This window comes from Mustelus asterias, chromosome 2, assembly GCF_964213995.1.
Source record: "Mustelus asterias chromosome 2, sMusAst1.hap1.1, whole genome shotgun sequence".
Classification (NCBI taxonomy): Eukaryota; Metazoa; Chordata; class Chondrichthyes; order Carcharhiniformes; family Triakidae; genus Mustelus; species Mustelus asterias.
In genome coordinates this window covers 154,546,813-154,681,277 of record NC_135802.1, presented here as the reverse complement: position 1 = coordinate 154,681,277, position 134,465 = coordinate 154,546,813, and the positions used below count along the sequence as shown (strand labels likewise).

The 134,465-nt window shown below is 45.6% G+C and overlaps 1 protein-coding gene, 1 long non-coding RNA gene, 1 other non-coding gene and 1 pseudogene across 3 annotated transcripts; 2 read left to right on the top strand and 2 right to left on the bottom strand.

The window, feature by feature from the left end:
* The first annotated feature begins 14,931 nt into the window (after positions 1-14,931).
* LOC144479981 (uncharacterized) lies at positions 14,932-53,369 on the top strand. The gene is made up of 7 exons (XM_078199127.1): positions 14,932-15,055; positions 16,518-17,666; positions 23,769-23,865; positions 26,589-26,822; positions 40,466-40,599; positions 43,300-43,423; positions 48,755-53,369. The coding sequence occupies exons 2-7, from the start codon at positions 16,520-16,522 to the stop codon at positions 48,990-48,992; spliced, it is 1,974 nt and encodes a 657-aa protein (XP_078055253.1). The 5' UTR covers positions 14,932-15,055; positions 16,518-16,519; the 3' UTR covers positions 48,993-53,369.
* Positions 21,670-21,742, bottom strand: trnak-uuu (transfer RNA lysine (anticodon UUU)). The gene has a single exon. It is a non-coding gene; the product is annotated as a tRNA-Lys (tRNA).
* On the bottom strand, positions 41,747-63,134 carry LOC144480007 (uncharacterized). Its single transcript, XR_013495599.1, has 3 exons — positions 63,037-63,134; positions 46,893-47,098; positions 41,747-43,944 (listed from the first exon to the last, which is right to left on the bottom strand). It is a non-coding gene; the product is annotated as an uncharacterized LOC144480007 (long non-coding RNA).
* Positions 63,135-77,709: 14,575 nt separating this feature from the next.
* On the top strand, positions 77,710-77,839 carry LOC144482059 (U2 spliceosomal RNA; annotated as a pseudogene).
* Positions 77,840-134,465: the final 56,626 nt, after the last annotated feature.

The following is a 134,465-nucleotide window of genomic DNA, read 5'->3' as shown; positions in this document are numbered from 1 at the left end:
TAAAGCTTTGATGCACGCAGTTTCGATATATTTTCATGTCTTACTGACATAATACCCTCCAGAACATGCTCCACTTCTCACAGTACCTTCTATGCAAAGCGTAGATAATGACATATAATGTTTCCTCACTGATCCCCTTTTGAAATGGACCTGGACAGTCCCAAGTGTGAGATGGGTCTCTTAATAACTGCAGCAATAATAAGTTTTGATCTGCAAGTCCCCTGGTTTTGTGACCTTCTTTCACCACACTGATATAAAGGGAAGTTTATAAGGGATGTGGCATGATGGCACAGTGGTTAGCACTGCTGCCTCATAACGCCAGGGAGCCGGGTTCAATTCCGGCCTTGGGGTTTGCACATTCTCCTTGTGACTGTGTGGGTTTCCTCCAGGTTTTCCGGTTTCCTCCACAGCCCAAAAATGTGTGGGTTAGGTTGATTGGCCATACTAAATTGACCCTCGTGTCAAGGGATTAGCAGGGTAAATATGTGGGGTTGCAGGAGTAGGGCCTGGGTGGGATTGTGATCGATGCAGGCTCGATGGGCCGAATGACCTCCTTCTGCACTGTATGGATTCTATGATTCCATAATGCAATACTTGCACTTGTATCTCTTCCCTTTCCATCATGCAGGGCCTCGAACACTCTTTCCAGGTTTTAAAAGGTCTTTATCTCTCCTTGGACTTTGGTTTCGTCTCAAAATCTATGTGCGGATTAACGCTCTGAGCAAGATAGGTTTGGACTTAACATGTCAAAATGCCTCAGCACAGAGCAACCTGTAGCAAACTGTGGGATGGAAGAAAGGGCAGCAGTCTTAGTGTTTGCACTTCTGTACCACAGAAGGCTGTATAGGCCAAATCACTGAATATATCTAAGAAGGAAATAGATAGATTTCTAGACACTAAAGGTGCAGAGGCGAATGAGGAGACCGTGGGAGTGTGGTATTTAGATGGTGGATCGGATGAAGCAGCATGGTGGTATAGTGGTTAGCACTGCTTCCTCACAGTACCAGGGACCCGGGTTCAATTCTGGTCTCAGGTCACTGTCCGTGTGGAGTTTGCACATTCTCCCTGTATCTGCGTGGGTTTCCTCCAGATGCTCTGGTTTTGTCCCACAGTCCAAACATCCGCGGGTTAGGTTGATTGGCCATGCTAAATTAACCCCAGTTGTCAGGGGATTAGCAGGATAAATTACAGGAATCGGGCTTGGGTGGGATTGTGGTCTGTGTAGACTCAATGGGCCAAATGGCCTCCTTCTGCACTGTAAGGATTCCATGATCAACCATGATCATATTGAATGGCGGTGGAGCAGGCTCATAGGGCCGAATGGCCTATTCCTGTTCCTATTTTCTATGTTCACACCTGCTCGTGATTAAACTGGGTTTTCCTTCACTTTTCTTTTGATTTGGGTTGAGCTCCCAGACACTGTGTCTGGGGAAACTATTTGATTTTGAGTTTTGGTAAATACACAGACAATGGGGCTGTAAATTCCTCAAGTGGTTTTGTCTTCCACATGCCTGGTCAAGGGAGGCCATCACACCCACGGTCATTTATATTTAAAAAACTTTCTGGAAGTGTGTTCAGACACAAGTTAATCCTATGTCCATGCAGAAATCACACAAGGCTGTATAAATCACTGACCTTTTGGCGGCCATCTTTGATGCATGTTGTCCACTTTTTAAAGTCAATTTCAAAAGGCCCTCACTGATTGATGTCTGTTTCGTGAAAGCTGAGAATATGATATTCTTAGTGGGCATGGCACCCCGCTGCTGTACCCTCTCTTTCCCCAGATCATTTTATATTCCTCCTTCTAAAACACTATTCACATTACATTTTAAATCATGTTCTAGTCTCTGCCCCAAGAGTCACGTGGTAAATTTTCCCATGTTAACCCTCTGCTCAAAAAATGTCTTCCCTTCTTTTTTGGTTCTTTAGGTGACAATTCTAAGTCCACTTATGCTCCACTTACCTACAAGTGGAAACAATCTTTCACTATTTACCCACAGTACATTCCACAGGTTTTCTTTATCTCTTTACTGGCAGTTTCTCTCTTTGTGCCACTCCTACTCACCACATCGCTGACATCTCTGCTAGAAATACTTGACCCCATTCCTCCCCATCACCTGTCTGCCCCATTGCCCAGCCTACCTCAGCTGATGCCCAATCCTTGACCCCCCTCTCCATACTCCTTATACACCTATGACTGTGTGGCCAAATTCCCCTCCAACTCGATTTTCAAGTTTGCTGACAACACCACCGTGGTGGGTCGGATCTCAAACAATGATGAGACAGAGTACAGGAAAGAGATAAGAGAATCTGGTGAAATGAGGTGATGACAATATTCTCTCCCTCAATGTCAGAAAAACGAAGGAGACAGTCATTGACTTCAAGAAGCGTAGTGAAGGACATGCCCCTGTCCACATCAATGGTGATGAAGGGGAAATAATCGAGAGCTTCAAGTTTCTAGGAGTCCAGATCACCAACAACCTGCCCTGGTCCCTCCACGTTGACGCTATAGTTAAGAAAGCCCACCAACGCCTCTACTTTCTTAGGAGGCTAAGGCATGTCTGCTGTGACTCTTAACAATTTTTACAGATGCGCCATAGAAAGCATCCTTTCCAGATGTATCACACTTTGGTATGGCTCTTGCTCTGACCAAGACTGCAAAAAACCACAAAGGGTTGTGAACGTAGCCCAGACCATCACGCAAACCAATCTCCCATCCATTGATTCCATCTATACTTCCCGCTGCCTCGGAAAAGCAGTCAGCATAATCAAGGACCCCACGCACCCCAGACATACTTCCACCTTCCACCTTCTTCCGTCAGGAAAAAGATACAAACGTCTGAGGTCACGTACCAAGTGACTCATAAACAGCTTCTGTCTTCTGTCAGACTGTTGAATGGACCATGCTAAATTAACTCCAGTTGTCAGGGGATTAGCAGGATAATTAGGTTGATCTTTCTCCACACCCTAGCTATGACTGTAACACTATATTCTGCAACCTCTCCTCTCCTTCTCCCCTAAGTATTCTGTGAATGGTATGTTTTGTCTGTATAGCGCGCAAGAAACAATACTTCTCAATGTATCCCAATACATGTGACTTTAATAAGTCAAATCAAATGTGTGGCACCTAGAACTTTTAGTTTAGTTTATTTATTAGTGTCACAAGTAGGCTTATATTAACACTGCAATGAAGTTACTGTGAAAATCCTCTAGTCGCCACACTTCGGCGTCTGTTCGGGTACACTGAGGGGGAATTTAGCATGGCCAATGCACCTAACCAGCACGTATTTGGAGTGTGGGAGGAAACCCAGGCAGACACGGGGAGAACGTGCAGTCTCCGCACAAACAGTGACCCAAGCTGGGAATCGAACCCGGGTCCCTGGCGCTGTGAGGCAGCAGTGCTAACCACTTTGCCACCATGCCGCCCATATCATGCCGCCCAAACTGAATGCAATACTCCAGCTAAGGTTCAATGAGTGTCTTATACAAGTTCAACAAAATCTCCTTGCTCTTGTACTCAATGGCCCTATTAATAATGCCTTGGATACTGTATGCTTTATTAACTTCTCTCTCAACCTGTGCTGCCACCTTCAGTGGCGTTCACACACATGCACACAGGTCCCTCTGCTCTTGGATAAGGATGTGCATCATAACCATCTACCACGTAACTTAAATGGTAACAGACCAGTTAGCGGAAGCCATAATCAAATTCTCTTCAGGCCAGTGCATCCAGTTCTGGTCTCAAAGGAACAAGTAACTCGTTAAAATGCTGCAGACTGTGCACAGGGCGATGGTTGGCTTGGAGTGGATGATGCAACCCAACAATGACAAACATCTAGTTCTCTACACTCACCATGGAGTCTGATATTGAGCCATGTAGACTGTTGCTCATTTTCACTTTACCTACTCGCAGATTACAAATATCAACACACTTGCTGTGTTTTTCCAGCATTTTCTGTATTTATTTCAGATTCCTCATTCATGTTGACCTACTTGGTTGCCTCGGTTTCCCCCCAGTGACTCAGATCATTAAGGGGGTAAGCAGCTGCGCTCTGGTAGGAAGGCTCTGGATTCAGTCCTCAGCAAATGAGTGCCTCTCACTTGGGGACTGGAACATTTCTGAGGATTGCAGCTGGAACTATGAATGCACGCGCACCGTGTCAGTTCTGGCTGTGAGCCCCACACACCTGCCTCTGAGCAATTTACCAACATTGCTTAGGATGACATGGCGATAATAGCTGTCTGTGTGAAATAATGAGGACCAAAAGGAACACTACACAGGAAAAAGTCAACACCTTCCCCAAACAATGGGAGAAAGGAAAGAAAGTTGGCAGAAACACAGCTCCATTGTTTTCCTCATGACAACAGTGTGAAGGTTGCAAGGTTGTTCCTAGACAAGAGAAGAGAATAGCTGGCCTCTGCTTTGTTGGTTGTTATCTAATGACTTCAACTGAATTTGCTATTTTATTCAATTCCCTTTTGGATTTTCCTTGAGTAACGTTTTCCTTTGAGAGGATTTCACAACATTCGAGCTGCCATAAGTTACCATGCTTTAATGTTTAAACAATTTTGCCGTGCTCCTTTTCATGGTTGAACTCCTTCAATGTAAAATCAGTAGCACCATCAAAGTCCACATTAGCCCTTCATGAACCATAATAAAAGTGCAGATTTTAAAAATTAATTTGTGGGACATGGGTGTCACTGGCTGGCCAGCATTTTTTACCCATCCCTAGTTGCTCATGGAGAGCAGTTTAGAGACAACCACATTGCTGTGGCTCTGGAGTCACATGTAGGCCAGACCAGGTAAGAACAGCAGATTTCCTTCCCTAAAGGACATTAGTAAACTAGCTGGGTTTTTCCGACAATTGATTCATGGTCATCAGTAGATTCTTAATTCCAGATTTTAAAAAAATTGAATTCAAATTCTACCATGGCAGGATTCGAACCCAGGTCCCCAGAATATTAGCTGAGTTTCTGAATTAATAGTCTAGCAATAATACCATTAGGCCATTGCTTCCCCTATATGAAACAGATATGTCTAATGTACATTAAAACAGCATACAAAAGGGTCATTCTGTAATATGGTTTAACATGCTGGAAATAAACTGTCGCCTATAGTTGGGACATTTGAAAAACAACCACGTATTCACAATTCTTGCAACATGCAGTTGTTTTAAATTTGCTGTTCAAGACTTTATTTCTGGCTGGGTTACATAAGCATGATGTGGAGATGCCGGCGTTGGACTGGGGTAAACACAGTAAGAGTTTTAACAACACCAGGTTAAAGTCCAACAGGTTTATTTGGTAGCAAATGCCATTAGCTTTCGGAGCGCTGCTCCTTTGTCAGATGGAGTGAATATCTGCAGATATCCTACCAGCTGGATATCTACCCTACCAGCAGATATCCTACCAGTGGATATCTGCAGATATCCACTCCATCTGACGAAGGAGCAGCGCTCCGAAAGCTAATGGCATTTGCTACCAAATAAACCTGTTGGACTTTAACCTGGTGTTGTTAAAACTCTTACTGGGTTACATAAGTGCAGAGCTGGTAGGATCAGGAAAGACGACTTGTCTCTGCCTTGAGTTTAATTGTTTAATTGACACTGGGGATGTCACCAGAATTTCTGACAAAAACAACAACTTTGGGTGGATGCTCTGAGCTTCCTTAGAGACCAGGGTGTTGAAGTCATAACATTCAATAAGTCAGGGACTGATTTCACATTTAACCTGTTCAATGCAATGTTCCAAGTTACCATTCATGTCTTTGACAAAGGGTCATCTGGACTTGAAACACCAGCTCTTTCTTCTCCTTACAGATGCTGCCAGACCTGCTGAGATTTTCCAGCATTTTTGCTTTTGGTTACCATTCATGTCGCCTCTTTGGAATCGCTCAGTCTACAATCGTCCTCATTATTGTCTGACTTGCCTATAACTGTGTAAACCAAACTTATACTTTCCAGATAGATACTTTAATTTACTACCTTGACATTAAATTGAATACAGCCTAATATTTCTGGGGACGTGGGGATCATCGCAGCTTGGAAACCTGGAAGTACAGATGAGCTGAAGTCCTGCCAAATCTAAACATATTTTTAATGATTATTTTTCCTCAGATTCCCATCTGATTGGTGTGCAGGAAAGCTTGAGGTACCGACCGGGCCTCAGCTGGTGAGAGGAGGGCAAGATAGAGAGATATTTGAGGCCTCGCAAGGGATGGGCGGAGGAGGGTGAGTGGTGGGGGAAGTTCCTAACACAAAACAACTGTGCCTCGCTCGCTTAAAAGTGAATTATAAACATTGATTTGCACTTCTTACAGGAATTGAAACTTGTCCTCAACTTGCAGAATCAGAAACTTGGAACAGCTGGCACATTTCAGGAGTGCTTACAGTATAAGCCCGAGATCTGATCCTGTAATTAAAGGCAATGATCTAAGCCATGTGATGCCATAAAATATCACAAACCAATAGCTCAGTTGGCACTGACCTGGCACTATTATTGTCTACACCCACCTCTTGACTATCTGCTACTGTGCGGTTTATCTTTTCTGACACTTAGCTTTCTCCCTGCTCTCTCCTCCCCTTCTACTTTAAATGATTTAGATTTCTGCGCCAAAGTTCTTCATGTTTTCATTCCTAATTGGCTTGGATTATTGAATGGTAAACAGGAGGAAAAGCCCTGGCCAAACTTTAATCCAGAGGCACTCACAACAAATTGCAGCAACTCTGTTGTTATCCTCATGTAACACAGCAACAAATTCCTTGTCAGTGTAACTTGGCTACTCATTTGTGCCATTGAGGACTGTACACCTCTGAAGTAACTGGTTATTCAATAATGCATTTCCCGAGCTTGTGAAACAAAACATACCAAGATTCCTCCAGAACGCTCAGGACTGATTTAGAAAACACCTCTTCTGCAAGTGATAGAAGCTTACAACTCTCTTCCACAAAAGGCAGGTCAACTGTTGTTTTTAAACCTGAGGTTGACTTTCATTAATCTGAGGTATAACGGGATAGAAACCATAGAAAAGTTAAGGCACAGAAAGAGGTCACTCGGCTCATCATCTCTGCATCGGCTGAAAAAAGATAGCCGCCCATTCTAATGCCATCTTGCAGCACCCAGTCCATAGCCCTGCAGTTTACAGCACTTCAGGTGTAGATCCAGGCAGCTTTTAAATGAGTTGAGGGTGAAATAACTCCTCTGAGACCGGTGTCCCTTCAGCAAAATTTAGATTTATTTACATTGTGAGCATCACTCAGACAGGTATTTCCTCATACAGAGTATAAACTTGGAGTGTCAGTAACCCTGGCACTCCACATTATGTACACATGCAAGGCTCCCTGATTGGACAAGCCATTACTGCCTTAATCTGGGAGCTCGTATTCTAAGAGGTCCACATCGTGGGCCTCGTTAAAGTCATTTCAGAGGGTTTCTGCCTCAAGCACTATCTAGGCAGCAAATTCCAGACAGCTACCACCCTCTTGGTGAAAAAGTTTTTCCTAATATCCCCTTTAACCCTTCTACCAATCACCTTAAATCTGTGCCCCTTTGTAATTAACCTCTCCGCGAGGGGAAACAAGTCTTCACTGTTCACTCTATCTAGACCCATCATGATTTTGTATGTCTCAATCAAACCACTCCTTGCTTCCTCTGTTCTACCTAATCTTTACTCAAAGCTACAATTCTCCAGCCCTGGCAACATTCTTGTAAATCTCTTCTGACTCTCTCCAGAGCAATTATGTCCTTCCTGTAATCTGGTGACCTGAATGCTATGCAAAACTCCAGCTGTCCCCCAACAAGCATTTTATACAGTTCCAGAATTACATCCCTGCTTTTGTGTTCTATACCTTATGCAATAAAAGGAAAGCATTCCAAATGCCTTCTTTCCCACCTTATCTATTTGTCCGGCCACCTTCAGGGACCTGTGGACCTGCATTCCAAGGCCTCTCAATTCCTCTACCCTTCCCAATATCCTTCCATTTATTGAGCATTCCATTGCTTTGTTTGCCCTCCCAAATTCATAACCTCACACTTCTCTGGGCTGAATTCCATTTGCCACTTTTCTGTCCATTCAGCCAAACCATTGATATCTTTCTGGAGTCCACAGCTTTCCTCTTCACTATAAACTACACAACCGATTTTTGTGTCATCTACAAATTTCCCAATCATGCCGCCTACATTTAAATCCAATTCAATAATATATACCACAAACAGCAGGGAACCCAACACCGAGCCCTGTGGAACCACTGGAAACCACTTTCCATTCACTAAAGTATCTGTCGCTTATTAGCTTTTGTTTCTTGTCACTGAGCCAATTCTGGACCCAACCCATCACACTCCCCTGTATCTCGCGGGCTTTTACATTTTTGACCAGTTGCCATGTGGGACCTTATCAAATGCTTTACTAAAATTATGTAGATTACATCCACTGCACTACCCTCATCAATCCTCCTTGTTACTGCCTCATAAAAATCAAATTAAGTAAAAGACACAGCTTTCCTTTAACAAAACCATCCCTGGTTAATACATCCCTTTCTAAGTGATAGTTTATCCTGACTCACAGAATTAATTCTAATAAATTGCCCGCCACTGAAGTTAGACTTACTGGCCTATAATTATTTGGCCGATCCCTCACACCTTTTTTAAACAACGGCACAATATTCACAGACCTCCAATCCTCTGGTCCCTCACCTGTATCTAGTGAAGATTGAAAAATGATCCTCAGGGCACTGACTATTTCTACTCTGATTTTGTTTAACATCCGAGGATACAATCCATCTGGCTCTGGTTATTTATCCACCTTCAAGGATGTTGATCCCTCCAGTAATTCCTCTCTCGTTATGTAAATTGTATCTATACATTTCACACTTCTCCTCATTAACTGGAATGTCTGCATCATTCCTCTCCTGCTTGAAGAGACAAAGTACGTCTTAAGACCTCTGCTAACATCTTCTGCGCCAAAGCATACATTACCTTGTCCATCCCTGATAGGCTTTACTATTTCCTTAACTTCACTTCATTCCTTAAGTCCCAAAGCTCAGTCTGCAGGACGTCATCCCTTTCTTGACCTATAACATTGGTACCAATGCAGACCCCGACCTCTGGCTGTGTTATATCAGTAAGAAGTTTAACAACACCAGGTTAAAGTCCAACAGGTTTATTTGGTAGCAAAAGCCACACAAGCTTTCGAGGCTCTAAGCCCCTTCTTCAGGTGAGTGGGAATTCTGTTCACAAACAGAGTTTATAAAGACACAGACTCAATTTACATGAATAATGGTTGGAATGCGAATACTTACAACTAATCCAGTCTTTAAGAAACAAAACAATGGGAGTGGAGAGAGCATCAAGACAGGCTAAAAAGATGTGTATTGTCTCCAGACAAGACAGCCAGTGAAACTCTGCAGGTCCACGCAACTGTGGGGGTTACAAATAGTGTGACATGAACCCAATATCCCGGTTGAGGCCGTCCGCGTGTGTGCGGAACTTGGCTATCAGTTTCTGCTCAGCGACTCTGCGCTGTCGTGTGTCGCGAAGGCCGCCTTGGAGAACGCTTACCCGAATATCAGAGGCCGAATGCCCGTGACCGCTGAAGTGTTCCCCAACAGGAAGAGAACAGTCTTGCCTGGTGATTGTCGAGCGGTGTTCATTCATCCGTTGTCGCAGCGTCTGCATAGTTTCCCCAATGTACCATGCCTCGGGACATCCTTTCTTGCAGCGTATCAGGTAGACAACGTTGGCCGAGTTGCAAGAGTATGTACCGTGTACCTGGTGGATGGTGTTCTCACGTGAGATGATGGCATCTGTGTCGACCTCCTCAGAAGACAAACACGGGACACAGTGGACAGAATATCCTTCGTTGTCCAGTACTTCCCCGGAGCAGAGAAGCTACGGCATCTCCTCCGGAGCCTTCAACATGTCATTGATGAAGACGAACATCTCGCCAAGGCCATCCCTACACCCCCACTTCTTGCCTTCAAACAACCGCACAACCTCAAACAGACCATTGTCCGCAGCAAACTACCCAGCCTTCAGGAGAACAGTGACCAAGACACCACACAACCCTGCCACAGCAACCTCTGCAAGACGTGCCGGATCATCGACACAGATGCCATCATCTCACGTGAGAACACCATCCACCAGGTACACGGTACATACTCTTGCAACTCGGCCAATGTTGTCTACCTGATACGCTGCAAGAAAGGATGTCCCGAGGCATGGTACATTGGGGAAACTATGCAGACGCTGCGACAACGGATGAATGAACACCGCTCGACAATCACCAGGCAAGACTGTTCTCTTCCTGTTGGGGAACACTTCAGCGGTCACGGGCATTCGGCCTCTGATATTCGGGTAAGCGTTCTCCAAGGCGGCCTTCACGACACACGACAGCGCAGAGTCGCTGAGCAGAAACTGATAGCCAAGTTCCGCACACACGCGGACGGCCTCAACCGGGATATTGGGTTCATGTCACACTATTTGTAACGCCCACAGTTGCGTGGACCTGCAGAGTTTCACTGGCTGTCTTGTCTGGAGACAATACACATCTTTTTAGCCTGTCTTGATGCTCTCTCCACTCCCATTGTTTTGTTTCTTAAAGACTTGATTAGTTGTAAGTATTCGCATTCCAACCATTATTCATGTAAATTGAGTCTGTATCTTTATAAACTCTGTTTGTGAACTGAATTCCCACTCACCTGAAGAAGGGGCTTAGAGCTTCGAAAGCTTGTGTGGCTTTTGCTACCAAATAAACCTGTTGGACTTTAACCTGGTGTTGTTAAACTTCTTACTGTGTTATATCAGCCATGATTGAATGGTGGAGCAGACTCGATGGGCCAAGTGGCCTAATTCTGCTCCTATGTCTTATGGTTTAATGGTACCTTCAACCTCCAGAATACTCTGTAGCTGCTCGATGATATTCCTGAGCCTTGCACCAGGGAAGCAACATGCCATCCTGTTATCATGCTGCAACCACCAAAGCGTCTGTCTGTTCCCCTACCTATAGCATCCCTTACCACTATTGCCCTCTTTTTTTTTCCCCCCTCCCTGCACAGTTGATCCACCCATGGTGCTCTGGTCATGAATCTCGCTGCTCTCCCCCATTGGTGCTCAGAACTGAGCATCTGTTAGAAAGTGGTATCTCCTCAGGAGACAGTTGCACTACCTGCCTTGTCATTCTTGTCTGTTTGGCAGCCACCCAATCCCTCTCTGCCTACACTTTCTTAAGTTGTGGGGTGACCACCTCCTGAAATTGCGGGCAATTGGGATTACTTTAGGGGTTTAAAAAAAAAAGGGCGGCATGGACAAGTTGGGCCAAAGGGCCTGTTTCCATGCTGCAAACCTCTATGACTCTATGAAATGTGCTATCAACATAGCTCTTATCCCCAGTGACACCAGCTGCTCGAGTTCCAAGGTACGTTGCTTGGGTTATTGCAATTTCTGCACAAGTAGTTGTCTAGGACATGGATAGTGCCTGATGTCCCCACAAGATGTGCAAGGGTGTGGGCAGCCCTGCTTCAAATTATTTAATTATTGCACTAAAATTGGAAGTTAAGCAAAGACTTAATTAATTCTTACTCTGTTTTGCACCAGTTTTGTTTGAAACCCCAGCTCTCCCTAGAACTCTCACTCTGCCTCACACCAGTTTTATTTCCCTTTGCTCTTTATAAGCTGGTGGAGAAATTGTAGGTATATAGAGTTAGATCACAGATCAGTCTCATTGAATGGCAAAACACACTCAAGGGGCCAGATGGCCTACATAGAAGCATACATAGAAAATAAGAGTAGGCCATTCAGCCCTTCGAGCCTGCTCCGCCATTCATTATGATGATGGATGATCATCAAATTTAAAACTCTGATCCTGACTTCCCCCCATATCCCTTGATCCCTTTAGCCCCAGGAGCTATATCTTCTAATTCCTTTCTATTTCTGTTCAACTACCATTAGCAGAAGGGAGTTCCAATCTTCTAACTATGTGTGCAGATATAGAACATTTTCCTTCGGGAAAAAGATACAGAAGTCTGAAGTCACGTACCAACTGACTCAAGAAGAGCTTCTTCCCTGACTTTTGAATGGAGTTACCTTGCAATTAAGTTGATCTTTCTCTACACCCTAGCTATGACTGTAACACTACATTCTGCACTCTCTCGTTTCCTTCTCTATGAACGGTATGTTTTGTCTGTATAACACGCAAGAAACAATACTTTTCACTGTATGTTAATACATGTGACAATGATAAATCAAATCAAAGAACAAAGAAAATTACAGCACAGGAACAGGCCCTTTGGCCCTCCAAGCCTGCACCGACCATGCTGCCCGAATGAACTAAAGCCCCCTACCCTTTCGGGGATCATATCCCTCTATTCCCATCCTATTCATGTATTTGTCAAGACGCCCCTTAAAAGTCACTATCGTATCTGCTTCCACTGCCTCCCCTAACTTCCCTCCTGAATAGATTGGATGAATCTAGAAATGAAAAAAAAGGAAGTGCTGGAAAAGCTCAGCAGGGCTGACAGCATCTGTGGAGACAGAAGCAGAGGTAACATTTTGAGTCCAATATGACTTCTTCAGAACTGAAGGGAGGTCAAGATGTAATGGGTTTTTTTTTAGTACAGCACAGTACAGGCCCTTCAGCCCTTGATGTTGTGCCGAGCTTTGTCCAAAACAAAGATCAAGCTATCCCACTCTCTATCATTCTGGTGTGCTCCATGTACCTATCCAATAGCCGCTTGAAAGTTCCTAAAGTATCCGACTCCACTATCACAGCAGGCAGTCCATTCCACACCCCAACCGCTCTCTGAGTAAAGAACCTACCTCGGACATCCCTCCTATATCTCCCACCATGAACCTTATAGTTGTGCCCCCTAGTAACAGCTACATCCACCCGAGGAAATAGTCTCTGAACGTCCACTCTATCTATCCCCCTCATCATCTTATAAACCTCTATTAAGTCGCCACTCATCCTCCTCCGCTCTAAAGAGAAAAGCCCCAGCTCCCTCAACCTTTCCTCATAAGACCTACCCTCCAAACCAGGCAGCATCCTGGTAAATCTCCTTTGCACTCTCTCCAATGCTTCCACATCTTTCTTATAGTGAGGTGACTAGAACTGCACACAATATTCCAAATGTGGTCTCACCAAGGTCCTGTACAGTTGCAGCATAACCCCACGGCTCTTAAACTCAAACCCCCTGTTAATAAACGCTAACACACTATAGGCCTTCTTCACAGCTCTATCCACTTGAGTGGCAACCTTCAGAGATCTGTGGATATGAACCCCAAGATCTCTCTGTTCCTCCACATTCCTCAGGACCCTACCGTTGACCCTGTAATCCGCATTCAAATGTGTCCTACCAAAATGAATCACTTCGCACATATCAGGGTTAAACTCCATCTGCCATTCTTCGGCCCAGCTTTACATCCTATCTATGTCTCTTTGCAGCCTACAACAGCCCTCCACCTCATCCACTACTCCACCAATCTTGGTGTCATCAGCAAATTTACTGATCCACCCTTCAGCCCCCTCCTCCAAGTCATTGATAAAAATCACAAATAGTAGAGGACCCAGCACTGATCCCTGTGGTACACCGCTGGTAACTGGTCTCCAGTCTGAAAATTTTCCATCCACCACCACCCTCTGTCTTCTATGAGATAGCCAGTTACTTATCCAATTGGCCAACTTTCCCTCTATCCCACACCTCCTTACTTTCTTCATGAGCCTACCATGGGGGACCTTATCAAACACCTTACTAAAATCCATGTATATGACATCAACTGCTCTACCTTCATCAACACACTTAGTTACCTCCTCAAAGAATTCAATCAAATTTGTGAGGCAAGACTTACCCTTCACGAATCCGTGTTGACTATCCCGGATTAAGCTGCATCTATCTAAATGGTCATAAATCCTATCCCTCAGGACCTTTTCCATTAACTTACTGACCACTGAAGTAAGATTAACCGGCCTATAATTATCAGGGTCATTCCTATTTCTTTTCTTGAACAGAGGAACAACATTCGCCACTCTCCAGTCCTCTGGCACTATCCCCGTGAGAAGTCTCACAACACCAGGTTAAAGTCCAACAGGTTTATTTGGTTACAAATACCATAAGCTTTCGGAGCGCTGCTCCTTCGTCAGATGGAGTGGAAATGTGCACATTTCCACTCCATCTGACGAAGGAGCAGCGCTCCGAAAGCTTATGGTATTTGCTACCAAATAAACCTGTTGGACTTTAACCTGGTGTTGTGAGACTTCTTACTGTGTTCACCCCAGTCCAATGCCGGCATCTCCACACTATCCCCGTGGACAGTGAGGACCCAAAGATCAAAGTCAAAGGCTCTGCAATCTCATCCCTTGCCTCCCAAAGAATCCTAGGATATATCCCATCTGGCCCAGGGGACATATCGACCCTCAGGTTTTTCAAAATCGTTAATACATCTTCCCTCAGAACATCTACCTCCTCCAGCCTATCAGCCTGTATCACACTCTCATCCTCAAAAACATGGTCCCTCTCCTTGGTGAACACTGAAGTATAATTATAATAATAATAATTATAATAATAATCTAAAGGATGCTCTGTCCAGGTAAAGAAAGAAAGTCTTGGATTTATATTTCAGAACCTCTTGTTTATAACTAATTTTAAAAGAAACAGCCGCAGGAGTGTGATAAAATGTTATAAACCAGTTTTTTTTTGCTGAAGACAAGTGCTGCAATAGCTGTGTGTGGGAGAGGGTGGCAGGCACTTAACGTCACTGCCCCCTCCCATTGCATTCTGGGAATTGTAGTTCCCTGCCTTGGGTCTGCTGACGTCACAAGGACTACAAGGGCCCTTCTCTCAGTGCGCACGCGCCGGGCCGGGCCCGCCTCAGTGCGCACGCGCCGGGCCGGGCCCGCCTCAGTGCGCACGCGCCGGGCCGGGTCGCTCCCAGCTTCCTGTCCCGGAAGCGAGCAGGAGATGTCGCTGGTATTTGGCCTGATGATAGTCCAGGCGCAGCAAGAGCCAAGCTGGGAAGTTCCCCTTTTGTGAGGATTGATTTCAGAAAAATCTCCCCCCTAGCCGAGGTCTGTAACCCTTTCGATTTGTTCACAGGTTTATCAATAAGAATTTAAATCGCTGTCTCGTGATTTTGCCACTTTAACCATCCCCTGGGTCCACAGTATGTGAGGGTTGTCATGGTTACTGATAGTTTTCCTGGTGTTTTACTCCCAGAAACTGCTGAGGGTCCACAGTTAGCGCCTGTGACTGTCAGCTTAGTAAGAAGTCTCACAACACCAGGTTAAAGTCCAACAGGTTTATTTGGTAGCAAATACCTAAGCTTTCGGAGCGCTGCATTTCCACTCCATCTGACGAAGGAGCAGCGCTCCGAAAGCTTATGGTATTTGCTACCAAATAAACCTGTTGGACTTTAACCTGGTGTTGTGAGACTTCTTACTGTGTTCACCCCAGTCCAACGCCGGCATCTCTACATCATGACTGTCAGCTTAACCATTCTGCAAAGTGCTTGTGTTTGAAACTTGTCAGTTTTTCAGTAAAGGCCATGGAGCGGTTGTTCAGAAAACAATCATAGTGCAGTGGAATTCTCTTCTCCCTGTCCACAGTTCACCTGATCTGCTACATCCGGGAGTGGAGTTAGGATTTTAAGAGAAAAGGCAGAATACTTGACTTGAGATGGCTGAAGTATATTGTTTCTATTTGAACTCTTAAAGCTGTTTTTTTCCCCAGTTCTGTAATGTTCCCTGGAACAGTTTATAGTTAAATTATAAATAGTGACTATTCTTTGTGCTTGGCTGCAGGCAAAATGGAAGGGATGTGTGGTGAAGTTATAAATTGAACTGTGAATCTTATTTGGTGGGGATTTCATGTGGTAGAAAAGGTCTAGCAGTATTTGGGAGAGTACAGACTCTGAAAGTATTGGGTCCCAGGTTGTATTATTAGCACAGAAGGGGGACTCTGTCATGGTCGCTATTTGCATGGTTTTAGATCAGAATTAGAAAGGATACTTGTCCTTATGACGATGAGCGAACTACATACACAGCAGCAACTGTGTAACCTGCTTTTAGTAATCCAGAAAGCTTCCTCATCCAAGAAAGTGTATAACTAGTGAGTGCAGGATGAAGGTGGAAATTGTGCCCATTTAATTGTAGGGATAAAGTCCATGTGAATAACAATGGGAACTCTCACCCTGTAATCATGCCAGCATTTTTACTAAACTTATTGACATGCAAATTTAACCCCTTATTTCTATGTTTTCATATATTTAATGACCTCAATTTTGCTACTGCCACATCTAAGAACACCTTACATTCTAAAAACACAAAGTTAGTTGTTTCATGACCTTTAGTATCATGAGATATTCCACAGAAGGTTACATTTTTCTTCATGAAGTGTATGCTAAGGGCTACAATCTGCAATATGCCACATTTTAAACTTTGAAAAAGGATTTATCCAGCAGTGAAAATAGACCAGTAGTTAATGTAATGAATTTTACCATTTGCCATTTCAATCTGTGATCTGTATTTGCAGATATGATTATTTTAAAGAAGATGAATGAAGCTAAATTTGTATTCCAGAACATTCCACCAGTGACTTTACATCTGTCAGAAGAGACGACCACATCGAGTTTATGTGTAAGCAACATGGAGGACGTTGAGCACCATTTTAAAAACTTTGTGGAGATATTCCTGGTTGAAGTTTACAGATGTAAAATCTGTGCATTCACCTGCAGCCTGAAGACTAAAATGAACTCTCACATTGAAGACCTTCATAAACCCAAGGCCAATGGTCAACTTTCTAAGAAGCACGATTCCTCGTACAGCACTGATGCAGATATGGACACGGAAAGTAAGGTGGCTGAGGACATTATTGTGGACAACTTAGAGAGGATGTCGTTTCTTCTCCCTATGTACAGGATGCTTCACAACATAAGCCCAATGTCCTGTGAAATGGGACTCGGAGAGCACAATGATAATCTTCATGCTGCTGATGCGTGCGAGGTCAGCACACTGTTTGAAGTGGAAACTACACCTTTTCAATTAGATGGACCCCATTCTGTGGCATCAGGGCCACAGCCATCCCCAGTTGGGACAGCTGTGCCTGAAGATGATGAGGAAGCTCAGTCAGAGCACCTTATGTCACTTGGCCTCTGTCGGATATCCAATAATAATAAAACTCACACAGTGAACCTGGAGGATGGTGATGATTGTGTAATTCTTAAGAAGCAAAGGCAGCTCAGTAAGAAAAAGAGGGGTGAAAACAAACGTTCCAAAAATGTTGAAAAACCTCAATCCGGCTTGAAAAATAAACGTTATAATTGTAAGATGTGCAAACTGGACTTGAGGTCAAAAGACGTTTATAACCTTCATTTGAACTGTCACGATAGGGATACGGGTTTTAAATGCATGTACTGTGGCTCCTGCATGACCGAGTGGAACCTGATGGAACAGCACCTCAAGAGTCACAATGCCAAAAAGTCGACCTACAGATGCTCATTCTGCAAGAAAGTTTTCTCAAGGCAGAATGCTTGGAAACTGCATGAAGTCACCCACCAACAAAAGCCAGGCCTCTTTTACTGTTCAAAGTGCCCATCTTTCTATTCCTCTGAGAATGTGAGAGATTTACATTCTGCCTGCCATTATGAGAATGCTTTTAAGTGTACAGAGTGTGATTTTACCGGTAGGTTTATTAATTCCCCTCCCGCAGGAAGTTATCAAGAGCTACCAGACATTTCTGATGAAATTGTACTAAAATGTGTTCTAAAAGAATGAGTTTACAATTTTATATGTAATAGCACTTGGAGTATATTATAGAAGCATAGAAACCTACAGTGCAGAAGGAGGCCATTCGGCCCATTGAGTCTGCACCGACCACAATCCCATCCAGGCCCTATCCCCATTACCCCATTCATTTACACTAGCTAGTCTCCCTGGCATTATTTAGGGGCAATTTAGCATGGCCAGTCCACCTAACCCACACATCTTTGGACTGAGAGGAAACCGGAGCACCCGGAGGAAACCCACGCAGACATGGGGAGAACGTGCAAACTCCACACAGACAGTGATCCAAGCTGGGAATCGAACCCTGGTCCCTGGCACCGTGAGGCAGGCAGCAGTGCTTTCCACCATGCTGCCCCTCACAATATCTCTTCAGCATTTCAGTGAGCCATTGTGATTCAGGTGCTTTATAAATCTTCAGTGCCTGAATCTCTCAATCACCTTTTTGAGCTGTTGTGATGATTCAGCGAGTGAGTGGATTTTAAGATACAACACCAAGCTTTAAAGATCAAAAACTCCCTGGTTTGATCCCGAGCCTCTACTGAGCCCCGTTATCTTTGCTGGAATAGTAATTGGGTAGCTACACTTTCCCAGCAACCCTGAGTTTGAGAAGAGCAAAATCACCCAAAGTTGCCTCTGCTAATCATTTTCTACTAACCCCTTATTGGGAAACACAGGTGTGTGGGCACAGGGTGAGGCTGAACTGTGACTTTTGCACCCCTCTCTCTCCCTCCATCTCAACGCATAAGCTAGATTCCCACATGAAGCGTAGGCATGTGCCAACATACCCATACACCCATGGGACAGTACCTGAGCATGTCCCGGTGCATGGAGAAGGAAATGAGGGAGGGGTTGATAATAATGAGGGTGATCACACATTGTTACATTCTTCAGGAAAGCAGTAACATGCACACTTTGCTATAGGCTGCAACTGCAGGCTTAACCGTTGATGCAAACGTTGATGCAAACTCGGCATCTGCGGAGACAACAGGTAAATTAATGTTAATTCTGCTTGAGTATCGCTGACAAAAGAGATTTTGTCAACGCTTTGCATCTTGCAGGCATCAGGAAAATCTCAAGAATACCAATGTCAGGGGAAACAACAACTTTATTCAGTATGCGAGGAGGGTGCTGATTTTACTATTGCATGATTTTGTTAGAATAGAAATTCACCAATGGGGATTCCATTATATTCCTGCAATGGAAATACAAAATACAGGAGCAGATGTACTTCTGAAATGCGACTTTAATTCCACAGCACCACCCTTTGTTTTAAAAGAAATCCATTCCAGAAAGTATGTTTTGTCCATTGCCTTGTTGTCACAGTGGTAACAATTTACCACAGTACTTCTGATAACTTGCTCTGCAGTTGCTCTTTTGCCTCGTTTTCATTAATTTTGCATTGCAAAAATTGCTGTCACTGCCAGTCAGTAAATTTTCATGGTTCTGTTAACATCATTCAAGAGCTAAATGGTGTATAAAAGTGATTTGCAATGGTTCATTTTGCTTTATATTTCTCAGTTGCTAGGATAAAGTATCTAGCCTCAGATCTGACAAAATAACTTGATGGGATCAAGGTGTTAAACTCCTTTGGTGAAGGATGAAACCAGATCCAATCTTTATTCAGTTTAAATTTATTCAGAGTGAAACATTCCAAGCATTTACCTCTTAACTCAACCACACCACAGTGCGTGGAATTGTGTCTCATATATTCCAATAACAACCCAATCAATGCCCTCCACCTGCATATGGTTAAACACAATTGATATGCAATTAACATAGCATTCTATGGCACAGCATGGAGTACTAAGCTATGGCACTGCCCAAGTTAAATACTGTGAAAGATCTAGTGTTACAGAAGTTATCCATTATTAATGCAGCCAACAATATGCGAGCAGCACTGTTAATCTTGGCTCAGTGGGTAACAGTTCACCTAAGTTGGAAGGTCATGGGTGTAAGGTCACTTGAAAGACTTGAGTACAGCCTAACACTGCAATGCAGTACTGAGGGAATGTCAGAGGTACTCTCTCTCAAATGAGATGGTTAAATTGAAGCCTTGTCTGCCCTGTAAGAAACAGAAATGATCCTGCGTCACTATTTGAGAGCAGTAGAGTTCTCCTCGTCAATATTTATCTCTTAGACAACGTCACTAAAAATAGTTTATCTAATCTCTTGGTTCACTTTTGTGGGGCTTTGCTGTGTCTGCCTATATTACTAAAGTGCTTTCATTGGTTGAGAAAGACTTGGGGAAATCCTGAGATTGTGAAAGGAACCGCATGAATACACATTCTTTCTTTAAATATTACACCATGAGCCGACTTATTTCACAGCTGAATGCAACTACAATTGCAATGTGTACTGTAAGGTGACCCAAGTGCAATTTGCAAGTAGTGGTCATGTAATTCAGGCATTTGGAATAATAATCCAGTGAACAGAGTTCAGGTTCCTCCATTTCAGTTTGAGAATTGGAATTCAGCTCTAAAATCTTCGGAAATTTGGCATCAATAAAAGTGTTTGTGATGTCAGATTGTTGTCAAAATTGAACTGGCCAAGAAATGTCCATTAGGGAGGGAGATCACAGAATCGTACAGAGCAGAGGAGGCCCTTTGGCCCATTGAGTCTGCAACAACACGTGAGAACCACCTAACCTGACTACTAATCCCATTTACTAGCACTTGGCCCGTAACCTTGAATACCTCCCAGGTCGCCACTCTCTGGGTAAAAAGGTTTTTCCTCACAGCTCCCCAAACCTCCTGTTCCTCACCTTGAATTTGTGTGTCCTCGTGACTGATCCTTCAACTAAGGGGAACAGCTGCTCCCTATTCACCCTGTTCATGTCCTTCATAATCTTGTACACCTTGATCAGGCCGCCCCTCAGTCTTCTCAGCTCCAATGAAAACAACCCAAGCCTATCCAACCTCTCATCATAACTTAGATTCACCAGGATGCTGCCTGGAACATTTCCTCTGCACCCCCTCCAGTACAATCACATCCTTTCTATCATGTGGTGACCAGAACTGCACACAGTACTCTAGCTGTGGCCGCACCAAAGTTCTGTACAACTCCAGCATGACCTCCCTGGTTTTGTAATCTTTGGCTTAATTGATAAAGATAAGTATCCCATATGCCATTTTCACCACTCCACTAACATGCTCTTCCACCTTCAGAGATCTATGGACAAAGACGCCAAGGTCCTTTTGTTCTTCAGAACCCCCTAGTGTCATGCCATTCATTGAATACTTCCTTGTCATATCACTCCTTCCAAAGTGTATCACCTCACCCCTTTCAGGGTTAAATTCCATTTGACCATCCCGTTTATATCTTCCTGTAGTCCAAGACACACAGCCTGAATATTAACCAGCAGCCAATCTTTGTGTCATCCACAAACTTGCTAATCCTATCCCCCACATTGACATCTATGTTGTTTCTATAAATAACGAATAATAGGGGACCCAGCACAGATCCCTGTGCTACACCACAGGACACTGGCTTCCTGTCACTCATGGTGTGGAGATGCCAGCGTTGGACTGGGGTAAGCACAGTTAGAAGTCTCAACGCCAGGTTAAAGTCCAACAGGTTTATTTGACAGCACAAGCTTTCAGAGTCTCAGGCTCCTTGTCTCACCTGAAGAAGGAGCCTGACACTCTGAAAGCTTGTGCTGCCAAATAAACCTGTTGGACTTTGATCTGGTGTTGTGAGACTTGTTCCTGTCACTCAAGCAGCCTTTTGTCATCACCCTCTGTCTCCTACAACTGAACCAATTTTGAATCTATCTCCTCAAATTACCTTGTATCCCACGTGCATTTGCCTTCTTTATAAGCCTTCTATGTGGGACCTTGTCAAAGGCTTTGCTGAAATCCATATAGATTACATCAATTGCACTACCCTCATCTACACAAAAGTAATGCCCAAACAGGGACTTGAACCCTGGACCCTCGGATTAAAAGTCTGATGCTCTACTGACTGTGCTATCCAGGCCTAGATAAACTTGTGATTCCTATCCCATCTGACCTATAGCTGACTCCAGTCCTACATTGACTCTTAACTGACCTCTGAAGTTGTGTCCATCGCATAGCTGCTGTTAATAGCAACTAGAGATGGGTAAAACCTGTTGGCCTTTGGGAATGAACTTAAAAACTAATATAAGCAAAATACTGTGAATGCCAGGATCTGAATCAAGAACAGAGGATGCATATTCCAAAACACTTTGGGAGAAAATTGAGGGTTTCATTATCATCATGAGTAGAATAATCAGAGGTGTATTTACAATTCCGGATCAGTGTTCACAAATATAACTAAACTATGCTTTATTGAAACTTGTACTTTTTAATCATCACCCAAGGATTATCCTTTGACATAGTGTGAGTAATGTCATTGGTGATCTGCTAGTTTGTAGAAATATTGAGTAAGTCACACTTCTAAGTTCAAATATATTTATATAATATTTATAAATATATTTGGTGCTGTTCTTGGATTTTGAAACTTCTATGCACCTGGCAATATGCAAATCTTTACCAACAGTAATAAACACCCAATTGATCTTAGATTTTTATGAATAAGTAGCAGTGAGAATATGTGGCCAGGTTAAACAGAACTGTATCTCAGCAGCAAATAACATTCTACATAACATTTCATATGGAATCTTATACAATACCATGCATCACCTGACTTGTCATGGGCAATGCCATGGTGAATCTGCTGGATATGTTGTATCCTTCTCCCTCGGGTACCAAGCCACTGGTGATCTTCGACTTCATTGGGTTAGTCCATGATTTTGCTTGGCAAAGTACTGCAGTGGGTTGCCGTTGCCTTGTGCAGTGTGACCGAGCAGGAAAGTCTCCTGCTCTTACTGCCCGCCATCAGGCGCATTTTTAAAGATCAACCTGTTTGACAGGGTTATGAATACGCCTTCCATTGCCATCAAGTCCTGCAGTGGGACTTGAACCTGAAGCTTCTGGCTCAGAGGTAGGGACACCAAGCCCTGCATCTCAGCTTGGACCTGTGTATATATTGTTTTAAATGCTGGGCACGTTTTGTGTGGTGGTGTGATCAGCAGATCCATGCTGGCCTGATGTCACAGTCCACAATGCAGTTAGTGGAGCTATTCCAGAATGCAGGGGAGTTCTCTCAGTCAGTGACATTGGTGAGATATTGTGGCGATAGAGAGGGTTGATTCTGCAGATATCTGTTTGATTAAAAAGTCTGACTACTATGTTGATTACTGTTCAATAATGCTCCTGTGAAGCCTTGGGATGTTGTTTGATGTTAAAGATGCTAGATAAATACAGGTTGTTGATGTATTTCCCCCTTTGTCTGTTATGTGACTCCTTTCACAGTTGCACAGGCATTTGTCACCCTGCTGTGTTTTACTCATGTTATCAAATCAGTGACATTTGACAGAGTCAGTCAGCAGGTTATTGAACTGCAGGTGGCATTGCAATCTTGCCACAAATCCAGCATGGATTGCTGAATAGTGATTGGGAATAGAAACTTCAAAGAATTCATAGAATCCCTACAGTGCTGAAGGAGGCCATTCGGCCCATCGACTCTGCACCGACAACAATCCCACCCAGGCCCTATCCCCATAAGCCCATGTATAATTTACCCTACTAGTCCCCCTGACACTAAGGAGCAATTTAGCATGGTCAGTCAACCTAACCTGCGCATCTTTGGAGTGTGGGAGGAAACCCACGCAGACACTGGGAGAACATGCAGACTCCACACAGGCAGTCACCCAAGCCAGGAATCAAACCCGTGTCCCTGTCGCTGTGAGGCAGCAGTGCTAACCACTGTGCCACCATGCTGCCTGTGGATACTGTCTTCCTTTAAATGGTAATGCCACTTATAGCATCCCTGAAATTGCCCACCCGAGCTGAGAACCTATAGCTCAGCACAAACATTGTGCAAAAAAAGTATGTGACTATTTGTATATTTTTCATTTTAAGATATTGATCAAAGCCATGAACACTGTAATGATTTACAATAAACTGTATTCTTTTATCAGATGAAGCATGGAACAAAGTTTATAAACATCTATGCAACCATGACAGCAGTATTAAGCCACACGGGTGCACTGAATGTGACAAAAGATTCTTCAGAACGTAAGTGTTTTATGATACTCAGTGGTGTAACTAACTAGAAAGTCATAGAAGTCATAGAAATCCTACAGTACAGAAAGAGGCCATTCGGCCCATTGAGTCTGCACCGACAACAATCCCACCCAGGCCCTACCCCCATATCCCTACATATTTTAGCCGCTAATCCCTCTAATCTACACATCCCAGGACACTAAGGGACAATTTTAGCATGGCCAATCAACCTAACCCGCACATCTTTGGACTGTGGGAGGAAACCGGAGCACCCGGAGGAAACCCACGCAGACACGAGGAGAATGTGCATACTCCACACAGACAGTGACCCAAGCCGGGAATCGAACCCAGGTCACTGGAGCTGTGAAGCAGCAGTGCTAACCACTGTGCTACCGTGCCGCCCAGAATCAGGACAGGTAGCTTTAAGGGCTGGAGAGAAATGCACAGCCCAGATTTTTGTTACCCCCCTGAGCTAGGAGCAGGATGGGGATGTGGAAGAATAGATTTCAGAATTAATCTACCTGTTTTAGGAAAACCTCTGTCAAAGCATCCTATTTTCTGAGTAATTTTGTATCCCCTAAAAAGCAATTTTTTGTCGTGAAAACATCAGCCGTTGTTCCTGCTTATTTGACAAAGTGCATAAAAAGTGCTGCTTAAATCCAGATTAGGTTTGAAAGCCATCATTAGGGGCTGACTAGTGTAACCGCAGTGTCACTGGACTAGTAATTCAGAGGCTACCACAGCAGATTGGAGAATTTGAATTTAATGAATAACTCTGGAATTGAAAGCTGAGTGTCAGGAATGGTGACTGTGACACTATCATTGATTATTGTGACTCCAGGCCCACAGCAATGTGGTTGACTCTTAACAGCCCTTTGAAATGGCCAAAAAAGCCAACCAAGTCAAGGGTTTTTAGGGATGTGCAACAAATGCTGGCCTCTCCAGCGACACCCCAAATCCCATGAAGGAATATTTAAAAAGTAATTTCTATACTTCCTTTTTTGGTATTCAAAATCGCTTATTCCATTTAAAGGCAGGTGATACCCCTCTTAAAATAAAGACGATAACAATGCCTGTTAGACAAGCACAAAACAGTACATCTGTTTGTATGCTAGTAGCGTAAGTCAGGAAAGACAACATTATCTACAAAAATACACCCATCCCTATGGTCCATAAAATAGACTCTCTGTAAAACACAATCCCTGTTTTAAATAAAAACAGAAAATGCTGGGAAAACACAGTTGGTCAGGCAGCATCGGTGGAGTTAATATTTCATATCGGTGACTCTTCATCAGAACTGGAGAAAGTTAGAACTGTGGCAGGTTTGGTTAATACAGGGGTGGTGGTGGGGGTGTGATGGGAGTTGGGGGTTGATGGTGGGGGTGGTGTCTGGGTGGGGGTGTGGTGGGGTGGGGGTGGTGTCTGGGTGGGGGTGTGGTGGAGTGGGGTGGCGTGGAGAACAAAAAGGAAAAGACTGATCGGGTGGAAGGCAGGAGAGATTAGAAGACAAAAGGGATGATGACATAAGGCAAAGGAGATGGTAATGGGAGAAAGTAAAGAAATAAAAGATGGAGGAAATGTAAGTTGGAAAAAGAGAATCATTTGCAACAGTCGCTGCCCAAAATCAGGAAAATTATTGGCACAAGGGGTGCAACCTGAAATTGTTGAACTCCAGTTTTGATTCCAGCAGCTTGGAGAGCGCCGAACTGAAAGCTGAGACCCTGTACTGAAAATCAAATAGAATCCAACAAACTTCATCTGGGCCTAATGGTTTTAAAAGAAAAGTTTAAAAGATTTACCCCCAGAATCAGGAGTCCTCAGTTTCTGGCTCTTCTGCCCACGAGGTTTACCTAGTGGGGAAGTCACAATGGCTTCTGTCCTCAGGCGCACTATTAAAATAGCTGTCAGATCCCAATGAGACCATCGGAGTAGGATCTGCACATTTAAAGAAATCCTCCCCACTGGTTTCTGACTGGTGTCCGTCATGCATGCTCAGGAGGGTAAGTGAAAGTGGAGTATTAGGAAACCTGTTGCCTGGGTGCAAATGACTGTGGTTCTATCCCAATCTAAAGTTTAGCAGTGACTCCAGTGAAGCAGCAATATTGAAGGACTGGGATTAACAGTGGATGTGATCAGGAGTTGGATAAATAAATGTTTCCAGCAACCTGGGCTTTTTTTTCCTCCAGACTGGCAGATCAAAGTTACCCCTGCATTCTTTGCACTCCGATGTAAAGGGGCGGTGGCGTAGTGGTTAGCACTGCTGACTCACAGCGCCGGGGACCTGGGTTCGATTCCAGCCTTGGGTCACTGTCTGTGTGGAGTTAGCACATTCTCCCTGTATCTGCGTGGGTTTCCTCTGGGTGCTCCGGTTTCCTCCCATAGTCTGAAAGACATGCTGGTTAGGTACATTGGCGCCGGAGGAATTTCACAGTAACTTCATTGCAGCGTTAATGTAAGCCTTATTTGTGACTAATAAATAAACTTCGACTTTAAAGAATGGTCGTAGGTAGCCTCTCTGAGTGTACATCTCTAGGAGGAACATGGACGAAAAAATAGGGAGAAAAGAAATGTTTTTAAAAAGTTAGGCTAATTTTTCTCAGCTTGATATTCGATCACTGGGCCTTTTTCTTCGATTATCTATAAGCCTGTTCAAAATACAGCAATTTATGTATGAGCAGGGTGATGTGCTTTTCTTTTTTGCAGCATGAGCTGGAATTATTTTCTGCTTTTGTCAGAGTTGAACTGAAGGAACACATGGCAAAGCATAACGAGGCAAGGCCATTTCTGTGCCACCTCTGTGGACGGACATTCAAGTACAGACGGCAAGTGAATAAACACCGCAGAAAAGTCCATCAGAAGACAAAGGAAAAGAGAGAAAATGATATAACAAGCAAAAGGCACGAGGAAAAGGAGGCTCAGCTTAAGACAAAGAAGCCAAGCAAGGAATTTGTCTGCAGTATTTGTACCAGGTACTAACTCGCCAAACTAAATGCCAAATGTTGCTTTTAAACTGTGTTGATTGTCTCTTGAAGCATGGGGACATTGGCGAAGGAACATCTGACATCTTTACTTGTGTTTTTATCATTTCAAGTCACCGTTTCTCCCTTTGTTCTTTCTGGTGTCCCGTTCTCTTCCTTCATACACTACCACAGATTCAAATCTCAGCTGTGTATACACTGCCCCCTCATAGGAGTGGGAGGAAATCCCACTCAACCCATCTCTATTTGCGAATGTCGGCCCACAACACGTTCAATTTAAAATCTTCAGCCTCGTGCTCCCACAGCCTCAGACACCTAGAGTCCATAGATGTTTATGGCATGGAAACGGGCCCTTCAGCCCAACTTGTCCATGCTGCCCAGATTTTATCATTAAGCTAGTCCCAATTGCCCACGTTTGGCCCATATCCCTCTTATACCAATCTTGCCCATGTCACTGTCTAAATGCTTTTTAAAAGACAAAAATTATACCCACCTCTACTACTACCTCTGGCAGCTCGTTCCAGACACTCACCACCCTCGGTGTGAAAATATTGCCCCTCTGGACCCTTTTGTGTATCTCTCCTCTCACCTTAAACCCATGTCCTCTAGTTTTAGACTCCCCTAACCTTTGGGAAAATATGTTGACTATCTACCTGATCCATACCCCTCGTTATTTTATAGACCTTTATATGATCACCCCTAAGCTTCCTACGTTCCAGGGAAAAACGTCCCAGTCTAACAGCCTCTCCTTGTAACTCAAACCATCAAGTCCCAGTAGCATCCTAGTAAATCTTTTCTGCACTCTTTCTAGTTTAATAACTATCCTTCCTATAATAGGGCAACCAGAACTGTACACCTGTCCCTACAAGCCCCTACTAGGCCAGTATTTATTCTTGAACTTTATGGTTCTATGATGCTCTTTTTTCTTCTTGTCCATCCTTTGCCCATCATTTACATTAGAACTGTCAACTGGCTGACTTTTGACCTCTCTCCCAAAGGCCCTTAGCTTCTCCTCCTCATCAGACCCAACATTTTGTTCAAGCTTTTAACCATCCCCCAATCTCACCCTCACGTGGCTTCGAATCTGCTCCCCTTTTGTTTTTCTATCTCCTTTCTTAAAGCAGGTATACTAATGCAAGTTGTTTCTGATCAGCAGTGTGTTTCATATCGTGGTATATGAGAAATGTATTCATTCCATTAGTTAGCATTCATTGGAAACAAACATTCGGGCTTAATTTTAAAACATTTTCAGCTGTCCCTCGTTTAGCTCTCCTGATGTGTTCCTGAAGAGCGCCGTGCTTAAAATTAACTTTCTCCAAAGAAAACAAGTAATAAGGTTGGAATGAAAACAGGAAATGCTGGATAAACCCAACAGCACTGGCAGAATCTGTGGAGAGAAAAACACAGTTAATGTTTCGAGTCCATGTGACCTCAAAAACTGTAGAAGGCTCATATGGACTCGAAACCTCAACCCTGTTTCTCTCTCCTCGGATGCATTCAGAGCTGCTGAGCTTATCCAGCATCTTCAGTTTTTATTTCAGACTTCCAGCATCTGCAGTACCTAGCTTTTATTTATTATAATAAGGTTGGGGTTATGTTCTGACTTTTAATTTTTACATTTGAAAACCTATTGGCTGCTTTGAACCTAAACTGGCCCAAAAGTCTGCTTACTAATTTACTCACTCTTACTCACTTCAACTCTAACTTTGACTCTTTCTAACTTTAACTCATTCTACTTACTTTATGGCGCCATGGTGGCACTGTGGTTAGCACTGCTGCCTCACAGCTCCAGGGACCTAGGTTCAATTCTGGTCTTCGGTGACTGTGTGGAATTTGCACATTCTCCCCCCGTGTCTCCGTGGGTTTCCTCTGGGTGCTCTGGTTTCCTCGCACAGTCCAAAGATACGCAGGTTCGGTGGATTGGCCATGCTAAATTGTGTCTCAAGATGTGTAGGTTAGCTGGATTAGCCATGGGAAGTGTGTGGGGTTAGGGAGATAGGGCAGGGGAGAGGGCCTGTGTAAGATACTCTATCAGAGTCGGTGCAGACTCGATGGGCTGAAGGGCCTCTTCCGCACGGTAGGGATTCTATGATTATCACTCAGTCACTGCTTTCCACCTGGTGGCCGCGTCCATCCCCCTTTGTTTTTACTTCAGATTTCAAGCATTTTCAGATTTTTAATGTTTAATTCCGATTTCCATTGATCTTAATTACAAAGTCGACTGGAGCCTAAGAGGCTGCTGGAACTTGTGTTTTTATATAATAGATGCACGTTTTAAGAGATGTTGTTAGTAATTTATAAAATGACAAGTTGGTGAGATTGTACTTGATTACATCCAGCTAACCTTTCGATAAGATGATGATGATTTTGCCACAGTTCTGGGACTCTGCAGCTTTTATATTGCTGCTCGGGGTCGGATTGCTTTGCATATTGTGGTTATTCGGCAGGATGTGATCTTTGTCAAACTCCTCAGCATGTGCCTGAGGACTTGGCTGAGAAACCGCTTCTGGAGTTTTGTCTTTTGTAAGAGATTGTGATAATTTCTGAGGTGCAGAGTTCCCAGGTTGGCGTGTCCATTTCCCGTATTAATGATCAACTTGATGACTCTATCACTGAAGAAATGCTTTGCCCCACAGTTTTGGAAATATTGTGGGCATTTTCTATTTCAACAGCAGCGATTTAAACCGAACTGCAGATGTGTTAACACCTGTTTGACGTATTTGCATAAAGTCAGAATTACCCCCTTTTTTGATGCGTTGAAATCTATTTTTCCACCTTTGTGTCTGATCAGCTGGAAGAATTTAGGCAAAAAGTTGCTTCCTTTTGAAAGTGGCCAGACTGGGGTACATAGAAATCATAGAAACCCTACAGTGCAGAAGGAGGCCATTCGGCCCATCGAGTCTGCACCGACCACAATCCCACCCAGGCCCTACCCCCACATATTTTACCCGCTAATCCCTCTAACCTACGCATCCCAGGACTCTAAGGGGCAATTTTTAAAAACCTGGCCAATCAACCTAACCCGCACATCTTTGGACTGTGGGAGGAAACCGGAGCACCCGGAGGAAACCCACGCAGACACGAGGAGAATGTGCAAACTCCACACAGACAGTGACCCGAGCCGGGAATTGAACCCAGGACCCTGGAGCTGTGAAGCAGCAGTGCTAACCACTGTGCTACCGTGCCGCCCCATATATATTTGTGCTGCAGAACTGTACTACTGTGATATCGCTAACTACAAGTCACAATTCAGAAAAAAATTCTCTCCTCAGGCATGGAGTGCTTTACGTAAATAAAAAGGCTCCATTGTTCTCATTTCCCCAGACTAATTCGCCCCAATGAGTTAATTTCCAAATGTGCAACAGTCCAAATCAGGCCTGCTCTGACACTCTGGCACCAGCAACTACATTTGGTGCCCTTATTTCAGCAAGTTGGTAAAGGTCGGTAAAGTTTAATTGTTGTCACAGGGTAATGCACATGGTTGATGTGTCATTAAGTCAATGATTCTGACACAAAGGCAACATTTGTCACAAACGACTAATGATGAACACGGCAAATCAGCCTCTTTTGAATGAGTCCTGGACATGTTTAATGATTCAACTAATTAGCCTGCATTAAATCACAGGGCTGTTGAAATGATTGACATAATAAGTCGTTAACTTTATCGCTGGCATTTATTTATCAAGTTATAATATACTCTCTCCTGCCCCTGCCTCAATTTGTAGGGAAAACAATGTGTCATTATGCCCGGTGATTTAATGGTGGTGCAGTCAGTTACAGCAGCAACTTGTGTTGTCAAGAAGTACTGAGATGCAGATCCATTTCGAGCTGAATTTAGCCAGCCGTAAGGGAGGTGCTCAGTGAGGGTGGTGTGGGAGCTGGGAAGCATTTCCTCGCAGCTGTGTCAGAGCACTGCTGGCAAACTCCCTGGAGCCTCGTGTTTGTTTATCTCTTCACCACCTCCTCCTTCGGTCACATGCTTCCCCCAATAAACTGATTACGTCGCCTCGAGGGTAAAAACTATAACATAAAAACACAAAACTTAAACAAATCAATGTATTTAAATATACGCCATAATTTGCCCTCGTCCTTTTGACAACTGTCCATCAAAATCCACCCACACTCAGGGTCGTCAATCTTCTCTGGTCCTTGCTTTGTACAGTTGGGCTTTCGGTTCATTTTTTTTCCTCGGGCTCTTTTCAATGCACATTCTTCCAGGCCTCTGTACGTCAGCGTAACAGTTACCCATTCACATTCCCCTGCTGTTGACAGCTCCTTGATTACGGTAAGGAAGTGGAAAAAGAGCCTGAAAGATTTCAATAATATCACTGCCAATCCTCCAAGACACAGAGCGTTTCTGTAACTAAGAACCAGGTCAGGAAAACATTAGGAGCTTCACACCCTCGAGGGGAACAATTGCACCATAATGATTCTGCGGATTGATATTTAATTATGGCAATCACTCCTTCATGGGTGCGACTGCGTCTATTGTAAACCGTAACATTGCCAAGTGGTGCCATTTAACTAGATCTCAATATGCCGCCTTACCTCACTTACTTCCAGCCGTTCACTCATTTATGTGGAAACTTACAAGGCCGGGAGGCAGCAGCACAGACAGGAAGGTCCCTCTCACATTCTGGTGCCTGTTGGGGTAAGAGTAAGAACAGCAACTTGTATCAAATGGGTTTAGCGTGTGTCACTCTTGCTGATCAGAAATGTCGCTTCTAATATTTCACGCTATGTTGACAGCCTAAGATTCAGTTTAATGCCCATTTAATAAATAACGTGGAAATGTGTAGAGAGAAGTGATGCTTCTCAAAATGTACTGCAGCAGTAAATCTTAAATTATATCCTTGTACAAACCGGCACAAAAAAAGGGTTCCAATTGTTTACTACTGTTAGAAAAATATATCATCCTCATTCACCATCAAAGTGTGCATTTATGCAGAAAAATGCCTCATAGCACGGAGAGAATTCTGTTTCTAGAAACAACGTGGGCAGTAAATCATGGTGGGATATTTAGGAGAGGTGACTGAAAGCTTTGTTGGGCTTGGAGATAGGAGATGACAACATGCTCAAGGATTTGAGCGAAAAGAGTTAGACATGGTTTGCTGGCTGGAGAGCGCAGACAAGTCAAACATTTGACCTTCTACCCGAGTATTTCCTTTCAAGTTTCAGAGTCAATTTGGTAACACTCCTGTGAAACTCCTTGGGTAATTTTACAGTGTTGGTGGTAGCCATGATGTAGAGTTGCTGGACTGGGGTAGGCACAGTAAGTAGTCTCACAACACCAGGTTCAAGTCCAACAGGTTTATTTGGTAGCACGAGCTTTCGGAGCGCTGCCCCTTCATCAGGTGAGTGTCATGCCCTCTCATGATTCACATAAAAATAACGAAAAGAAGCATTTGTTGCAGTCAGTTAAAGAGTTACACTCTCTGTAACACACCTCACTTAGTGCACATGCTATATTGCCATTTGGGGCTTAATGCCTTTCCAAATTACAGAGAATATATTCTCCAATGAGCTCAACAGAGTGAGTTACAGCTGGGTGCACTGGGGAATGGGAGCCTCTGTCATTTGATGGCCGCTCCCTTTGGCTATGCACTTTGCCCGCAATGTCAAAGGTATTATTGAAACCTGAGCTCTGCTGTAGCTGTGGAATTATCCACCCACAACATGAGTGCATGAACATGCAAACAGGCTTTGCTGGAGTCTTTCATAGTCCTACCCACTGTCATTAGATGATGCATCAGAATGCAAGTCATGTGATGGCGAAATATGGGTTTCTCAGTGATGGTGTTGGACAGGCCAGAGTTCCTGAAAGATAAACAAGATAAACCATTTGCATATCTAACTTATGAAGTTAAAGGTCAGTATCATTGTCATGCAGCAAAAGAGTGGAAAGAGATATTTGAAGTAACAATTACTTGGGCGGGCGTCTTACTGTTGTACTTTTTTTGCATCAAGATGGCCAATATCTTGACCACATGCATCATTTTGATCTGCCTATATCATTTTCAGGAGTCTTCCCTTCCAAGCAAAGATAGCAAGTTTCCTTTGGTTCACCTCCCTCAGCTTTACCCTTAGGGGTTCCATCAGTAAAGCAAACAGTCCTTCCCTTTTTCACCTGACTGGCGCAGAGTCAGAAAACTCCAACCCAAATGAAATGCTGGCGAATATTTTTACAATCGAAAGTGCGGATGGCCCTAAAGATGAGGCAGCTGCTGTTCTTTGACTGTTCCTTGAACATCCTGCCCATCGCAATCTCCATGCCACCCACCCCCCCCAGCAAAGAGCCCAAGCAACTGTGAGAATGACTTAACCATGGAAAACGCTGGCTGTCCCCTGTTCATCCCGGGTGTGGGCTGAACCTGTGTGTCAGCTGTTCAAGTGCATTAACACAGTAAGAAGTTTAACAACACCAGGTTAAAGTCCAACAGGTTTATTTGGTAGCAAAAGCCACGCAAGCTTTCGGAGCCCCAAGCCCCTTCTTCAGGTGAGTGGGAATTCTGTTCACAAACAGGGCATATAAAGACACAGACTCAATTTACATGAATAATGGTTGGAATGCGAATACTTACAGCTAATCAAGTCTCTAAGATATAAACAATGTGAGTGGAGAGTGAGTGGCCTTCACGACACACGACGGCGCAGAGTTGCTGAGCAGAAACTGATAGCCAAGTTCCGCACACATGAGGACGGCCTCAACCGGGATATTGGGTTCATGTCACACTATTTGTAATCCCCACAGCTTGCCTGGACCTGCAGAGTCTCACTGTCTGGAGACAATGCACATCTCTTTAGCCTGTCTTGATGCTCTCTCTCCACTCACATTGTTTATATCTTAAAGACTTGATTAGCTGTAAGTATTCGCATTCCAACCATTATTCATGTAAATTGAGTTTGTGTCTTTATATGCCCTGTTTGTGAACAGAATTCCCACTCACCTGAAGAAGGGGCTTGGGGCTCCGAAGGCTTGTGTGGCTTTTGCTACCAAATAAACCTGTTGGACTTTAACCTGGTGTTGTTAAACATCTTACTGTGTTTACCCCAGTCCAACGCCGGCATCTCCGCATCAAGTGCATTAATGCAGGCATGGTGCATTCCGAGACCTACCTCCACTGCAGCTGCAATGGGAAATCGACCCTTTTACAATCTTTTCCAAAATAAATTGCAAAGGGTTGAAATTCACCCATTAAAATCATCCAAATAATTTTGTTTTTGTAAGAATACTTCAGTGAAAGATCCAGATTGCTTGTTTGCAGATTGTGTGACGGAGCACTCATTGAGGAAACTGTTCGCTAACTTAAAAATTGGTGTCTTGGGTTGGAGTTGAGGCCAGCAACAACTGTTTTTGTTGTTTACTGCATTCCAGTAGAGGGCAGCAAAAGATAGATATTTCATGTGCTCCTTATTACCTCCACCTCAATCTGCAGACAAACACTTCTTCCACAAGACTTCAACCTGTAGTAAAATTGAAAGTCGCTGAGTCCCAAGTTAGTCTTGGTTTTAAGCTACCCCAGGTAGAAATCGATAAACAAATCCAGTGAGGAATTTAGGAAAACTTTACCCCCAGAGTGGTGAGAATGTGCAGCATGAATGCATTTGGAGAGACTGAGGCCAATAGCAACAGCGCATTCGCAGAGGAAGCCACATGAAGGAGAAAGGAATGGAAGAATGTGCTGGTAGATGAAGTAGAGTGTGAGACGGCTTGTGTAAAGGATAAACACCAATGAAACAATTGGGTTGAATGGTCTGTTATTGTGCTGCAATTTCTGTGTAATAGGAAATTGACTTGGGACAATTATTCAATAACTTCATTGCAGTGTTAATGTAAGCCTTATTTGTGACTAATGAATAAACTTTACTTTTTATTCATGAATCGTGGTTATAAATTTGGGCTTTCTAGAATCTCTGCGTAAGAAACCAAAACTTCTAAAACCTTTTTATCTGTTTTTATAATTGGTTACAAGGTTTATCTGTCCGAGAAATGTGTCTTCTATGGTATCGAAACGAGTTGTGCTTTAAATTTTCACGACTGTCCCATTTACTCATGCTTTGTTAGCAGGAATCACTGGTTAGTAATCAGGGTGGCAGTAGTCCTGACTGATGCCTCCTACCCTACCCTTGGGTTGCTAAGACCAACTATAGTATCCGTATTACCCCTCTGATTGCGGTCAGCTTAAGGCACAGACTGGGGATTGGATCTGGACCATTTGGCTTGGTGCAACACTGGGTGGTGCCCGTAAGCAGTAAGACAGCAAATTATATCTTTAACTAAAACATTGAATAATGTATAGAATTAGCGAAGTTTTGGACCACATGTTTACAGTAACGTTTGGCAAACAAACTGAAACAATGCAAAGCTAATATGGTAGCACCATCACAGAATTAGAAAGGGAATTCATCCTGTGTTAAATTTGTTCTATTCCAATATTTATCCACTAAAATCACATTCCTTGTACATTGTCTTTTTGTAGGTTTTTCTGTGAATTTGGAGTTTATACTAAGATTGTACATTTGTACCAGGTTGATATCTCACTTTCAGACTTGGTGGTACCCCTGGCCTGTTCTCCTGCGTTCTTCATTGAGCCAGGGTTAATTCCCCAGTTTATTTATTAATGTCACAAGTGGCTTGCATTAACACTGCAGTGAAGTTACTGTGAAAATCCCCGAGTCACCATACTCTGGCACTTGTTCGGGTATTCTGGGGGAGAATTTAGGATGGCCAATGCACCTAATCAGCATGTCTTTCAGACGGTGGGAGGAAACCGGAGCACCCGGAAGAAACCCACACAGACACGAGGAGAACGTGCATACTCCACACAGTGACCCAAGCTGGAAATCGAACCTGGCGCTGTGAGGCAACAGTGCTAACCAGTTTGATGGTGTTGGCAGAGTTGGGGATATGCTGGACCATGTGGTTGCCGTTACGTTGATGTTATGTATGAGGGTGTGCCAACTTAAAACACCAGTTCATAGTGGTTTATACTTGGTGGATTAATGCGAGATCCAACCCAGTGAGGAACCACCAAAGTCTTTATGTAAACAATTAATAAAGAATGTTTATCAAAATAAAAGAAAAAATGCGACAAGAAAGACTAATATGTACTATGACAATTAATATACACACAATTTTATCTGAAGTTACCTCTTGTTCCCAAAATATACTCACTTTCCTTGAAATTTCTAAGACTCCCCTTTATCCAAACAACACCCACTTTAGTAACTTTAAGTCAGCTCGTAGTTACCACACAATACAGTTTAGATGACCAGGTTTGGGAAACCGTCTTTTGCTGGTTCAGCCAAGGTAGGAAACTGCGTCTTTTAGAGGAGAATATCTGCAATCTGTCTTGGCTCCAAATGTGAGATGGAACAGGCCTTCATGATTCTATTCAGAGATTGAACTGATCTTTCTAAAGATTCTGGCCTGCCCAGCTGTTGCATGGAAAACCAGCTTCCTTCCCCAAAGAGTTATACTGTTCAGCTGCTTTGCTATGCCATCTTCAGATGTCTATCTCTCAAATTCCTTGCCTTTACAAGTTATCGATTGCATAGCTCCACTGATCTCTGGTAAACAATTCTTGTTGACATGGCAATTTGCGCCTCAAGTTCTCTATACGCTTACTATACTTGTTACTGGGTAATCACATCTTATTATTCCATTAGACACCTGCTAGTTTTGTTACCTGTCTGTTGTTTTCACCTCAAACTCACCCCTAACCTCATTAACTTCTGCAAATTCTTAACAGTTACAGATTGTGGTTGAATACAATTCTGTTGCTGCATATGGCTCACAGCACCTCACTGAGTTCCAGTTTTGAATTCATAGATCTGTTCAGAAGTTATCTCATTTAGCACAGTGGTAGTGCCACACAACAGATGGAGGCTATTGTCAATGTGAAGACGGGACTACAGGGACTGTCTAGTGGTCAGTTGTGATGTTAGTGTCCCTTTAAGAAATGTTTTTAAAAAAATCATGATCTCTGCAGCTCACAGCCTTGGGTGATGTCATTGGTGGGAGGAGAAATTAAACAAAAACTGTGCAGCTCAGGTGACGAGGGTTGTTTTTAGTTTTGTTTTGGCTGCAGTGTTAGAAGCCTAGCTGAAAGAAGTTTTTCTCTTTTTTTGTTTTGAAAGTTTTACCAGTTAACTGAAAGCACAGCTTATTGCCCTCCTGCAGTAAAGAGTCTATGTTTTTGGTGTTTTGGGGAGCTGATGACGACAAGCTGCTCTGAGTTTTCAAGATCATTTGAAGTCAGCAATCAACGCAGGGAACTGGATTCCAATTTTAAGTGAGCTTTAGCCTGTGCAGTGATAAATTGTTGAAAGGGTCTTGTATATTGAATTTTTGTTTGAATTGGAACACATTAGAGATATTCATTAAGAGTTATACATTATAGTCGTTGTTTTGTTTCTTGTTTGTAATTGATAAAAGTTCTTGCTCATTTTCTTACTATACATGTTAAATAAACTTTGTTTGATAAAAGCTCCCTAGTGGGTCATTTGAATCATACCTGAAGTGAAACATTTCATGCTTATCCCAGCCAAATTTAAAATGCAAAACTTATGACTCAGGCGGGCTTCATAAAACACTTTGGGGTTTCTGACCGGAACCCATTACACAGTTCTACCAATACTGTCCTGGACAGTTGCAACTGTGACAGATAAACTGGTGAGGACAAAGTCAAGTAGGTTTTCCCCTCTTGTTGGTTCCCTCACCACCTGCCACAGACCCAGTCTAGCAGCTGTGACTCAATCTATATTTTTAGATTTTGGTCTGTGTTTTTATCAGTTAGCACCTGTGGGGGTGAGGGGGATTGAGGTTTACCTTTGGTTGACTGGAGATTGTAACGTTTTAAGTACAGAATCCTCAGAGCAGGAGTGGAACCCAGTTGGGAGATATTAACTGGTGTCTCAGAACAGTTCAAGGGCAGTGTGAACTGCAACGCATGGCGAGCAATGGCTCAGATGCCTCAGGATTTGGAGGTTGCAGCAGAAGATGACTAACTTTGTGCTGCTGGGGACATTGGAGTGGCATGGTTATTAGCACCGCTGCCTCACAGTGCAGGGAAGCTTCAGTTCCAGCCTTGGGTGACTGTGTGAAGTTTGCACATTCTCTGGATGCTCCGGTTTCCCCCCTCAATCTCAAGATGTGTAGGTTAGGTTGATTGGCCATGCTAGATTGTCCCTTGGTGTCCCAGGATGTGTGGGTTAGGGGGATTAGCAGGTTAAAAACGTGGTTTTATGGGAATGGGGCCTGGGTAGGATGCTCAGTTGGAGAGGCGGTGTAGACTCTGCGTCGAATAGGGATGGGGCCTGGGTAGGATGCTCTGTTGGAGAGACGGTGCAGACTCAATGCTCCGAATAGCGCTGGGGCCTGGGTAGCATCCTATCCAGGCAGTGCAGACTCGATGTGCCAAGTGGTTAAAATTTGGAGGTCTGGTCTTGGAATAGCTTTCAAGATTTTAAGAGAAATCAAAAGGAAACTTACATTTGTTCCATGCACAATTTTTGACAAATCAGATGTGGACACAAATTTTCAGCGTCTTGAAGAATCTAACCCAAACTAAATCTGATTCTGAGATTTTGTGGGATGGTTCAAATAGTAATCCATGACCAGGATTTTTACCAGTAATGTTTTAATAGAGCTAAATATGCAGATGAATACAATTCATCTTTAAAAAATAATGTTTTGGATAGTCCACATTAATGGAAGCCTTTTACTACCTTCATGTTGCTTATCATGTTTGACTCATGCCTAATTGTTTTCCTCTGGGATCCTATTGAATTGTTATATTCACCATTCACGTTTTGAAGAGCAATTATGGGGAATGATACATCGAGACTTTGACTAGACTTTAGTGTGTATTTGATTTTTAAAAAGCCATCTACACGCTATTCTCTGCAGACTATAAAAGGTGGCAATGTGATTCAACTCCTTGATCTTTGCCTCCATGCTGGTTATTCATCAAACTTATATTTACTTAATAGATTTGATGACTAAGGTAACATATCTGAAGGTCAGTTTACAGTGCAGGGTTAGTACAAAGAATGTCAGCCTTGGCTCAGTGGTATCACTCTCACCTTTGACTTAGACGCTTTAAGTCCCATTCCAGAAATGTGAGCACATAATCCAGTGCAGTAAAGAGGGACTGTTGCACTGCCAGTGGTGCCGTCTTTCAGACGAGACATTAAACATGGATATAACAGATCTCATGGCCACTATTTGAAGAAAAGCAAGAGAGTTCAATTACTAGGGGGCATAGGTTTGAGGTGCGAGGGTCAAGGTTTAAAGGAAATGTAGGAGGCAGATATTTTACACAGAGAGTAGTGGGTGCCTGGAACTCGTTGCCGGGGGAGGTAGTGGAAGCAGATACGATACTGACTTTTAAGGGGCATCTTGACAAATACGTGAATAGGATGGGAAGAAAGGGATGTGGTCCCCGGAAGGGTAGGGGGTTTTAGTTCAGTCGGGCAGCATGGTCGGTGCAGGCTCGGAGGGCCGAAGGGCCTGTTCCTGTGCTGTAATTTTCTTTGTTCTGCAGATATCCTGGCCTTTTATTCCTTGGCTATAATTACATTGCTGCTTGCAATGGACCTTGCGATATGCAAATTGCTGCTGTGTTTTCTACAGTGACAATGATTCAAAAGTACTTAAATGACTATCAAAAGATCCACATTTTATAACTTTTTTCTTTTTTTCTCCACTTCTTTTCCAAAGTTTATGTAGACTTGCAGTACTTTAGATGTTGTTTGTCCTGTGATAGTTTGCCTAAGTGATCATCATTATTTGGGCAATAGATACATAAGTTTATATGATTATTTGATCCTTTGTTTTATTCTTTAATGGGATGTGGGTGTCGCATTTGTTGCTTGTCCCTTATTGCCTTTGAACTCAGTGACTTGGTAGGCCATTTCAGAGGGCACTTAAGAGTCTGGGCCTGGAGTCATGTGTAGGTCAGACCAGGTAAGGATGGCAGATTTCCTTCCCGAAAGGGACATTAGTGAACTGGATAGATTTTTATAGCTTCATGATCACTATTATTGAGACCAGCTTTTATATTCCAGATTTTATTAACTGAATTCCGATTCCAACAGCTGGGGTGGGATTTGAATCCATGTCCTTCTGGATTATTAGTCCAGTGACATTACCACTACACCACCATCTCCCTCTGCAGTTGAACCAATCTTGTGATCGCCTGGTATCTAGATATACAGTTAATGTTAGACGTTCATTTCCATTCAGCCCTGGAATGGTGGCGTCATTATGTGCAGTAATAAAAGATTGAAGTCAAACATTCTTGGATGGCAAGTTTAAAATAGATTGCAGATCGAATGTGGAAAAGCTGATTGTGATAAGATGTCTGTAAGGATCATTTTGTTGTAAACCTTTTTGAGTGCATATTTCAGTGCTGTTTAGGCACCTTGGAGAAATTTTGCTATGTTAAAGGTGCTGTGCAAATACAAATTAGTGTTGTAATGCTGGTCTTGTTAGTGTTAATGATTGAGTTCTCAATTTTATCCAGCGGAGTAAGGGTTAAATAAAGCAGTGCTTATTAAACAGCACGAAACAATTGTAACTTTGATGTGAATGAGGAATAATGGTGACAAATCTGTTTCCTTTTGGACAGGAAATGCTCCTCCAAGTTGGCCCTCCAGAGACACATGGGAACACACACTGGTATAAAGCCATTTCATTGTCAGCACTGTGACTATAAAACCAGATTAAAGGCTTCATTGATACAGCACATGAGAATTCATACAGGTAAGAATAATGTATCATACAGACAACTATTTTCTGCTGCTTCACGCATACTATAAAATTCTGTCAATTTGTTGTCCCAGGAGTAATTTCAAATGAGTTTAAGTGTGCGGTTACCTCTTGTTTAGTTTTGAGGTTCCAGCATTCTCTCTGCGGTCTCCCCTGCGGGTTCTGTGGATCTGAAAGCCTGAGCACCATCACCTGCTGTCAACTTTTCATCCGGCAACAATAGAGTTTGGCGATTCTTGAGATGACCTTGAGAATTAGTCTGATTACCCCTCCCACATCTCACCTTGAAGCGGAGCCTGATTTGACATTTCCCCTACCCCCTCCTCCCCCCATATCCCCAATTCTTGAAGGGTGCTAGATAAATGCAAGTTTTTGTTCTAATTAAAATTGGAATTGTATGTGAAAGGGAAAAGGATGGTAGAATGCAACCATACAGACTGGTTAAATCACTCGCATATCTTCACACCATTTCCACTACCCTCCTCTCCTCCCAGTGATGTGGGTTTACGAGGTAGAGGTTAGGAGATGGTTGTGCCAATCAGCAGCTATGGGGTATTGTGGCCAGTGGAGGGATGAATTTTGGCAGTTTGAAAGAGCAGCTGTAAATGCCTTGGGGATTGTTCTTTCCTAGAGTGGATGCAGAAGGAAGTGAACTTGGAATGGAGTGGAGGATGTAGGTCACAAGGGACACAGAAAGAAGTGTTATCGTTAAAGTTTATTTATTAGTGCCACAAGTAGGCTTACATTAACACTGCAATGGAGTTACTATGAAAATCCCCTCGCCGCCACACTCCCGGTGCCTGTTCGGGTACACAGAGAATTTAGAATGGCCAGTGCACCAAACCAGCACGTCTTTCTGACTGGGTGGAAACTGGAGCACTTGGAGGAAACCCACACGGACAGGGGAAGAACATACAGACTCTGCACAGTCACCCAAGCCGGGAATCGAACCCGGGTCCCTGGCGCTGTGAGGCCGCAGTGCCAACCACTGTGCCACCGTGTCACCCACAACAGAGGCTATGAGATATAGCAAGTTCGAGGGGATAGTCTTGAGTGAGGGTAGGATATGGAAGGAAAAGATGACAGAACAGGTGAGCAGTAAATTCAAAACAAGATGAAGTTTGAGTACTATTTCAGAAATATGATTGATGCATTTTTCTTTATTTTAGTTTTGCAATTTGAGAAATTTGCATTTAACAGGTCTTCATTTTATGTTTTAACTTTCCTACATAACTTCAGAAAGTAATGTTTTAGTTATAAGGTAAAGGTAAAGTCGCCATAGTCCCAGATCCCGGTAGGCTGTGACTGGTGATGATTTAACCTGAGGATCACCACACCTCAGGCAAAGGGCAAGGTCGAGAAGGTGGGGCCTTCGTGAATAACTTCAGCCGGTACGGGAATTGAACTCGGGTGTCACTTTGCATCACTAACCAGCTGTCCAGCCCACTGAGCTAAACCGACTCCCAATGTTTTACTTATAAAATGCCGTGGAAGATCAGTTGTTATGATAAAACATTTCCTTTAATTGAGGGAGCAATGAAGTATTTTTGAAAACATTATTTTTGGGAAGCACACAACTTATCTGCCCTCTTCCTCTTACATCATTTATTAGCTTCGTTGATGAATCTCTGTTTTTATTCATTCATGGGATCCAGGCGTCACGTTGTTACCCATTCCTGGTTGCTCTTGAGGCTTTAGAAGTTAGCCACCTTCTAGAAACACTGCAGTCTATGTAATGTTGGTACGTCCACGGTGCTGTTGTGGAGAGAGGTCCACTTTGACCCAGTGACATGGATTGATAATATATTTCCAAGTCATGATGATGTGTGAATTAGAGGGGCATTTGAAGGTGCTGATGTTCCCTTGCACCTGCTGCCTTTGTTTTTCTAGGTGGTTGAGGTTTTGGGCTTGGAAGGTGTATTCAAAGCAGCCTTGGTGAATTGCTGTGTTTCATATTTGGTGCATGCTGCAGCCACAGTGTGACAGTGGTGGAAGGACTAAATGTTTAAGATGGTGAATAGGTTATCAGTGAAGTGGGTTGTTTTGTCCTGGCAAAGAAACGAGGTCTCATGGCATCCAGACTCTGCAGAGTTTTGCTGTAATATTGACCTATTGCAGGAAAATGGTGGCCGGTTTCTTGAGTGTTGGGGCTGCCCTCAAGTTTTAAGAGTATCCCAATTTTGTTTCCATGAACATGATGCATCTCTTTCAGACAATGAAGATTACTGTGTGTGAGCTTTTGAGTTACTACATAGATAATTGCTGTGCATATTTTAGTCTGTCACCACTGAGTCTTTGCAGCACAGTGCATATTGAGATTCTGAATGTTTACTTCTCAGTTTTACATGTGGGGGAGGATAGGGATTGGGAAGGTACAATATGATGTGTTAATATAATGCTTGCACTGTGGTCAAGACTTGGGAAAGTGCAAAGGACAATAGCAATTGGAATCAGTAGTAAGGAAAATCAGGAGGCTGAGCTAGTACCACTTGTGTTAGAGACCCACTGAATGTCAAAGTTCTGCCTATCGTATTCTATGCAGTAAGTACTTGAAAACTTTTAGATTAAAATGGTTTGAAAATCTGTGTTCTAAAGGGAGGAGAAATGGAAATAATTGTTGAATTTTTGAGTTGAGTGGGTAGATCCGAATGAGGTTGCTTTATTTAGTATGTTATCTTTTTCTTGTCTCCAAAGGTGAGAAGCCCTTCAAGTGTACAATCTGCCAATATGCCTCCATTGATGCCAGCTCTCTAAGGCGGCATTCCCGCACACATTCTACCGAGAAGCCTTACAAATGCCAGATGTGCTCCTATAGTTGGTGAGTGGGTACACGATCCATTAATATCACATACCTGACCTTATTCACCTTTCCAATTCCATAGTCTAGGAACGCACACCTTCACCCAAGTAAGGGCCAACTAAATCACAGACTCTTGGAGAACATTTGTCGCTTTGTTGTAACTTTACATTTCTTTGTGGAGCTTTGGCTGAAACCAGAAACTCTGGACTGGCGTTTTTGCCAAGTTGGGATGGCTAAGGAACACTTTAAAAAATGGCGTGTTGGTCCCAATTCTAGGATTCCTGATCCCATTCCCATGATTTCCAATTTTCCAGAGTGCCTTTTAAAGAAGGAGGCAGGTTTGGGTCTAGTTAATTTGGGTAATGTAATGTTGCTGAAATCCGTACTTGTTGAGGGAGGCCAAGCTCTACGTCTTCACAGGAACGATCGCGGTTCTCGCTGGTGGGCTCTGCAGCAGCCTCCCCGAACTTGGTGAGGGCGGTTATCTCTTCCATCCTGTCCCCAGTCTGTGCTCACGCTCACTTGTATGTAGGTTTTGCCTGTATGGGGACAAAAGAAAGAGATGCTATCAGAGGGGATGGAGCAGAGCTTGGGCGAAATGCATGTCCTGTGTGTGTGGTGTTCCCTGCCCAGAAGGGACAGAAATTGGAGGTGGAGCAAGAAGACAGATAGGGTGGTAGCATTGTGAAAGTCTTGTTGAGAGGGAGTATTGATATGTGTCCCCGCTAATGAATGTGAGAGATCTGTGAAGAGAGTAGCCATTTAAATACCTGTGCCATGCTGAGAGTTTGATAGTGGATGAAGTTGAGAGAGGACTTAGCCTAGCAGAGCGGGTGAGATCATTCAGTTGCTCCCTGCACTAATGCTGCTTCATGGGCGAGTGACAGCTGCGTTGACCTCCTGGGCAATGGTCTTCCAGGCTGGGGAGGTGAGTTTGATGTGTTTCTTTGAGCCATCCCTGGGGTGGAGGATGTGCCAAATGAGGATCTCGAGTCTCGGGGCTGCCTTCTTCTGGAGGTTACTCACCTTTTCCCTCCGGGTTCTGTACATCCTACACAGTCTGGTGAAGACAGGTGGGCTGGCGAGAGTGACAGGAGTGTGCTGGACTGGTGTTTAAATACGGCAGCAGGTCCTTCGACTGGCCAGCTTAGGTCAGATGGACGAGTCAGCTGCCAGGTGACCTGGAGGGGACCTTGCCTGTGCATAATTAATGAGGTTCCGAGTGCAGAATCTGGCCTGGGATCCTGCTATTGTGGTCTGCAGGACAGACGCCCCTGGAGCCACCCGCCACTGTACTTAGTCTCAAAATGGGAGAATTCCATTCCAAGTGTTTCATTATTTTGCCAGGATGGGCTCCAAGTTGCTGTCAGTAAGTTTCTTTTCCATTGCAGGATTGTTTTAATAACCAAATAAAAATGCCGCTTTCTTTACCCTCCCTTCCAGTTTCAGCCCAAGTATATTTTCTTTCAGGGAATGACCTGTCTTTCTCTGCAAAAAAAGTAAAATCTTAAAGAAAATTAAAGTAAGCAGTTGCATGATTCTCATGAAAGCAGGAAGGAAATGGCAAAGAAACAGAAGGCCTCATGGCATCCAGACTCTGCGGGGCTTGTTACAGTGTTAAATGTTGCAGGGAAATGGTTAGATCAACAACACTTAGAAATGTTTTCCTGCAGTATAACTTGTATTTTTCTTTTTGAGAGTCTGTTTAATTTATGCATAAATACCAGCTGCATGGTTCAGTGTATTGTGTGGAGTGACATTGCCCCATGCAGAACAATGTTTAGACCCTGGCCTCTGACCGGTTAGCTAGCCGCAGTCAGGGTGCCAGCGGAGGAACTGCAGTCAGCATAATCTTAGAAAGAGGTTAGGAAACATTCATGGCGTATGTTTTGCTTTTCCCGTCATTTGACTTAATTGTCATGTCCAGGTATAATACCTGCCTACTGTCGACATTCCAAACAAAAAACCTCGGTCTAAAATTACAGTTCTCCATTTTGAAAGTTCATCTCCAATAACAGCTTATTTTAATTTCTGGGGGGATGAGCTTCAAAATTGTTTTAGAGAAAAAAAGCTTAATGGAAAATCACAGAACTGTAACAGCACCGAAAAGGCCATTCGGCCCAGCATGCCTGTGCTGGCTCTCCACAGGAGCAATTCACCTTGTGTCAGTTCCCCACCTTCTCCCTGTGACACTGCACATTCTTCCTTTTCAGATAAAAATCTAATTTTCTCTTGAATGCCTCGATTGAATCTGCCTCCAACACACTCTGAGGCAGCGCATTCCAGATCCTAAACACTCGTTTAGGAAAAGCTTCCCCTCCTGTTGCTGTTGCTTTTTTTGCCAGTTATTTTAAATCTGTGCTCTCATGCTCTTGATCCTTCCACCAATGGGAACATTTTTTTCCCTATCTACTCTGTCCAGACCTCTGATGATTTTGAATATCTCTAACAAATCTCCTCTCAACCTTCTCTTCTCCAAGGAAAGCAGTCCCAACTTCTTAAATCTATCTAAATAACAGAGATTCCTCACCTATGGAAGCATTCTTGTGAATCTTTTCTGCACTCTCTCTAAGCCTTCGCATCCTCCTCGGTCTTTTGGCTAAGATAAAGTGTAGTTTTGGTATCCTGCATTTGGTTGAAGTCATGAAGTTACTCTGAGGCTTCATTTGAAGCAATTTTTTAAAGCTGCATCTAGGTCTTTTGGCTAAGATGCAAATGAGATCAAGCCTTGGAGGAGGGGCAATGCCTGCTCCAATCAGCTTGGATCATGTAGATCAAGCCCAAGACAGGAAGTGGCTTGCCTGTCTTGTCAGCTTGGATCTGGAATGTCTCACTGGTTGAGACTTTGAATTGGACTTTGATTGGATATAGCTTAAAAAAAAAATTCTGTGCATCTATTAATAAAATCTAGGATGTGTAATTAACTGTACTCTCAACCGGTCCTGCCACCTTCAATGATTTATGTACAAATAAACTCACTTGCCACTTATCATTTGCCAGCACTAAGATTTATTTTCACATAAAGTTCAATGAGTTTTTTTTATTTTAAAACCGTTTCCCTAGCAAGTGGATTATTCTCCACTGGGGGAAGAAGCTGCAAATTGTAACCAGATATTCAAATAGCAAATGGGAAATTGAATTTTCACCCAACTGCAGAATTTTAATCTGATGCCTGCTATTGAGGTAGAGTTTTGCATTCTTTGGCCATCTCTTGTTTTCTTACTCTCCCCTTTGATTTGATTTATTATTGTCACATGTCCTGAGATACAGTGAAAAGTGTTGTTTCTTGTGCGCTATACAGACAAAGCATACCGTTCATAGAGAAGGAAACGAGAGAGTGCAGAATGTAGTGTTACAGTCATAGCTAGGGTGTAGAGAAAGATCAACTTTTAATATAAGGTAAGTCCATTCAAAGGTCTGATAGCCGCAGGGAAGAAGCTGTACTCTGATTTGAGTTGTACATTTAGCCTTTCTTTGTTTTACTCACTGTTTGCGTTGGTATCTGTTTGTAGTGCTCTTGAAGTCCTTTGTTTCTGATTCTCCTTTCCTCTCTCTCTCTTTGCCTTTCTATTGCTGTCACTGCTGCTCTCGTTCTCATTTTGTTTAAAAGGTACCCCCGATTCTCCTTTGCCACTTCTGGGAGGAGGGGGTGGCCTTTTATCTTCCGTACTCAAAGCAAGCAGTTCCGAAACACTAGCATAATGAGAGTTAATAAATGATTAATGTATTATAAAAGCAGCTCTTCATAAAACCGGATTTATATTGGGGAAACAACAGCAACAATGGAATGGGGCCATGTTGTTGCTTAGCAACCGCAGAATTTCCTCTTTTACTGTTACTTCTGAATCTACTCCAATGACTCTCCTGTGAGTTTTGCACATTGTTGATCATTGCCAGTTTCATGGACAGAATCTTGAATGGTGAGGGTGAATATTTTATAAGGTGTTTGAAATGCTATTGGGTGAACAATTCTGTCCTTGGGCCTCACCCAAATCAGTTCCCACAAAAACATTAAAGTTTTTAAAGTTTGTTTATTAGTGTCACAAGTAGGCTTACATTAACACTACAATGAAGTTACTGTGAAAATCCCCTAGTCGCCACACTCCGGCACCTGTTCAGGTACACTGAGGGAGAATTTAGCATGGCCAATGCACCTAACCAGCACGTCCTTTGGACTGTGGGAGGAAACCGGAACACCCGGAGAAACCCACGCAGACACGGGGAGAACACGCAAACTCCACGCAGACAGTGACCCAAGGCCGGAATTGAACCCGGATCCCTGGCATTGTGAGGCAGCAATGCTAACCACTGTGTCACCGTGCTGCCCGATTGGTCACATCTTAGAGTGAAAATGGTGGATACGGCAGTTTTTGAGGTTTTTAAAAATCTTATCTTCAAGATTACCTTTGACTTTTGTTACCATGGGGAGGGTGGGGGGAACCAAAGTTTGTGCAGGGAATTAAGATGAAAGATAAAAGTGGCTGATCAAATCAAAAGTAATTATGAAAATGATTGGAACATAAGAATTGGTGAGCATTATGAATCTAAGTCAGAGAGCGACCATTTAATGGATGGGAATTTTTCACAATGGAACTGTTTCCAGTTAACTCTGTGAAGTTTAGGTTTTGAAATGAGTTTGTTGAGTTTTCTTTCCGTTATATATTTTGCAGGTTATAGCTTCCCAAATGAGTTCAAAATGTTTATTTTCATAGTAGCAGATAGAAATGACTCCAAGCAACTCTCACTGTAACTACTGAGCCAGTAATATTAAGGAGTAGTTAATATTTCAGAATTTCTGTGCAAATAAAATATATATTTTGCCATTGAGGTGTTTCTGCTCGTCAGGAATGGTTAAATATAGCAATAAGACTGGTTGGGCTATAATGGCCTGTCACTATTTGAAGTTGTGACACTTTCTTCCCCATTGCGCATAGCTAACAGAGTGCGTAATGGAAGAAAATGGAACTTGTGAAAAGCCTATTCTTGATATCTGCAAAGCAGGCTACAATTTTCTAGCTGCTGTGGGCTGGCCATTCAGCCCACTCAGGCTCCTCTTGCATTGTCAGGCTGCACATTTCATTTCTGTGAATTTTAAAAGCCAGATTGCCAAAATCCCAATCGGAACTTTTAAAGAATTGGGCACGCACAGGCTTGATAGTGCACGGTTCTTTTTGTGCTGCCATGGAGCTTTGGAATGTATCCTGCAATGTCAATGGGGAAGATTACAGGGTCCAGGCAAAATTGAATTGCTTCAGTCCAAAGTGCCCCTGCATAATCTACATTGCACAATGCAATGATTCATTGAATTCATGCATTTAATTGGTTTTGATTTTTTTCCCGGCTTTGCAGCATTCAGAAGAAGAGTCTGGACCTTCATGTACGCAGGCACCACACGGGTGAGACGTTTGGGTGTCACTTATGTGTCTACTCCTCTCCCGACAAGCAGCTTTTGCAAAAACATCTGAAGAAGCACCAGAAGGAGATGGAAGAATCTTTACGGAGCATTCAAACAACTTCTGGAGCGGAACCGTTCACAACAGAGTGTTTTGTGGGAGCCCCTGACACACTGCAAACTGGCAAATCGTAAGAAGCTGTGAGATTGCACATCTGCAAGCTGGAGATTTTATTTTTTAAGCAGGTCTGCTGGGCCAGCTGTGATTATCTCTGTACTGGAGAAGCTGGCAGCAGTGACTGCACTCACTGATGGTTTGGAGTACGTTCCAAGATTGTCAGCATTCTGAAAGAAGCTTTGGTATGTCAAAGTTAGAATGTGCCACTGAACTGTGAGAAAGTTAACTGTACAAGCCCTTATGTGTATAGAAAAATAGCCTCTCTGTTTTCCAGCCACTTGGACCTTTCACAATCGAGCATGCTCAACTCCCGTGTTACCCCCTGCTTATTTATTTTTCGAGGAAGAGTTTAAGTGATGGGATTAGTTTAATATGGACTGCATTTGCAGTTAAGGCCATGCAGAGAAATGAAATACTTACAAACCAGAGAATGAAGAAGTCTTTCATCAAAAATGCTTCTAATATATTGTTATTAAACAGTGTTCCCTAAGGGTAACACATGCTTCTAAAAGAAAAGAGATGGGTAGAAGTAGATTTGGCTTTTCCTGCAGCTTTTCTGCTGTGTTTAGTTCCTGTCATGAATTCTAATGGTCCAACTGTTACTTTGAGTTTCCACTATTGCATCATTCAGAGCTCTGGACTATTTCCATCACCACACAGCCCACAACTGTATATCTACTAGCTTGCAGCCAAATTGCTTTGTGCCTTTTGTATTGTTTCCAAAATTCTCAACAAATGCAATGAAGCTACTAATTAAAAATAGACCAATACAGACACTTGAGGTTGCAAAGCAGTAGACAACGAGGCAACATGAATGCAATTTTTCCTGAAGGAACAGCAGCCTGGGAATTATGTTTGGTAATGTTACTCAGGCATTGGTTTGATGCTGTCAGTCTTGAATCTGCGGTAGCCCAATGGTTAAATCCTCAACCAAATTTGGTAAAACTGATATCTGGTCATTAATCTTGCAGCTGTTTCTATGTTTGGCTGCTGTATTTCCCTATATAACAACTGTGGCTACATTTCAAGAGTGCCTCAATGTCTGTGCGGGGCACTTTGGAGCTAACTGCAGTTGTGAAAGTTGCTATACAAATGCAAGCTCTTGCTCTTTCTCTGCTATTTAACCTTGGCACAAGCCCAGATAAAATAAATGCATTAGCACCTATGTTAATAGCATACGCCTATTAATAGCATCAAAAGTAACTTCTAATATCTCTATTCTGTAAGAAAAATACATACTTTTATAATATGACATATGATCATTATATGGATTAGCATCAATGTCATAATGGCAGTGTCCTTTAACTTTGTTGGAATAGTGAGCATACAGATGAAGTATAGGCTGCAAGCAGACACAAAATTTTACTGAAAGTGTGTTGAAATATTTGAGCTTAATATGAAACCAGGGTCAGTGTTGCCAAAGAGGAACAACCTGTAGCACAGTTGATCATTAATGCTTTCATTTGCAATCCAGAGAAACAGACAGTGACATAGTAACAGAAGAAATGTGGCAGTCGGGACCTGTGGAGTTGCAGATCAGGCTGTGAATTGGTATTTGTGCTGAGTTCTGATGCTTCAACTCAGGCAGAGAAATGTAAAACTCCAATGCCTAATGGTACAGAGGAGTCATTAACTCTCAACGTGGCCATGAGAACAGCTCTACGGAACCAGTGCATTTCCCCATGGCCTTTTAAATTGTTTTGGAAATGTTTCATGAGTTTGCGTAGGTTTGTTCTGTCGAAGCCTGGCTTTCAGCAGTTCTGTAAGACTGTATTTAGTATTCTGAAGGGATGTTACATTTGCATACTAATTTGCTGATTGCAACATTTTTTTTGGAATACAAAAAAGACTCAACACCACGACACCCTCCCCCCCCCCCCCCCCCCCCCCGCCCCCACCAGCCCAGTGCCCATGAATTTGGAGTTGGCCAGCACCCAGTTTCTTTGTTGTTTCTGATTTCTGAAACCACTCGAGTCTCTTGCCTTATTGTAGTTCTCTCTGCCCTAGATGCGCGGTTGACAGCAATAAGAATGCAAAGGTATGGCGGTCTCTACATGACTGACATTTCTTGGGTCACCAAGTCTTATCACCAGAGCCTCTGTCAATGACCTTCCGAACGTGCTGAACCGCCTTAATATGCTGTTCCCCCGTGACCTTTCTGATCTCTGTGGCCAGATACCGCATCAGGCAGTGAATTCAACCTTCAGCCATCTGGGGAACCGAAAATCAGTTTCCCTCAGTCAGCCTCCAGCTGCTGAAATAACTCAGCACATAGGAGGGCTAGAACCAGCTTTTTAGGTTAATGTCACACCGTGTAGTGTATTTATCCACTGAGGCATTGGTAAAATCATACATATCTGGAATATATTTCATCCAAAGATGGGGGAAAAATATCTGCAGTGACCTTTAAAATATTTAGGATCTTTCAAAATATCTTCTCTCTGCATTAAATGCTTTCTATCAAATTTTGAGCTTACTGGCTAAATACATCGCTTGACATGATACTAAGCTAGAGTAATATGAAGGTCCCACACACAGGACATAGCCTCAGCTGAACAGCTTGATCTCAGCTGCGATGGCGGCGTATTTTGTTCCTGTGACCAAGATTGACTACCCCGAATTCATAGAATTCCTACAGTGCAGAAAAGGCCATTCAGCTCTTCGGGTCTGCACCAACTCTCTGACAGAGCACCTTACACAGGCCCTCTTTCCCGCCCTATCCCCCTAACACCACACCTTTCCCATGGCTAATCCATCTAACCTAAGGGTCAATTTAGCATGGCCAATCCACCTAACCTGCACATCTTTGGATTGTGGGAGGAAACCGGTGCACCCTGAGGGAACACACGTAGACACTGGGGAAGACAAGCAAACTCCACACAGACAGTGACCCAAGCCGGGTCCCTGGTGCAGTGAGGCAGCAGTGCTGCATGCAGTCTTGCTTCTATAATTGGTTATTTTCTGTTGAATGGGACATTAGGAGACTAACAGGTTGATCTGGCCAGCAATCTGTGAAAATGGTTTCTATCGATCAATAAAGTGGGTTCCAGAAATCTCAGATAGCACAATATTTCTTTCTGATATATGTATTATTATACTGTAGCCCTCTATGACAGAACATTATTGAACCATTCCTTCTGTATGTGCAAAAATGTGCAATGAAACTAGAGCAAGTTTGGCAGCATTTCTCATTTCAGCCAAACAAGGCGACTTTTATCAGGAGAGACAAAGTAAAATCCAAATTAGGCAGTTTTAATTTGTCTTCCTCATTTACACAAGTTGCCGTATTGTTTAAACAGCACAGAGAAGCCTCAGTGTGAATTATACTGATGCTTGATTGTGTACAGAAGCAATATTGACTCTGGGTGGAATGTAATCCGACTCTTGATAATTAACCATGTTTGAGAAAATGGGCTCTGGAGTTTACAGTGAAAATGGGAAGTAGGAAGGATGTGGCGTTTGTGAATTAGCGCCAGAAGAAGCTGCTGGAGGAATCACTGGGAGCTACTGGAACAGAGAGAGGGTGAAAATAAAAGGATGCAGGAAGCTTCAGACTGCCGTGACATTCAAAACCCTTTTGTAAAGCGTGCCGGAATTTTGCCTTAACTGTAAAGTGCTTTTAGCAATTTTCAAGAGTACATACATAAATAATTATATCTTTCTAATACTTCTTGAGTCAAGTTTATTGTCTGCATTGATATGTTTGCTGGATTTTTTCAGAGTTTTTGTCTTTAACCGTTTTCTGTTCAATTGTACATTTTGCTATTTAGTCAGATTATGGAAACTATTTCTCCCCAATTTTAGTCATGTTCCACCAAAAACAGTTCTCCGAAGTACATCATCCACTTCACCATATACCCTTTACAAACCTATTTATTGCATTGCAAGCGTATCAAGTATTGCAGAGTTGCCAGTAAAACCCAGCTCCCAACAATGTTTGTTTAATTTCACAAATAGTGGCATACACCCTAGGGAAAGCCTGTATTCAGGGTACAATCTCTCAGTCAGCTGCTTACCTCTGTCTGGGATCCTGATGTAAAGAAACAAAATGCACAGGCACCACTTCCAATGAGAAGCTTCATTGGTATTTTCTCTTACTGCCTGGAATCATACACTGTCGATTGAAGGATTTCGGACAACAGGACGAGGCAGTGGTTGGAAAATGGATATAAATTGTATTTCCCTCTCTTTAGTTTTTTCATTTAAGTAATTGTGTCTAAATAAAAATTACTTCACATCTGATCTGCATGATTATTTTCACAATAATATCTGTGATCCCCTGAGCAGATTGTTGTATACACAGGCTTAGGGTGTGACACCCAAAAACTCAGCGGCTTTTAATAGGCCGCTGCTCATAATTTAAAAAGAGACATTTATTTTTGAAGTCCTGATGCCATTAAAGAAAGGATGCCATTAATAAGAAGTGGGGCAGGCCTGATTCTCTCGGCCATGTGGCTCTGAAGGTGCTGTTCCGGGAGGTGTCATAAGGAAGGCCTTTCTCTCTGGTTGGAATTGTGGACTTGATTCTTCGCGAAGGAGATCTGTTTGAAACGCTGTGTTGGAGATAGAGGAGCAAACCTCTTAAATTTGTGGATTGAGAGTGCAGTTCTGGAAGAAATTTTCCTGACTCAAAAGATAGTTAACGGTGAGAGTACCCATGTTTATATATAATATACAGTCTTACAATGATTGCCAACAAGGGTACGCCATTCAGCCCCTTGAACCTTTTTCCCAATTCACTTTGATCATAGTAAGAAGTCTCACAGCACCAGGTTAAAGTCCAATAGGTTTATTTGGAATCACGAGCTTTTGGAGCACTGCTCCTTCATCAGGTGAGTGGTGAGTTAGGTTCACAAACACAGCATATATAGACAAAGACTCAATTGCAAGATAATGGTTGGAATGCGAGTCTTTACAGGTAATCAAGTCTTTACAGGTACAGACAATGTGAGTGGAGAGAGGGATAATCACAGGTTTAAAGAGGTGTGAACTGTCTCAAGCCAGGACAGTTAGTAGGATTTTGCAAGCCCAGGCCAAATGGTGGGGGTTATATGTAGTGTGACATGAACCCAAGATCCCGGTTGAGGCACCAACACGGATGCCATCATCACACGAGAGCACTGTGTCTTTAACCTGTGATTATCCCTCTCTCCACTCGCATTGTCTGCACCTGTAAAGATTTGATTACCTGTAAAGACTCGCATTCCAACCATTATCTTGCAATTGAGTTTGTGTCTATATATGCCCTGTTTGTGAACCCAATTCTCCACTCACCTGATGAAGGAACAGCATTCCGAAAGCTCGTGATACCAAATAAACCTGTTGGACTTTAACCTGGTGTTGTGAGACTTCTTACTGTGCCTACCCCAATCCAACGCCGGCATCTCTACATCATGGCTACCACTGATCATGGTTGTACTTCACCTCCATTTACCTGCCTTTGATCCCATACTCTTTACTAAACTGACCTACCAACCCATCGTAAAAAATTCAATTGCCTCTGTCTCCACAGCGTTTTAAAGAGAGATTTAGAGATTCCAGTTACCCTTTGTGGGGAAAAAAGTGTTTCCCTGATTTCATTTCTAATTTTAAGATTGTACTCCCTTGTTCTAGATTTCAAATTGTTTCTGATGCTTCTCCTGTAGGAAAAACAATTAGATCATCCCTCAATCTTTCAAACCCAAGGAAAACAAGCCAAGTTTCTGCAATCCTTCCTCATAATTTAGCCCTTTACGTCTCACCATCATTCTGGGTAAATCTGTACTGCACCTCTTGCAAGCCAATGTGTTCTTCCTGTGGTTTGGTGCCCAATGGGATGTTACCAACTCTCTGAAGCTTCACTTCCTCACTTTATTTTCCAACTAATTTGACATAAAAGGCCAATATTCCATGAGCCTTTCTTTTGGTCATTTTTGCACCTGTGCATCAGCTTTTAGTGATCTAGACACGTGGGCACCTAAATCCCCTTAGTCCTTCATAGATTCTAATTTATCGCCATTAACAATCCTGGTTTAAAAAGGAGTGTAGGAGAGCTAGCCAGGAAAAGCACTAAGAAGATCTAAAAATGTGGTTCCAACTGGTGATGCTACCACACAGGACTCATTGCTTTCCCGTTGTTATTGAAGATGGCTGTTCCCTGCGTGCGTACACTAATCTGTTGTGCGTTCTAACCTGGTGCGTTGCAAACCTGTATGGCTCTCCACCGTGCCAGCAAGAATGTATTGTCTGATTTTTTTTTTAGGACTGCCCTGTCTTTGCAGCTTGCCTTTTTGTCCTTAGTTACCTGTATTTTGTGTTCTTCAAATAAAGTAAAAGCCATACTTCAGATTGCCTCCCAGATGGTTCTGTCTTGTACTTATAGTGAACATGCCTCATTTCCTGAGGTGCACCTTCAAGAAATCTTTGAACTTTAACCTCTGCCTACCTTGCAGGCGATATTCAAGTTGTGAATAAGTGACTGTCTCGGGGATTTTATCATCAGTCATTCTCCATATCCACTCCAACTAAGTTGTGCTTTGGTGATGAGTGCTTCAATTCCGGACCTTGCTGCTCTTCGAAGTGCCTGTGGCTGAGTTTACAGCTAGCTTGGACACCAAACCGTTGGAGTCTTCCTCGCCCGGTTTCAAAATGTTTGAGACAGCAATCATTTTCTGTGTAGGTCCCTGTGAGGATGAGGGCGGTGTCCGATAACAGGGAAATGCAGAAATCAGCTGAGGTGATGAAGATTTCATTCCGGGCTTAGCTAATCTCAGCAACTCCAGTCAAAGGTGTCAGAAACTGGGTGGGTTCAGGCAGCTGATGTGTTGCCATCAGTTACAGGGCCAGGTTATTCAGCACAAAGAATCACTAGACCAGGTTCATCCTGTCACTCATCATCGTGCTCGCTGGATCCAGAGGGGAATCACAGCCAGTAAGTGCTGCATTTGGAAGACATGCACATTATACTTTTATACAGGCACAAGACTGACATAGAAGACATAGAATCATAGAATCCCTACAGTGCAGAAGGAGGCCATTCAGCCCATTGAAAGTGCATTGATCACAATCCCAGCCAGGCCCTATTCCTGCAACCCCACATATTTGCCCTGCTAATCCCCCTGACACTAGGGTTAATTTAACGTAGCCAATCAACCTAACCCACACATCTTTGGACTGGCTGCAGTCCCAGTCCCAGGACATTAATGGGACAGTGCATTGGTCTATCTTTTTGCACAAATCTAGATATTACTGCTGTGCTCTGGACAAAGTGGCCCAAATCTGTCACTGCTAGATGTATTGGCGCACTGTTGATTGATAATTTAATGCATTACTTGAAAGGATCTGGTAGGAAAGAAGGTGATAAATGCAGCCACCTTAAAAAGCACTGACTGAGCTATTCCTATCATGATGCTTGTCTGTACGTCCACCATGTATGATTTTGACTATAGGCTGGAATTTATAGAGTTCCTTGCCACCCCTGACTGAAAAAGCAGTTGGGAGTGTGGTGAACCATCGTTGGTTCACCACTGGGGTTGTTATTGTTGTTGTTATGGGGGTTGTACTATGTTGTTGGGATAGGGTGTTTACCTGTCCCAAGTGTTATCATGGCACACTCCAGTGGGGTCCCGCCTCCGGTGGCAGGGTATAAGACCCCCTGCTCCGGCAGGACCCCTTCAGTCTGAACGGGTGAATTTGTGTTAGTAGTTTCATTGTTAATGTATTAAAGCCTTCAGTTCTAAAGCCTTGTTTCCGGGTGCTCATTGAGGTGCATCAATTTAATACATTAACTGAGAATATGGAACAGATCCTAAAACCGGATCGTCTGACACTGGACCCACGTGCAGTCGGTGCAGCTAACACGTTCGAACATTGGTGGAAGTGCTTCGAGGACTACCTGGCAGCCTCGGTAGCTATCACTACAGACACTGATAGACTCCAGGTCCTCCACGCAAGGGTAAGCGACACGATTTACCTAGCCATTCGTGCAGCTTCCACTTACCAGGGTGCCGTCGAGCTCCTAAAGAATAGGTACATTACGCCACCCAACGAGATTCACGCTCGTTATCTCCTCGCTACACGACGTCGGCAGTCGGGCGAGACCATAGAAGACTACGCCAATGAACTCCTGCAGCTTGCCAGGGGTTGTGACTGTAAGGATGTCTCCGCCGAGCAGTACATGCAAGACCTCGCCCGAGACGCGTTCGTAGCAGGGGTAGGGTCCTCGTACATCAGACTTAAATTATTAGAAAAGGGGAAACTCAACTTGACCCAGGCAATGGGGATGGCCGTGAGGTTGGAGGCGGCGTCGAAGAGCTTGGCGCTGTACCCCGAGGACCACGTGCAGTCAACGTGGTTGGAGCAAGCTCTGCTCCCTCCTCGCCTCGCGAACCCGCGCTCCCAGATCGATTCGACGACGGCGGCAGCTCCAGGGGGCCAGCGATGCTATTTTTGCGGTGGGGCTAAGCATCCACGGCAGCAGTGTCCGGCAAGAACGGCAATCTGCAGCCAGTGCGGTAAAAAAGGCCACTACAGCAAAGTCTGCAGGTCCAAACGTAAAAACGGCAGTGCAGCTTGTAACCCTCCAGAACGGAGACAATCTCCTTCGGCGTCGCAGTACCCACGAGGTCCGACCACGTGCGATCTCAGGACGGCGCCATCGTGGCAAACAGAGGAGGAGGAGGAAGACCACCAGGAGTCGCTGCGCTTGGAGCCCTCGGCCACATGCGATTCATGGGGGCGGCCATCATGGTCCACGACGACTAGGAGCGACCAGCAGGGGTCCTCAGCATCCACATCGGCAGCATGCAGCAGCGACCAGCAGGGGTCCTCAGCATCCACATCGGCAGCATGCAGTGACGCCCAGGGGCCAACGGTGGCGTCGATCTCTCTGGATCAGACCAGGCATTTCAGACTGGAACATTCTATGATGGAGGTAAAGGTTAGTGGCAGAACTGTAAATTGTCTGTTTGACAGTGGGAGCACCGAAAGTTTCATACACCCTGAAACTGCTAAAAGGTGTGGACTCCGGGTTCTCCCTGCCAAGCAGACCATTTCCATGGCATCACAGTCCCGGTCTGTACCGATCCAAGGACAATGTATGGTAACTCTTGAGGTACAGGGCACAATTTACGAGCAATACAGGCTCCTTGTGTTACCTCACCTTTGCGCGCCAATTCTCCTCGGACTAAATTTTATGGTCCACATGAAGAGTGTGATCCTACAGTACGGTGGGCCACTCCCTTCACTGGCCGTAGGGAGCCAGCCGCAGCCTCCAAATTGCCCAAAACGCCCCGCGTGCAATCTATCCACCCTGAAGATCACGACACCATCCCTTTTTAAAAATCTGGTACCTGGCTGCAAGCCCATCGCTACTAAAAGTAGGCGTTACAGCGCTGAGGACCGGATCTTTATTAGATCTGAGGTTCAGCGGCTCCTCAAGGAAGGGATCATACAGGCCAGTGCTAGTCCGTGGAGAGCGCAGGTCGTGGTAGTCAAAAGCGGGAACAAACCTCGGATGGTCATCGACTATAGTCAGACCATTAATAGATACACGCAGCTGGATGCGTATCCTCTCCCGCGCATTTCTGATATGGTCAATCAGATTGCGCAGTACCGAGTGTTTTCTACCATAGACCTTAAGTCCGCCTACCATCAACTCCCCATCCGCCCAGAGGACCGACAATATACGGCTTTTGAGGCGGATGGTCGTCTATACCAATTCCTCAGGGTTCCATTTGGTGTCACCAATGGGGTCTCGGTCTTCCAGCGTGCTATGGACCGAATGGTGGACCAGAACGGGTTGCGGGCTACCTTCCCGTACCTGGATAACGTCACCATCTGCGGCCATGACCAGCAGGACCACGACACGAATCTCCAACACTTTCTACGCACTGCATCTCGCCTGAATCTGACCTATAACAGGGAGAAGTGCGTATTCCGTACGCGTAGGTTAGCCATCCTCGGATACGTGGTGGAAAACGGGGTCATTGGCCCTGATCCAGACCGTATGCGCCCACTCACTGAACTTCCCTTGCCCGCTAGCACGAAAGCACTGAGGAGATGCCTCGGGTTCTTTTCGTATTATGCACAGTGGGTCCCCAACTACGCGGACAAAGCTCGTCCGCTCATTAAGTCCACGACCTTCCCACTTACGCCGGAGGCCCAATTGGCCTTCAAGGTTTTGAAAAGCGACATCTCGAAAGCCACGATGCACGCGGTGGATGAATCCATCCCTTTCCAGGTGGAGAGTGATGCATCGGACTTCGCCCTAGCCGCCACACTAAACCAGGCAGGCAGGCCCGTCGCGTTTTTTTCCCGCACCCTTCAAGGCCCAGAGATTCGGCACTCAGCGGTGGAAAAGGAGGCTCAGGCCATTGTGGAGGCAGTCAGACACTGGCGCCATTACCTGGCAGGTAAGCGGTTCACCCTGATCACGGATCAACGATCCGTGGCGTTTATGTTCAGTAACACGCAGAGGGGCAAGATCAAGAACGATAAGATCTTGCGGTGGAGAATTGAGCTCTCCACCTATAATTACGATATTATGTATCGTCCAGGGAAGCTCAATGAGCCCTCGGATGCCCTCTCGCGCGGAACATGCGCCATCATGCAGGAGGACCGCTTGAAGGCTCTCCACAATGATCTGTGTCATCCTGGAGTCACCAGACTCTACCACTTCATAAAAGCCCGCAACCTACCCTACTCGGTGGAGGAGGTCAGGTCAGTTACTAGAAGTTGTCGGATTTGCGCAGAATGCAAACCACACTTTTATCGACCAGACCGGGCACATTTGGTCAAGGCCACTCGCCCTTTTGAGAGGCTGAGTGTAGATTTTAAGGGCCCCCTTCCCTCAACGGATCGGAATGTCTATTTTCTTAACATAATAGACGAATTTTCCCGGTTTCCGTTTGTTTTCCCCTGTGCGGACACGTCGACTGCCACCGTCATCAAGGCATTCAGTGAGCTTTTTACCCTGTTCGGGTACCCCTGCTATATTCATAGCGACAGGGGCTCGTCGTTCATGAGCAACGACTTGAGGCAATTCCTGCTCTCATTCGGGATTGCCTCTAGTAGAACCACGAGCTACAACCCGAGGGGTAACGGACAGGTGGAAAGGGAGAATGCTACAGTCTGTAAGGCTGTCCTACTGGCACTGAAATCCAAGGGCCTTCCAGTCTCCCGGTGGCAGGAGGTCCTTCCAACTGCGCTCCATTCTATCCGCTCCCTCCTGTGTACGGCAACCAATGCTACTCCCCACGAGAGGATGTTCTCATTCCCTCGGAAGTCGTCCTCGGGGACCTCATTGCCAGCCTGGTTGACGTACCCAGGACCCGTCCTTCTGCGGCGCCATGTGAGGGCTCGCAAGTCCGACCCCTTGGTCGAACCGGTCCAACTCCTCCACGCCAACCCTCAGTATGCCTATGTGGCATATCCTGACGGACGAGAGGACACTGTCTCCATTAGAGACCTGGCACCCGCAGGGGACGTAGCAACTCCTGTCGCTCCTATTCCCCCAGTCACAGATCCACTACTCCTCATTACTTCCCCAGACGTGGCGCGGTCAGCACCGGGACCAGTGCATAACACTTTTACTCCCATGTACAGCTTGCCTGAGACTCGGAGATCGGCGCCACCATCATCACCACCACCACCACCACCAAACGTTCCAGGATCCCCTACACCATCGCCTCATCAGGGCCGGCCGGCCCGGGAGTCTTTGAGGGGACAGCCAGATGTTGCTTTGAGAGAGCCACCGCAAGCACCTGCTCCGGTTTCGCAACCGGTGTTGAGAAGATCGCAGCGTCGGTGTGGTCCTCCAGACCGTCTGGACTTGTGAATCCTGTTATTTTTTTTGTCATTGTCTGTTTTCATCCACCCCGCCACCTTTGGTTCCTAAAGGAGGGGTGAATGTGGTGAACCATCGTTGGTTCACCACTGGGGTTGTTATTGTTGTTGTTATGGGGGTTGTACTATGTTGTTGGGATAGGGTGTTTACCTGTCCCAAGTGTTATCATGGCACACTCCAGTGGGGTCCCGCCTCCGGTGGCAGGGTATAAGACCCCCTGCTCCGGCAGGACCCCTTCAGTCTGAACGGGTGAATTTGTGTTAGTAGTTTCATTGTTAATGTATTAAAGCCTTCAGTTCTAAAGCCTTGTTTCTGGGTGCTCATTGAGGTGCATCAGGGAGTCTACCCACGAAACAGTTGGCTGACCCGCAGCTATTTTATGTCCGCCAGGAGTTGGCTTTGGATGAGATTCCTCTCCCTATCTGGGAAAAAGTCCAGACTTAGAGATTTGCCAGCCATTCGGAATAGCCAGCAGTCTCCTAGTACTAACAGTGCCACTTCTGAGCAGTGGCCACTACTGGGACTGCAGCCAATTCCTGGAAAAGAGAAGGTGATGGAGTTGGACTTGAAGTAAGTCCAGGGTATTGGTGGGCCAGCCTGGCGTGATCCAGTGAAGGCCTTGAGGGGATGGAGGGACTTGTTTGAGACACCAGGGTGGGAGGGTAAAAGGTGGGGTGAATCATCCTGGGGGTTTGGAGGTGGGGGGGGGACTGGATGGTATCTCTGTTGTCCATCTGGATCCCCAAAGGTGGTATCACCCCCTTACCCAACACCAGCCCACTCAATAAATGTTGCCTGGCCACTCGCTTGGTGTTGGCCTCTCCATGATGCTGATTTAAAAAAGCAGTGAGGGTAGGATTAGGTGCTTAAGTGCCCATTAATCAGCCATGTTAAAGCCTCAGTAAGCCCAAGGGTGGGTGGGCTGTCTGATTCCTCCGCCAATACTTGTAAAATGGGAAATAGTTCGGGGGTAGTTGGCAGGATTTCTGAGTCCCCCAATCCTCTCCCCACACACCGTGGTGCACTAAAGTAGACTTTTGTCCGTTTCCATAGCTAGTAATTCCTGGAAAGGTCACTCGCCAGGGGCTTAAAGCTGACCAGGAGTGTCTCCCAACCATTGGCATATTGGAAAGATTTGCAAGTTGACACTCAACCTGTTTGACCACATTATGAACGCACCTTCCTTAGCTATCAAGTCCTGGGATGGGAATCATACAGTGCAGAAGAGGCCCTCTGGCTCATTGAGTCTACACAGGCATGTGAGAAACACCTGACCTCCCAGCTAATCCCATTTATCAGCACTTGGCCCATAGCCTTGAATGTTATGACTTGCCAAATGCTCAGCCAGGTACTTTTTTAAGGATGTGAGGCAACCCGCCTCTACCACCCTCCCAGGCAGTGCATTCCAGACCGTCACCAGCCTCCGGGTAGAAGTTTTTCCTCACATCCTCCATGAACCTTCTGCCCCTCACCTTGAACCTATGTTTTCTTGTGATTGACCCTTCAACTAAGGGGAACAGCTGCTCCTTATCCACCCTGTCCATGTTCCTGATAATCTTGTACACCTCGATCAGGTCGCCCCTCAGTCTTCTCTGCTCCAGTAAAAACAACCCAAGCCTACCCAACCTCTCTTCATAACTTAAATGTTCCATCCCAGGCAGCATCCTGGTGAATCTTCTCTGCACCCCCTCCAGTGCAATCACATCCTTCCTATAATGTGGCAACCAGAACTGCACACAGTACTCCAGCTGTGGCCTTACCAAAGTTCTATACAACTCCATCATGACTTCCCTGCTTTTGTAATCTATGCCTCGATTGATAAAGGCAAGTGTCCCATATGCCTTTTTCACCACTCTACTAACACGCCCTTCTGCTTTCAGAGATCTATGGATAAACAAGCCAAGGTCCGTTTGTTCCCCAGAACTTTCTAGTGTCATGCCGTTCATTGAATACTTCCTTGTCAAATTACTCCTTTCAAAGGGCTCGAACCCGGAGCTTCTGGCTCAGAGGCAGGGACACTCACCACTGCACCACAAGACCTCCTGTAAACCACGTACTGTAACAAAGCAAAGTTTTACTGTCGGTAAGATATGCTGCGAAAGAACTGAAGGCTATTCAAAACCACGCTTGGTGGTAGTGGGATCTGAACATTAAAATGAAAGTAATGTGTACATTGAATTAGTATGATTTTCAAAAGTTTAATTAGGGAGGGTCATATAAAAGGGGCAATCACCCACCGCACTTAAATCACAGCCTGGCCACAGAATGACGCTCCGTACACACCAGCCATCAAACAGGCCTAAGGCTGACTAGCCCAGCGCTCTCCGACTGACACAGAGACACACAGTTGCATAATCATTCCCATAATACATATAAAAGTAATTGCCTGTAAAAATTTCAGTTCATGGCCATTATGACACTGGGGAGGTGTCCGTTCACAGCGCTCCTCGGAAAAGAAATGTAAAAGATTTACAATTTTTGCACACACTCAACAGGGTCAGCAGAAGAATGTTTAGTGTTTGATCTGAAAATACGTTTTACCTCATCAGAAAGAGAGAGGAAGTGCTGTGTGCAGAATGTGTTGCTGTCTGTGTTGCTGTTGCTGACAGGGCAGTTGTGGTTTCTGTTGTAATTCCATGTTATTGCAGTTATGTTGTCTGTCACATGCCCAGTTCCAGAAAACTATCTCGGCTTCTGTAGCAAGAATAAAATCCATTCGTGTTTCCCTCTCACAGAAACAGCTTAGGCTTTGGTGGAGTATATTTGCAATTTTACCATCCAGGATGGCCTGATTAGAACAGAGGGAGAGAAACTGGCTGGGGAAATGTCCTCTGTGTGTAATGAAGCTTTATTTGTTTTAACTTTCTGCTGCTTCTCCTGAACATAACAATAGGTGTAGGTGATTTGGCCCCTTGAGTCTGCTCCACCATTCGATATAAACCTTCTATCTCAACTCCATTTTCCCACCCGCCCTCCATTTGCCAAAAGATTAAAGTTCTATCAATCTCAGTCTTCAATATATTCAACGGTGGAATTCCAAAGATTCACAACTATCAGAATGAAGAAATCCTCAGGATTTGAAGCCAATCGTTTATGACTGAGATGAAGAGAGACTTCTTCATTCTGATAGTTGTGTTCATTCCCCAGCCTGAAGGCACAACCTCTCAGTGTCTATTCTGTCAAGTTCCTTCAGAATCGTTTTGTTTCAATGAGATCACTTCATTCTTCTGAAGTCCAGAGAATATAGACACAGACAGATGTTGCTTGAGGAACCTTCACAAAACTTCCTCTTCATAATTTTACTTTGTCAGTCAGGGTGAGTGGACTATGTACTGTAGGGACCATCACAGTCACACCTGACCCCTTTCCTAATTCACCATTCATGGGCACATGCCTCCAGTATGGATGACTCATTAATGAGTTGGAGTACAAATGCTGCTTGGTTCCTCCTTTTTTCTCTAAGTTGAGAACGCTGAGACTCTTTACAAATTAATTCAGCTTGCCTGAGGAATGGAGACGATGCAAGCTATAGTGCTGCTTTCGATATGTCTTCCTTCTTCCTCTCCCAGCATGGTTTCCACTGCGCCTGATCTGTATTTCATACACTTCGCCCTGACCCCTTCCACCCCCCCTCACATACACAGAAACACTTTCACAGCGACTTCCCTGGGGAACTCGACTGCACACAATTCAGAGGGGAATTCTGCTGCACACGGTATTCTAACCTCTTCAAGGGGTCATTGACCTGAAATGTGGGGTGGGATTTTCCAGCCGCGCTCGCCCCAAAGCCGGAAAATCCCCTAGAGGTCAACGGACCTTTTCATGGTCCGTATCCCGCCCACAACAATTCCCGTGGCGGGCGGGACAGGAAAATTCCACCTGTTGACTCTGCTTCTCTCTCCCCAGATGCTGCCTTTCCTGCTGAATGTTACCAGGATTTTATGTTTCAGTTTTCCAGCATCCATAGCATTTGCTTTTGAAACTTTGCCGCTCTGTATAAGATACAGTGGGCGGGATTTTATGGCCTTGCTCGCGCGAAACCGGAAATCCCCGCCCGAGGTCAATGGACATTTCCATTGTCCGCCCCTCGCCCGCTCCGATTCCATGGCGGGGGGCGGAGTCTTCGGAGGCAGAAGTCCCTTCACCAAAATCCCTTTATTTACAAACTCTAACAGCAGCACAGAGTGCTCGCAGTCAGCAGTCTTCCTCCAGGGGTGTCAGAGGAACTGACACTCCCAGTTAAGTACAAGCACAGGGGTGTCAGAGGAACTGACACTCCCAGTTAAGTACAAGCACAGGGGTGTCAGAGGGACTGACACTCCTTGATTAGCCCATCAATTGGATCCAAAGGAGTTCATACTCCAATAAGTCAACCTCAAAGGCCTGATTGAAGTCATTACATATAACACATGATACAATTTGTCCACATTTGTTGGTATTGGGGTTTTTTGGGGAGGGGGGAGTGATGGGGTAATCGAAGGTGAACATTAAGTGGCAGACAATTACAGTAGTTTGTTATGTAATCATTCAGTTAAAACACAGTAAAGGTACTTGAGGATTGATTCTGGTCCGCGTTGTTCAATTATTTTACATTGTGCTTCCAGGAGAAGTCTAATAAATATCAGCTTGGCCTGATTGGCTTAAATCATCCTTCTCTGACTTTGATGCAATGGAATCCACAAGCCCTGCTCCTTTCAGCCCATTTTTTATCAATCAGATTTCACGCTGATTTTGCCAAAGTGGATGTGTCGCGTTAGCATTGCGATTTATGTTTTGTTCGTATATCACATTTCCTTCCTTTGCTCCCGTCTAAACATTGTTTTGATTAGTATGGAGCTTAAAATAAAAATAAGAAACAAAATGACTGGTGAAAAAAACAGCAGAGTGAGAACTCAACAATAGGATTACACAGCGTACAGAATCATAGAATCCCAACAGTGCAGGAGGAGGCCATTCGGCCCATCAAGTCTGCACTGAACACAATCCCACTTAGACCCTAATCCTGTAACCCCCTTTGGAGTTTGTGCATTCTCCCCGTGTCTGCGTGGGTTTCCTCCGGGTGCTCCGGTTTCCTCCCACAGTCCAAAGATGTGCGGATTAGGTTGATTAGCCATGCTAAATTGATCCTAGTGTCGGGCAGATTAGCAGGGTAAATATGTGGGGTTATGGAAATAGGGCCTGGGTGTGATTGTGATCGGTACAGACTCGATGGGCCGAATGGCCTCCTTTTACACTGTAGGGATTCTATGATTCTATATTTACCCTGCTAATTCCCCTGACACTAGGGTTAATTTAGCATGACCAATCAATCTAACCCACACATCTTTGGACTGTCCGCCACAGAAACAGGCCCTTTGGCCCAACCAGTCAAAGTCAGTGTTTCTGCTCCATTTGAGCCCATCTGTCCTCATCTAAATCTACCAAAATAACCCTCTGTTCCTCCTTCCTTCTTCTGTTTTTCTAGCTTCTCCTTAACTGCATTTACTTCAACCACTCACTGTGGTCGCGAGTTCCACATTCTCACCACTCTCTGAGTAAAGAAGTTTCTTCTCAATTCCCTATTTGATCTTTTGATGCCTATATTGTATTGATGACCCCTGGTTAGGCTATTCTCCATAAGAGAAAACATTGTCTCTGTATCCACTGCATCAGGACCTTTCATAATTTTGAAGACCTCTATTAGGTCAACCTTCCAAGAGAAATCCTTTCCTGATTTGTATACCCAGGCATTTCTGCGATCATCCTTGTAAACTTCTGCACTCTATCCAGTGCCCCTATCAAGCGGCACAGTGGTTAGCACTGCTGCCTCACAGCGCCAGCGACCTGGATTTGATTCCTGGCTTGGGTCACTGTCTGCGTGGAGTTTGCACATTCTCCCCGTGTCTGCGTGGGTTTCCTCCGGGTGTTCCGGTTTCCTCCTGCAGTCCGAAAGACGTGCTGGTTAGGTGGATTGGCCATGCTAAATTCTCCCTCAGCGTATCCGAACAGGCGCCGGAGTGTGGCAACTAGGGGATTTTCACAGTAATTGCATTGCAATGTTAAAGTAAGACTACTTGTGACACTAATAAATAAACCTTAAAACTTTAAACTATATCTTTTGTATAATAAAGTCGCCATAGACCCACGTGGCCAAAAGCTGCTCCCCCTTTGAGGGGGAGAGCTGACTGGTGGTGATTTAACCTGAGAATCACCACATCTCAGGCATGGGGTAAGGTTGAGGAGATGGGCCTCATTGAATAACCTCTGATGACCAGAAGTACAAACATTACACGGTGTGGTCTAACCAAGGTTTGATACAAGTATAGTGTAACTTCCTTACTTCTCAATTTTATCCTTCTAGAAATAAAATCTATTGCTTGGTTAGCCATTTTAATGACCTTGTTGACCTAGCATGCAATCTTCAGTGATTGTTATATTTGCCCTCCTTTTGTTTTGTTACCCCACCTAGGCTTGTATCCTTCAAACAATAAGAAACCTCCCTCTTCTTGCTCCCAAAATGTATTTATACTAGCAAAAAATTGAAAGACCTGAGTCTTTCAAAACTTTAAAAATAAACTTTTAAAAGTTTATTTATTAGTGTCACAAGTAGGCTTGCATTAACACTGCAATTAAGTTACTGTGAAAATCCCCTAGTCGCCACCTGTTCGGGGACACTGAGGATGAATTTAGCATGGCCAATGCACCTAACCAGTACGTCTTTCGGACTGTGGGAGGAAACCAGAGCACCCGGAGGAAACCCACGCAGACACAGGGAGAACGTGCAGACTCTGCACAGACAGTGACCCAAGCTGGGAATCGAACCCGGGTCCCTGGCGCTATGAGCTGAGGCGGGCACTCTGCTCTGTTGCTGCCTCCCTGCTCTTTCTCTTGGCTAGCCCTTTGTACAGAACTGTGTCTGCTGTGTCTTGCAATGCTGAGTGCAGTCTGTTTGCCCCCATCGTCCAGTAAAGGGGAAAGACGATAATGTAGTGGTAATCATAGAATCCTAGAATCATAGAATCCTACAGTGCAGGAGGAGGCCATTCGGCCCATCGAACCTGCACCGGCAACAGTCCCACCCAGGCCCTATTCTTATAACCCCATGTAGCTACTCTGCTAATCCCCCTGACACTAAGGGGCAATTTAGCATGGCCAATCCACCTAACCTGCACGTCTTTGGACTGTGGGAGGAAACTGGAGCGCCCGGAGGAAACCCACGCAGACACGGGGAGAATGTGCAGACTCCACACAGACAGTGACCCAAGCCGGGAATCGAACCTGGCACTGTGAGGCAGCAGTGCTAATCACTGTGCCACTCTGCCATCCAAAATGTTACTGGATTAGCTATCCAGCAGATCCAGCTGGGCCAGTGTCAGGCACAGGTTCGAATCCCACGATGGCAACAGGTGGAATTTAAATTCAGTTCATAAATCTGCAGTTGAAAACTAGCCTCTGTTATGATGAGTATAAATTGTTACAAGAATCTATTTGGTTCACTAATGCCATTTAGGGAAGGAAATCAGCCATCCTCACATGTGAGTTGGGATCCAGAGCAATATAGTTGATTCTTTATTGCTGTCTGAAGCAAGCCGCTCAACTCAAGGACTATTAGCAACAGATGCTGGTCTTGTCAGCCACACCCACATCCAGGGAAAGAATAAAGAAAATACAAATATTGAGAGGTCAACAGAAGCTGGGCTGTGTGAAACGAGGTGCTTGGGTAAGCGGTACGTGCTTTGGGAGTGTTTTTAAGCATTCATTTTTTCAACAAGCAATTTATTTTTCTAAACGAGACCTCTCCTGAACTTGTACAATTCTCCAGCAGAGACCAAGGAACCCGCGTCTCAAATATAAGTGTTGCGTTTCAGGGCCTCACTCCAAAGGTGTGCAGGTTAGGTGGATTGGTCATGCTAAATTGCCCCTTAGTGTCCCAAGATGTGTAGGTTAGGGGGTTTAGTGGGATAAATACGTGGGGCTACGGGAATAGGGCCTGGGTAAGATTAAAAATGGTGGATCGATGCAAACTCAATGGGCCGATTGGCCTCCTTCTGCCCTGCAGGGATTCTATGATCTCTGGATTATGCACAAATCCTGCCTTGTCAGAGCTGAGCCCTTCTTATGAAGGGGAAAGCAGAAAGTCTTCATACCCTTCTCACTCCCTCCAATTTCAATATGAGCATATATCTTTCTAATATTGGATTAATACCAGCGAACTCGTTGTGTCAACTGCACATTTTTCTGTTAATCCTTTTGAAATGATTTACTAATGGGCGCAGTCTGGTGAACATTCACATCAGCCACCATGAGCACACATCCCCTCGTTTTATCCACAGATGGGTGAGAAAAGTTGCCGAATGTCTTGACTCGAACAGACTCCACCACAAAAATGTATCTTCTAACAGAGACCAGCTTCTGGAAGAAAACATCAAAATGAAATATTTGAAACAGTTATTAAAAACAGTGCCTGTCAAGTATGGCTTCCCGAAAGGCAAGGCTTTCAAAACAACCAAAAATTCAACTGAGATTTTCCCATGCCGGAATTGCTGGGGTTTCTCATCAAGAGAGGAAGATACGTTATTACGTGTGTTAATTTCCACAATAGAATTAGTTAACTCTGTACATTCTATCAGTCAAACCAGAGGCAGTGTTGAATTGACCTAGAGGTGAGTACAACATAGTGGACAATATTGAAAGCTTTGTCTGGGATATCACATAATGATGTGGAGATGCCGGCGTTGGACTGGGGTAAGCACAGTAAGAAGTCTCACAACACCAGGTTAAAGTCCAACAGGTTTATTTGGTAGCAAATACCATAAGCTTTCGGAGCAATGCTCCTTCGTCAGATGGAGTGGTCACCACTCCATCTGACGAAGGAGCATTGCTCCGAAAGCTTATGGTATTTGCTACCAAATATCACATAATCACAGAATTGTTACAGCGCAGAAGGAGGCCCTTTGGAAGGAAACCACGTTGGCACAGTGGTTAGCACTGCTGCCTCACAGCGCCAGGGACCTGGGTTCATATTCCCAGCTTGGGTTGCTGTCTGTGTGGAGTCTGCACGTTCAAGAACATAAGAACTTAAGAACCAGGAGCAGGAGTAGGCCATCTGGCCCCTCGAGCCTGCTCCGCCATTCAATAAGATCATGGCTGATCTTTTTGTGGATTCAGCTCCACTTACCCGCCCGCTCACCATAACCCTTAATTCCTTTACTGTTCAAAAATCCATCTATCCTTGCCTTAAAAACATTCAATGAGGTAGCCTCAACTGCTTGACCAGACAGGGAATTCCATAGATTCACAACCCTTTGTGTGAAGAAGTTCCTCCTCAACTCAGTCCTAAATCTGCTTCCCCTTATTTTGAGGCTATGCCCCCTAGTTCTAGTTTCACCTGCCAGTGGAAACAACTTCCCTGCTTCTATCTTATCTATTCCCTTCATAATCTTATATGTTTCTATAAGATCTCCCCTCATTCTTCTGAATTCCAATGAATATAGCCCCAGTCTACTCAGTCTCTCCTCATAAGCCAACCCTCTCAACTTCAGAGTCAACCTAGTGAATCTCCTCTGCACCCCCTCCAGTGCCAGTATATCCTTTCTCAAGTAAGGAGACCAAAACTGTACACAGTACTCCAGGTGTGGCCTCACCAGCACCTTATACAGCTGCAACATAATCTCGCTGTTTTTAAACTCCATCCCTCTAACAATGAAGGACAAAATTCCATTTGCCTCCTTAATTACCTGCTGCACCTGCAAACCAACTCCTCGAGATTCCTGCACAAGGACACCCAGGTCCTCCCAATGTCTGTGGGGTCTTCCTCCAGGTGCCCTGGTTTTCCTCCCACAGTCTGAAAGACGTGCTGGTTAGGTGTTAAATCCTCCCTCAGTGTACCCGAACAGGCGCCGGAGTGTGGCGACTAGGGGATTTTTGCAGTAACTTCATTGCAGTGTTAATGTAACCTACTTGCGACACTAATAAATAAATTTTAAACATTTTCCCTCCCTTCCGTTCCAAAAACATCTGCATTGTTAAATATGTTAAGCGTTAACTCTTTTTTTCTCTCTCCACAGACGCTGCCAGACTTGCTGAGAGTTTCCAGAACTTTCTGTTTTTCATTATCTTGGTTTCCTTTCAGTGTGACAACGCACCCGGGTAATAAGGAAAGTTCGCTCCCAGCTTGCTTTGGTACGCGGAGATTTGTCCTCTGAAGTGAGATCAATTTTCCAGCCCAACGTTGGTGGCCAGGATTGGAACGTTGGCATTTGGGACCTCTCCCGCTAGTTCTCTGTCTACTCTGCTTTAACATCCTTCTCCTTTGGACCCAGGGAGTAACCACATGAGGCAGTAATCACATTACATATCATCTTTTCTGCCAGTGTTACAATAGCAACGCTGTATTTAAAGAACATTTGTAAGCACATGCATTTTAAAAAATTAAAAACAGCTCATATGAATTGTGGTTGATTGCCGAGTGATTTATTTGTGGCACAAAGGACCTGTCAGAGTCAGGACTTTTGCCTGGCTTTTGAACATGGATTTTCCTGGGGGTTTCTTCACCTGCCTTGCCTCCACACTTCAACCATTCCTCAGCCAACTCATCCGTCCTTGTGACGTACTGCCTACCCCAGAGGGAAAGCAAAAAGACTCATAACCCAATTGGATCTTGCGTGACTGTCAGCCAAATAGTCCTTTCTCACAGAATCCCTACAGTACAGAAGCAGGCCATTCGGCCCATCATATCTGCACCAACAGCAGTCCCACCCGGGCCCTACCCCTATAACCCCACTTTTTTACCCTACTAATCCTTATAACCTACACATTCCAGGACACTAAGGGGCAATTTAGCATAGCCAATCAACATAACCCACACACCTTTGGACTGTGGGAGGAAACCGGAGCACCCGGAGGAAACCCACGCAGACACGGGGAGAATGTGCAGACTCCACACAGACAGTGACCCAAGCCAGGAATCGAAGCTAGGTCCCTGGCGCTGTGAGGCAGCAGTGCTAACCACTGTGCTACCGTGCCGCCCCAAACATCCGTTAAACTCAATGAATACCATGTCGTGTTTCTGCCCAGTTTTGTACCGGGGGCCTTTCGCGTGTTCAGTGAATGTGATAACCACTACACCACAGAAACAACTGACTCTCCCCCTTTTCCATATTTTTGTATCTGGTTAAAGAGAAAAATTAAAAGAAAATTTAAAAAAAGACTATCTTCTTTTAATGTCCTGATGATTTTTTTCCAGGGTCGCACACAGCAGTGTCCTGGAGGTTGATCTACAATTCCTGGAGACTCCAGGCCAATCCTGGAGAGTTGGCAACCCTGATGACTTGGCCATAATAAAAGCAAATGGCCGCGGATGCTGGAATCTGAAACAAGAACAGAAAATACTGGAAAATCTCAGCAGGTCTGGCAGCATCTGTGGAGAGAGAATAGAGCCAACATTTCAAGTCGGGACGATCCAGATGTGAATGTTTTGAGTCTGGACGATCCAGATGTGAATGTTTTGAGTCTGGACGATCCAGATGTGAATGTTTCGAGTCTGGACGATCCAGATGTGAATGTTTCGAGTCTGGACGATCCAGATGTGAATGTTTCGAGTCTGGACGATCCAGATGTGAATGTTTCGAGTCTGGACGATCCAGATGTGAATATTTCGAGTCTAGATGACCCTGACTCGAAACGTTGGCTCTATTCACTCTCCGCAGATGCTGTCAGGATTTGCTGAGATTTTCCAGCATTTCCTGATTATCCGGTGCCTGGTCTTGGAGCTCCAGGAATCGTCCACACCTTCCCTTCTCTTTCCCAAATACATTCCCAGAATACACAGGAACTGTTCATAGTTCGCCTAAAGTATTTAAATTAGACCAGGAGTATCAGTTATAGCAGGCGGAAGTCCTGATCGAGCACATTTAAACTGTCACAATTTGATTTGATTTGATTTATTATTGTCACATGTCTTAGTATACAGTGAAAAGTAATTGTTTCTTGCGCGCTATACAGTCAAAGCATACCATTCATAGAGAAGGAAAGGAGAGGGTGCAGAGAGAGGGAACACTCCCAGAGAGGAAAACCTAGGCCACTAAGGATGGGCCGTCTAATTCAAACATTGGTGGTTTCTGAGTTCTGTTTAAATATGTATTCGATTGGCGAATCTTACTGAGGTTCAGCGGCTTCATTTAAATGTAAAATCTGCAAATCTGAAATTAAATACACGGCAAGTCAGTCAGCGTCTGGAAAGAGGAAAGACAAGTTAATGTTTGGACTCAGGGTTAAAGATTACCAGGGAAGCAAACATTTTATTCAGGATAGACCCTCTGTCTTTAGCCTCCTGCCCTACTTGGCTCAGTGCAAGCCTCAAGAACGGTGTTCCAGCTTTCCGCTGGATCCTGGAGCCCTCAGGTCTGAATATTGCCTTCTTAGCACCGTAAGACCATAATCGTACCCTCCAATTCCTCCACAGTATGAAGTGCCAATCATATGGAGACTGTCTAGAGTTGTCTGGGAGAGGGGAGCTAGGTTTCTGTTTTAGGTGTAGATACTTTGACAGAAAAACAGAGCCCTTGATGATTAATCACTCCACCATTGGCTGCCAAGATCCCAAGCTCTGGAATTCCCTCCTTAAATGTCTCCAATGTTCCGCCTCCCTCTCTTCCTTAAAGACACATGTTAAGACCGATCTCTTTGATTGACTTTTATTCATCTGTCCTAATATTTCCTGTTGGAGATTTGGTGTCAAATGTTGCTTGATAATTATAGCTGTGAAGCGCCTGGAGATGTTTTAAAACATTTTTAAGTTGCTGAAGTTAAAGGGGCGGCGCAGTGGTTAGCACTGCTGCCTCACAGCGCCAGGGACCCAGGTTCGATTCCCAGCTTGGGTCACTATCTGTGCGGAGTCTGCACATTCTCCTCGTGTCTGCGTGGCTTTCCTCCGGGTGCTCCGGTTTCCTCCCACAGTCCAAAGATGTGCAAGTTAGGTGGATTGGCCATGCTAAATTGCCCCTTAATGTCAGGGGGACGAGCTAGGGTAAACGCATGGGGTTAAGGGGATAGGGCCTGCATGGGATTGTGGTCGGTGTGGACTCGATGGGCCGAATGGCCTCCTTCTGCACTGTAGGATTCTATATAAATGCAAGATGTTGTGGTTAAGTCTGCACTCGTGGAGTTTTCCTCTTTTTAAGCTTTGACACTGATGGATGACTTGCCAGCATTTTTCTGTTTTCTTTTCAGATCTTACGGAATTTTTTCATTTGTGCCAATTTCCCACGGTTCCTTGGCTTTTTCTTTGCGTAGGCCTCAACCCGTCCGTACCTTAGTGCCCTCTGAACCCTTTGCATTGCTCTTTAAATCTTGCATTTCCTCATTGACGATCTTTTATACAATCGAACCATTTATCATCCACTAGCCCCCCCCCCCCTCCCCCGCCCCACCCACCCTGGGCCAGGCTTGGAGAATGTGTCGTTTCAGCATTTCTCCCCTTTTTTCCAGTAATTCCTGAATGAGTGTCCAGCAAGAATGTGAGAAAATTATTGCTAATCCCAGTTGTTGCTGACACTGTCCCTCTGATCACACACAATAGAAAACACAATGCTTTATGTTGTTTCCTACCCTAGGGGAGACAGCCTTTGGAGGACTGACTTCCTCAATGGCTCAGCACACATTCCAGCCTCCCTTCCCAGTATCCACCCACTAACTGGCACACCCATCCCACAGACTGAGTGACAGATAAAAGAAAAAAAATCTTGCATTTATATCACTCATTTCACAACCTCATGACATCACAGATGAAGTCATTTGTGAAGTAGAATCACAGAATCCCTACAGTGCAGAAGGAGGCCATTCGACCCATCGACCACAATTCCACCCAGGCCCTATCCCCATAACCCCACATATTTACCCTGCTAATCCCTCGTGTCTATATATGCCCTGTTTGTGAACCCAACTCTCCATTCACCTGATGAAGGAGCAGTGCTCCGAAAGCTTGTGCTACCAAATAAACTTGTTGGACTTTAACCTGGTGTTGTAAGACTTCTTACTGTGCCCAACCCAGTCCAACGCCGGCATCTCCACATCAATCCCCTTGACACTAGGGTCAATTTAGCATGGCCAACCCACCTAACCCGCATATCTTTGGACTGTGGGATGAAACTGGAGCACCCGGAGGAAACCCACGCAGACATGGGCAGAATGTGCAAACTCCACACAGACAGTGACCCGAGGCCGGAATTAAACCCGGGTCCCTGGCGCTGTGAGGCAGGCAGTGCCAACCACTGTGCCACCGTGCTGCTCTCCCCAAACCTCACTCCAACAACACGACCCCAGTACTGCCCCCAAGGTAGGGGTGGGGGGTGAGATCCTCAGCCTGGGTGGGTTCTGCTCCCTTGTGTCCGATTTGATATTTCAATCCCAGCAGCAGATTACAGCCTGGCCTGCGCGAAAAGGAATCCCGAGCATGAATCTTCAACAATCACATCCAACACTTGTGTGATTAAACAGGGCATCAGGGTTCCACCCAACCACTCAGGGTTGGAGCTGGAAGCTCATGACTTTGACTGATCCATCGATTAGATTGCTCTGAGGTTGTATGGTCACTGTTGTAATGTAGGAAATGCAGAAGCCAATTTCCACACAGCAAGATCCCACAAAGAGCAATGTGATAATCACCAGGGCGGCACGGTGGCACAGTTGTTGGCACTGCGGCCTCACAGCTCCAGGGACCCGGGTCCGATTCCCGGCTTGGGTCACTGTCTGGGTGGAGTTTGCACATTCTCCCCGTGTCTGTGTGGGTTTCCTCCGGGTGCTCCAGCTTCCTCCCACAGTCCAAAGATGTGCAGGTTAGGTAGATTGGCCACACTAAATTGCTTCACCATTGAGGCACCCTCATTCTGGAGCTGCAGCCCCAGTAAGGGCGACCACTAGTGGTGGCGCTGCCGGCCCTCTAATTGGGCCTGCAGATCTAGGGGACGGGCCACAAATTGGATGGTGATTGATTGTTCTCAGCAGAATCCTGTCCCAGGATCCCCCCATCTGCTGGATTGCCGCTGGCTCTCACTTTTGGCCACAGCAATGGAACTTGGGCATTCCCAGAATAATTCAGCCCTTCCTGTCAGATTTTTCTCACTTTTACTTCTATTTTCTTCATGGGATGGGGGCATTTCTGCCAAGGCCAACACTTGCCTCATAAATCTGCCTAAATTAACAAGATTTAAAGATAGGAAGCTCAGAGGTGCTGCATTCCAACCCACAATTTGACAAATGCCTTGGTGGACCGAGGATCAACTCAAAAAGTTTGAGGAAATTACGAGGGGGCACAGGTTTAAGGTGCGAGGGGCAAGGTTTAAAGGAGATATACGAGGCAGGTTTTTTACACAGAGAGTAGTGGGTGCCTGGAACTCGTTGCTGGGGGAGGCAGTGGAAGCGGATACGGTAGTGACTTTTAAGGGGCGTCTTGGCCAGTACATGAGTAGGATGGGAATAGAGGGATATGGTTCCCGGAAGGGTAGGGGGTTTTAGTTAAGTCGGGCAGCATGGTTGGTGCAGGCTTGGAGGGTCGAAGGGCCTGTTCCTGTGCTGTAATTTTCTTTGTTCTTTGTTCCAGATAGAGATTCAATACCACCTGATATTTCCTGCCCAAAAACATTTCCTGTACTGCTGATGCCCACTGGTAAGCTGAGGAAACCTTTCTCTATAATGTGCATCCCATCTTGCTCAGATGGAACCTCAGGGCACCCTGCTGTGATAATGTGACCATTGAGCAGATGGAATACAATGTGGAAAAGTGTGAGGTTATGCATTTTGGAAGGAGGAATGGAGGCATAGACTATTTTCTAAATGGGAAAATGCTTAGGAAATTAGAAACACAAAGGAACTTGGGAGTCATTGTTCAAAGTTCTCTTAAGGTTAACGTGCAGGTTCAGTTGGCAGTTAGGAAGACAAATGCAATGTTAGCATTAATATCGAGAGGGCTAGAATACAAGAGCAGGGATGTACTTCTGAGGCAGTATAAGGCTCTGGTAAGACCCCATTTGGAGTATTGTGAGCAGTTTTGGGCCCCATATCTAAGGAAGGATGTGCTGTCCTTGGAAAGGGTCCAGAGGAGATTCACAAGAATGATCCCTGGAATGAAGAGCTTGTCATATGAGGAATGGTTGAGGACTCTGGGTCTGTACTCGTTGGAGTTTAGAAGGAAGAGGGTGGATCTTATTGAAACTTACAAGATACTGCGAGGCCTGGATAGAGTGGACATGGAGAGGATGTTTCCACTAGTTGGAAAAACTAGAACCAGAGGGCACAACCTCAGACTTAAGGGACGATCCTTTAAAACAGAGATGAAGAGGAATTTCTTCAACCAGAGAGTGATAAATCTGTGGAACTCTTTGCCGCAGAAGGCTGTGGAGGCCAGGTTATTGAGTGTCTTTAAGACAGAGATACATAGGTTCTTGATTAATAAGGGGATCAGGGGTTATGGGGAAAAGGCAGGAGAATGGGAATGAGAAAAATATCAACCATGGTTGAATGGCGGAGCAGACTCGAGGGCCGAGTGGCCTAATTCTGCTCCTATGTCTTATGGTCTTATAGTCTTATAAGCAGATGTCCTGTAGAAGGGGGACTGTCCTGCTTGCTCACCACAAGCTGATGAAAATTGCCAGGCACGGCAAGAGATGGCAGCAGTGCAGATTAAAATACAGGGATGCAACACCGGGAAACCCTCAGCAGACAGGATAAAAGTGTGATCCTTTGAATAAATCTGTTTCTTGGCTTCATGCCAACAATCCACTATTTCCCATCTCACTATCATTCATACTACATAATGGAAGCTGCAGAGTCTCATGCTGACTTCGATGTGCACCAATCTACATATACTCTAAAAGAAAGCACTAGCATGGATCTCGTGCGAGAATGAGCATGAACATAATTCAGGGTAATTCAGGATCGCTTCTCGGCCTTTTGGCTAAGATCAAGTGTAGTATCGGATCTGCACTTGGTTGAGGTCATGAGGTTACGCTGAGGCTTCATATGTTTCATATGAAGCAATTTTTAAAAGCGGCATCTCGGCCTTTTGGCTAAGATGCAAATGAGCTCAAGTCTTGGAGGAGTATCCTCCCCCTTCTCCAATCAGCTTGACTCATGTAGATCAGGCCCAGGACAGGGTGGTTTAGTCGCTCGCCCTGTCTTGTCAGCCTGGATCGGAAATGTCTCAACTTGTTGAGACTCTGAATTGGATTTGATTTGATTGAATTGGAAAAGTATAAAAAAAAAATTCAGGGTAACTCATTGCCTGAGGAGATGCCTCAGCTAATGTTGAAGGGTGGCCTGAAACTGCACCTGTAATGAAAGTTCCTGCTGGCAAAGGCCTCCTAACAGCAGTTTCCGTTTCACTGGAGGAAGGATTGCTACAATTCCGGAAGTTAGTAAAATGCTGGAAATACTCGGGCAGCATCAGATTAAGGGTCATTAACCTGAGACGCTAACTCCATTTCTCTCTTCACTGATGCTGCCTGACCCTCTGTGTGTGGGCCGGGTGGCCATGCAGACACTGGGATGACGTGGGTACAAAAGGTGAGGGGAGTGCGTGAATTCTCCCAGAGCGCGCGCAGAGACAAAGCACGCAAGAGCTGATCTGTTATTGTTACTAAACATCTTACTGTTGTTAGCCAGTTATTGCGACCCAGCACTTCTACATGGTATCAGGAGTTGGCAGAATGGCACGGGAACCTTGCCGCATCGACCCGCTCGTGTTTGACAAAAATGACACAGACAACTGGACGAAATTTGAAAAAGAGTGGCGTATCTACAGACAAATCAAAGATGGTACACTCTCTGAAATCTAGCAGGCTCCAAGATGGATGAGAAATTTCAGTCTTTTGTTTTTCAAACGGAGGGAGATCCTGAAATATTGCCGAAAAAGCAAAGAACAGTAAGGTTTATTTATTAGTCACAAGCAGCCTTACAATAACACTGCAATGAAGTTACTGTGAATATCCCCTAGTTGCCACACTCCGGCGCCTGTTCTGGTACACTGAGGGACAATTTAGCATGGCCAATCCACCTGACCAGCACATTTTTTGGACTGTGGGAGGAAACCAGAGCACCAAGTGGAAACCCACGCAGACATGGGGAGAACGTGCAAACCCCACACAGACAGTGACTCAAGTGACCCAAGCCGGGAATCGAACCCGGGTCCCTGGCGCTGTGAGGCAGCAACACTAATCACTGTGCCACCGTGCCGCCCGTTATATTGGATAGACATGCGTTCAATACCACAAATCAAAAGTCTGACAAATCTATCCAGTCATACATTGCGAATTTAATAATTCTAGCAAAGAAATACGCGTTTGGCACCCTCACTGTGAACACAGTCGACTGCACTCTAAACCCTGGGAAAATCTGCCATCTGGATAAAGCCTAGCCCACACTCATCCTGCCTCACTCTGCCCATGGGGAAAGAGGTGTACGTTCCTCCCCTAATATTGGGATCACGCCCTGGGAGACATCGCTGGTATCACCCGCTGAAGCCTGTAGCAGAGATAAGGGTCACAGTGACTTTGACAGCCATGGGCAGCTTTGTCCCTGCACTGGTTCAAAGCTCAAGTTGGGGCTGGAGTGGGTGACATAGCTCAGGGATAGTCTCAGTTGTGAAGTGGAAGCACTTTTGTTAGTGATGCACCTCAATGAGCACCCGGAAACAAGGCTTTAGAACTGAAGGCTTTAATCAGATAACAACGAAACTGCTAACACTAATACAACCGTTCAGACTGAAGGGGTCCTGCCGGAGCAGGGGGTCTTATACCCTGCCACCGGAGGCGGGACCCCACTGGAGTGTGCCAAGACAGCACTTAGAACAGGTAAACACCCTATCCCAACAACATAGTACAACCCCCATAACAACAACACCCTAGCCCAACAGTAACATAATAACAACCCCAGTGGTGAACCAACGATGGTTCACCACATTCACCCCTCCTTTAGGAACCAAAGGTGGCGGGGTGAATGAGAACAGATAATGACAAAAAATAAATAAATAAATAACAGGATTCACAAGTCCAGACGGTCTGGAGGACCACACCGACGCTGCGATCGTCTCAACACCGGTTGCGAAACCGGAGCAGGTGCTTGCGGTGGCTCTCTCAAAGCAACATCTGGCTGTCCCCTCAAAGACTCCCGGGCCGGCCGGCCCTGATGAGGCGATGGTGCAGGGGATCCTGGAACGATTGGTGGTGCTGGTGGTGGTGATGATGGTGGCGCCGATCTCCGAGTCTCAGGCAAGCTGTACATGGGGGTAAAAGTGTTATGCACTGGTCCCGGTGCTGACTGCGCCACGTCTGGGGAAAAAATGAGGAGTAGTGGATCTGTGACTGGGGGAATAGGAGCGACAGGAGTTGCTACGTCCCCTGCGGGCGCCAGGTCTCTGATGGAGACAGTGTCCTCTCGCCCGTCAGGATATGCCACATAGGCATACTGAGGGTTGGCGTGGAGGAGTTGGACCGGTTCGACCAAGGGGTCGGACTTGCGAGCCCTCACATGGCGCCGCAGAAGGACGGGTCCTGGGTACGTCAACCAGGCTGGCAATGAGGTCCCCGAGGACGACTTCCGAGGGAATGAGAACATCCTCTCGTGGGGAGTAGCATTGGTTGCCGTACACAGGAGGGAGCGGATAGAATGGAGCGCATTTGGAAGGACCTCCTGCCACCGGGAGACTGGAAGGCCCTTGGATTTTAGTGCCAGTAGGACAGCCTTCCAGACTGTAGCATTCTCCCTTTCCACCTGTCCGTTACCCCTAGGGTTGTAGCTCGTGGTTCTACTAGAGGCAATCCCGAATGAGAGCAGGAATTGCCTCAAGTCGTTGCTCATGAACGACGAGCCCCTGTCGCTATGAATATAGCAGGGGTACCCGAACAGGGTAAAAAGCTCACTGAATGCCTTGATGACGGTGGCAGTCGACGTGTCCGCACAGGGGAAAACAAACGGAAACCGGGAAAATTCGTCTATTATGTTAAGGAAATAGACATTCCGATCCGTTGAGGGAAGGGGGCCCTTAAAATCTACACTCAGCCTCTCAAAAGGGCGAGTGGCCTTGACCAAATGTGCCCGGTCTGGTCGATAAAAGTGTGGTTTGCATTCTGCGCAAGTCCTACAACTTCTCGTAACTGACCTGACCTCCTCCACCGAGTAGGGTAGGTTGCGGGCTTTTATAAAGTGGTAGAGTCTGGTGACTCCAGGATGACATAGATCATTGTGGAGAGCCTTCAAGCGGTCCTCCTGCATGATGGCGCATGTTCCGCGCGAGAGGGCATCCGAGGGCTCATTGAGTTTCCCTGGACGATACATAATATCGTAATTATAGGTGGAGAGCTCAATTCTCCACCGCAAGATCTTATCGTTCTTGATCTTGCCCCTCTGCGTGTTACTAAACATAAACGCCACGGATCGTTGATCCGTGATCAGGGTGAACCGCTTACCTGCCAGGTAATGGCGCCAGTGTCTGACTGCCTCCACAATGGCCTGAGCCTCCTTTTCCACCGCCGAGTGCCGAATTTCGGGGCCTTGAAGGGTGCGGGAAAAAAACGCGACGGGCCTGCCTGCCTGGTTTAGTGTGGCGGCTAGGGCGAAATCAGATGCATCACTCTCCACCTGGAAGGGGATGGATTCATCCACTGCGTGCATCGTGGCTTTCGCAATGTCGCTTTTCAAAGCCTTGAAGGCCAATTGGGTCTCCGGCGTAAGTGGGAAGGTCGTGGACTTAATGAGCGGACGAGCTTTGTCCGCATAGTTGGGGACCCACTGTGCATAGTACGAAAAGAAGCCGAGTCATCTCCTCAGTGCTTTCGTGCTAGCGGGCAAGGGAAGTTCAGTAAGGGGGCGCATACGGTCTGGATCAGGGCCGATGACCCCGTTTTCCACCACGTATCCAAGGATAGCTAACCTGCGCGTACGGAATACACACTTCTCCCTGTTATAGGTCAGATTCAGGTGAGATGCAGTGCGCAGAAAGTGTTGGAGATTTGTGTCATGGTCCTGCTGGTCATGGCCGCAGATGGTGACGTTATCCAGGTACGGGAAGGTAGCCCGCAACCCGTTCTGGTCCACCATTCGGTCCATAGCACGCTGGAAGACCGAGACCCCATTGGTGACACCAAATGGAACCCTGAGGAATTGGTATAGACGACCATCCGCCTCAAAAGCCGTATATTGTCGGTCCTCTGGGCGGATGGGGAGTTGATGGTAGGCGGACTTAAGGTCTATGGTAGAAAACACTCGGTACTGCGCAATCTGATTGACCATATCAGAAATGCGCGGGAGAGGATACGCATCCAGCTGCGTATAACGATTAATGGTCTGACTATAGTCGATGACCATCCGAGGTTTGTTCCCGCTTTTGACTACCACGACCTGCGCTCTCCACGGACTAGCACTGGCCTGTATGATCCCTTCCTTGAGGAGCCGCTGAACCTCAGATCTAATAAAGATCCGGTCCTCAGCGCTGTAACGCCTACTTTTAGTAGCGATGGGCTTGCAGCCAGGTACCAGATTCTTAAAGAGGGATGGTGTAGTGATTTTCAGGGTGGATAGATTGCATGCGGGGCGCTTTGGGCAATTTGGAGGCTGCGGCTGATTCCCTACTGCCAGTGAAGGGAGTGGCCCACCGTACTGTAGGATCACACTCCTCATGTGGGCCATAAAGTTTAGTCCGAGGAGAATTGGCGCGCAAAGGTGAGGTAACACAAGGAGCCTGTATTGCTCGTAAATTGTGCCCTGTACCTCAAGAGTTACCATACATTGTCCTTGGATCGGTACAGACCGGGACTGTGATGCCATGGAAATTGTCTGTTTGGCAGGGAGAATCCGGAGTCCACACCTTTTAGCAGTTTCAGGGTGTATGAAACTTTCGGTGCTTCCGCTGTCAAACAGACAATTCACAGTTCTGCCACTAACCTTTACCTCCATCATAGAATGTTCCAGCCTGAAATGCCTGGTCTGATCCAGAGAGATCGACGCCACCGTTGGCCCCTGGGCGTCACTGCATGCTGCCGATGTGGATGCTGAGGACCCCTGCTGGTCGCTGCTGCATGCTGCCGATGTGGATGCTGAGGACCCCTGCTGGTCGCTTCTAGTCGTCGTGGACCATGATGGCCGCCCCCATGGATAGCATGTGGCCGAGGGCACCAAGCGCAGCGACTCCTGGTGGTCTTCCTGCTCCTCTGTTTGCCACGATGGCGCCGTCCTGAGATCGCACGTGGTCGGACCTCGTGGGTACTGCGGCGTCGAAAGAGACGGTCTCCGTTCTGGAGGGTTACAAGCTGCACTGCCGTTTTTAGGTTTGGACCTGCAGACTTTGCCGTAGTGGCCTTTTTTACCGCACTGGCTGCAGATTGCCGTTCTTGCCGGGCACTGTTGCCGTGGATGCTTGGCCCCACCGCAAAAATAGCATCGCTGGCCACCTGGAGCTGCCGCCGTCGTCGAATCGATCTGGGAGCGCGGGTTCGCGGGGCGAGGAGGGAGCAGAGATTGTTCCAACCACGTTGACTGCACGTGGTCCTCGGGGTACAGCGCCAAGCTCTTCGACGCCGCCTCCAACCTCACGGCCATCCCCATTGCCTGGGTCAAATTGAGTTTCCCCTTTTCTTATAATTTTAATCTGATGTATGAGGACCCTACCCCTGCTACGAACGCGTCTCGGGCGAGGTCGTGCATGTACTGCTCGGCGGAGACATCCTTACAGTCACAAGCCCTGGCAAGCTGCAGGAGCTCATTGGCGTAGTCTTCTATGGTCTCGCCCGACTGCCGACGTCGTGTAGCGAGGAGATAACGAGCGTGAATCTCGTTGGGTGGCGTAATGTACCTATTCTTTAGGAGCTCGACGGCACCCTGGTAAGTGGAAGCTGCACGAATGGCTAGGTAAATCGTGTCGCTTACCCTAGCGTGGAGGACTTGGAGTCTATCACTGTCCGTAGTGATAGCTACCGAGGCTGCCAGGTAGTCCTCGAAGCACTTCCACCAATGTTCGAACGTGTTAGCTGCACCGACCGCACGTGGGTCCAGTGTCAGACGATCCGGTTTTAGAATCTGTTCCATGTTCTAAGTTATCTGATTAAATTGATGCACCTCAATGAGCACCCGGAAACAAGGCTTTAGAACTGAAGGCTTTAATCAGATAACAACGAAACTGCTAACACTAATACAACCGTTCAGACTGAAGGGGTCCTGCCGGAGCAGGGGGTCTTATACCCTGCCACCGGAGGCGGGACCCCACTGGAGTGTGCCAAGACAGCACTTAGAACAGGTAAACACCCTATCCCAACAACATAGTACAACCCCCATAACAACAACACCCTAGCCCAACAGTAACATAATAACAACCCCAGTGGTGAACCAACGATGGTTCACCACAGTTAGGCAAAAGAATCAAGGGTAATGGGGGGGGGGGGGGGGCAGACAGGAAAGTGGGAGCTGAGAACACAACCAGATCCGCCATCATCTTATGAATGGTGGAGCAATATCGAAGGGCCGAATGGCCTACTCCTGCTCCAATGGGTGCCTGAGATAGTTCATGTTGGCTAAGTGCTTCCAAAAGACCTGTTATGGGTATGACCTCCTGGTGGTGCCCTCCTCCTCCTCATGCTGTTTTCCATCATATTTTATTTAGTAGTGTCACAATTTGGCTTACATTAACACTACAATGAAGTTACTGTGAAAATCCCCTAGTTGCCACACTCCGGTGCCTGTTCGGGTACGAATTTCGCTTGGCCAATGCATCTAGCCAGCACGTCTTTCAGACTGTGGGAGGAAACCGGAGCACCCGGAGGAAACCCACGCAGACACGGCGAGAATGTGCAAACTCCACACAGACAGTGACCCAAGCCGGGAATTGAACCCAGGTCCCTGGCGCTGTGAGGCGGCAGTGCTAACCACTGTGCTACCGTGCCGCTCCTTGTCTCCAGTCCCAAAGGCAGGTTTAATGAGTCTCTCATGACTGCAGTAAAACTGTTTAGAATGCAGTCAAAGGAAAGTCCAGGGCGAGGAGTCTGGAATCAGTTCTCTGTTTGAAAACTTGCCAAGATGCATCGGAGGTCAGCCAGCAATCTCAAATGACAGAACAGCAAGCAGCCTGCAATTAGTGGATATGGCCTTTAAATAGAATGCTGAAGAGCCCTTCATGTCTGTTAGTGCCAATAGTCTCTGGTCAGTCTAATTTTACAAGTTAGACTCAAGTTAGTCACAAGTAGCCTTACAATAACACTGCAATGAAATTACTGTGAAAATCCCCTAGTCGCCACACCCCTGCTTCTGTTCGGGTACACTGAGGGAGAATTTAGCATGGCCAATGCACCTGACCAGCATATTTTTCAGATTGTGGGAGGAAACCGGAGCACCCGGAGGAAACCCACGCAGACATGGGGAGAACGTGCAAACTCCGCACAGACAGTGACCCAAGCCAGGAATTGAACATGGGTCACTGGCGCTGTGAGGCAGCAGTGCTAACCACTGTGCCACCGTGTCGCCCGTTATATTGGATAGGCACGCATTCAGCAGCACAAACCAAACATCTGACAAATCTATCCAGTTTGTCAGGATAACAAGTTAAGGATTCTAATATAAATATCTGAATCAGCAATATAAATAGCTCTAACATGTTATAAACACCTGTACATCTGATCCAATACGGCAAGCAGTGCACTGTTCCGTTGTTAGGTGTTTGATTATGTATGTCTGTTGACTGTTCACTGTGTGTGATTAGTTAAGCATGAAAGCAGGCATTTTTAAAGTATTGAATAACTCTCCTGGCCAGATGTGTAACCTGCAGTGTAGCATCCCTGCATATCTCTGAGGTAGAAAATACCTGGATGATAAGGCACCTGTTTTCTACCTGAGAAATGGGTGTTATCCTATCAGATTTCTACAGCAAGGATCCCTATAGCTGAGGAGGACACTGGGTTGCAAGGGAGTAGAATAGACAGTATTACAGTTGATAAGGAGGATGTGCAGGATATTCTGGAGGGTCTGAAAATAGATAAATCCCCTGGTCCGGATGGGATTTATCCAAGGATTCTCTGGGAGGCAAGAGAAGTGATTGCAGAGCCTCTGGCTCTGATCTTCAGGTCGTCGTTGGCCTCTGGTATAGTACCAGAAGATTGGAGGTTAGCGAATGTTGTCCCATTGTTTAAGAAGGGGAACAGAGACTTCCCCGGGAATTATAGACCGGTGAGTCTCACTTCTGTTGTCGGCAAGATGTTGGAAAAAATTATAAGGGATAGGATTTATAGTTATTTGGAGAGTAATGAATTGATAGGTGATAGTCAGCATGGTTTTGTGGCAGGTAGGTCGTGCCTTACTAACCTTATTGAGTTTTTTGAGAAAGTGACCAAGGAGGTGGATGGGGGCAGGGCAGTGGACGTGGTATATATGGATTTTAGTAAGGCGTTTGATAAGGTTCACCATGGTAGGCTTCTGCAGAAAATGCAGATGTATGGGATTGGGGGTGATCTAGGAAATTGGATCAGGAATTGGCTAGCGGATAGGAAACAGAGGGTGGTGGTTGATAGTAAATATTCATCATGGAGTGCGGTTACAAGTGGTGTACCTCAGGGATCTGTTTTGGGGCCACTGCTGTTTGTAATATTTATTAATGATCTGGATGAGGGTATAGTTGGGTGGATTAGCAAATTTGCTGATGACACCAAAGTCGGTGGTGTGGTAGACAGTGAGGAAGGGTGTCGTAGTTTGCAGGAAGACTTAGACAGGTTGCAAAGTTGGGCCGAGAGGTGGCGGATGGAGTTTAATGCGGAGAAGTGTGAGGTAATTCACTTTGGTAGGAATAACAGATGTGTTGAGTATAGGGCTAACGGGAGGACTTTGAATAGTGTGGAGGAGCAGAGGGATCTAGGTGTATGTGTGCATAGATCCCTGAAAGTTGGGAATCAAGTAGATAAGGTTGTTAAGAAGGCATATGGTGTCTTGGCGTTTATTGGTAGGGGGATTGAATTTAGGAGTCGTAGCGTTATGTTGCAACTGTACACAACTCTGGTGCGGCCGCACTTGGAGTACTGTGTGCAGTTCTGGTCCCCACATTACAGGAAGGATGTGGAGGCTTTGGAGAGGGTGCAGAGGAGGTTTACCAGGATGTTGCCTGGTATGGAGGGGAGATCCTATGAGGAGAGGCTGAGGGATTTGGGATTGTTTTCGCTGGAAAGGCGGCGGCTAAGAGGGGATCTTATTGAAACATATAAGATGATTAGAGGTTTAGATAGGGTGGATAGTGATAGCCTTTTTCCTCTGATGGAGAAATCCAGCACGAGGGGGCATGGCTTTAAATTGAGGGGGGGTAGTTATAGAACCGATGTCAGGGGTAGGTTCTTTACCCAGAGGGTGGTGAGGGATTGGAATGCCCTGCCAGCATCAGTAGTAAATGCGCCTAGTTTGGGGGCGTTTAAGAGATCCGTAGATAGGTTCATGGACGAAAAGAAATTGGTTTAGGTTGGAGGGTCACAGTTTTTTTTTTAACTGGTCGGTGCAACATCGTGGGCCGAAGGGCCTGTTCTGCGCTGTAATGTTCTATGTTCTATGTTCTATGTTCAGCCTAATCCTTTCCTCCCCAACATGGCCACAAGTTCAATCCAGTGATTCTGCTGAGTCTAATAGCTTTATAGTTCCATGTTCCCCATTAGGGGAATTTATAGACTCGTTTTCAATATTGGTTTGTCGTGGAGAATTTCACATTCTAACCTCCCTCTGTGTAAAGAAAAAGGCTCTTAATTTCCATCAGGTTCTGCTGTCAAAACTGTGATAGGAGATCAATGGAGGCTGTTTTTGAACATTTACACTGCATCTCGAAGGGTTCCATTGATTTCCCACCATTACGGTTCGCCAGGAGTAAGCTCACACAAAAACAGCAGCTCATCGCTGAGTGCAGCTAGTTTCAGAGTGTGAACTTGGTGAATAACGGAATTTGAAGGGTTAATCTCTCTAAAATCTGGTCTAGTTTACATTTAGAAGTTAGCCATAATTTACTGTGAATACGTTTCTTTCAGCATTAGTCAGGGGTAGTCAGTCCCTTCAGAAGAAACAACTGCATTTGGTTAATTTGGTAGCTGGTTTGAGTTAGTTTCTCTTATGCCCTATTCATCTGCAGAGTTTCAGCTGGTATCAATATAGGTGGCCTTGCGAAACACAAAGTAAACAAGCACAAAGACAGCAGTTTAAAGTTTATTTATTGTCACAAGTTGGCTTACATTAACACTACAGTGAAGTTACTGTGAAAATCCCCTAGTTGCCACACTCCGGCACCCGTTGGGGTACACTGAGGGAAAATTTAATGCTAGGGACCTGGGTTCAATTCCCGGCTGGGGTCACTGTCTGTGTGGAGTTTGCAAGTTCTCTCCGTGTCTGCATGGGTTTCCTCCGGGTGTTCCAGTTTTCTCCCATAGTCCGAAAGACGTGCTGGTTAGGTGCATTGTCCATGCTAAATTCTCCCTCAGTGTACCCGAACAGGCGCCAGAGTGTGGCAACAAGGGGATTTTCACAGTAACTTCATTGCAGTGTTAATGTAAGCCTACTTGTGATATTAATAAATAAACTTCAAAATTTAGTCAAGGGGATTGACAGAATTCTCTGCAGCTGAGTGTAGGAGCCCAGAATGCTGCATTTCAAGGATTCAGGACATCTGCTCAGGATTGGAGAGGAACTTGCAGAGGGAGGGGAAGGATCCAGTTGACATGGTCCACATTGGTACCAATGATTTAGATCGGACTAGATAGCAGGTTCTGGATTATTACCTGAATCATGAGCAAATTGGCACAGGGTAAATAAGATTAGAGAGATGAATGCATGGCTCAAAGGTTGATGTAGGAGGGAATGGGTTTTCACTCATGATGCAGTGGAAGCAGGGCTGGGGAAAGTGGGAGATAGACTATTGTGATGGTCCTGACCTGTGCTGAGACAAATGTTCTGGTGAGTCGTACAAGCAGGGTGGTAGTAGATGTGGTAAAAGGATTGTGTGAGGGGGAGATGTTGTAAATCAAAAGGTAACAACAAGGTACCAGAGTAGGGCAGCGATTTAGGAAAGATAGGCAGAGTGCAGCAGGAAGGGACAAAGGGAAGAGATTTCAAAGTGTTTCAGCAGATAAGGCAGAGATTGCAAAACTGGTGAAAAGGCAAAGTTAACGGCTCTATCTGAATGTGTGCAGCAAATTGTTAGCAAAGATAGAAATGAATATGTATGACCTTTTAGCCATCATGGAGACATGTTTTCAGGGTGAGCTAGGCTGGGATCCCAATATTGAAGGGGGTTTGACATTTTGAAAAGGTAAGAAGCTAGGAAAAGGTGTTGGGATAGCTCTGTTAATTAATGATGGCATTTATACAGTAGTGAGAGATGAACATAGCTAGAGAGAGAAAGATGTAGAATCAGTTTGAACTGAGATAAGAAATAGAAAAGGTAAGAGATCACTTGTGGGAATGGTCTATAGGCTCTTTAACAGTAGTTGTTGCATTGTAGGTATTTAAAACAAACATTGTAGCAATTAGGAGCAATTATATTGCTGGATTAACAATGTAGGACACCAGTCACAGACAAAGTGGCACCGATAGTAACTAAAACAGGTCCTGCACAAGAAACATGACTTTCTTAAAGGCACAGTATTGTCACAAAGCACTGTTGTTAATATTGGGGATGGTGCAAGTTGAAGGTTGGAATAGGAATTTTCCAGCCATTCACGCAGGCAGGACCTTCCAGTCCCACCAACCACGTACCTCCACCGTGGGTTTCCCAGCAGCGAGGGGTGCATTCAATGGGAACCCCATTGACAATGGTGGGACCAAAAGATTCTGCTGCCGGCCAATGGAAGACCACCTTCACTGCCACTAAACACATTGTGTGAAAATTTGTGTCCGGGATCAGCACCGGTGGCTTACCATCATCTTCTCCTGGGCAGTTAGGGATGGGTAATAGAATACTGGAGCGACGCCCATATCCAGTGAAAGAATAGAGAAAATCTCAACACAAAATCCTCACCTAACCCTTTCCTGCCGGTGATGGAAGGGTTAAAATTGAGGCTTTTGTTTCTGTGCTGGAACTTGGTTCTATGAAATTTGTTTTGCTGCAGCAACTCTCACTTCATAAAACAGCAAGTGATTAAAAAGGCAGCTGAGTTACAAACAATAAAGGCCAAATCTCTATAAACAGGACAATAAAATGAGGTGATAAAATTGTATTGTTTCAAAATCTGCACTTTTGAAAGATTATCATGAATTTCAGCGTCAATATAATAAACACGGTGGCACAGGGGCACAGTAATTAGCACTGCTGCCTCACAGCGCCAGGGACCTGGGTTCGATTCCCGGCTTGGGTCACTGTCTGTGCAGAGTCTGCACGTTCTCCCAATGTCTGCGTGGGTTTCCTCTGGGTGCTCCGGTTTCCTCCCACAGTCCGAAAGACGTGCTGGTTAGAAGCATTGGCCGTGCTAAATTCTCCCTCAGTGTACCCGAACAGGTGCTGGAGTGTGGCGACCAGGGGATTTTCACAGTAACTTCATTGCTGTGTTAATGTAAGCCTGCTTGCGACACTAATAAATAAACTTTAAAAAATTAATTTGATACTTCAGCTTTTAAGTTATTGAGGATGAAGATTCTTCCATCAATAATAGCTAAAAGGTAGCATGAGTACAAAATCCTATCACTCCCCGGCCGTTGCTATCCTTCCACTGCAGCTGTTTTGGCTAAATTGCCAACAGGATGATTGTCACCTTGTTATTTTTGCTTTGGTCCCATTGAGTCAATCAGCTTTCTTGAATTCAAACTGCACTGTTATATCTCAGCCAATGATGCAGTGCACTTGGTTGATGGGAGGTGGGTGTGAGGGGGTCTATCCTTTATTCCCTGAGTTACTCGCCCCAACTCCACACTGATAAAACAAGCTGGATTTAGAAATGCGCCATGTAAGACATCCTATGGATTTGTCCCATCAAACCTATGCAATCCTATTTAATTTCAACATCATTGTCTAGTGCAGTGCCTTGTAACATCTGTGTACTGCCCTCAATGGGGTGCCATTCGGTCACTTGTAAATGAGCACCATGCCAAGCACGTTAAGCTTCTCCATTAGATTGAATGCAAGTGGATCTGCATCAGGTATATTTAAAAGGGATTGGTGGATATACAAGAAATTACAATGAAAATTTTAGACAGCAAAGATATACATTGATGAAATATACCAAAGATATACATCAATGAAATATACCAAAGATATACATCAATGAAATATACCAAAGATATACATCAATGAAATATACCAAAGATATACATCAATGAAATATACCAAAGATATACATCAATGAAATATACCAAAGATATACATCGATGAAATATACCAAAGATATACATCGATGAAATATACCAAAGATATACATCGATGAAAGATATCAAAGATATATTTGATTTGATTTGATTTATTCTTGTCACATGTATTAGTATACAGTGAAAAATATTGTTTCTTGCATGCTATACAAAGTATACCGTTCATAGAGAAGGAAACGAGAGAATGCAGAATATGGTGTTACAGTCATAGCTAGGGTGTATTGATATATACATATCATAGATTATATTGACATATTGATGAAATACATAAAGATATACGTTCGTGAAATACATCAAAGATATACATTGATGAAAATACATCAATAAAATATATCTAAGATACACACTGATGAAATACATCCTAATTTTGCTGGCTTAAGGACTGGGAATACTTGGAAGTCAGATCTCTAAGAGCTCTTGTTTTATTTATAAGATTGTTTGTGAGATCAATTACATGAGGATTTCTTGTTCTCTTGGCAACATCCCCGATATGATTGATAATCGTGTAGGGTAACTACGTGGATGTGTACTCAGTCTGAAAACACAACCGAGAGATTGAGGATAAGAGCTGTTTGAAGGTCATGAGCCATACTGCAGTCTGAAGTGAAAGGATGGAAATCAGCAACAACTGCACAACCTCAGCAAACTGTTCACAGCAATGCAAAGATTCCAGCTCCCGTTTCCTTCCATTTTCCCGTCAAAAGAGTGAAGTTTCAGTGAGAATGTTGCATCCTGGTACAATGAGGCTCTCCCCAGAGAAATCACTGGGGAAGAACCGCTTTACAATACATCACGCTAAGAAGTCAATCCCTGTGTGACCACAGAGCTGAAGTGAATGAACTTGCTCTCCTGGTGGAGGGAGCGGAACACATTTGCATCTGGCTGGAACGCAACAAGGAAATGAGAATGGGACCTGCACGTGTAGGCAGCAGTTTGATGAATAGAAAGCAACAATGGCAATAAGTCATGCTGCAGATTTAAAAATATCAATGGGAAGCCGCTAAAAGAATGAAACCTAGAAAGAATACCATTTACACAGGAAATACATCCAGCTAAGTCGACAGCACAGATACTGTTTCCTCTAGAGTCGTGAGGACCAACCTAAAATATTGTATTCTTCCAGAGGCTGCACCAGGCCCAATTTTAACCCTATGCAAGTGAGTAGGTTTTGAGTGAGTTAAAATCTCACCCGGTCTGGTACCTCCAGCTCAAACACAAATATTGATATTAGAAGCAGAGTCTCCTCTTATTTAAAAAAATCGTACTTTGCTGGTTGGGCCTGCATTTATTACCCATCCCTAATTGCCCCTGAGAAGGTGGTGGTGAGTTGTAACTCTCAAACGCCATAGTCCATGTGTTGTAGGTACACCCACCGTGCTGTTAGGGAGGGAGTTCCAGGACTTTGATCCATCCTGTATTGTGTCTTAATGTGTAAACTTGGTGGTAAAATAATGAAGAAATGACAGAGAAGTTATAACTTTAATAGCACGCAAACCAGCCTCCTATCCATTGACTCTGTCTACAGTGCCCGCCACTCGGCAAAGCAGCCAACGGAATTAAGGACCCCACGCACCCCGGACATTCTCTCTTCCACCTTCTTCCGTCGGGAAAAAGATACAAAAGTCTGAGGTCACGTACCAACCGATTCAAGAACAGCTTCTTCCCTGCTGCCGTCAGAGTTTTGAATGGACCTACCTTGCATTAAGTTGATCTTTCTCTACACTCTAACTGTAACACTACATTCTGCACTCTCTTGTTTCCTTCTCAATGAATGGCATGTTTTGTCTGTATAGTGTGCAAGAAACAATACTTTTCACTGTATGATAATACATGTGACAATAATAAATCAAATCAGATCAGAAGTTTGCACCCTTTACCCCATAACTCTGCACTCATTGAATTTCACTTTATTTTACTCATGGAAGGGTGGCAGATATTATTATGTGACTCCCATAAAGCAGCCAGATAAAACTCCTTCTTGGATTATTTTAATGGAGGCCTTGACTTAGTGGCCGGAATTTTAGCGGCATATCCGCCTGGAATCGGGGCGGGTGAGGCTCGCAGAGCGGCATTCCCCTTTGGTCTTGGGCAGGATCCTACAAGCCTCGGGCGGGCGTGCAGGTAAAATTCCAGCCAGTGTGTTGTTTTAACTATTAAGCCTGATCATTATGATCTGGCGGTGGATTGCACAGGTCCATTGATGCGGGGTGTAGCTTCACCCAACAACCCCAAGCTGCCTCTGATGAAACTTTCACCTTGATCCGGACTATGGGAAGGTCAAGTGCCGGGTGGCGGCAGAGTGCTTCCTGGAGGAAGGATCATTGGAAAGTATGACGTTTCATATCGCTGGCACTCCTTAGTCACCAGTCAGCTCACCTGGTCACTGCAGAGCCAACAGCCTGCTTTGGGGCCTTTGCGCCACAGAAGGTGGCCATTCAGCCCATTTAGCCCATGCCAGCTCTGTGCAGAGTGATCCACTCAGTCTCATTCCCCCCTGCACTATCCACATAGCCCTGCAAGTTTCCTTCCCTCAAATGTCCAGTCAAATTTTTCCATCTTGGAAAGATTTAACGGGGAGGGGAAGGCTGGAAGGACATGGTCAAAAAGTCACTTTAAAGTTTATTTGTCATAAGTAGGCTTACATTAACACTGCAATGAAGTTACTGTGAAAATTCTCAAGTTGCCACACTCTGGCACCTTTTCGGATACACGGATTTTGATTTGATTTGATTTATTATTGTCGCATGTATTAGTATACAGTGAAAAGTAATGTTTCTTGCGTGCTATACAGACAAAGCATACCGTTCATAGAGAAGGAAAGGAGAGAGTGCAGAATGTAGTGTTACAGTCATAGCTAGGGTGTAGCGAAAGATCAACTTAGTGCGAGGTCGGGAGGGAGAATTTAGCATGGCCAATGCACCTAACCAGCACATCTTTCGGATTGTGGGAGGAAACCAGAGCACCCGAAGGAAACCCACGCAGACACGGGGAGAACGTGCAGATTCTGCACAGACAGTGACCCAAGCCAGGAATCGAACGGGTCCCTGATGCTGTGAGGCAGCAGTGCCAACCACTGTACCACCGTGCTGCCCTTTGCTGCATTGCCTGTTGCAGTTATCAGCTTCTGCAGTTTAGACATTGCTGTGATCAGAAAATGATCCAGAAACAAGAGGAGGTCTCAGCAAACTAATTTCTCTACATCCCTCTGCCCTTCATTCATAGCTGACCCAGTCATATATATATCTTCCTTTTTCTTACGCTCATTTCAGCAATGACCTTAGCAAATGGCAGAACAGGCTCAAAGGGCTGAATGGCCTACTCCTGCTCCCAAGCCCAATGTTCCTTTCCTTCTCCTCGAACAAAGGAGGGGAAGGTAATGATATTAGTCTGAATGGTTATGCCAGCTTCCATATAGTAAGAGTTTTAACAACATCAGGTTAAAGTCCAACTGTTGGTGTTGTTAAAACTCTTACTGTGTTTACCCCAGTCCAACGCCGGCATCTCCACATCATAGCTTCCATATAGCCAGAGAAAGATTCATGTTTAAATAGAACCATTCAATAAAACTGTAAGAGTTGTAAAAACTTTTGCTTCTCATGAGCCGATTACCCAAAGTGACAGGATAGAAATCAGAACTCAGAGTGACACATTTCAAGAAGACAATCAAAATATTGCAGAATTCCAGTGAGCGGCCTCAGAACGTCTCCTCCTGAAGAAGTTAATGAGTTCCCTGTTCAATATCATGGAGCTAAAGCACTCTGACTGGTGCTCTGTTCAAACATTGTGCAGACTGTAATGAGGGAACGTTAGAAAAACACACACAACTCCTCTTCTGTCTCATTATTTTTCTGCCTTCCAATGATTCTGTGCCCTTCCTGTGGCTAGGGTGGCATGATAGCACAGTGGTTCGCACTACTGCCTCACAGCGTCAGGGACCCAGGTTCAATTCTGGCCTCGGGTCACTGTCTGTGTGGAGTTTGCATGTTCTCCCCGTGTCTGTGTGGGTTTCCTCCCACAGTCCAAAGATATGCGGGTTAGATTGATTGGCTGTGCTAAATTGACCCTAGTGTCAGGGGGACTAGCAGGATAAATATGTGGGGTTACAGGGCGTGGGTGGGATTGTGGTCGGTGCAGACTCGATGGGCTGAATGGCCTCCTTCTGCACTGTAGGGATTCTATGAAGTTAAAGTTGGATTTATTTTGAGCTGAGGTTTTTTTAAAATTTGTGCTTGGAGTGTGTCTGACATTGGCAAGTGCCTAACCAGAGGCCATCAGTAGAAGACAGTCACCAAAAAATCCAATGGAGAATTCAGAAGCAACTTCTTGTGGTGAACCATTGTTGGTTCCCACTAGATAGTACTGAGCCAGGGTCTGGCCAGTACTACAAGTATGTATATATGTTGCTGTTGGGGTTAGGGATGGGTTGTTCTACTTGTTGCTGTTGGGGTTAGGGTTGGGCTGTTACACCTTGTATTATAGTTATTGTGGTACATCCCTGTCGGGCTCCGCCTCCTGGGAGAGGTATAAAGGTCTCTGCTCTGTCTGGGACCCCTCAGTCTGGGATCGTGTATATAATTAGTAGCTGCATTGTTACAGCAACTAAAAGCCTTTATTTCCTGAGCATCAAGCCTTGTGTGTGATAATGCGCATCACTTCTTTACCCAAAGAGCGGTGAGAATGTGGAACTCATGAGAACAGTGGGACTTTTTGATTTGATTTATTATTGTCACATGTATTAACATACAGTGAAAAGTATTGTTTCTCGCGCGCTATACAGACAAAGAACAAAGAACAAAGAAAAGTACAGCACAGGAACAGGCCCTTCGGCCCAAGTTTGTGCCGACACAGATGCCTCTCTAATATTTTCTTGCCTGTGTGTGGTCCATATCCCTATTTCCTGCCTATTCATGTATCTATCTAGTTGCCTCTTGAATCCCTACAGTACAAAGGGAGCCCATTTGGCCGATCGAGTCTGCACTGACCACAATCCCATCCAGGCCCTATCCCCATGCATTCACCTTAGCTAGTCCCCCGACACTAAGGGGCAATTCAGCATGGCCAATCAACCTAACCCGCACATCTTTGGAGTGGTTTCTCTTCAGCTTTCTCAAACCCCCGACCCTCATCCCCCAATCCACCCCTTACCCTGCACCCCCACCCCCAATCCACCCCTCACTCTGCACCCCCACCCTCAACCCCAATCCACCCCTCACCCTGCACACCCCACCCCCAATCCACCCCTCACCCTGCACCCCCCCACCCTCACCCTACACCACTCACCCCCAATCCACCCCTTACCCTGCACCCCCCACCCCCAATCCACCCCCCACCCTCACCCTGCACCCCCAATCCATCCCTCACCCCCCACTCACCCCCAATCCACCCCTCACCTTCAATCCACCCCTCACCCACACCCCCCAACCGTAGCCCAATCCATCCCTCACCCACACCCCCCAACATTAGCCCAATCCACACCTCACCCTGCACCCCCCACCCTCACCCCCAATCCACCCCTCACTCCCATCCACCCCTCACCCTCAATCCACCCCTCACCCTCAATCCACCTCTCACCCCAATCCATCCCTCACCCTGCACCCCCCACCCGTAGCCCAATCCACCCCTCACCCTGCACCCCCCACCCTCACCCTGCACCCCCAATCCACCCCTCATCCTGCACCCCCACCCCCAATCCACCCCTCACCCCCATCCACCCCTCACCCTCAATCCACCCCTCACCCTCAATCCACCCCTCACCCTCAATCCACCCCTCACCCCCAATCCATCCCTCACCCTGCACCCCCCACCCTTAGCCCAATCCACCCCTCACCCGGCACCCCCCCCACCCTCACACCCAATTCACCTTTCACCCTGCACCCCCTACCCTCAACCTCAATCCATCGCTCACCCCAAATCTACCCCTCACCCTCAATCCACCCCTCACCCCCACCCTTAGCCCAATCCACCTCCTGCCCTGCATCCCCACCCTCACCCCCAATCCACCCCCCCACCCTCACACCAATCCACCTCAACCCTCACTTCCACCCCCACACCCCCCCTTAACCCTCACCATATTTTACCCCATAAAGCATACCGTTCATAGAGAAGGAAAGGAGAGAGTGCAGAATGTAGTGTTACAGTCATAGCTAGGGTGTAGAGAAAGATCAACTTAATGCGAGGTAGGTCCATTCAAAAGTCTGATGGCAGCAGGGAAGAAGCTGTTCTTGAGTCGGTTGGTACGTGACCTCAGACTTTTATATCTTTTTCCCGAAGGAAGAAGGTGGAAGAGAGAATGTCCGGGATGCATGGGGTCCTTAATTATGCTGGCTGCCTTGCCGAGGCAGCGGGAAGTGTAGACAGAGTCAATGGATGGGAGGCTGGTTTGCGTTGTGGATTGGGCTATGTTCACAACTCGTTGTAGTGGTTGAAGTAAATCGTATAGATCCATTTAAAGAGAAACTGGGCAAGCATGTGAGGGAAGAGAGAGTTACAATGGTCGATTTAAATGAGGAAAGATAGGAGGAGGATCATTGGAGCGTAAACAACAGGATGGACTGGTTGGGCTGAATGGCCTGTTTCTGTATCATTTATCTGATATAATCCAATGTCAGCAATGAAGCAATGGTAACATGAGGAAAATCTCTCTCACGCAGCGAGTGGTTAGGATCTGAAACACGCTGCCTGAGAATGTGGTGGAGGCAGATTCAATTAAGGCATTCAAGTGGGAATTGAACTATTATCTGAAAAGGAAGAATGTGGGGGACTATGAGGAGGAGGCAGGGAACAGTCCAAAGATGTGCGGGTTCGGTTGATTGGCCATGTTAAATTGACCCTAGTGTCAGGGGATTAGCAGGGTAAATATGTGAGATAGGGGATAGGGCCTGGGTGGGATTGTGGTTGGTGCAGACTCGATGGGCTGAATAGCCTCCTTCTGCACTATAGGGATTCTATGATTCTGAGAATGTTACTAGATTAATAGCTCCTTCACAGACCCAGCATGGGCATAATGGGCTGAATGGCCTCATTCTGTACTGTAATCACTCTGTGACTCTGTGGTCACCCCTCTCTAAGTTTCACTGAGAAGGTAGCACGGGGCCCCCTCCTTGAACCGTGACAGTCGTTGTGATGCTGGTGTTCCCACAGTGGAGTTAGGTAGAGAACTTCAGGTTATTGACCGAATATCCATGAAGGAACAATGGCGAACGTCCAAGTCTGGACAGTTTGTGGCCTGAAAGTGATGGTGTTCCCGTGACATCTTGCAGGACGTATTGTCAAAGTAATCTTGCTAATTGTTGCTGTGTATCCGCTAGATTGTCCGCATTGCACCCACAGATGTGTTGGATGTTGGGTTTGGTGTCAGGGAGACAGATGAAGTGAGTTGCTCCAGCTTGGGTTGTGTTGAGGAATTCCGTCACAGTTTTGACTTGAACTTTGTAGATGGTGGAGAGGCTTTGGAGAATCAGGGGGTGGGCCCCTTGTCATCAGAATGGCGACATTCTTCATGTAGCTGGTCCTGTCAGGATGCTGAAGGATGCTCTTCAGGGTGAGGAACTCAGTGTTCAGCATGTTATTGAGGAAGAGGGGAAGCTTGTTGAAGCCTGGCAATTGTGTTGGTGCAAACCTGATCTGCTGTTTGTCATCGCAAGCTTGGGTGTTGTCCAGGTCTTGCTGTGTAAGCTGGCAAAGGTCTGAGCTGCAGTAAATGGAGCTGAGGATCATCAGCAAACTGCTCCACTCAGAATCCCTACAGTGCAGAAGGAGACCATTCGGCCCATTGAGTCTGCACCAACTCTCTGAAAGAACATCTTACCCAGGCCCAACCCCACACCCTATCCCCATAACACCATGCATTTTCCTCGCTAATCCACCTTACCTACACATCTTTGAACACTAATGGTCAATTTTAGTAAGTCCAATCCACCTAACCTGCACATCTTTGGATTGTGGGAGGAAACCGGAGCACCCGGAGAAAATGCTTGCAGACAGTGTGCAAACTCCGCACAATGACCCAAGCCGGGAATCGAACCCAGGTCCCGAGCTGTGTGGCAGCAGAGCTAACCACTGTGCCACCATGCCGTCCCACTTACTTACTAAGTACTTACACCATAGAAACAGGTTGCTGTTGATGTTTGAGCTCCACTGCTCCCTTGACTCAGTTCATTTGATTGTGAAACCCTCATCCATATATTTATTACTTCTAGACTTCACTATTTCACTGCCATCTTAGCTGGCCTCCTTAACTCCATACTTTACAAAGTTGAGCTTCCTTCTATCCTTTCCTACCTATCGCCATATCCTTCTATCCATTTCTCCCTCATCTGCTTATCTAGCTTCTCTTAAATGCGTCAAATGTACTTGCAGTGACCACTCGCTGTCTCAGCGAGTTCCACATTCTCACTGAGGTTAAAGAGGTTTCTCCTGAATTCAGTGCAGGATTTATCAGTGACGGTCTTATGGTTATGGCCAATCATTGTCATCTGGCCTGCGATTGGAGACATTGCCTCTACATCTACCCAATCAATAATAACGTTGAGGGTCACATGACGAGGCAGCTGGAGATTGGTGTTGCCCGGAGGATAGACAGCCTGCAGTGATGTCCTGGGGCTGTGATGATTGGTATCTAAACAGTAATAAACAATCGCCTTTGTGTGTCAGGTATGATCCAGCCATGGGAGGGGTTTCCTTGTGACCTCCATTGACCTCAGTGCGGCTCGGGCTCCTTTGTACCACAGTCCATTCTTCTTCATTACAAATGGCCTACTCACCTGTGAAGTGAGATTTGCTCCCTGCTCCCTTGGCGCTTATTTTCCACAACAATGAGTGGGGGAAGAATACATTGTGTGCGTTATACAAAACGGCAGATGGCCTGGGGATAATTTACACATTAGGGGAGTTAGGAGGGGGAATGGGGGCAGCGGGAGTGTGCGTGGGTGATAATATAACTCAGTATCACATAGACGCAGATACCCTCCAGTCCCAAGTCACTTGGATATAACTCAACTCGCACTAAAATCACCTTTTCTATTAATCCGACTGTGAGATGTTAGAAAAAGGGAACTGAAATCATTTGCGTCTGTGTGACCCAACCGTAAACATGTCACTGGATGATCACAGTGTTCCAGCATGCAGTGGTCAGTTTAGGGTTTGGGGCTGATTGGGAGGTTACGACCTGATGGTCGGCAATACAGGCAGATGTTCTTTGTCCCTCAGCAGATGTATCCTTCCTTTGTTTGGGCCGGTTTACGGCCTGCAGCTGAAATAGAACACTATCCCCTGGGCAGAAAGCGTCTGGCGTATGCCAAAACTCTAAAAGCTGTATTCTTTTTCTTTAAGGATTTATTTTCCCCTCACTGAGAGATGAAATGGTGTTTCCGCACTCATGTTGATCTTTTTTTTAACCCCTTTTATTTCGGTACAAGTTGAGGACTTTAACCGGACCAGTAGAAATGTGTGATTCATTCTCACAGCGTGCTGTGAAGGGAAAGCCTTTATGCCTTATCTCAAAGGAGACATCTGGGGAGTACAGCAGGCTGAATGAAGTAGTAAGCAAAAGCAAATTTGAGTTTATTGTCGGACACTTGTACTGAAACTCTAGCCAATGTAGCTTGTGGTGGAGCTCAAAATGGAAATAGCCTCTAATGTGGAAGTTGAATCTTCGAATTGGCAACAACCTCACAGATTTAATTACAGATTGTTCTACTTTTTATCGCATTCCTCCTCTAAGAGATGGACACATTAGCCTCGAGATGAATGCTTAATGTGTTCGTATGCCATTTCTCTGCCGTTTATTTCAGCAGACAATTGATTTAAAACCTCACGTTAGAATATTGCACAGGAGAATGACTTTAATTTATTTATACACTTGGTGAATGCAAAGTCTCTGAGCCACGCAGTTTATTCTGGTCCTGCTGTATTGAGTGTAGATAGGCCTCCGCTGAGTCTGTGGATTGGACATTCTTCCATGATGTGGTAGAGTTTGTTCTCTCCCACGCGCACATAACGAGCTATGCCACCCTATACACCCTAGCTATGACTGTAACACTACATTCTGCACTCTCTCATTTCCTTCTCTGTGTATGTTATGCTTTGTCTGTATAGCGCGCGAGAAACAATACTTTTCACTCTATACTAATACATGTGACAATAATAAATCAAATCAAATCAAATCAATACAGACTAATGCCCCGTCTGTAGAGGTTGGCCAGCCCTGAACCTGTTGACCACTCTTTCCTGAAACCTGGTAACTGTTGGGTCGGGTTTGAGACCAGCTCCTTGTTTTTCTGGCTCAGATTCTCCGATGTTGTTTGCCCCGTCACCACTGCCATCGAGAACGGAGAATTTGTTGCTCAGCCAGAACTCCATTCACTGCAGCGGGACCGGAGAATCCCAGCCGCGGGCGAGGTCGGAGAATTCAGCCTTTGTCTTTTCTCAGTAACATCAGCAACATCAATTTTTTAAAAATTCATTTGTGGGACATGGCTGTCACTGGCTGGCCAGCATTTATTGCCCATCCTTAGTTGCCCGAGGACAACTGAGAGTCAATCACATTGCTGTGGCTCTGGATTCACATGTAGGTCAGACCGGGTAAGGATGGCAGATTTCCTTCCCTAAAGGATATTAGTGAACCAGTTGGGTTTTCCGACGATCAACAATGGTTTTGTGGTCATCAGTAGATCCTTAATTCCAGGTTTAAAAAAAAATTCAAACTCCTCCATCTGTTGTGGCGGGATTCAAACCCAGATCCCCAGAACATTAGCTGAGTTTCTGGATTAATAATCGAGTGATAATACCACTAGGCCATCACGTCCCCTAAATTCCACTGTCTTCATTTATAAAGATTTCCTTAAACATTTATAATTTGTAATATTTTGGACTTCATTCTTTTCTTTACAATGCCGCTTTTGTTAACTATGAACATTTATGTTACTTTTTATTTTCCTATCCATTTTTTTTCTCTTACCTATCAATCCCACAATTTTTCTGCATGGACTCAATGGGCTGAATGGCCACTTTCTGTACTTATGATGCTTTCAGGTCTTCCTCCGCCATGTACCAATTGCAGGCTGAGAGGATGGTTGGGTAGCCTCCACTCCTGCAGCTCCCTCTCCTCAGATGACTGACGGAAGATGCATGACAGTAGCCTTGATTGACACATCCCCTGTTTTCATGAAGCAGTTAGTTTTTTTTAGTTTAGTTTTATTTATTAGTGTCACGAGGAGGCTTGCATTAACACTGCAATGAAGTTACTGTGAAAATCCCCTAGTTACCGCACTCTGGCACCTGTTTGGGTACACTGAGGGAGAATTTAGCATAGCCAATGCACCTAACCAGCATGCCTTTCAGACTGTGGGAGGAAACCAGAGCACCCGGAGGAAACCCACGCAGACACGGTGAGAACGTACAGACTCCGCACAGTCAGTGACCCAAGACCGGAATTGAACCTGGGTCCCTCGTGCTGTGAGGCAGCGGTGCTAACCACTGTGCCACCGTGCTGTCATCTCCCTAACCCTAACCCCTCCCCAATTAGACATAGGTCTTGGGATGAAGGGGATCAAAGGATATGGGGGAGGGAAACTGGGATCAGGCTATTGAGTTGGATCATCAGCTATGATTATAATGAATGGCAGAGTAGGCTTGAAGGGCTGAATGGCTTCCTCCTATTGCTACTTATATCCCTCTTCCGAAGTGGAGGATTCTGCAACCACGGGTGCCCGCGATCCGGAAGCTTCCGGGTGCTCCATTACGGGGTTTGGACCCAACTCTTGCCACTCTGTGACCAAATGCGATTGCAGTTTTTGAGGGGGTCTGCAGCTTGGTGATGGAGACTGGCACAATGGCTGTGTTGTGGGAGGCAATCTGTGTCCTCTACATCGTGTACGGTTCAGGCTTAAGCTGTGCCGTTAACTTAAGCCGTGACCCTCATTGCACAGCCACTGCCATGCTCAGGTGGGCGTAGTTGATTCAAATTAAAGTATTGGAGCATTGAGCAACCCACAGTAATTAATATTTATAAAGCTCAGATTACAGGCTGTGTTTCACAACATTAACTCCACTGGCTGTGTCAGGTTGCAGCAGTAAACATGTTTGATATCAGCATGTGGCTCAGGGAACCTGGTTCCGAAGCAGCCTCGCCTTATGGACGGGGCGGTTCTGACTTTTTACTGAGCTACTGGGTAACCGGTGAGGTCAGTCAGTTGGTTGGTTGGTTGTTGATGATGATGGTGCTTGGACAAAACCCCGGAGTTTCTCAAACGTCCTGCATTGTGGGTGTGGTAAACCACTGTTAGCACCGCGGTGCTAACCACTGTGCCACCGTGCTGTCATCTCCCTAACCCTAATTTTGTTAGCAAAAGTTTTGGGATGGAGCAGATACTGAAACCCGACAAACTCGAATTGGACCCTCAAGCTATAGGAGCCTCTAACAGCTTCAATCACTGGCTGCGCTGTTTCGAAACTTTCCTCACCTCCTCCTCCGTCGTCCGGACCGAAACTGACAAGCTCCACGTGCTCCACGCCCGGGTAAGCGATCAAGTATTCTCGATGATTTGAGATGCTGAAACTTACAAGGATGCGATCGAACTTTTAAAAGGCCAGTACAACAGACAGTCTAATGAAATCTACGCCAGACATCTTCTGGCTACTCGCAGACAACAACCAGGAGAATCGGGTGATGAATTCCTGCGTGCGTTGCGAGCACTTGGCAGGGCGTGCAACTGCAAGACCGTAACAGCCGCCCAAAACACTGAGGACTTAATCAGAGATGCCTATGTCACGGGTATCGGGTCAAACTATATCCGACAATGACTGCTGGAACAGGGTGGGCTGGACCTACAAAAGACTGTGGCGCTTGCCGACTCGTTAGAGGTGGCCTTCCGTAATCTCGAGGCCTACACCCCCGACCGCGGGGGCGCATCGTGGACACCGCGGGTCGCCGCCACCTCTGTACTCGGGAGGGCCGCAAGCCTATGCCACGCCACGTCCCACCAATGACCCGACCGCTGCGGCAGTCTCCGGAGGCCCGAAGAGCTACTCCTGCGGCTTGGGGTAGCACCCCCGACAACGCTGCCCGGCGAAGGATGCGATCTGCTCTGGGTGTGGAAAGAAGGGCCATTACGTGAAGGTATGCAGAGCTAAATCGACCTCCAAGTCCAGTAGCGCCGCGTGCAACCCGCGGGGGCCACCATCTTGGGCGCCAGTAGCCGCGTGTGAGCCGTGCAGGCCGCCTCTTGGACGCCATCAGCCGCACGTGGGCAGTGTGGGCCGCCATCTTGGATGCCATCAGCCGCGTGCGACTACTCGCAAAATCCAACGGTGGCTTCGGTTACACTGGACCAATCCAGGCCTCACCAACTCACCAGGTCCATGATGGACATCGAGGTAAACGGTCGCATTACAAACTGTTTATTTGACTGTGGGAGTACGGAGAGCTTTATTCACCCTAACACAGTGAGTTGCTACGCCCTTTCAGTACTGCCAGTGAAGCAAACGATCTCCATGGCTTCAAAGTCCCACTCGGTGGATGTCCTCGGGTACTCCGTGGCGACCCTGACTGTACGGGGCACAATGTACAAAAATTTCAGGCTCCTCGTGCTGCCACAACTCTGCGCTGCCGTACTCCTGGGGCTAGATTTCCTGAGTCACCTTAAGAGCGTCACCATGGAGTATAATGGGCCTTTTCCCCTGCTCTCTGTTTGCAATCACCAGTTCTTAGATCGCCCACCGCACACCACCTGCGGCCTCTCGACCCTTAAAGTCGCCCCTCCCTCACTGTTTGAAAATCTCACCCCCGATTGCAAGCCCATCGCCACCAAGAGCAGACGGTACAGTGCTGGGGACAGAGCTTTTATCAGGTCCGAAGTGCAACGGCTCCTAGGGGAGGGGATCATTGAGGCCAGTACCAGCCCCTGGAGAGCCCAAGTGGTAGTTGTTAAAACTGGGGAGAAACATCGCATGGTCATTGACTACAGTCAGACCATTAACCGATACACGCAGCTGGACGCGTACCCCCTTCCCCGCATATCTGACATGGTTAATCAGATTGCGCAATATCAGGTGTTCTCCGCCATCGACTTAAAATCTGCAGACCACCAGCTCCCTATCCGCCCGGAGGACCGCCAATACACTGCCTTCGAGGCAGATGGCTGCCTCTATCACTTCCTTAGGGTCCCCTTCGGCGTCACCAACGGGGTCTCGGTTTTCCAGCGTGAGATGGACTGAATGGTAGACCAGAACGGGCTGTGGGCCACCTTCCCGTACCTGGATAACGTCACCATCTGCAGCCATGATCAGCAGGACCACGACGCCAACCTCCACAAATGCCTCCACACCGCCACACTCCTAAATCTGACCTACAATAAGGAGAAGTGCGTATTCCGCACACACCGCCTCGCCATCCTTGGTTGTGTTGTGGAAAACGGGGTCATCGGTCCCGATCCCGATCGCATGCGTCCCCTCCTGGAACTCCCCCTCCCCACCAGCCTCAAAGCACTGAGGAGATGCCTGGGCTTCTTCTTGTATTACGCCCAGTGGGTCCTCAATTATGCGGATAAAGCCCTTCCGCTCATCAAATCCACCTCTTTTCCCCTGACGGCAGAGGCCCGCCTGGCCTTCGACCGCATCAAAGCAGACATCGCGAAGGCCATGATGCACGCTCTAGACAAATCCATCCGTTCCAGGTGGAGAGCGATGCGTCTGACTTCGCCCTAGCCGCCACCCTTAACCAGGCGGGCAGACCAGTGGCCTTCTTCTCATGAACCCTCCAAGGCCCTGAAATTCGACACTCCTCTGTCGAGAAGGAGGCCCAAGCCACAGTGGAAGCTGTACGGCACTGGCGCCACTACTTAGCTGGTAAACGATTCACCCTACTCACGGACCAACGGTCAGTTGCATTCATGTTTAATAACACGCAGCGGGGCAAGATCAAAAACGATAAAATATTGAGGTGGAGAATCGAGCTCTCCACCTACAATTACGACATCTTATACCGGCCCGGGAAGCTCAATGAGCCCCAGACGCCCTGTCCTGGGGAATATGTGCCAACGCACAAATAGACCAATTGCAGACTCTCCACAATGACCTCTGCCACCCAGGGGTCACCAGGTTTTTTCATTAAAGCCCATAACCTGCCCTACTCCATTGAGGAAGTCAGGTCTATAACCAGACAGTGCCAGGTCTGCGCAGAGTGCAAGCCGCACTTCTATCGGCCAGACAGAGCACACCTCATAAAAGCCACCCGCCCTTTCGAACGCCTAAGCATCGACTTCAAAGGCCCCCTCCCCTCTTCTGACCGCAACATATACTTCCTCAACGTCATTGACGAATATTCACGTTTCCCCTTCGCTATTCCCTGCCCGGATATGACCTCGGCCACGGTCGTCAGGGCCCTGCACAGCCTCTTCACCCTGTGGTTAGTGTGGGGTGAGGGAAAGATATTGGTTGGGGCTGGGGAGGAGATGGTGGGTGGAGGTGGGGGGGAGATGGTGGGTGGGGGAGATGGTGGGTGGGGGTGGGGGGGAGATGGTGGGTGGGGGTGGGGGGAGATGGTGGGTGGGGGTGGGGGGAGATGGTGGGTGGGGGTGGGGGGGAGATGGTGGGTGGGGGTGGGGGGAGATGGTGGGTGGGGGTGGGGGGGAGATGGTGGGTGGGGGTGGGGGGGAGATGGTGGGTGGGGGAGATGGGGGGTGAGGGGAGATGGTGGTTAGTATGGGGTGAGGGAAAGATATTGGTTGGGGTTGTGGGGGAGATGGTGGGTCGGGGTCGAGGGGAGATGATGAGTGGGGTTGGGGGTGATGGTGGGTGGGGGGTGGAGGGGAGATGGTGGGTGGGAATAGGGGGAGATGGTGAGTGGGGTTGGGGGGTGATGGTGGGTGGGGGGGAGATGGTGGGTGGGGGTCGAGGGGAGATGATGAGTGGGGTTGGGGGGTGATGGTGGGTGGGGGGGGGAGATGGTGGGTGGGAGTGGGGGGAGATGGTGGGTAGGGGTGGGGTCAGTACCACCACACACTGACTCCCCTCTTAAATTTGGTGATGCTCTTCCTACAATGGTGTTGGGGAGGGAAGACTTTGATGCAGCTCCAGTGAATGGACGATAATTTTGTAGAAACAGACGCTCAAGTCAGGATGGTGTTTGACTTGGAGGGTAAGTTGGCAATGGTGATATTCTCACAGCATTGCTCGTGAATTCTCAATGATAAACAGCTTGAGTCGAAATGCTTATTGCTGTCAGATGCTCACTAACACCTTTTCATTCAATAAAATCAAACGCTCCCATCTCCCAATTTATTTTAAAGCTTTTTGATTCTGTGCCGTTTTAAAATCCCCCTTTCAATATGCAGTGTTGGAAATAACATTTCCCTATGATGACAAGATGTGAGCTTATTGGGAATTGCAAAGGGATATTTTAAATATTGCAACACCTCAACTTGCCAGAGCCAATTCAAACATAATACGCAGGTACAACTAAAGTTTTCCACTAGCTTAGAGGTGAATGATTCTGAGATCACTTTGTGCATCATCTATAATTTAAGCTACTCAAAATGCTCAAGGGTGGTGGCGGGGAGAGGCTGGCCATCATAGAAACACCAATGGGGCAAGCTTCTGACTCAAGAGTTTTCCCATTGGGGCCACCTCGTATCTGCTATATAATTACCGATATAAATACTCCCATTCAAAACAACTACAGTTTATTGCTGGGAGCAACATCTGCCAACCGATTTGTTGCATGAGTGCATTTTTGGCCATTAATTTCACTGGAACACTCTGACAAGAGCGAGCAATTATTTCCATTGTCAGGCTATCAGCAAGTTCCCTTGACAAGGAGTATCAGATTATCTGAGTTAGATAACTCACTGGTGACGGCTGCTTACAACTGCCTGTGGACAGTCAGTGCGCCGTACTTGATAGATCTCTCAATTAAGCCAGCCTAATTTACAAGCAGCGTGTCAATAACGCTCTCACTTTCGGATCAATTAATAACCACGCACAGACTAATTCATGATAGCTGCAAGTCCTGGGATTTGTTGACAGTTACAATTTATTTTGTACCTTATCAGCCTTCAATAACCTTCATTAATAACTGTAAACATTAAAAAATGCCTTAATTGACACTCAATTTGTTTGCCAAATGTTTATTTGAAACTAAGCTTGCCCTTCACCCCTCCCCTCTCACTCAGGGGTGTAAAGTTGTTTGCTGATATCTCATCCACAATGTAATTCATCACATGTTAATCTAAAGGGGGCAGTTATTGCTTCCACTGCGCCTCTTAGATGATCGCAGGTGGGATACAATGGAACAGTAACTTGGATGGAAAACACTTCCACCTGACTTTATACCCTTTGGGGATAATTTTAACTTTGGATGATAGCATTAGCATTGGCAATACTGGGGAGGCGGTGGCATAGTGGCATTGTCACTAGACTGAAATCCAGAGACCCCGGGTAATGCTCTGGGGACCCAGGTTCGAATCCCACCACGGCAGATGGTGAAATTTGAATTCAGTAAAAATCTGGAATTAAAAGTCTACTGTTGACCATGAAACCATTGTCGATTGTCATAAAAACCCACCTGGTTCACTAATGTCCTTCAGGGAAGGAAATCTGCCATCCTTACCTGGTCTGGTCTACCTATGACTCAATAGCAATGTGGTTAACTCTGAAATGGAGGGCAGTTAGGGATGGACAATGAATGCTGGGCCCAGCCAGTGATGCCCACATCCTGTAAAATGAATAAATAAAGTATGATTCTGTTATACAGAATTCTTGTACTTTTGATTTACAGGTAGGACAGCGTACCCACAGTGGCAAATGGACATTTTCTCTCATTTCTGTAAAGAGTTTGGTTTGACAATCAGAATCAGGAGGGCATCCAGGCTCCACCAGCGACCTGTCACTTGATGCTGAAATCAACACACGCATTACAAAAGCCGCAGCTGTTATGTCCAAGCTGAGTAAGAGAGTGCAGAACAACAGCAACCTGACCGAGAACACCAAACTGCGAGTTTATCAAGCCCTCATCCTCAGTACACTCGTCCACAGGGGTGAGACCTGACCAACAGAGGCTGGGTAGAACAAAGAACAGTGCAGCACAGGAACAGGCCCTTCGGCCCACCAAGCCAGACGTATTACTAAACTAAAGACCTTTTGCCTCTACATGGTCCATACCTCTATGATCTGCCTATTTATGTATCTGTCGAATTGCCTTTTAAACGTTGCTATTGTATCTGCTTCTACCACCCCCTCTGGCAGCGCATTCCAGGCACTTACCACCCTCTGTGTAAAACACTTACCTCTCACGTCTCCTTTAAACTTTCCCCCTTTTACCTTAAACCTACGTCCGCTAGTAATTGACATTTCTACCCTGGGAAAAAGACTGACTATCATTCTGTCCACGCCTCTCATAATTTTGTAAACTTCTATCTGGTCGCCTCCAACATTCAAGTGTAAACAAACCATGTTTGTCCAATCTCTCCTCATAGCTAATATCCTCCAAACGAGGCAACATCCTGGTAAATCTTTTCTGTACCCTCTCCAAAGCCTGCAGAAAAGGCTGAGCTCTTTCTACCTTCGCTGTCTCTATCCTTGGCATCTCTTGGCAGGACAAGGTCACCAACTCAGTGGTCCTGGAGCATGCTAATTCCATCAATGTACAGACAGTAGTCCTGAAAGAAACTTAAATGTCCATTTACAAGCAGTTTGTTAGATTTTACAAAGGCAAAAGATTAAGATTGACTCTCAGTAAACTCCCACACTTACCTCAACTCCCAGTGTCTCACTTTGCAGCTCACACTTTGTCCTGTAAAGAAATACAAATCTTTCTTTCTTTCAAACAGGTCCGTGAGCAGAAGGTGTTTTGAAATTTTTTTTTAAAGAATAGTCAGCGGAGTGTTTTCTAATCTCTCGATTTGTGTGTGATCCAACTTTACTAATAATCTACTCAAATTCAGATGAACTCAAAAGGTTAGTTTATTTTCCACTTTCAGAGCCTGCGAAAGCAGTATTCAGCATGCCCTACTCTTCACATTCACACTATAAAATGGGGGATAGAGTAAAGGAGTATACGATGCAGGGATCACAATAAAATGACTATTAGTTCATCTGTTTCCAGAGTTCAATGTTGGAATCTCCAGAGAGGGTTTCTTTCATGGTGGGGGTTCCATTCCAATCAGCTACTGGTTGATGAAATGATGCAAAAATCCTTGAAGCCAAAGATTCTGCTGCATGATGGGCTTTCTGTGTTTTACCACTTGGCAGCTGCCTATCAGGGTCTTTTATAAAGTGAGCAGACTTCATGGAGTTGAAATACTCACCCAGCACCACTGCTGCAGATGTGTCTGGTCGATGTTAAGACAGCAGTCTGATTGTGAGGCCCAAAGCTGTGATGTTAGAACTGTCCAAAAGGCCAGAGATTTAGGCCAGGTGTCATGGCCTATTAATATTAATTGAAGATTAACAATTACACATAAACCTTCGACCTTGTCCGTGGCTGGGATTCTCCAGTGCCGCTGCAGTGAATGAATTTTTGGCTGAGTGTCAAATTCTCCATTCTCATTGAAAGCAGGGTGGCTATGAATGAGACTGGAGAATCCTACCTTGAGTTTCTGGGCTCCTGGTCAGGGTGTCGTTGTTTCTCCTTAGGAGAGACACAAATTAGTCATCAGCATCTTTTCCAGTAACAAGTTTCAATCTTTTTCTTTTGCGATAGTTCAGGGTGGGGGAGCCAGTTCGTCTGCACTTCCCCTAGAGTACAAAAGTCGGAACCTTCTGGATGTTCAAGCTGGCAGGATTTTCCACTCCTGCTGATGGCGCACCCCTGCCGCAGGATTGCTGGCAGTGAGGAGTACATTCAACCGAAAACCCCATTGACAGCAGTGGGACTTGAAGATCCTGCCACGAGCCAAAAGCAAACTGCCTCCATTGTGGCAAACACATGGCATGTTGCGTGGAAACCCCACCTAAGGGGTTTATACAATGAAGTGTGAAATTCCAGAAACTGAAAAAAATTATTCTTTGGTTCTTCAAACTGCTGGGAATGGTTCAGATAAGGGCCAACCCTGTGATCAGGTGACTTGTAGCAGCCATCTTAATTTTCTTGGATTCAGCAGCAAAAGTCCAGCTTTTTAGCAAAAAGGATATAAAGTTTTAAACATACAGGCTGGAATTTTACTCATAAGATCTGCGAGCCTTGCCCGCCCCAATTCCAGGGCGGGCATGTCGATAAAATTCCAGCAACAATATTAGATTTCTTTTCATGTCAAAGGAACCCAACAATACACTGGCTGCTAAGTCAACATTGTCTGCGCTGGCTTGGTCATGTACTTCAGATGGATGAAGATCATGTATCCAAAGATCTTCTGTGTGGTGAATTAGCCACTGGGTCACGACCTCCAGGGTGTCCATATATCTCCTATAAATATGCCTGCCGGTGAGATATGATGGTGACGGATATTGACACTGACAACTGGGAGACAGTCACTGATGGCGGTCACTTATGGAGGCTGACTGGAAGAACAGAGGAGGAGATGGGAAGAAACAAAAAGCTTATCTGACCAAGAGGGTCCAGAGAAGACTGAGGCCAATGAATTCTGCCCCTTCGCAGCCCACTGTCGTTCTCTGCAGCAACGCAGCAGAGGCAGTGATGCCAGAGTGGGATTCCTGAGCGACACATAGAGTTGACCACCACAGCGCAAACCACTATCTTACAAGATGGAAGGCTGCCACAAGAAAGCGTCCAATAATAGCAAGGAGCTACTTGATGGGAAATTTTACCCAGGAAAGTTTCTAAATACAGCCTGGAAAATATGTGGGTCCCAGAATCATAGAATCCTACAGTGCCAAAGGAGGCCATTCGGCCCATTGAGTCTGCACTGACCACAATCCCATCCAGGCCCTATCCCCGTAACCCCACATATTTACCCTGCTAATGCCCCTTAGACTAAGGGAGAATTTAGCATGGCCAATGAAACTAACCTGCACATCTTCGGACTGTGGGAGGAAACCGGAGCACCCGGAGGAAACCCACGCAGACGTGGGGAGAACGTGTAAACTCCACACAGACAGTGGCCCAAGCCAGCCGGGAATCGAACCCGGGTCCCTGGTGCTGTGAGGCAGCAGTGCTAACCGCTGTGCTTCCGTGCCATCCTCTGGAATCAATTCAGCATTCATCCATTGAAAATGTGTGGCTCCACAATGCAGGAGATTGTACGAGCTCGAGTTGATTAGTAGCACTTTGCATGTCCACTGGCCATGGGGAATAGGGAATGATGAGCCTTCAGGAAGATTTGTATTGATAGATTAAATGTCAGGAGTGAACGGTCGCTCTATAAATTGTGCCGGACAAAGCTCTTCATCCTGACCAGCACTGTGACACTTGAGATAAATCCTCGTACAGCTGCAGGCTCCCTTTCTCTGAAGATTATCTGCTATTTTGCTATCTTTCTTAATTCAATCATTTAACAGTAGTTGGGGACAATTTTGACTTTGAATTTGTGTGATAGTGAATTGGCAATCCCTCGCGCCTGATTTATCTCTCCATCATTCATTTTACACCTTTGTAACAAAGTCATAATTTACACCCCCCCTTCCTACCCCTTCCCCCCACCCCCGCAATGTTCTTTTTGCTTCCAGACTCTTCTGTAAGGATTCTCATATCGCACTAGTTATTATTGTGGGGACCCTCTCCCCAAACCATAAGACACAAGAGAATGAGTCTGCTGAGAGCCCCTCAGATAAAAGCGAATTACTGCGGATGCTGGAATCCAAAACAAAAACAGAAAATGCTGGAAAATCTCAGCAGGTCTGACAGCATCTGTGGGGAGAGAATAGAGCCAACGTTTTGAGTCAGGATGACCCAAAGGACATGTATGTGGGGGTTCCAAATCCTGGTTCATTTCAGGGCAGACTTTGCTGCATGCATCACAGCAGGACCTGGAGTGTGAACTTGGGATCAAACATCCTCTGCACAGAAAAAAGTTGCAGCTGTCTCTGCAGGCATTCGGATCTGAAGAGGAAGATAACAAAGGAAAGCTGGATTACAATTGGGTCACAAGATGGCGGGACGATATTGGATTACCCCAGTACAAGACACAGTTCGATGAAAGAAGAGTTGATGGTCGGATGCTTTGGGTCATCCTGACTCGAAATGTTGGCTCTATTCTCTCTCTCCACAGATGCTGTCAGACCTGCTGAGATTTTCCAGCATTTTCTGCTTTGCTGCTGAGATTCCCCTTGCTTCCCATGGGAAGTTGAGTTGTCAGCACTCCAGGATGTCCGGCAATCCAGGAGAAAAGCATTTTGCAATTGAGATTTGCGCCTATTATACATTTACATCTATTATGGATCAGAGATGGACCCTACACAGCCATTGGGAATCACACGGCAATATCTAATTCAATTCAGCGATTGAAAATCTCCAGATAAAATTAAAATACATTCAAATTATTTAATTTCTAAAAACATCCTCTTGTCCCAGAAGTTTCATGTGAAATGTCCATTTTTCAGGAAAATCAGACTTGTGTCATTACGTGTGGGTACAATCCAGTTCAGCTCCTGGATACTCGCAGTGGTGACTGTCCCTTTAGGGATCAGGTTGCAGAATCATCTCAGGAGCTGATCGCAGCCAAGAGGCTGCAAGCTTCTGTATAGTTAAAACGATTTTTCAACCATTGAATTTGCAGGGTAATGTGGCCAAGTTAACAACTGGAGAAACCATAAAAATAGTAGACACTGCAATGCTATCTGTAAATAAGCGAGTTGTGTTTTCCCTAAACTGGTGAACAAGCACTTTTACATTTATAAGCTGGAACTTTACTGTCCCGCCCTCCATGGAACTGGAGCGGGCGAGGGGCAGACCATAGAAAGGTCTGTTGACCTCAGATGAGATTTTACAGTTTCGGGACGAGCGAGGCCGTAAAATTCCACCCATGATATGATTTGTAGTCTCACAGTCCCAAGCACGCCTGGCTCCAACGCATTCAGCGAGCTCATGGAATTAATCAAGTCACATTTCCAACCTAAATCATCAGTCATACTCCAGATGTGCAAGTTCAATTCAAGGGGAGAGCCTCAGGCAAAGCTATTGTGATTTTTATCTCTAAGTTGTAACAGATATTGGAGCATTGCAATTTTGGAGCCTCCTTGAATGATATGTTACTGGACAGATTAGGCTGTGGGGTGAATAACGAGGTGATTTAACTGGAATTACTTGCAGAGGTCGATATAAATTTGGGAGAAAATAATTGGAGGAAACCAGAGCACCCGGAGGAAACCCACGCAGACAATGTCCACACAGACTTTCATCCAAGGCCAGAATTGAACTCGGGTCACTGGTGCTGTGAGGCAGAAGTGCTAACCACTGTGCCACCACGTCGTACTGTACCGCATAAAATTGGATATAAAGATATCAAGAGCAATTATGGAAGTTGGAACAGAGGGAAGAGTGCGGTTTATGCTTTGTATAGCGCAAGAAACAATATTTTTCACTGTATACTAATACATTTGACAATAATAAATCAAATCAAATTAATTAAGGAAGGATACACTTGTATTGGAGGCAGTTCAGTGAAAGTTCACTCAGTCGATTGCTGGGATGAGAAGGAGTTTGTCTTGCGAGGAAATGTTGAGTAGGCTGGGCCTATACTCATTGGAGTTCAGAAGAAAGAGAGGTCACCTCATTAAAACATCAGATTCTGAGGGGGCTTGGCAGGATAAATAAATGCAGAGAGGATGCTTGCTCATGTGGGGGAATCAGGACACCGTTTCAAAATAAGGGGTCTCCAACTTAAGATGTAAATGAGGTGGAATTTCTTCTGTCGGTGGGTCGTGAATCTCTGGAATTCTTTACCCTGGAGAGCAGTGGGAGTTGGGCCATTGAATATATTCACGGTTGAATCAGATCTTTGACTACAAGGGAGTCAATGGTTGTGGGGGGCGGGGAACAGGAAAATGGAGTTAAGGCCACAGTCAGATCAGCCATTGAAAGACATGCTGGTTAGGTGCATTGGCCGTGCTAAATTCTCCCTCAATGTACCCAAACAGGCACTGGAGTGTGGTGACAAGGGGATTTTCACAGTAACTTCATTGCAATGTTAATGTAAGCCTACTTGTGACACTAACAAATAAACTTTATTCGGGCCAAACTCCTGCCCTTATTTCTTATGTTCTTCTGGGCCACAGCCTATGCCAAAAAAAATTTGTAGATTGGGAAAATAAGTTCCCTGCATTATTCCTCCCCCAACCAGTAATTAAGCCCACACCATCTATTCATTTTGAGACTAGTTCATTGGTTTTTGCAATAAGGTTAGTAAAATGCAGAAAGCGATAGCAGCAGCCACATCAGTCGGGGGGACTTATTTCCTGACTACTGAACCCATAAATCTCGCCTGTCAAAGCCAGCCCCATCTCCAGAGCCGAAGCGAAGGTCCTAATTGCTCTTTCTCTGTGACAAAATGTCAGAGTCCAGGTCAATATCTTTATCACTGATCCATAAAATGTAAAAATCACATTGATTTAACAGGCCTGTGAGATCGCGGGCCGATTTACTTCCAATTAATCTCAGCACTGGTGCTGCACAAGCCATGAATCATATGTTCTTTCTGTGCATTTCTATCTCAAACATTGGAAAGTTTCACTCAAGCCACAGTTTCCCATTTGGAAATCAGTGCGTGGGAGGGAATGGCCAACCAGAGTGCAGATAAATCATAGAAATCATAGAATTCACAGTGCAGAAGGAGGCCACTTGGTCCATCTGAGCCCATCTCACTGTCTTGCATTTCAGATTTGCAAGACATATATTTGGCAGAAATAAAACATTCAGCCCCCCCCGTTAATAATCTGGTTTTTATCAATTTTTTTTACAAACTGTCTCTCTGCAAACAGGTTTGAGGCAGAGGTTGCAGTTCTGTCATTTTGTAGAATCCCTGCAGGAGGCCGTTTGGCCCATCGAGCCTGCACTGACAACAATCCTACCCCTATCCCCACATATTTACCCTGCTAGTCCCCCTGACACTAAGGGGCAATTTAGCGCAGCCAATCAACCTAACCCATTCCCAAATTTGGAGTGTGGGAGGAAACCGGAGCAGGAAACCCACACACACACGTGCAGACTCTGCACAGATAGTGACCCAAGCCGGGAATTGAACCCAGGACCCTGGTGCTTTGAGGCAGCAGTGCTAACCACTGTGCCACCGTGCCGCTTGAGCAGTCTAAAAAAATGAAACAGCGAGTGCAGAATATCGCAGGGACAACTGGTCCCATGTTACAGAATGGAGTGTGGCCGTTGAACTATATTTGAGTAAATGGATCTGAGGGTAACCACAGCAAAGGATACCAGAATAGCAGTCAAAGAGGGGGATTAATAACATGCCAGAACCATGGTTACCCAGCATGTCACTGGGTGGCTTGGATTATGATAGTGCTGGCAGCCACGCTGAAGAGATGTGAATAGTCAACGGTGAGGGTTGTGGCTGCGGTAAAGCGGAGGTGAAATGGGGCAAGAGGATGAAGGATAAAGGGGGGGGGGAGGGGTGCGATGATGACTGCAATTTTGAAAGCAGGAGAAACAAGTCAAAATCCGTCCACTTACACAGAGTTAAAATCAGGCCCGTTGTGATCAATTGTTCTGTCTTTGATTATGTGAGCCTGTTAAGTGTTGGTGCTTGTTGTTTATTTCTGTTCATTCTCTGGGATGCGGATGGCGCTGGCTAGGCCAGGATTTATAGCCCATCCCAAATTGCCCTTCAGAAGGTGGCGGTGCGCCGCTGCAGTCCCTGAAGTGTAGGTACACCCACCGTGCTGTTAGGGAAGGAGTTCCAGGATTTTGACCCAGCGACGGTGATATATTTCCAAGTCAGGGTGTTGTGTGGCTTGGAGGGACACTTATAGATGGTGGTGTCCCCATGCATCTGCTGCCCTTCTAGGTGGTTCAGGTCATAGGTTTGGAAGGTGCTGTTGAAGGAGCCTTGCTGAGTTGCTGTAGGGCACCTTGTAGATGGTACACACTGCTGCCACTGTGCATTGGTGGTGGTGGAGAGAATGAAGGTTTAAGGTGGCGGACAGGATCCAATCAAGTGAGCTACTTTGTCCTGGATGGTGCCGAGCTTCTTTAGTGTTGTTGGAGCTGCACCCATCCAGGCAAGTGGAGAGTATTCCATCACACTCCTGACTTGTGCCTTGATGGGCAGGCTTAGGGGCACAAGGGGGTGAGTTACTCTATGCTAAATTCCCAGCCTTGATTGATTGGTTACGCCTGGGTGTGGACTCAGAGTAAAGGAAAATAATTGGAGAAAGAGCTGGGAGCTGAAGCATGGAACAGATATTTTAAAAAACTGTAGATAAAACACACAGAAACCAGTGTAATCTCTGCTTAGATCCGAGATATAAAATATACAACAGGCCCGCTGTTTGGGAGCAGGTTACCAGTATCTGTATGAGATAGATATGTGACTTGTTCTTTGTTAGAATCAATAGACAGGAGAGATGTGTAACTGAGCTAAGATCACACATTTTAAATGATTGTACAAAGTCAAATGATCTCCTGTGTGTCTCATGAAAACCTGGCCAACCTGCCTTCCAATGAAGTTTATAGGTTTATTTATCAGTGTTTCAAGTCAGCTTATATTAACACCGCAATGAAGTTACTGTGAAAATCCCCTAATCGCCACACTCCGGCGCCTGTTCGGGTACACTGAGGGAGAATTTAGCACGGCCAGTGCACCTAACCAGCGCATCTTTTGGACTGTGGGAGGAAACCGGAGCACCCGGAGGAAACCCACGCAGACACCATTGACTCTGTCTACACTTCCCGCTGTCTCGGCAAAGCAGCCAGCATAACTAGGGACCCCATGCACTGCGGACATTCTCTCTTCCACCTTCTTCCGTCAGGAAAAAGATATAAAAGTCTGAGGTCACGTACCAACCGACTCAAGAACAGCTTCTTCCCTGCAGCCATCAGACATTTGAATGGACCTACCTTGCATTAAGTTGATCTTTCTCTACACCCTAGCTATGACTGTAACACTACATTCTGCACCCTCTCTTTTCCTTCTCTATGAACGGTATGTTTTGAAACAATACCTTTCACTGTGTACTAATACATGTGACAATAATACATCAAATCAAACTCGGCACAGTGATCCAAGCCAGGAATTGAACCCAGATCCCTGGTGCTGTGAGGCAGCAGTGCTAACCTCTGTGCCACGAGGAGTTGAAAGAAAATTGCTTTGGCTCTGTTACAAACAGGAAGTCTTCCCCACCCAAAATCTGTCTCTGACTTTACAGTTCATCATCTTAATAGGCTGCAAACTGAGGGCAAACAGCATGTTCGTGGTTGTGTCTCCCCATCAGTCATTGAATTTGGAAAGTGACACCCATTGATTCCAATTTAATTCTTTATTAAAACTGAGGCGTGTGTCACAGAATGTTAGGATGCTATTAAAATGCATTTTTTTTTACAGTAAACTGCCATGTATTTTTGTGAATCGTGACTGGACAGGACCGAAGAGAAAGGGAAGGATAGGGTACAAGGTGTTCTTTGCAATTGATACAATTAGTAGTCAGAGTGCTGTGAATCAGGAAGCAGGTTAGACCCAGATGAGGTGTTGAAGAAGCAGCAGCAAGAGAGAGAGAGAGAGACAGACATCCCCAGGAACCAGTTCAGCCAGCGATTAGGGGCTGAAGGCAGCAGAAGAACAGGGGAGAGGGGCAGCCATCCTCAGGAAGCAGTTCAGCTTGAGATGAAGTGCTGAGGGCAAAAGTCAGTTTGTGCAAAAGATAGTTTTCTTCGCAGAACTGGAGAACATTCCCAAGCCCTGGTCACTTGAGCTGTAGGGTGTGGTATCACTGGCTAGATTTGACCAATAGGTTTAAGGATCTCAATGGAGTTTAGGATTACAGGGCAAACAGATACTTTTGGGTTTTCAAGGGACAAAGTGCTTAATTTTCTGAAATATAAGATTGTTCTTTGTAGTGTTTTATTATCTTTCTTTTATTTCAATAAATACTTTTTATTGGTTTGTTTAATGAAAGCGAGGTCTGAGTTCGCACTATTTCCACAAATGTTTTTCACTAATATCCAGAAAAGAAATGACACCATACCAAAGCGATGTTTCAGGTTGGAAACTCTCGCACGTAACATCAGCGGAGTTTAGTAACACATGACAAGAGAATTCACCACAATTGAGGTCAAGCCTCACGTTATTTGCCGATGCCTTGGCATTGTGATGCCGGGTCTCGGAGGCGAGTCTGGATTCCCATCGCTAGCAGTAGGCCGGAAATGATTTTCCTTGGTGCTACAGCGGCTTGGTGGGTCTGTGATCACATTTGCCGCTGAATAGTGGAGTTACTGAGAGGATGCGTCCCAAACACAACCTGTAGAAAAAAACGCAGTCAGTTTTTTTTCCAAGATGGCGCCAGAGTGAGGCGACTTCTTGCAAGCTGTGCCCAGCATACCTCCTAATTCTATCTTTTACTCTCGTTCTATGCTTCTAAAACTCCATTTTAAATCTTTTAAACTCTTTAACAATGCTTTAATTCAATTCCTTACAGATTTGGACACCCTAGCTATTACTGTAACCCTACATTCGGCACCCTCTCATTTCCTCCTCTATGAACAGTATGTTTTGTCTGTATAGTGCACAAGAAACAAAACTTGTGACAATAATAAATCAAATCAAATCAAATCAAATCAATACCTGTGTGGACACCATAGAGGATTGGGTATTGGACTGTGAGCATGAGGATGAGGCTGTGGTTTTTTATGTCTCTGTCCATTCGAGCAAATCTGAAATTTGAAAAATGCAGAGATTCATCCTTTAATCCAGCGCGGTGTCACCATGAAATGAAGATAGTGTCCCACTCCAAGCAACGGGTTCTCACAAGTTCAGTGCGAATCTATAATGAGATGATGACCAGTGTAATTTAATCACAGACATGGTATTGTTTCAAAAAGTAAGTGGTCTCACTGAGTAATTGGTGACAGCAAACACACGGTTTATGCACCATTTATTCCAAAGATAGTGATGCGCTCAGTTGAAACACTTTACAGATGTCCACACAGAGACATCAGTCCTCAGGCGCCGCCTCAACTCCTTTAATAACTTTAATGGCATTAAATGCATCACACTGGCAAATGAGTGCTGAAATCGATGATAACATTTGTCATGAACACAAGTTTGACATTGCAACACGCAAAGCTGGAACGCAGGTTTCACATTGCTATCATTAACAATCATTTATCCTTCACTAATAAGCATCACAAGACACGAAACCAACTTAAGAAGAAAGAGAATTGAACTTTCTGGAGTTAGCTGATGTCAGGCGGGGCTGCAATGGGACAGAAATAGTTTGCCCTCAATGATTCTGGGCTGGATGGAGCTCACTCCCACTCCTAGCTCAGTGGTTTCTGCTAGAGATCCACAGAAGTGTGGTTGCTGAGTGAAAGCAGGAGTGGGAGCTAACTGGGCTGTGATGTAAAGGCTCAGAGATTGTGGTAAAGAAATGAAGCACTTTTGTCTATGGTGGATTATTTATTTACATTATTTCAAGCTAGTCTCACCATGCATGCACACAGATACACACACTCAACACGCAGACACTCAACACACAGACACACACACAGACACACATACACTCAACACACACTCAATACACCGACACTCAACACACAGACACACATACACAACACACACAACACACATGCACACAGACACACACACAACACACAGACACACACACAACACACACAGACACACACATAACACAACACAACAGACGCTCAACACAGTGACACACACACAACACAGACACACACATAACACAACACACAGACGCTCAACACAGAGACACACACACAACACACATGCACAGCACACAGACACTCAACACACAGACACACACACACACAATACACACAACACGCACACACAACACACAGACACTCAACACACAACACACACACACACAGCACAGACATACAAACAGCACACATGTGCATACATGCACAGAAACACACATGCACAGACACACGCACACAACACACACAACACACACACATACAGACACATACACACACAGACACACAACACACATGCGCATACATACACAGACATACACACATGCACAAACACACACACATAATACACACACAGACAAACACATACACACACAGACACTCAAACACATGCACAGATGGACACATATACACACACATAAACACACACATGTACATATGCAGATATATATACACACACACAGGTGCACACAAACACACAGACATGCAAAGAAGCACATGCACATGAATACACACACATATGCATATACACAAACACACACACAGTAAAAATGGTGCTCCGCAGGCAGTGGGGAATACTAATTTATTCATATTTGCTGATTGATGCTATTGTTGTTTAATGGAAACCTGAGTAAATACAACTGAACCAATGAATTCATTTACAATTTCCTGTGTAGCAGCTGGATTTGTATTTGTTTGGACAAACACTTTTTTGCATCCTGTGAGTAGTTCACCACCGAATGTAATTCAGGTTTTTTTTTTCTTGAGAAGGTGATGGTGAGCTGCTTCTTGAAGTGTTGCAGTCCATGTGGGGTAGATACACTCATCCTGTCTTCTGGATCAGCTTAGAACATAGAACATAGAACAGTACAGCACAGAACAGGCCCTTCGGCCCACGATGTTGTGCCAAGCTTTATCTGAAACCAAGATCAAGCTATCCCACTCCCTATCATCCTGGTGTGCTCCATGTGCCTATCCAATAACCGCTTAAATGTTCCTAAAGTGTCTGACTCCACTATCACTGCAGGCAGTCCATTCCACACCCCAACCACTCTCTGCGTAAAGAACCTACCTCTGATATCCTTCCTATATCTCCCACCACGAACCCTATAGTTATGCCCCCTTGTAATAGCTCCATCCACCCGAGGAAATAGTCTTAGAACGTTCACTCTATCTATCCCCTTCATCATTTTATAAACCTCTATTAAGTCTCCCCTCAGCCTCCTCCGCTCCAGAGAGAACAGCCCTAGCTCCCTCAACCTTTCCTCATAAGACCTACCCTCCAAACTAGGCAGCATCCTGGTAAATCTCCTCTGCACTCTTTCCAGCGCTTCCACATCCTTCTTATAGTGAGGTGACCAGAACTGCACACAATATTCCAAATGTGGTCTCACCAAGGTCCTGTACAGTTGCAGCATAACCCCTCGGCTCTTAAACTCCAACCCCCTGTTAATAAAAGCTAACACACTATAGGCCTTCTTCACAGCTCTATCCACTTGAGTGGCAACCTTTAGAGATCTGTGGATATGGACCCCAAGATCTATCTGTTCCTCCACAGTCTTCAGAACCCTACCTATAACAGAGTGGCTCGCTGGATCATGCTGTGGCTCTGAAGTCACATGTAGGCCAGACTGGATAAGGACAGCAGATTACCTCCCCATAGTAAACCAGATGGGTTTTTTACAACAATCTGGTTGTGTCATGAACATTATTAAGGAGACGAGTATTTTATCCCAGAATTATTGATTGAATTTAAATCCCACTCCCTAAAAAAAAGTAAAGTTTATTTGTTAGTCACAAGTAGGCTTACATTCACGCTGCAATGAAGTTACTGTGAAAATCCCCTAGTCGCCACACTCGGGGGCCTGTGCGGGTACACTGAGGGAGAATTTAGCATGGCCAATTCAGGTAACCTGCACATCTTTGGACCTTGGAGTGCATATCCTCAGATCCCCGAAGGTGGGAGGCCAGGTAGATAAGGTGGTTACGAAGGCATATGGGGTACTTGCCTTTATTAGTCAAGGCATAGAATACTAAATCAGGGAGGTCATGCTGGAACTGTATGAAACACTGGTTCGGCCACAACTGGAGTACTGTGTGCAGTTCTGATGACTACATGATAGGAAGGATGTGATTGCACTAGAGAGGGTGCAGAGGAGATTCACCAGGATGCTGCCTGACTGTTGGGTCGGAGCAATGAGGAAAGATTGAATGGGCGGGAGCTGTTTTCCTTGGATCAGCGAGGATTGAGAGAGGTCCTGATGGAAGTGTAGAAGATTATGAGGGGTATAGATGGGGGTGGATTGGATAGGAGAGGGGTCAATAACCAGGGGGCAGCGATTTATGGTAGGAGGTAGAAGACTAAGAGGGGAATTGAGGAGAAACCTTTTCACCCAGAGGGTGGTGGAAGTCTGGAACTCACTGGACGGGATTTTATGGCCTCGCTCGTCACAAAACCGTAAAATCCCTCCTGTGGAAAGGACCACAGACGTTCCCATGATCCGCCCCTCGCCCGCTCCGATTCCCGTGGCAGGCGGGGCAGTAAAATTCCAGCCACTGCCTGAAAGGGTGATCAGGTCAGAAATTCTCATCACATTTAAGAAGTATTTAGATATTCACTTGCACTGCCGTGACTCCTGGGCTGTGGGCCAAGCACTGGAAAATGGTGTAGTCATATCTTTGTTAACTGGCATGGACACGATGGGCTGAATGGCCTCTTTCAGTGTTGCAAATATCTATGAATCTATGGTTTTGGGATCTGCCTTGTGTTGAAAGTTAGTACCTTACCTTCTTTTAGATTCCGTGGAAATTCCCAATGGGTATAAATCTATTGATTTCAGTACAGGTCATTTCTCTGTTTTAGCATTCAATAACATTGTCTAGTGGTTTTATAGCCAGTTCTGCTAGAATCCGATTCTTCTGCCTGTGAAAGTCAAGACAATTACGCTGTGACTCATGATTTATTCCAACAACCGACAGAGCAATGAAGCCCTAAACCTCAACACTACATTTACCTTGAGGCTGGGCAGATAAAAGGCCAAATCTGGCTGGGAAGGGATGTGAGAATTGTTAATGGAAATGGCCAGTGGCCAAGGGAAATGTAGCACAAAAACCTAGAATAGTAACATTCTTGAATGATGGCAGCATAGGTGAGGCAGCTTGGGGCCACTGGCACTTGTAGGTTTGTAGCTAACAATAGTGTTCTCACTGGGGGGAGAGAACTGTCCTAACTCTCCACAAGTCCCGTTCCCCTATCAGCACTGTGCCCACTGACCAATATTGAATCCTGGTTAAATAGAACATAGAACATTACAGCGCAGTACAGGCCCTTCGGCCCTCGATGTTGCGCCGACCAGTGAAACCAATCTAAAGCCCGTCTAACCTACACTATTCCAATATCATCCATATGTTTATCCAATAACCATTTGAATGCTCTTAATGTTGACGAGTCTACTAATAAAGCCACGATTTTAAAATTCTCATCCACCTGCATTCTCCCCATCCCCTAGAATCTCCTCCAGCCCCACAACCCTCTGAAATATCTACCTGTAAGGCCCTAACTATGTTAGGGGTTGTGGGTTTTAAGTGAAAAGAAAAGATGTGGTTTGCTACATGTAAATTCAAACTAACCACAACAGATTTATTCTAGGAGGTCTCACCTGTACAGAGTCGAAATTGAAACTAAACGGGCGGCACGGTGGCAGGGTGGTTAACACTGCTGCCTCACAGCGCCAGGGAGCCAGGTTCAATTCTGACCTTGGGTCACTGCCTGTGTGGAGGTTGCAGTTTCTCCCCGTGTCTGCGTGGGTTTCCTTCGGGTGCTCCGGTTTCCTCCCACAGTCTGAAAGATGTATGGGTTAGGTTGACTGGGCATGCTAAATTGCCCCTTAGTGTCAGGGGGATTAGCAGGGTAAATGTGTGAGGTTGTGGGAATAGGGCTTGGGTAGGATTATGGTCAGTACAGACTCGATGGGCTGAATGGCCTCGTTCTGTACTGTAGGAATTCTATGATTCTATAAACAGCAGCCTGTACAACACCCTAGTGACATCACCATCAAATCAATCATGTAATTATTTAAATATAACACTGTCCTCCTCCAATTCTCACCTTTCTGGCATTCCCAGTTTTAATAGCTCTTTTAAGATTTTACTTGTTTGTAGGATGTGGGTGTTGCTGGCTAGGCCAGTATTTATTGTCCATATCTAATTGCCCTTGAGAAGGTAATGGTGAGCTGCCTTCTTGAATCTCTGCTGTCCATTGTTACACTGTTGGGGGCCACGCATCCTGCTGCGTAGGCCCCAAGCTCTGGAATTCCCTCCCTACATCTAACGTTTTCCCACTTTTAATCAGAGGTCACTAACTGAAAAGATAACTCCATTTTTCTCTCCAGAGATGTCGCCGAACCGGCTGAATATTTGCACATTTTCTGTTTTCTTTTCGTTCTGACTTCCAGCATCTGCAGTATTTTGCTTTTGTGATCCTGGTTGTTCAGGGGCCCATAGAACCCTGGCTGAAAAGAGTGTGAGCCAACAGCTACATTCCTCACGCTGTCCATTCATAATCTGTACCTTTGTTCTGACAGTCACCCAGTCCGATCTCTTCATGGACGCTTTTAGCACCATTCTCAGCCTTTATCATCATCATTTACATTCCCTTTGTCCAATTAGTCCCTCCACCCCTCCCTCCCACCCTCCAGTTTGAACCTTGTCTAATTTTCTTTAGCTCTGACAAAGGGTAATTCTGACTCGAAACGTTGGCTCTATTCTCTCTCCACAGACGCTGTCAGACCTGCTGAGTTTCTCCAGCATTTTCTGTTTCTGTTTCGGATTCCAGCATCCGCAGTATTTTGCCTTTATGAAAAGAGTGCGTGTCTCGCTGGTGTTTACTACTGAGAGCAGCAATGTCAACATCTCTGTTCTCTTCATAGCTGGTGAGGAAGGCTGCCGGTCTCTGACAGCGTGGGTGGGATTTTCGGCCCCCTCACCGCGGTATGTTTTCCGGCGACGGAGGCATCTTGCCATTGGCAGCCAGCGGGATCTTCCGATCCTGTTGAAGTCTCAAATGTTTTGCGGGATTTATCTATCCCGCCATGGGGCGGGGAGGGTTGCTTTCGGAGGAACCCATTGGTGAAAAGAGCCAGTAGATCCCACTCTGTGTTTCTTTCAGGATCCACATGTGCAAAGTTTTGCTTTGCATGTACCAGATTTAGTAGCAGTGACTATGTCATCGCTTTCCCCGATATTATTTAAGAGTTCACTTGTTCTCCCTTCCAGACGTACACGGATTCTTGTTTCAAGACTCATAGGAACATAGGGAATAGGACCAGGAGTAGGCCATTCGGCCCCTCGAGCCTGGTGAGACATTCAAATAGATCATGGCTGATCATCTACCCCAGCACCATTTCCCCACACTATACCAGGATCCCTCTGATACCTTCAACATCTTGAAATCTATCGAGCTCTGGCTTGAGCATACCCAATGGGCCTTCATTGTCCCACCCCCCCAACCTTTGATGGCGAGATGGCAAGAGTGCCCTTAATTGTACCTTTCATTGTTTAAATTGGCTGTACACCTTCGTTGTGCCGACGCTTCTACTTTCTCAGAAGGCTAAGGAAATTTGGCATGTCAGCTACGACTCTCACCAACTTTTACAGATGCACCATAGAAAGCAGTCTTTCTGGTTGTATCACAGCTTGGTATGGCTCCTGCTCTGCCCAAGACTGCAAGGAACTACAAAAGGCCGTGAATGTAGCCCAATCCATCACGCAAACCAGCCTCCCATCCATTGATTCTGTCTACACTTCCCACTGCCTTGACAAAGTAGCCAGCATAATTAAGGACCCCACGCACCCCGGACATCCTCTCTTCCATCTTCTTCCTTCGGGAATAAAACATAGAAGTCTGAGGTCACGGACCAACCAACTCAAGAACAGCTTCTTCCCTGCTGCCATCAGACTTTTGAATGGGCCTATCTTCCATTAAGTTGGTCTTTCTCTACACCCTGGCTATGACTGTAACACTACATTCTCCACCCTCTCATTTCCTCCTCTGTGAATGGTATGCTTTGTCTGTATAGCACGCAAGAAACAATACTTTTCACTGTATGCTAATACATGTGACAATAATAAATCAAATCAAATCAAAATGGTTTCCCGCTATGTACCCACACCGCCCATCCCGCTTGTCACCCAGGAGTGGCCGGGAAGGTTCCGTCCACAGTGCTGTCCCACCAACTGCTGTAACTTCATGCAGTAGATTGTCAGAAAATCAATGAAGTATCTACCTGGGTGTTAATGTCAAAATCACAACGGTTGGTCATTAAAACTTCAGAGTTAAGTCCCTGTCAAGAGAGTGCTGGAAAAATAACGACAGCATAAATTAAACCAAATAGTTTATTTCAGAGAAATCTCTTTCTGCGTTTGTAACAAGCGGGATGCACATAAAACTGTTAAAAATATCAAAAGGCAGAGTAGGAGTCAGAATAAGCAATTAGACTCAGGACGAAGAGGAAGTAATGAAATTCCACTTGAGGTTGTTGTTTGAGTAAAATGAAGGTGCAGAATTTCACAAACAGACATTCAAAATGCACCAGGAATCTTTCAAATTTACCTCTGCTGAAACCCAGGCTTCCTGGTTGAAATAATAGCGTGTGTGTGTGTGCATTGGGTGAGGTCATAATCAAATTGAATGGCCGAACTGACATGAGGGGCTGGTAGCCTCCTCCTGCTCCTATATTGCTATGATTGTGCAGAGCAGCTTGGTGTCCGGTTGCAGGTTTGTTCCCATGATATAAGGCCATGGGTTAATGATGAGACTCTCACAGGACAGGCCCTGAAGATAGGTTTGAAAGATGCGAGTGAGCCAGCAGGGGACAGGCTTGCTCTTACTGGCTTCTTGGGCCTTGTGCCTTGTAGTTATAGAATCATAGAATCCCTACAGTGCAGAAGGAGGCCATTCGGCCCATCGAGCCTGCACCAACAACAATCCCACCCAGGCTCTATCCCCATAATCCCACATATTTACCCCGCTAATCCCTCTAACCTACGCATCCCGGGACACCAAGGGGCAATTTAGCATGGCCAATCCACCTAACTCACACATCTTTGGAGTGTGGGAGGAAACCAGACCACCCAGAGGAAATCCACACAGACACAGGGAGAACGTGCAAACTCCACACAGACAGTGACCCAAGCTGGGAATCGAACCCAGGTCCCTGGAGCTGTGAGGCAGCAGTGCTAACCACTGTGCCACCATGCCGCGCAGCCAGGTCAATCTCCATCTTATTGGTTACAATTTTTAGTGTAGCAACATTAAAGATTTGTTTTTTAGCATCCTAATCCCCTCCCATCTCAACGCCTTGCATTTAGTTTTGTGTGATTACACATTGCTTTACCAATGTTAAACCTAAGTGTATCTCTTTGCTTTCAAATCCTCTTTTAGTCAGAAATCGATTGAAAGGTTCAGGAATGTGACGTTAACCCTTTAAAATCTTTTAAGAAATATAGCATGGTAATCCTTCACCTTATTAGCTCAATTGGCCAGTCATACCCAGTGCTGGATCCTTGTGGTCAGTTTACCGAAAGCTGCTCAGAAAGATTAACAATGGTGTGGATTTCCCCTTTCCTGACCTCAGTTTCTCTCTGGCAGCCAATCAAGGGGAACTCCAGGCTCCCGGCAACTTCAAGCAGGGTAAGCAACCAATCATATTGAAGTAGTCTCACCAAGAGCAAACCAGGAAGTGAAAACCACTGAAACCCTTCACTTCTAACTTTTGAAATTTTGCAGGCAGTGAAATAAAGGGGAGCCAATGGCCTAGTGGTATTATCACTCGACTATTAATCCAGAAACTCAGCTCACATTCTGGGGACCTGGGTTCGAACCCCGCCACGGTAGAGGGTGGAAATTGAATTCAATAAAAATATCTGGAATTAAGAATTTACTGATGACCACGAAACCATTGTCAATTGTCGGGAAAAACCCATCTGGTTCACTAATGTCCTTTAGGGAAGGAAATCTGCTGATTTTCCTGGTCTGATTTACATGTGACTCCAGAGTCACAGCAATGTGACTCTCAATTGCCCTCCAAGGGTGTGGTAAACCACTGTTAGCTTATTACCTGGACACGTCCCTGCCGGCCCTACCCGAGACTCCTCCCCCCCTGGTCCAGGTATAAAGGCAACTGCTCCCCACCCCCCTGCCTCAGTCTGGACCAGTTCATCAGCATGGGTGTGCTCCAAGTCTTATGCTAATAAAAGCCTATTTGTTCTTGCATACAAACTAGTCTTTGCTCGATTGATGGTGCATCAAAGGGCAACTAGGGGTGGGCAATAAATGCTGGCCAGCCAACGACGCCCATGTCCCACAAATGAATAAAAAAAAACGGATTGGACTAAGGTAGAAGCTGAGCTATCATAGAATGATGTCGTGGTCACAGCAGGGAAGGAGGCTATTGGGCTCATTTTGCCTATTCTGGATCTCTGTAACAGCAATTCGGCTAGTCCTATTCTCCTCCCTAATTGACTGTGTCAGATAGTTTCATTTTGAACTCTGGATTAGAAAATTATAGATTTAAAATAGAATTTGAGTTAATACAATGGTGCATCGCCGGACAAAAGGTGCAGTGAGGAGGATGCTGTGCCTCAGTTTTTTTTTATATTCATTCATGGGATGTGGGTGTCGCTGGCTAGGCCAGCATTCATTGCCCATCCCGAAATGGTCTTGAGAAGGTGGTGGTGAGCTGACGTCTCGAACCGTCCATGTGGTGTAGTTACATCCACAGTGCTGTTAGGGAGGGAGATCCAGGATTTTGACCCAGCAACATTGAGGATATATTCCCAAGTCAGGATGGTGTGTGGTTTGGAGGGGAATTTCCAGGTGGTGGTGTTCCCGTGCGGCAGCTGCCCTTGTTCTTCTGGATGGTAGAGATTATTGGTTTGGAAGGTGCTGTCTGAGGAGTCTTGTTGAGTTCCTACAGTGCATCTTGTAGATGGTACACACGGCTGCTACTGTTCATTGGTAGTGGAGAGAATGAATGTTTGTGGATCGGTTCCCACAAGCGGGGCTGTTATGTCTTGGACGGTGTCGAGCTTCTTGAGTGTTGTTGGGGCTGCACTCATCCAGGGAACTGGAGAGTATTCCATTACACTCCTGACCTGTGGCTCAGTTGTTACATTGAGGCCCACTCTTGCATAGTTTAGGAGAGATAAAAGATCCCATTACAATGTTTGAGGAATCGCCCCAATGTCTCTGGCAAAGTTCCTGCCTCGAGAAGTGAGCAGACAGGCAAGTGTAGACACTCAGAGTAAAGATGCTAAGATTGACATGGGGCTGAAACACAGACGTTAGCCACCTAGCTCCACAGTTTGGAGAATGAATTTACTGTGCAGTTCCGTTAAGAGCAGTTGTATATCATGTTCTCGTAGAAATCATAGAAACCCTACAGTACAGAAAGAGGCCATTCGGCCCATCGAGTCTGCACCGACCACAATCCCACCCAGGCCCTACCCCCATCCCTACATATTTTACCCACTAATCCCTCTAACCTACGCATCTCAGGACACTAAGGGGCAATTTTAGCACGGCCAATCAACCTAACCCACACATCTTTGGACTGTGGGAGGAAACCGGAGCACCTGGAGGAAACCCACGCAGACACGAGGAGAATGTGCAAACTCCACATAGACAGTGACCCAAGCCAGGAATCGAACCCAGGTCCCTGGAGCTGTGAAGCAGCAGTGCTAACCACTGTGCTACCGTGCCGCCCATCCACTTCCACAAAGTGAATACAGGCAAACCATCCATCAATTGTCTCTCGTGACAACAGATCCTTTCCGGATATATCACAGCTGGGTCTGGTTCCTGCTCTGCCCAAGACCGCAAGAAACTACAGAGGGTCGTGAATGTAGCCCAATCCATCACGCAAACCAGTGTTGACTCTGTCTATACTTCCCACTGCCTCAGGAAAGCAGCCAGCATAATCAAGGATTTCATGCAGCCGGGACATTCTCTCTTCCACCTTCTTCCATTGGGAAAAAGATACAAAAGTCTGAGATCATGTACCAACCTGCTCAAGAACAGCTTCTTCCCTGCTGCTGTCAGACTTTTGAATGGACCTACCTTACATTAAGCTGATTTTTTTTACATCCTGTCTGTAACTGTAACACTACATTCTGCACCCTCTCCTTTCCATCTCCCCTATGTACTCTATGAACGGTATGCTCTGTCTGTATAGCACAAGAAACAACACTTTTCACTGTATACTAGTACACGTGACAATAATAAATCAAATCAAATAAATTATTTGCCTATTCTTGATCATACACATACACACTTAGTGGGTTGAAGGAGGCCACACAGCAAACAGCAATGAACCGATACTGTGAGACACTGAGATGATATCAATAAGAGTGATTCCTCAATTATAAGTGTCTCATACGTAAATGTTTTTTTTTTCTTGCCAAATATAAGTACACAACCCCTGGGGCAGCTGCTTGTCTCTTAAATGGGTAATAAGGCTTTACCACAATCTCTGGGTGAACACTCCCCATCATTGCGATGTTGTGCTGCATGTTGTATACCACAACGACACCACCTAACCTTCTCAACTGCTCTGCAGAGCTCCCCGCCCGGAGTTAACCAGCCACCAAAGGCTGTGCGTCAGGATCCCAAAGGTGTGACCAAGGGAAGGGGCATGCAGTGACCTGTTTCCATCAGGGCCCCGCTGATGTCATTCGTTGCAATGGAGTCTGTCATCTTGCCCAACTCAAAGTGGGATGAATGAGCGGGGAACTATCCGAGGAATGTGACATGGTTCAGACGGAGGCTCTACTTGCCTTCGCGTTCCATCCACCTGATAAGCGACAGGGCTTATCTGCATGCCATTTGATTGGTTAACGGTACTTCCATCTCCACATGAGGGAACAATTTCCCTGGGTTACTCCGTGTTGGCAAACGTTGACGGAATGTGCTCGAACTATTGATGAGGTCAAATCTTCCTGTTGTGCTCACACTATCGCTCGCTGACTCACAGTGACTGAAGACAATCCTCCCCCGGTAGTTAGGATTCTGGGAATGCCAATGTCAGCATAGCTTGTCTGCCGGCTGTTATGGAGGATTCCTGGCAAAAGGAGCTCTGGGTTCTTTTTATTGGAGTCGCTAAATAAATGGATGGTGCATTAACCGTTGGCAGTAAATTCACTTCTGCTCAGTGGAATGATTCCACAGAGCGGAATTGTTTATATCTGTGGCTATCATTTTTATCGACAGTATTACTGAAATCTCTGTGTTAAAGTTTTATTTATTAGTGTCACAAGTAAGGCTTACATTAACACTGCAATGAAGTTACTGTGAAATTCCCCTAGTTGCCACACTCCGGGTCAATGCGCCTAACCAGTACGTCTTTCAGACTGTGAGACGAAACCGGAGCACCCGGAGGAAACCCACGCAGACACGGGGAGAACGTGCAAACTCCACACAGACAGTGACCCAAGCCGAGAATCGAACCCAGGTCCCTGGCGCTGTGAAGCAGCAATGCTAACCATTGTGCCACCGTGGATCTCTCCATGCTGGGTGCAATAAAACTCAACACCTCCTTGAGGAAAATCCTGCAGTTGATTGAAACCTGAAATATAAACAAAAAACGTGGTCTGGACAGCTTTGACAAAGGGTCATCTGGTCTCGAAACGTCAGCTCTTTTCTCTCCTTACTGATGCTGCCAGACCTGCTGAGATTTTCCAGCATTTTCTCTTTTGGTTTCAGATTCCAGCATCCGCAGTAATTTGCTTTTATCAAGGGTTCTGAAAACATGGATGAGAATTGAAGGTTGTACTTGCCTGGGAACAGAGTGGTTTGACCTCAGGTTCCTGGAGGGCAGATTGTGAGAGGGAAACCTGGGTCCATTGGAATCAGCAAGTGGAGGGAGAACAAGGACATGGACGAGGGTATATGTTGCTTACTGTCAGTGGATCGACCCTCACTCGACTGAAGCGAGTTAGGATAATTGGATGCAATAAGGAGTCACTCACTAAAGACATAGAAGAGGAGAATTGTTTCGTGAGGGTTGTGATTCTCTGAAACTCTCTTCCTCAAAAGGCATTGGAAGCAGAGTCTTTGAATATTTTTATGTCAGAGCCAGATAGATTCTTGGTTAACAAGGGGGTGAAAGGTTATCGGGGGTGGACAGGAATGTGGGGTTGAGGTTACAGTCAGATCAGCCTTTGAATGGCGGAGCAGGCTGGAAGGGCAGCTGGAAGGGCAGAGTGGCCTCCTCCTGATTAGTACGTTCCTATGGGTTAATGCATTGCAATCGGAACGTTTCCTCAGTTTCTGGCTCTGTCCACACAAGCTTGTTTTATCTGTGTTCCAATTGAGTGAGGCTTAAACAAAATCGACTGTGTAATGCTACCTTTTATACCTGCCAGAAATAGCGCATTACTGCAGCTGATTTGATTCACCAACTCATAATTGCCTCAGCTGACATTTTCAATCCATTAATGGGACTCATCTAATCCTCCATTAAAACCATATCAAAAAAAGCCTCGTAGAGTCTTGGTACTTTTACACTGCTGCCTTTGAAACTGGGCCGTGGGATACATTGATGAGTTTGTGTGAAATTCAGCAAGAAAGCCGGCGCAGGCATGCCTGATGCACTGTGTGCAGCTGGACACTGGAGAAGTGAGACTCCTATTTGTTGAGTAAGATGCCAGGCTGTTAGTGGCCAGCACACATGGCAATGTGAGGATAGTAAACAGCGCCTTGGACCTCCGGAAAGTCTGCCATCTGGATAAAGCCTAGCCCACACTCATCCCGCCTCACTCTGCCCATGGGGAAAGAGGTGTACGTTCCCCCCCTAATATTGGGATCATGCCCTGGGAGATATTGCTGGTATCACCCGCTGAAGCCTGTAGCAGAGATAAGGGTCACAGTGACTTTGACAACCACAGGCAGCTTTGTCCCTGCACTGGTTCAAAGCGCACATTGGGGCTGGAGTGGGTGACATAGCTCAGGGATAGTCTCGGTTGTGAAGTGGAAACACTTCTGTTAGGCAAATGAATCAAGGGTAATGGGGGGGGCAGACAGGAAAGTGGGAGCTGAGAACGCAACCAGATCCGCCATCATCTTATGAATGGTGGAGCAATATCGAAGGGCCGAATGGCCTACTCCTGCTCCAATGCACCTATGGGGATACCTGAGGTAGTTCATGTTGGCAGTGGCGCCTACCTCCTCCTGTTCCTCTGCATTCTGTGTCCATTACTTTAACTAAACAAGAGCCCCATTTCAAATCAAAGCCTTTGTTAAATTAGTGGATAAATAATTTTTGTAACGGCCAGAATTCTATCCTCTCCTACAGGCCTGTTTTTAGGTGGGGGGGGTTTCAAATTGAAGGGACGGGATTCCCTCTGGGTTCCCCCACATTCCGACCGCACAGTGATTTTACACTGGGGCGAGTAAGGCTTCAGACAGGCCCCACTTGCCCCATCCTTGCCCCACTTGAGGCCCTTAAATGGCCAATTATTGGCCACCCAAGGGCTATCCCTCCTGCCAACTTCAAATTTCATCCTGGT

Coding starts and splice junctions, on each gene's coding strand:
- LOC144479981 (XM_078199127.1), top strand. CDS start 16,520: ATGATTATTTTAAAGAAGATGAATGAAGCTAAATTTGTATTCCAGAAC. Junction 26,823..40,465: donor GTCTGCAGTATTTGTACCAG/GTACTAACTCGC, acceptor CCTTTTGGACAG/GAAATGCTCCTCCAAGTTGG. Junction 40,600..43,299: donor GCACATGAGAATTCATACAG/GTAAGAATAATG, acceptor TTGTCTCCAAAG/GTGAGAAGCCCTTCAAGTGT.